Here is a 140939-nt window from a genome sequence, read left to right as displayed (position 1 = left end):
AAAGGGGACTGGGTTTTTGACGAATTTAAACTAAAAACAAGCAAATTCAGAAACTAAGTAAAAGGGATACGAATTTGGGTGAATTGATGGGTGATAAGTTAGCTAGAGGGTCCTTCTCCACACATGACACACTTGCATACAAATTGATTTCCAGTTGCTTTTCCAATAAACCATGAACCTCAACACCCTAGATTAACCGTGACATCACTAATTAACCCTCAGATTTTCTTCAAGTCATTGAATTGGATGGACAACGCATCAGCAACCAAATTATTCTTCCTAAGTTCCCTATATGAACTGCATAATAGAGACACAAGTAAAGATCATTAAGCTTCGTGAAAATCATAAGCATTGACAAGGCATTCGTAACTATGACATCATGATACTTATGCCATGAATGTACTTAACGCGATCATTTATAAGCGACCTCCACTACTTATGAATATAAGTTCATAACGATTATGTGAAACTCCCTTATATTCTAGCATCAAATTCATGCATAAAAACTAAGTATACATCCTTAATCAACACACAAGAATAAGTTCTTAATCAAACAGTTGAGTAAATTGCATTCACGATTTATGAAATCACAACTGAAAGTAATCAATTCATATTGCAAATATAATCATGGTTTCAAAGTCTCCTCTAGCTAAAACAAGTTTAGCTCCTCATGTTTACAGCAAAACAAAGAGAATATAAATTAAACATTAAAAACTAAGATAGATTACACCTAGAAACGCTCCAACAATCCAAGCTTGAATGGCCAAAACGTCCAAGGCTTCTCCTCTCTTCTTTCTCCTTCTTTGCTGCAGCACAAGGGTGTTTGGGTATGAATTATGGTGATGGATGGATAGGTTGGATGGTGGTAGGGGCGGATGATAGCTAAATGAATATAGAGAACTTTTTGTGCGGCAAATTGTGTATATATAAAGGGAGAAAGGTTAAGGCATTAATTAATTAATCTAGGAAGGTTTTAAGACTCCAAATCCTCCAAGAAAAGGGTAACAAATCAGAATCCCAAGAGGAAAAAGGAAAGAACCCTGCGGCAAGGACATAAAATAGGAAATATGAAATGGAAAGATGTTGCCTTGCAGGACAAGGAAGGGAAAAAGGAAAGGGAAGTGCATCACCCTTCTTTGGCTGGGATTAATGCTTCTAAAAATTATGTTTAAGTGTCCTAAATTGATTAGAACCCCTCCTTGCAGCTGGGAAATAAGTAGGAAAAAATTAGGATTGACTAAGTCAAAATAAGGAAGTTTGACTCATGTTTCCTTCTTTGTAGTTGATTCCTTTTCTTCCAAGTCTTGAATTAATTTCTTCCATCTCCTTGGCAGATTCCTAGCCTCCTTTAGTCTTCAATTTCATCCATCCACATTGCTCCAAGCATGTGCAATCCATTTAACGCCCAAAACTGCTCCAAAATACACCAAAATGCACTTTCTTGCCACTTTAACCATGTGGACCTACAAACACACGAAAATAGCTTAAAATACTAAAATAACTAAGAACTAACAACATAAATGTAAGAAAACAAGCTAACTAAGTCGCCTAAATATGTTCTTATCAACTATTAATACATTTTAAGTTTTGAAATTTAAGTTTAGAAGATTGTGTGACATTCATTGTTCACATAAATACTTGAAATTTTGAGATGTAATTGAGTTATGAAAAGAAATTTAAGTGAAAATTAACACATATAGAACAAATTCAAACACACACACACACACACACACGTATATATAGTACAAATGGACGAAAATAACCTTAAAATTGACAAAACTAAATGGCAGAAAAACATTAGCAAGAACTAGAAGGCTTATAATTCAAGGAAATTGCTAAATTACATTTGTGTTGCTTTCAAGTTCACCAATACTTTTTATGCCATCAACCACTTTGATCGAGGCAGGCTTAGCTGAAATTTCTTCCCATCATGCCTTCACGTGAGGACGATCGTTGACCAACGAAGACCAAGGGTCAGTGGCGGATTCAAGAAAAAATATTTGGAGGGTCACATGTAAAAATTCATAAATATTTCTGAGGCATGTCACCTTAAAAATTAAATATGTTTCCACCATTCGTAATTTATACAACAAATAACAATACAAGTTACAATTATCCTTCATTATCAATGGAAGAAAAAGCATTGCTCTCGATATAAGCCACTATGTTATCACTCAACGACTGATCTTCCATTTGATATCACAATGGACTTTTCAAAGTATTCATAGTGAAAAATGCATTCTTCATTGAAGGCTGAAGCAATAACAACAAGTATAACCAAAGCCAATGTAATTAGCAAATACACATGATTATAAACTCATACAAACCAACTCCTCACACAAAACTCAACTCATTCAATAATCTAGATAAAAACTTTCATCAATTTATCAACACAAATTGAAATGGAGCTACAAAATATGAAGTCAAGCAACTAAAAAAACATAGTGTATATTATTTGTTGAAATATTATTACAAAAAGGATGAATATTATTATTCATTCTACATAAAAAAGAAAGTAATTGCACTCATTGTGCTAATAGGATCCTAGACTCAACAGATTATGCTACATATCAAAATAATACAAGACGACGTCGTTCACAAAATAGAAAAATAGGGTTTCAGGTTGTCCTCTTCAAATCGCACAAGGCCTCATACTCTGCAAGACTGCAACCCAATAACTGACGTGATCTCAGCGAAATACAAGGGAAATCTTTTTTCGATTTTCAGACTTTGGATTCTGTTTTGACCGATAAATTGCTGATTTTGTCGAATGTGTGAAGGACAATTCCAATCTTCAAAAGGGCAACACCCAAGTTATCTATTGAGATTCACAAGAGTTCAGAGGGTCAGCTGACCCTCATGAATGCTTTCCAATGATATTGCATTCATCTCATTCAAAGGTATATATACAATCATATACAATCCTATCATAATACAGGAAATAATAATTACATCCTAAACTAGGAAACCAAATATGGCAGGAATCCCACAATTTTAGGAATCCTAATACAAGTCAACACTCCTCCTCAAGTTGGTGCATAGATGTTACACATGCCCAACTTGTCTAGAAACCTCGAGAACTTGTCACTAGAAACCGCCTTAGTGAGAATATCTGCTACTTGGTCTTTAGTTCCTATTAAAGGAACCTCAATTACTTTGCTTTCTAGCTTCTCTTTAATAAAGAACTTGTCAACCTCTACATGCTTGGTCCTATCATGTTGCACTGGATTATGAGCAATATCACGAGCAAATTTATTGTCACAAAATAACTTAATCAGCTGACCATGTTTGACCCCCAAGTCTTGTAATAGAAACTTAAGCCATAAGATTTCACAAATACCAAGTGCCATACCTCTAAATTCGGCTTCTGCGCTTGACCTTGCTATGACATTCTGCTTCTTGCTTCTCCACATTACTAGATTTCCCCCAACAAAGGTGAAATGCCCGGATGTCGAATGTCTATCATCCGTCGATCCTGCCTAGTCAGCATCTGTATAGCACTCAATTCTGAAATGTCCATTTTTTCGAAACAAAATTCCTTTACCAGGGCTTCCTTTCAAGTAACTCAATATTCTCATAACAGCACTCATGTGTTGTTCTCCGGGATTATGCATATATTGACTAACTACACTTAATGCATGAGCAAGATCCGGCCTAGTATGGGCCAAGTACATTAATCTTCCTACTAACCTTTGGTACCTCTCTTTTTCAACCGGTACTTGGTTCTGATCGATACCCAACTTCATTCCTTCGGCCAACGGAGTAGCTCTCGGTTTACACGCCGACATGCCGGTTTCTTCTAAAAAGGTTAAGAACATACTTCCTTAGCGATAGAAATATTCCGGACTTGCATCTCGACACTTCAATCCCAATGAAATATTTTAAAGAACCCAGATCTTTCATTTCAAATTCTGAAGACAAATACTTTTTCAAGGCTGCTTGCTCTACTGGGTCGTTACCAGTAACCACCATGTCATCCACATATACAATGAGAGTTGTAACTTTTCCGTTCTGGCATTTTAGGAATAACGTGCGATCCCAATTACTTTGCCTATAACCGAATGTTCTCATGGACTTGGTAAATCTACCAAACCAGGCTCTTGGAGATTGCTTCAACCCATACAATGATTTCCTGAGCTTACATACCTTTTGTTTCCGTATATCCGGATCATTACACCCTGGTGGAAGGTCCATGTAAAACTCATCGGTTAGATCTCCATGGAGGAATGCATTTTTTACGTCGAACTGTTGCAAAGGCCAATCTAGGTTTGCTGCTATGGATAGTGGAACACAGACTGTATTGATCTTCGACACTAATGCAAACGTATCAGTATAGTCAATGCTATATTTCTGTGTATATCCCTTTGCCACCAATCTTGCTTTAAAGCGATCCACCGTTCCATCTGCTTTGTAGTTTACTGTATAGACCCATTTGCATCCCACAGATTTCTTTCCAGTTGGTAAGTCAGTTATTTCCCAGGTAGCATTCTTCTTCAACGATCTCAATTCCTCGTTCATTGCATCTTTCCAACGGGAATCTGCTAAGGTCTTCTGCACACTGTTAGGAATAGATAAGTAGATAATTGATATACAAATGACTTATTTGATTGTGACAGGTGATAGGTAGACACATAATTGTTTAATGGATATCTCACTCTTGAATCCGAATTTGGTTCACTCACGGAATACTTGTGTTTACACTTAGGATTTGCCTCATAAGTGGGTTTGGGAATACCTCAGTTAATACGCTCTGGAAGGCGACGAAGTGGAGGTGCATTTGGTGTAGAAGACGATTGGTTATGAGAATTAATAGAAGACGAGTTTATGTTTTGACCTGATATAACATCTAGAGAAGGATCCTGTGAAAATTGCTGCTCGGTTCCATTGAAAACAGTGGACTGTTGTTGCTCTGTTCCATTTAAAATTAGGGGTGGGCACGGTTTGGTTCGGTGCGGTTTTGAGTGAAACCAAAACCGAAATCGAAATTTTTTGCGGTTCCGTTCGGTGCGGTTTTGAAGCCAAAACCGAAATGAAACCAAACCTTTTGGTTCGGTTCGGTGCAGTTTCAAATGGTTTCGGTTTGGTTTTTAAGGAAAAATGTACAATTTGCAATTTAACATATTAATAAGCATTTCCTAGTAACAATAGGAAAAAAACATTTGTTATGTAAACAATTAGCATGTTGCATGCAGTTGTGATGTTAAAACATGTTTCCCGTACAAGGTATAACATAAAACAAGTTGAATAACTTTGAATTCATTAAAGGTGAGCGAAACTTTCATACTAGAATATATGATATCATGCTTCAAATGAGTGGACTTCACTAGATCATTGTTCGACTCTTGATAACAAGATTAGTCCACCCTTGTACATATATGTGTGTATGTGGTGTGATGGCATAAAATAACAAAGGTCCTTCAAGTAAACGAACGAAAGAAAGTGATGAATGATGATATTCTAGTGTGATTGAATCCATACTAAGTGTATGGATTCTAACAAACAACCAATTAAAACATAAAATATGATATGGACATTTAATTAAATGTTTATTAATATTTGCGGTGCGGTTCAGTTTCGGTGTGGTTTTCAAAAGCCAAAACTTAAACTAAACCGTTTTCTATGTTGTGGTTCGATTTCAAAATCGAAACCGTTTCAAAACTGTAAAACCAAACCGTTCGATTCGGTTCGATTTAGTTCGTGTTTCGGTTTCGGTTTTCGATTTTAAATGCCCACCCCGATTAAAAATAATAGGCTGCAGTTCACTTTCAAGCCCAAAACCCGTGAGACCCGTGGCTGATGCTCCTCCTGAATTGTTGGCTGCGGTTTAGTGGGCCTGGGCCATTGTCTGTTGGCCTGCTGATCACCAAACGTGCGCTGCTGCTATATGGACTGCAAAGGTTACTCCGTGGACTCCAACCGTGAAGACTGCAAAGGCTGCTCTTTGTGCAGCTCATTTCTAGCCATAGAAAAGTAATCAAAGGTCAGAACGTCATTATCTCAGGTCGGAACTTCACCATCTCTGTACTCCCCCTGAAGTGAGGACGCGGAGGATCCAAAAAACATGTCATGTTCATGGAAAATTACATCCTGAGTGATAAACATTTTCTTACTCGGAGGATGATAACAACGATATCCTTTTTGGGTAGTAGCATAACCCAAAAACACACAACGGAGGGCTCAAGGCTCAAGTTTATTACCCCGTTGAGGAAGATGAAGGTGAACAAAAACGACACACTAGAAGATATGCGTGAGAAGATTTGGAGTCGGTGGATAGCTTGTCTGAGACATGAGAGCCTGAAATGGCGTATGGAAGTTGATGGAACAAGAAGGAAGACAATTAATAAGATAGGCCACAGACCGTAAATGCTTCACCCCAATAATGTAGAGGCAGATGTGCTTCAATGAGCGAAGCACAAACCATCTCTAACAAGTGTCTATTTTCGTGTTTGGCAACCCCATTCTGTTGAGGAGTATACGGGCACATGGTCTGATGAACGATACGCCCTTGATTCTGGTGTTACAAATGAAAGCCAATTAAAATATATAAGTATTGTCAAATTAGTGAATATCCAATGCAGGATTTGAGAAGCTTACCCAAAAGTGTGATGTCACCATCTTCAAACGCTGGAATCTGGCCAAGGGGCAACATGTGATGGGGAGAGAAATATCCTAAAAAAAATGCTACAACCAAAGCAATTAGCTTATACATACAAAATTAAAGATTCACACTATGTTTGGATGAAGAAATTTAGGATTACTAAAAAATTTTAAAATAACGGAAATTGAAATAACGGGATTTTATTTTCTAGAATTTATGAATTTTCTTGTTTGGTTAACTTAAGCGAACAATGAAAATGAATACGGACTTTGTTGTTTTTAAACTCTTAATCATAAAAATTGAGAAATAACACCTATTTACATGGAATTTAAACTTGATAATTAAAGGTCCCAGATTCTAAGTTTTTTTTCCATCCAGAAATTCAATATCTATATTTATGAATTCAAATAAGGGAGTTAGTGCATGTCAATTTACAAATTCTGACTTCTATCCAATTTTCAAGTTTATTTCATTCATCCAAATATAATGTCATACTTTTGGTAACTTATGGGCGATGAAATTTACATTCTTGGCAAGAAAGAAGGCTGCTTGTTTTCGAGGCCCAAAATGTCGATGGAGACAAACTCGAAATCAACATGTTTTTCGTGAAGACAGACTGTGCAGGGCGACACAGGAAATCCATGCAGCTTCAGCACCATTTCTAGGCCAGTAGAGAGCTACGTGGGGATGATCTATAATGTTTTGAGTCTAGCTGAATAGCTTTCATTGATTTCTTTACAAGGAATAATACAAGATTACATACTAGTCTAGAAGTGATTTTACACGAAAAGTAATAAATGAAAACATGTAATTAGCAGCAGCTATATATACAAATGAACAATTCGAGATTATGTAAAAGTCAATGGTTGATTTGCTTAGCTGGGATGCTTGATATCTGGAGGAGATGGTGTCGTCATGGCTAGCGTGGGAGTGATAGATGGAGAGGATGAGGCTTCCCTTTTTATGAACAAGCTCTATAGTCTATGCTATGGATGTTGAAGATGCTTTTTGTCTTTAAGGCAATAGGACTATCACTAGTTGGTACCTTTCCGGTTCTGGGTGACTTGAAGGCTCTTCTTGTTACAGTTAGGTTAGTCTTGTCCGACTTCCATGGTTGCCATGTGAATCAAGTTAGCCTACTCCTTCGTTTGTGTTTTAATTATATTACCATATATTTCTAACACAAATTACTGGTTTGGTGGATCACAAACTTCAAACACCAAAGGGCATCAATCTTCGTAATGAAAATGGAAGAATAATCTCAAAGGCATATGTAGGATTTATCTTATGGGATAAATAAATATCAAAAGATATTCAACCCACATGAGGATATTAACCTCCTAATTATCTATGTGATAATTAGATGAAAATCAAGAGATATTCATATTAGAATATACTTGGGATTTTCATAGGTTTTTAAGTCTTTGTACACTCTTCCCAACCACTATATAAGGAGGCTTTGGGGAAGAAAGAAAACACAAAAAACACAAGTTTTTCCATAGATCAAATATTTTAGTTAGGTCTTTAGAGCTATCACTTTCGGCTCTAGGTCTTGGGAGGCGAAAACCAAGGGGCAACTCGACATACCGTAGCCAACCAGACGACCTGCGAGGTTCTAGACGTGCACCGAGAGTCAGAGCAATTGTTCGCGTTGAAGAGCAAGTTAATGTTGTAAAAGAATCTAGTAAAAGTAAAAGTTAGCTTTAGTAAAAGTTGGTTAGTTGTTAGAATAGTTACCATTGTAACTATTTTCTTTATCTGTGTAAGTCTAGTTTATATAAATACCCTAGTGTAACTAATTATAATTCAATGAATGAAATGAAATCATTTCTCAATATGGTATCTCTCGCCTAAGTCCACCGACTTCGATCCTCTTTAGCTATTTTCTTGCTTATTTTCCTACCTACCAAACACCATAGCTTCCGTCTACAAACCTTCAATCTTGTTCATCAATGGCAGCAAATTCTTCTAATTCTTCATCTCCAGTGGCCGCACATGCTGCTTCTTCTCCGGTGATCGCAAATCCTTCTTCTTCGTTGCCTCCCAATCTCAATTCTTCTCTGATGAACACAAACCCTAACTCTTATTTTCAAGCTTCAATCAACTCCACGAGGGTCCAAAACATTTTGAGCATGATTCAAACAAAACTTAAGCGTCATAATTACCTTGTTTGGCGTTCTCTGTTTGAGCCGATCTTCTGCTACTACAAGCTCACTGGCATTGTTGATGGATCTGAACCGCCACCGCCTCAATTTCTTGTTGATATTTCTAGAAATTTGTCCTCAATTCCAAATCCAGCCTTTGAGATTTGGTATGAAAATGATCAAAACATCATCATTTGGATCAATTCCACTCTCTCTGAGGATTTGATTCCCTTTACTGTTGGTGTTCAATCAGCGCATGAACTTTGGCAAAATCTTGAGAAGCGATTTGGTGGAGTCTCTCATTCTCACATTCAACAGTTGAGATCGAATTTGCAATTGATGTCGAAAGGAACTTTCGTAATCTCTAAATATTTGTAACGCATCAAAGAAATTTCTGATGCTCTCGCTGTTGCCGGTGCACCAGTTGATGATTCAGATCTCCTTCACCTCATTCTTAATGGCTTGCCTGATGAATATGATTCCTTCGTGGATTCAATTCAATTTCATCTTACTGATACTACTATTGATGATCTACATGGATTTCTTCTCAGCAAAGAAATGGCTCTTGCTCGCCAAAAGCAAATTTAAGGTTCCTTTAAACCATATCAGGCATTTACCTTTATTCCAGCAGCTTTAAATGCTCCTCTTTTGCTTTCTACACCTCAACAGCCTTAAGCGTACAATGCTCAGTCTAATGCTTCTTAGAATTCTTACAATAGCAATAATCGAGGTAATTTTCAGATGAACAACTCTCAGAGAAGCTACAACAATCGTAATTGTTACAATCGGTTTAATAATACCTCAACCAATCGAGGTGGAAATTGTGGCTTCAGATCTTTCAACTCTACAGTCTCTTCATGTCAAATTTGTGAGGACATTGGACATCTTGCTATCGATTGTTCCAACCGTATGAATCCAAATTTTCAAGGACGTGTTCCGCCAGCTAAACTTGCAATATATGCATCTTCTACCACTTCTTCTCCTCCACCATGGCTACTTGATTCCGGAGCAAGCTCTCAAATGACCAACAATATTCAAAATCTTTAGAATCCGTAGCCCTATATTGGTCCAAATAAAGTCTATATTGGATATGGCCAAGGTTTGCCAATTCTCCATACTGGTTCTACTTTACTTAAAACACGTTCTGCAAATTTTCAATTAAAGAATGTGTTACATGTTCCACAATTGAAGCATGATCTTCTTTCTGCCAATATGTTTTTGCGTGACAATTGGTGTTCATTAACACTCAATCCCTTTGACTTCAATGTCAAGGATCTTACTACGGGGATGATGTTTTTTAGAGCTTCTGTCAGCTGTGGTCTCTATCCATTTTATGCTTCTTCTTCTACTGCAACGAAGATCCATGCTCATTCTGCAATAAGGACATCCTCTCATGTTTGGCATCAACGTTTGGGTCATCCAACATTCAAGACTTTTCGATCACTACTATCAAAGTGTACACTGCCTATTTCTAATACTGTTCACCAATTTTTCTGCTCAAATTGTGTTTTAGGCAAATGTGCTAAGTTACCATTTCAAGAATCTCTCTGTACTACTTCTCGGTCTCTAGAATTAGTTCGTGCGGATGTTTGGGGGCCGGCTCTAGTATGCTCTGTTAGTGGCTATCGATTTTATGTCATATTTGTAGATGATTTTACCAAATATACTTGGTTGTATCATCTCAAACATAAATCAGAAGTATTTCACATTTTTGTGCAATTCCAAGCTCTTGTTAAGAATCTTTCTGGACATAAAATTGGCACTTTAAGATCAGACTCAGGGGGTGTGTTTATCAGTTCTCAATTCAAGCATGATCTGTCTTTACATGGCATTCAGCAGTAATTAAGTTGTCCTTACACTTCTCAACAAAACGGTTGTGCTGAAAGAAAGCACAAACTATTGTTGAGACTGCTCGAACTCTTCTCATTGCATCACAGGTTCCTCATAAATTCTGGGTTGAAGCTTTTCTTACTACAGTGTATCTTATCAATCACCTACCTCCAGTCAACAAGTCTTCTCCTTGGGAACAATTTTTTTCAGAAAAGTTCCAAATCACAATTCCCTTCGGGTCTTTGGATGTCAATGTTTTCCCTGGCTGAAACCATACACCAACTTCAAATTAGAACCTAAGAGCAAGATGTGTGTTTTCATTGGCTACAGTTTAGCTCACAAGGGTTATAGATGTCTATATCCCTTCACTAATCGGGTTTATCTATCTAGACATGTCCATTTTGATGAACAAACTTTTCCCTTTCATGATCCACATCTTCTTAAATCCTCCATTCTAAATACCACAGAAATTTACTCACCTTTTTACCTTACATTCCCCAATCTTTATTCTCCAAATCTTACCAATCCCCTTGTTCCAACACCCATACCTTCCTCACCTACTCAACTTGAACCAGTTTCTTCTTCTGCATCTTGTACTGCACCTACTCAACCTTCCTCACCTCACTCTTCTCATATACAAGTCCTTCATTCTCTAAACCCTAAACCACATCATGTACCTCCTGTTTCATCTGTTCACTCGATGCAAACACGCTCCAAGTCAGGGATATACAAACCTAAGGCATTTACTGCCACAAAACATCATGTGCCATCTCATTTAGACATTGAGTTTATTCCTACTACATATCTTCAAACTTCAAAACATCCTCAGTGGAGGGCTACAATGTAGGATATATTTAATGCTTTACAAAATATAGGCACTTGGCAGCTTGTTCCCTCTACCTCCACTCATAATTTGGTTGGATGTAAATGGATTTTCCGGATTAAGAGGAAACCAGATGGCTCTGTGGATCGATACAAGGCTCAGCTAGTTGCTAAAGGTTACAATCAACAAGAGGGCATTGATTATAGTAATACTTTTAGCCCGGTTGCTAAACATGTGACTATAAGAATAATTATCACTCTTGCAGTACAATCAAACTGGTTTCTACACCAGTTGGATGTAAGTAATGCATTTCTACATGGTTATTTGAAAGAGAATGTATATATGGCTTAGCCACCCGGGTTCATTGATCAAGATAATCCCACTCATGTCTGTCACTTGAAGAAATCCTTATATGGCTTAAAGCAAGCACCTTGTGCTTGGTATGAAAAACTTCAATCTGCACTTTTCTCCATGGGATCATACTCTGATCATAGTCTTTTTGTACTTTGGTTTTGGTTCTTGTTTATGTGGATGATATCATAGTGACATGACTTTCTTCTAGTGTTTGCAACAACATCATTTCTCAGTTGAGCTTTCAATTTCCAGTCAAGGATCTTGGAGATCTTCATTACTTTCTTGGTCTGGAAATTCAGATATCAACCTCAAAAGCTTTCATTCATCAATCCAAATACATACTAGACCTTCTCAAGCGAACCAAAATGGATGGGGCAAAGCCATGTGCAACTCCACTTAGTTCAGCCAAGCTTGATCACACAGGTTCTTTGTTATCAAATCCAGAGGACTATCGATCCATTGTTGGAGCCCTCCAATACCTTACATGGACCCAGCCTGATTTGTCTTTTGCTGTTAACTTGGTGTGCCAATTCATGCACTCTCCCAGAGAACCTCATCTTCAAGCAATGAAACGCATACTCAGGTATCTAAAAGGGACACTTGGTTATGGATTATGGTTTCCCAAAACTACATCACCCCTACTTCTCAAAGCCTTTTCAGATGCTGACTAGGCAGGCTGTTCTTGGGATAGACGATCCACGGGTGGTTTTTGCATCTTTCTTGGTCCTTACATTGTTAGTTGGAGTGCAAAGAAACAACACACAGTTGCAAGATCTTCTACTAAAGCTGAGTACCAATCACTTGCACATACCACTGCTGAAATTACTTGGATATGTCAACTCTTTACTGATATTGGATTCAAATTGTCCTCCTTGCCACAAATTTGGTGTGACAATGTTTCTGTTATTGCCTTAACTTCAAATCCGGTTTTTCACGCTCGAACAAAGCATGTTGAAATCGATTATCATTACATCCGAGAGCTTGTTTTGGCTAAGCTTCTTACTGTTCAATTTGTATGTAGTGTGGATCAACTAGTGGACATTCACACTAAATCTCTGTAAGACCAAGATTTCTCCAACTTAGATCCAAGCTTTCACTTCAACCTTTTTCGTTCAGCTTGAGGGGGTGTGAAGAGCAAGTTACTGTTGTAAAAGAATCTAGTAAAAGTAAAAGTTAGTTTTAGTAAAAGTTGGTTAGTTGTTAGAATAGTTACCATTGTAACTATTTTCTTTACCTGTGTAAATCTAGTTTATATAAATGCACGTGTAACTAATTATAATTCAATGAATGAAATGAAATCATTTCTCGATGCGTGTTTGTAGAAGCATGTTGAGATTCAAGCTTCGCATAAAAGGTACACACCTCGTTTCAAATTTATTTATAGTCTTCCAACATCATACAACAGCAGCAGTAGCAGAGTCTCGTCCTCCAACTACTTCGGGGAAACAGAAAATCAAACGAACGTTTGAAAACTAACACACATGTTATTATTGTAGATATATGACTCTGTGTAAGCAGCAGCAACAGAAATCTTTAGTACTTGTTTCACTTTTGCAGGGCAATGACTTTTTTCCAAGCTGGCCTTGCTGTGATATCCGCTACCCATGCTTTAACATGGGGGCGGGACTCGAACAGCTTCTTCGATCGTGTTCCCATCAAGTAATGTATGGTGGGAAGGTGGTGAAGATCAGCCAAAGTGAAGCTTTCGCCTGCCAAGTATTTCGACTGAGACAGACGAATCTCATATACATCCAGAACCACAGCCAACTTGGCTTCATATTCCTCCACAACCGCCGCATCTGTGGTCATTTTAAGCATAGGCTTTATAACTAGCTCAAAGGTCAGTTTTGAGGCCGCCGGGTCGAACTTTTGGCCCTCCACCTCACACCCCAATGCTATAATTGCCATCTTCTTGTCTCGGGTCACCAGCGGGGTTCCCTTGTCAGCATACTCGTGGGCAATGTATTGTGTAATTGCCCTTGATTCTGCACATCAGAAGGTGCACAGCTTAACTTATATGCACAAATTCATATTCATGTACGTTGTGTGTGAATTTGATGTCACGACTACAACTGCGATGCCAAATTCCAAGCCAATCAAGAACGGACAACGTATTTTCACTTTTTTTCAAATGAATGTCCTCTACGGTTTTGTGATACCCCGCATTTCGGTTATAGGTAAATTTTTCTCAATGTGAATGAACTAAATACAATTTTATCTTAAATAAACAAATTCAAATATGCTTCGAGTGTGACAGTGATTGATTGATTTGGATACCGTCACAATAGCATCCGATTTACAGATAAGTTTATCACGAGTGAGAGAGCTAAACACAACTTACCAAAGAGCTTAATATCTCCGTGTTCGAAAGCTGGAACTTCACCAAATGGCTGCATCAAATGAAGAAAAGAAATGTGAGATTTAGTTTTGTTCTTCATGTTCTCATAGTAATCATATACTTACATTGAGGGAAATGAAGGGCTCCTTTTTGTGTTCACCAGCTCCCAAGTCGATTGGAACAAGCTCGAATTTGACGTCTTTCTCGTAGACAGCAGCTAAAACTCGCATTGTACAGGCCGAGAAAACGTTTCCGTGGACCTTGATGGCAGCCATGACTCTGGAGGAAGTGAAAAGTAAGTTTGAGCAACTGAGGAACAGATGTGTTGTGATTTGGATCCGGATATGGCCTAGTATTTATAAGCCAATGACCATCGAGGTGACCAACTGCTTCCGAAAAAAGTGGCTGTTGGCGTAAGCTTTTGGTTGGCTCTTCAAGAATAATATTTTTTGAAAAGTGTTATTGGCACTTCAAAAATCTCATTCTACTTTTTTAATATAGAAAGTTTGGAGTATAGAATGAGATTTTTGAAATCCTAATAACAATTCTCTATTTTTTATTCATTATTTATGTTTAATTTGTTCAATTCGATGAAGCATGAAATTTAGAACGCTATTGGTTATATTTTTCATTAAACATAGGGTAAAAGCTCATACGTAATTTGGGTTGGCTCTTTTGAAAAAAGTGGCTTTTGACATAAGGTCATACGCAATTTGGGCTGGCTCTTCCAGAACAATATTTTTTATTGTTATTTGTATAATTTATTCAATTCGATGAAGTATAAAATTTAGGATGGTCATATTTTTCACTAAATATAGGGTAAAAGCTCATATGTAATTTGGATGGGCTTTTCTGAAAAAAAAGGCTTTTGACGTAAGCTCATATGTCATTTGGGTTGGTTCTTCAAGAGTAATATATTTTTTATTCGTTATTTGCGTTTAGTTTATTCAATTCGATAAAATGTAAAATTTAACATGGTTATATTTTGGGATGTGCTATTCACACATTTTTTTTTTATTTTTCGTATATTTCTTGTTAATTTATGTTCATTAATCTTCTTCAATTCATTTAATTCGACGATCGAAAACCAAATAAATATAGAAAAAATAAAAAAAAAAATATGTGAATTTCACATCCCTATATTTTTCATTCAATATTGGGCAAAAGTTCCAAGGGGCTTTCATATGCACCCATGTCACTAACAACGGTCCAGTTATCTTAATTTAGAAAAGGATGTAACAATACGACTTTCAGAACAAGCAAATGCCAGTCAAAATACGGCTTTCTGAAAAAGCAGGTTTGTAGCAGTGCTTCCAAGAACTTGATATCTGGATTCAGATAATATAATTTATTTTACGATAAGGGTGGACAGTGGAGCTGGTCATGGAAAGATTATTTAGAATAAAGTACAAAAAAACTACATCAATTATTGGAATCATGACAGTTTCATACCTCATTTTTTAAAATTAACAATGTCATACCGCATCTTACGAATTTGTAACAATGTCATACCTCCGTCAATTTTTCTGTTAGTTTTTCTGTTAAATGCTGACGTGGCAAGAGATGGGAACCACTTTCTATTAAAAAATTATTAAAATATTATTAAAAACTAAAAAAATATTTAATATTTTTTTAAATATTAAAATAATAATAAAAAGTAAAATTAAAAAAAAAGGGTAAAGTACAAAAAACTACCTCAACTATTGGGGTCACGACATTTTCATACCTCATCTTTTAAAATTGACAATGTCATACCGCATCTTACGAATTTGTGACAATGTCATACCTCCATCAATTTTTCTGTTAGTTTTTCTATTAAGTGCTGACGTGGCTTGATTCGGGACCTACTTTCGATTAAAAAATTATTAAAAACTAAAAAACAATTATTTAATATTTTTTAAATATTAAAATAATAATAAAAAGCAGGAAAAAAACCCCCTCATTTCGTCCCTCCCCTCCCCCTCCTCCCTCCTCCCTCCTCTCTCCTCTCCCCATCTTCATCTTCATCTTCTTCCCCCACCTGCAAATCCCATAAAAAAAAAAAAAAAAAAAAAATCCAATTTGTCTTCCCCCCACACCCACACCCACTCTTCTCCCTCCTGCAACCTAGAAAAGAAAAACCCCCATATCCCGTCGGCGGGAAGATGGGTAAGCAGAGAAGGTGGATGATGGGTGCGGAAGAGGATGTGGAGAATGGATGAAAGTGGTGGATTTGGGGTTTGATGGGTTTTCAAATTTTTTTTTTTTTTTTTCCTTCTTTTCTTCTTCCGCAGGGGAGTTGATGGTTTAAAAAAAAAAAAAAAAAAAAAAAAAAAAAGCTTCATACCTCCTTTTTTTCCTCTTCTTCTTCTTCTTCTTCTTCTTCCTCCTTCTCCTTCTCCCGCAGGGGGGTGTTGATGGGTTTTCAAATTTTTTATTTTTATTTTTTCTTCCTCTCCTCCTTTTCTTCCTCTTCTTCGTCTTCCTCTTCCTCTTTCTCCCTCCTTCTTCTTCCGCGCCGACAGGGGGAATTTATTTTTTTATTTTTTTTTTTTTCCTTCCTCCTTTTTTACCTATTCTTCTTCCTCCTCCTCCTCCTCCTCCTCCTCCTTCTCCTTCTTGTTCTTCCGCAGGGGGTTGTTGGGTTTTCAATTTTTTTTTTATTTTTTTGGGTTTGCAGGTGGGGGGAAGAAAATGAAGATGGGGAGAAGAGAGAGGAGGGGGAGGGGGAGGGAAGGGACGAACTTGTCACATCCCAGCCCGGGCGGGACCACTTCCAGGGCCCGCTCCACCACCGTAGCACGATATTTTCCGCTTTGGGCTTACTATTCCCTCACGGTTTTGTTTTTGGGAACTCACGAGCAACTTCCCAGTGAGTCACCCATCATGGAATTGTTCTAGCCCCCTTCTGGCTTAACTTCGGAGTTCCTACAGAACCCGAAGCCAGTGAGCTCCCAAAAGGCCTCGTGCTAGGTAGGGATATGAATATACATTTAAGGATCACACCCCTGGGTGATGTGGGATGTCACAATTCACCCCCCCTTAGGGGCCTGACGTCTTCGTCGGCACACCACGACCAGGGTTAGGCTCTGATACCAAATTGTCACATCCCGACTCAGGCGGATCACTTCTCGGGCCCGCTCCACCACCGTAGCACGATATTGTCCGCTTTGGGCTTACCATTCCTTCACGGTTTTGTTTTTGGGAACTCACGAGCAACTTCCCGGTGGGTCACCCATCATGGGATTGCTCTAGCCCCCTTCTCGCTTAACTTCGGAGTTCCTACGGAACCCGAAGCCAGTGAGCTCCCAAAAAGCCTCGTGCTAGGTAGGGATGGGAATAAACATATAAAGATCACTCCCCTGGGCAATGTGGGATGTCACAGTCCACCCCCCTTAGGGGCCCGACGTCCTCGTTGGCACACCATGACCAGGGTTAGGCTCTGATACCAAATGTCACATCCCGGCCTGGGCGGGACCACTTCCTAGGCCCGCTCCACCACCGTAGCACGATATTGTCTGCTTTGGGCTTACCATTCCCTCACGGTTTTGTTTTTGGGAACTCACGAGCAACTTCCCAGTGGGTCACCCATCATGGGATTGCTCTAGCCCCCTTCTCGCTTAACTTCGGAGTTCCTACGGAACCCGAAGCCAGTGAGCTCTCGTGCTAGGTAGGGATGGGAATAAACATATAAAGATCACTCCCCTGGGCAATGTGGGATGTCACATAACTGATTTTTTTTTTTTTTTTTTTCTTTTCTCTACTTTTTATTATTATTTTAATATTTAAAAAATATTAAATAATTGTTTTTTAGTTTTTAATAATTTTTTAATAGAAAGTATGTCTTGAATCAAGCTACGTCAGTAATTAACAAAAGAACTAACAGAAAAATTGACGGAGGTATGACATTGTCACAAATTCGTAAGATGCGGTATGACATTGTCCATTTCAAAATATGAGGTATGAAACTGTCATGAACCCAATAGTTGAGGTAGTTTTTGGTACTTTACCCTTTTTTTTTTTTAATTTTACTTTTATTTATTATTTTAATATTTAAAAAAATATTAAATATTTTTTTTAGTTTTTAATAATATTTTATTAATTTTTTAATAGAAAGTGGTCCCCGTCTCTTGCCACGTCAGCATTTAACAGAAAAATTAACGGAGGTATGGCATTGTCACAAATTCGTAAGATGCAGTATGACATTGTCAATTTTAAAAGATGAGGTATGAAACTGTCGTCACCCCAATAGTTGAGGTAGTTTTTTGTACTTTACCCGATTATTATTGGATCTTCTATGTGAGAATCCTAAAATCCTTTAATTACATCTGTTTATCGTAAATCGTGCAGTCAGTTTTCATCAGATACTGTTTATATTCAATCTTAAATAAAAAAATTATAATTATTTCTGACTGCATGATATCTACAAAGAGGATCCTCTCTCATGTAATTGTTTAGGATATGGCGAAATTTTATACTGAATAAATTACGAGATAAAATTTTTGTGAATGTTATTTATTTATGTTTTTGGGGTTTTTTAACTTTAATCATTCAAGAAGATTGAAATTTAAAATAAATTTGGTATTAAATTACATATTGATTATAATCCCTTGATGTGTCCTTAATTCAAAATACTTAATGTGCATTTTATTAATGTCTCCCATTAAATATTTAAATTTATTAACATACAAATTTTAATTTTTTTTTTACCAAAAAAGAGTTTTTTAATTTATTAATTTTATGGGAATTATTATTAGCACTTCAAAATTCTCATTCTACACTCCAATCTTTCTATATTTAGAAAGAAAAATACACTTGTGATAAGTGTAGAATGAGATTTTTGAAGTGCTAATAACACTTCCCAATTTTATTTAACATTCTTCAAACTTGAAAGATTCAATTAATGTACCTAAATGTGTGTACCGAAATGTATTATATTGAACTAATGTATTTAATGTACCTAAATATGTGTACCGAAATCTACGCACTGAAATGTTAGTACCGAAATGTATTATATTGAATTAATGTAATTAAATGTTTGTATCAAAATGTGTGTACCTAAATGTATTATAATGAATTTAATGTTCCTAAATAAAAAGATAAAGTACATCGAAATATATTGTATAACAAAAAATTAGTTTATCTAAATGTTTACAACAAAATATATTACGATAAATGAAATGAAAATGAAAAGTATAATGAAATAAAATTAATATATTAAAAATTGGGAAGAAAAAGATAAATAATTAAAAAATCAATATATAATTAATAAATGAGGTTATTAATGTATCAAGTGACTAAAATTAGATTTTGATCTTAATCATGATTTTAATCTAAAAGTCATTTTTACCAAACATTAAAATGAAGTTTTTTATATGTTTTTTTTATCGAACAAAAATTGTGTGAAACTTTCTTAAACCATGAGCGTATTTGAATGCAATTGGGCTTGGTGGCCTTTTTAGGCAAGTGGAAAGAGTAGATTCCCTTTTGTGACCAAGTGCCCATCCTTGATCCAAGCCAAGTTTTGCGTTCTTTAAGTATGAATATGTTAAAGACCTGTAACTCGATTGTTAAATAGTATTTTTTTTTCCCAAAAAAAGACTTTTTTTTTCTTTTTACCGTTGCACGAAGAAATATTTTTGGTCTGAATGAACAAGATATTACTTTCGCAGGAGCATAATCTATTTGCTGGTTAAATACATTACAAGATGTTTTTCCATACTTTCCGTATTCAGATCCGCTAGTCCGAATCAATAGAATTAGGAGTTGTTCAAATGATTGCCCCTGCTGGGAATCAATTCGGAAATCAATAGGAATTCTCCCTTCTAATAAATGTTCTATCTTTCATTAGCTATCCACGAAAGTCTCAATCTTTCCTCTTCTTCTACTTGTGGCTACTTCTAGCATTTATCTGTACGTTGGTATAAGACACGAATCCATCGTCTTTCTATATGCAAATTCAGTACTTCATAATTTCCTATTTCGTTTAGCCAATAGTTTGTCATTGTTGTGAAGGTTCTTCCTATCAAGTAACGGTTGTCTTCCAACAAGCTCTTACCTTTCATCGGGAGTGAGAGAGGAATTGAGGCTGCATCTGCTGTGAGGAGATCATTGTGCCAATGATGTAGCTAACTAAATCTGTATGCTAAGCCAAAAGCGGAGGATGTAATATATCTTTCTTTCCTTTAGTACTGCCCTTTAACTTCCTTAAGGTTGAGAAAGTTGCACAAGGCTACAATCAAGAGATAGGTCCGGACTATGAGGAGACCAATTGTTAGGCACACAACTGAAGTCAAAATACGATTTTTGTAAAAAGCAAGCATAAGTAGTAGGAGAGATTTTTCAATATGTCAAGAACATGGCGTGGTACTACATATGTAATCATATAAGGGGAGAGAATTTTAATTTTTCAAGTCTCCCTCCACTTGTATAATGATATGTGCTCCTGTTCCGCACATTGAAAAATTTCTCTTGAAGCAGGTGGACAATGGAGCTGGTCACGCTCCTCCATACACAAAAAATTATTGTTTAGGACAGGCCTAATTTCTAAACGGAAAAAACTATGAGATATGGTTTCCACGCATATTGTTTATTTATGTGTTTTCATCAAAGAAAAATAATGTGTGAGAATCACTTTCTTAGACTAAGAGCACATTTAAACGCATTTGGGCTTGGTGGCCTCCCTTAATGTCATTAGCTTTTCTTTATTTGAAAGAAAGAAAAAAAAGTTAACTTTTATATTACCTCGTTGGAAACTTACGTTGATTGCTGCTTGATTGAAGAAAAATGATTTCGAGGTAATGTGTGAGAAATCCGCCCTTAAGTGTAAATTTGTTACTTGGAGATAATTAACGTAACATGTTATGGCGGATTACGCTACACTTGTAATAATTCTCTTGATGAACAACTTTGTTATTCTTTTGGATAAAAATCTTAGAGAATTTGATGATCCTCGAATGATAGTTGAGGAGGTTGGGAAACACTCGTAGAGAGTTTGGAAGAGAAAAGAATAGCTGAATGAGAATATTTTTCCCCCAAAGAATAATAGCTAGGTTTATATAGAAAAATTAATTTTGATGCAACCACCTAAATTATCATTGCACTTGATTTTGTGCCAAAACTTTCGTGAGCTATAAACACATATCAAATGCCAAGTCTTCGGTTTTGTTGTAAGAAGAATAATTTTGACGTTAAGAAAAATAAAATATTAAACACAAAGTGTCATGACTTAATTTATACAGGAAATAAATTGACAATTGAAATCATAACGAATGTTTTCAACAAAGATAACATCAAAAGATCAAGGTAATTTAAGAAAACAGCTTCACTAATGGTAATAGCCATACTTAATGAAATGAAGAGAAAAGCAGTTACCCACAATTATAGGAGAGACGTTTTAGCGTACCCGTAACACGGGGTGCTACGTCAGATGAAAATCAAGCATTTGATTTGGTCGTGTGAGTGAATCCATGATTAACAATGTTGAGCACTTGAGCTTGCTCTGTTGCCTCTGGTTGAGTAAATCCCAAGTTACTATCCCCCGTTCTTTCTATTTACCCTTGATTCGTCTTGCGTCACTCTATTAGAGTAGAGCGAACTAGTCTTAAAATAATGTCTTCCATGTATAATTAATTTAGGCCAAAAGTGGGTTATTAGAATTGTCTCGTTTTTGTCATAGGTTGAGTCAAAGCTTCAATCTTTGTCGATTTGTATAGCTTGCTTTTTACCCATCCAATATTCTCACTTAACAAGTCGGAAGAATGCAAGCTTAAACCTTAGTAGTACACCGAAGATATGAACCAAAACATTCGTCTCAAATAACACATAGCAGAACCAGTCAAACTTCACCAAAATTCATACCCTCAGCCACTTTCTTGGAGGCAGGCCTAGCTGAAATCTCCTCCCACCACGCCTTGACGTGAGGACGATCGTTGACCAACGAAGACCAAGGCGTCTTCATGAAATAAAAAGTGCCCGGAAAGTGGTGAAGGTCAGCTAGGCTGTAGAAATCACCAGCAAGGAACTTCTTGTTGCTCAGCCTGGCTTCGTACACGTCAAGCACCTTCTTCAGCTTCTCCAAACTTGCATCGATCACTGTTTGATCTGGTTCCATTCCTACAACAGGCTTTGCGAAAAACTCGAAAATAATTGGATCAATTGCAGGGTTGTATTGTTGGGATTCCACTTCTGTCCATACCTTCACCAACGCAGCTTCGTTCAAGTTTTCATGACGAATGAGATCATGTCCCGTTTCCTTGAATTTCTCAGCTACATATGCTGTGATTGCCCTAGATTCTGGTGTAACAAATGGTAATTAAGAAGGTTAAGCTAGAAACTGTCATAAATTTCGTTACCCATCTTTTAGCCATCTGCACTTCACCCTACATATTTTACATCAGTATTTTTTACGGTCTGAAGAAATGCAGGAGGCTAAAGAACGAGTGTGAAAATCGCTAGCCAAGATAAAGCACTTACCGAAAAGTGTGATGTCATCGTCTTCTAGTACTGGAACTTTGCCAAAGGGCTGCACGAACATGATGGAGAAAATACAATGAGCTTCTATATATACAGCTACAAAAATCATGGAGATTTGTAAAATGTTTGGAAATGAATGAAAACTGTACATTCTTGGCTAGAAATTCAGGCTGCTTGTTTTCGCAGGCGAAGAGATCAACGGGGACAAGCTTGAAATCAACGCTTTTTTCATGGAGACAAGCGACAACGCGAGCTGTGGAAATCGACACAGAAAGTCCATGCAGCTTGAGCACCATTGTTGGAGTAGAAGGGAGCTTAGTACGTGCTAGTGCCTAGAGATGTTGGGGAAGATATGTATGCATTGGAGACCAAGGTCCTTATTAAATATAACTTAAGGCTCTGGGATTCATCTTGTTTGAGATACTCTTTGTCGGTTTTTTACATTTAAACTTGTATTGTTACTGCAAATAAACAATTTACAGTTTGATGTCAGAAAAATAAGAACAGTAGCACAGTATTGCTGATCAAACTTCAGTATCTTTCACATGGTTGAATGAAAGCCCCGATGCAATGACGACAGACGAATTGTCTCACAGCGCGACGTATGAATCGAGTGTTTGCGATACGAACAAATTGGTGCAACTGGTTAGCTTGCAGAATGACTATTTTAGAGTGTCGATAACTGTTATCCAACTAGACGGACTCAAAGTGAAATGTTGGGCATAATCTTCTTTGTATGAATAGACTATAGATATGTACTATTATGTTATGTTGGTGATAAAACATCGGGTGACGTTGTCCACACAAGGGTATTCTTTGTTAATTTTTATTCTTTAATTTTCTTTAATTTCTTCGATTTAAAGGTCGAAAATTAAGAATTATATATAAAAGGTAAAAAAAATGTGTGTAAATAGCATCAATTGTCTCGTCAAACAAAGATTTCAGTGCACTGATTTTAAAATGATTGGCAGCATCTTGAGATATATGCTCTCTTTTTTTAAACACTGCACAAAGATCAAGTAAAAAGATTAGCGATTAATAATGGAGGGATGGTAAGGAGATTTTCAAAAAACTTTTTATAGACTATGTTACCTCATATTTTAGACATAATGTTTTATAATGTTGACACGAAAATTAACGTTACAAGTGAGATGATAAAGAGTTCATAGAGAATCTCATTTTAAAGAGAGATTTTTCAGTGTAACCGAAATACAAAGTGATACACCATGTGTTATTTTGCAAATGATGGGATGTGTGTAAAAAATTTAATAACTTAAAAAGTAAAATTTCACACCACTTAAATAAAAACACATAGTGTACCATCCGTGTTCCCGTTACAATAAAAAATTTCTCAATTTTAAGGGTCTCCTTAGCACTTCTCTTAACAGTGAGTACAACATTTTTAACAAGGGTCACTTTAGCATGTTTACTGAACAAAAATAGGAGGATCAAAGAATCAGAGAGCTTAAAAATATAAAAAGTAATAAATTGATCTGATTTCTAATTGTTAAGTATTTGATTACGTTTTGTTCAAAAGTATTTGATTACGCATTTCAATGAAAAATCACAATTTTACGATTTTTCATGTTTTAACAAAAAATGTTAAGAACTAAAATGATTTTCGTATCCATATTTTACCAGACACATAAAACCCAACAATCAAGTCTTAAGAACTAGAACAATTAAGAAAACAAAGCATTGAAAGGGAGCATAAAACATAGGATCCTAGTTGATTCTGTGACCATCAACGGTCAAGTTGCAATTTCCCACACCAATGGCCAAGAGGTGGAACCTCAGAACTAATTTAGATTTTTAATCTGCAACTTAGGAAGCCACAACACTAGAATTAACAATAACACAAGAAGCTCAGAGTTTTGAGGACTTTATAAGCTCTTCCAAACGTGATGTCGACAGTATCTGTATCACAGACCAATCAAACACTATCATGTGAGTAAGTTAAAATGCATAACGGTACATGATTGACTTGTGATGCCACCACTGAAGCATCCGCTGGTGTAGCTTAATCAATTTGGGAACACAAATCAACACCATGAAATAACTTAAGTTAGATTTTATTTTTTTCATTTTCTAATTTCGTTACTGGTACAGCACTCAGAAATTTACAAATTTACAATGCTCATGTATTTACAGCATGCTTTACCCAAACCCTAAAACTACGGAGAAAACATAGCAGCAGACCAAATAGTCCAGACTCCAGAGGACATTATATGTAAGAAAGGATGAATGGTACAATACTTCACTTCAAAAGGCTTCTTCTGGCTTTAGAAAGTTGTGATATTCCAGCTGGGTCATCTCTCCTCCGTTCACTGGGTCGAACTCGCATCGATAGAAGCTGCATCGACATGCAAATTGCATAACAGTGTTTAAACTCCAAACATTTATTACCATTGTATCATATGCACGAGTGATGATTCATTAATATGGTTCCGTCATGACTAAAGTGCCAAAGCATCGAAAACTAATTTGTTTTCCTACCTCCCATCCATGCCAAGAATGACCACAGTATTCTTTTGGTGACCAAACGCAACAATGTACTGAGAACCCTCAAGCAAGCGAAACTGAGCAACCGACCACTCTGAGCTAAAATACTTGGGCAGCACACCTGCAATGCAAACCTCACTCAGATCCATTGGTCTAAGAATGATAAGCATAATATGTCATTTGCTGGTTTACAAGAGTACACATGGTATCACAAATTAAGGAGAGGAGAGACACAAACTTCATCACACGCATATGCGGAATTGCGGATTGCACCATGTTTTTAACAACTGTTTCACACGGCACACAAATTCCTTCTGTGTATCATTGGATAATTCAAAGTTCACTAGTTTTCAGCATATGGTATTGAACACAGGGAAAAAGAAAAATTTATTCCCATCATTCAAGTGCCACTGGCATATACAAATGTAGTTCTTAAATCATATCTGTAACTTCAAATTCTTCCCCTTGAAGCATATATCCCCGAACAAACCATTTGTCAATAGTAAATCTAGAATGTTTAGAGCAGCAAACAAACCAGAACAATTTAATCATTTGTTGATGATGAAACAGCAAGACTAAGGAGAGACAGAGTTTACCTCTGATGAAAGAAAGAGAAGAGTTTGATGATGAAACCGCAAGATTAGGATCAGATGCAGTTCGGGGATTCTCATTTCCAGAGGATCCAGAATTAACCTTGAGGTTAAAAACATGGACCGTTCCCTTGTCACTTGAGACCGCTAACCACTGGGCAGTTGAAGAGAATGCCAAACTATAGATTTCTGCTCTGTCTGCACCCCTTCTTACCTGCAATGTATGCAAAGCATCCATAATTCTACCAACCAGTAATCATACGTCCACACCACTTAAGACCTTCCAATGAAGGAGGAGGGATGCATCCTCCTCAAAGTTCAGATAAAATGAATAGAACTGAAGAAAACAGTCTTTCCAAAGTTCACTAAGCAAAGCATACAGAGAACAAACACGTAAACACAACATGACTTCGTAATGAACATTGAACAGTAGCTGATTTAAATCCCAACCAACTACAAAACTGAAAGTCCATATAGAATGTACCCTAAATACTCAATCATTACGAGTGAACATTTGCACATCCCCGTTAACGGTTGAACAAACTTCCTCAAACTTAAGAATGTTCGAATCCAGTCCAAACTGAAATATAAGTCACCATGCCCTGCAACTTACAGCTGCTTTCAAATTAAGCAAAGACCCTAAATTCATATCCGAAAGTTGATCTAAGCAACCCCAATTTTCTCTAATCATAAGAAGCCAAGAACTTCAAGATCAATTATATAACACATTTGCATTGGAATTTGATTAATACTGCTACAAGGCTTTCAAATTAACCAAAGCTCCTAAATTCATATCTGAAATTCGATACCAAGCAATCCCAATTCTCTTGAATCATATGAAACCAACTTCAAGCTAAAATATATAACATATTGCATTGAATTATGACAAAGTTCAGAGCTTTTCAAGCAAAATAAAATTATACCTCTTGCAGCAAAGTTCCGTCGAGAGTATTGAAAATCCGAACGAGAGTCCCTTTGTTGCTCGAAGTGGCGAGCAGCTGGCCGTCCGGCGTGAGTGCAAAGCAGGCAAGTCTGGAATCGTGAGCCATAATGAACTTGGTCCGCTTCGACACGTAATGCTCCACCCTAACCTGCCCCTTCTGCAGCCCAGGGCAAACCAGCACCAGCGACCCCGCTACCTGCGACACTGCGCACAGCCCCTTAGGGTTCGCGATCGTCTCAATCTGGTGCAGCAGCTTCAGGTCGGCGAAATTGTACACAAATATCTTCTGCTCCAAAACGACAACGATACGGTCCCTCCGGAGCCGCACGGACCGGACGACGGAGCGGAACGACAGCTCACCGATGCACCGGCCCTGGTGGTCGTCCCAGATCATGACTTTATTGGTCGGGTACTGAGGGTCGGGCCCACCGCCGACTATGGCCAAGATGTTGCACCGGAATAGCATCTCAACGACGCCGATTCCGCCGCCATTGTCGAAGTCGCGGCGGAAGAGCTCGCGGAACGGGTCGCAGTTGTAGATCCGGAACCCGTGGTCTGTCCCCACGGCGAAGCAAGCGTGGTCTTGGTTGAAGCAGACGTGGAAAAGAGACGGAGGCGAGCGCGGCGCCGGCGGGGAAGACTCCGGGGGCGAGGAGGAGAAGGGGTTGTTATTGTGGAGGTTGTGGTTAGGGTTTGGGGGCGATTGGGGGTCGTGGTGGTCGTCGCTGGAGTCAACGACAGAAGTGGGGTTGTCGTCGGTGGGATCGGTGGGATCGGTGAGGAAGGCGGCGGCGGAGTTGGGGTCGGGCCAGGAGGGAGGCGAGAAGGCGGAGAGGGTGGCCATCGGAGGAGGAGGATTTGGGTGGTGGGATTTTTGAGGATTCTGAGGGGTACGTTTAGATGATCGGGAACTCCAAACTAGAAGAGGATAGAGTCCGTTCAAATTACTGATTCAGCCTTTTCGGGGATTGGGCAGAAGGTAGGTTTTGGAGGCAAATATAGGGAGAAGAGAGGGTCAATATTGTCATTGTAAAAATGCAGGCCATTTTGTTCGTTGATTGGAGTGCACGAAAAAGCGGAGATGTGTTTCGCGTCGAAACCACGGCTGATAGGAATTGAATTGCTAGGTATTCATCTCACATATAAAATTTTAAATTTGATTTTAGTTAAAAGTAAATTTGAATTACATTATTATCAATCTATTATGAGGTTAAGTGTACCATTTTTTTTAGTATAGATAATATCGTTTGTAAAAAAATTAAAAATAAAAATAAAAAAACCTTACAATTTGGGATAAATTTGTAATTTCAGGATAAAAAAAATAGGTTTAAAGTATAGATAATATCGTTTGTTAAAAAAAAAAAAAAAAACCTTATGATTTGGGATAAATTTGTAATTTCAGGATAGAAAAAATAGGTTCAAAGTATAGATAATATTGCTTGTTAAAAAAAAAATAATAATAATAAAAACCTTATGATTTGGGATAAATTTGTAATTTCAGGATAGAAAAAATAAATTTAAAGTATAGATAATACAGTTTATTAAAATAAAATAAAATAAATAATAAAAAAAAAACCTTATGATTTGGGATAAATTTGTAATGTCGGGATAGAAAATATGGGTTTAAAAAGATGGCGCGCCGTTGCCGGGGATCGAACCCGGGTCACCCGCGTGACAGGCGGGAATACTTACCACTATACTACAACGACCTCCTTGGTAAATGAGCAAAATTATTCATATTTACTGTTCAAGACGACTTCTTAACTTTCCAATTTCACACTACTCGCAATAACATCCATCAAACTCTCAAGAACATGTATGTGATTTACATCTAACAGCGTATTCATAGAAAGAATCTTTTAATTAAGCTTACGTTTTTGTTTTCTTGATTATCATATTTGAATTACCGATCAACCTCTCTGACTTTTGCCATCTTAGGCGCTACTTATGCATGATCGTATGATGCTTCTTCCGTTTTGAATAAAACACCTTCTCCATAAGTTAGCAAAGGGAAAAGAAAAGAGAAAGAAAAACCAAAATTTAAAACCCGCCAAATCAGCGAATCCGAAATTTACTAATAGTGGTTTACAAATTCATCTGTTAATTAGCAGACAATTAATTCGTGTATACTTTAATGGATCGGGATCAGCTCCCATCAGAATTACAGGACCACTAGAACTATTGACGATCAAGCGATCACTACCAACTACAACCAGAAATCTCACCAACCAACCACTCCTCCCACAAATACAGCATTCATTTCAAAGCCAAAATACTTCTTCACTGGCTGCACCACTTGAATCGCCATAACGATGTTCAAGCAGACGATATCCCTCCGACACTGGCAGCATATAGTTCCCTCCGTCATGAATACAAAATCCGAATGGAGGTTGTGGATAACCACCTTCAATTGATACTCAACCCGCTTACCATGTAAAGCTTGATGATTGTTGAGCATCGAGCGAGGTGGACTTTGAAGTTAGGCTGGAACATATCGTACCAATCCTGGTCGTGGAGAAACCGTATCTTGTCAAATTGAAATCTCAGAGAAATACACGGATAAGATAATGCTTTTGTCATTCCCCACATGAATCTCCTTCCTGCCCAAATTATCCATCGTGCCTTACATTAATCCGTACACTTGTTATACAATGGTACTGCAGAATAGGCAAAGTCTAACAAAGATTCAAATTTCGTAATCATACCATGGGGGGTGAATACGAATGCATTTGCCAACTTCAAGGTCAACATCATCACAAACTCTTGGATTGAAGATAACCGTCCATGTTGTTTCTTCGTTCACCGTATTCTTGGGGCTCTCTGGCCATGGGAGGCGCTGCACAAAGAAACACAGATCTTCAGTCATCCTTTCTAACAAAGCTGTGAGAAAAATTGCATTTGCATTCACACAATAACATGTCGCCAGAAGAACGTCTGAGAAATGATTATTAAAGCGACCTTTACATTGTTTCCAAACGAGCAGTGGCAAACTGTCAACTTCGCATCCAAATATCTTGAAAGAATTTTCACATCAATGCAGCTTGGTTCATCTGAGGAAGTGTAGAAACGAGGAATAAAGTCAAGGCATATATTTTGCAGAAATTTTTTTTAGAAGAACTAACACTATATTTTGCAGAATTCCCATACAATTAGTCTATGCATGCAGAAATTAACTTAAAAAGAAAATAATTGCAAGGCCTTGTTACTTTGGTTAGCTCCATTCTCGATATTCTTCAAGAATTCCATATCACTTTCTTTCTCACTCTGCACGACCTGCTGCAGTTGCCCAAATAATCCAATTCTACAAAATTGCCGGTAGATATGCACATTTAGCAACCAGTAAAGAATTCACTTGTACTAACATCGACTACACTTATAACAGGATCACACGATTTACCTTAATGGTTTAGGCACTGCAACAAGGGCTCTGTCACTCAAAGCTTCTTGAAAGCGATCTACCAGTGTTTGCCTCTTTACCTCCGGTTTATCAAGCTTCAGAATTTGATCATCGGCCTGCTAAACACTATATGTTTGATAAAGTACTAATTTGAGCAGGAATGAACATATAAGGAAATCAGTACAGAGAGATACCTCACTATTACTTGGTGATCCCAGGCCTAAGTGCTCAGGGGAGCTTTCACTGTCAATAACTCTATCTCCAAGTGAAGATACAATCTTCATAACAGGCTGCGCCTTTTTACGCCTTTTTCTACGATACTGAAACAAAAGCTAGATGAAACAGGGAACAGAAAAATGTAAATGGGAAAAGGAAGAGAAAAACATGTTTGAAGAGAAGAAGACAGAGAACCATTTTAGATCTTCCTCTCAGCATAGTTGTCGTATCTTGAAGGCCATCTAAAAGCTCCACCATTGACTGCTCAATAGATCCATGCCCAAGTTCATTAACGTCAACAGGAACAATCTCCAATTGATTTTCCTCTTCTCCTTGAATATCCTCAATAAGCTCAGAATCCAAATATTCTTTGGTCCTGGGCTCAATTGCCTTCAACATTTCAGGCACTTGTTGAACCTTGAATGACATATCACTTTTGTTTTTAGATACAGAAAAGCAAGAGGGTCCTTCCTTTTGAGTCTTGAAATGGAAGGAAAATTTTGGCTTGCCTTTGTCTTTCACTCCTACAACAGTAGATTATCAAGTTTAACAGAACACACTACAGACTGACGATTTACAAAAGTTTAAGGGTCGCCTTTCAAACAGGACAGATTACCTTTGAACGATTTATTCACTTTCGAATCATCAGATTTTGGTGATGAACATGAAGTTTTTTCATTCAATCGCATGAGTGCCTCAGCTTCTTTACTTACTTCAGACCATATGTATGATTCATCTTCTTTATCACTTCTTCCAATGCAATGAACATAATCCTTTTGCAATTTTTTAGCACCAAGAGTAACCGAAACTTTTGCACGCATGTTGTTCCCCTTTTCCAGAAACAGTTCACAAGCACATTAATCCTTCGTTAAAACACAATACAGAAAAAGATATATCTATATCTGAATGCATACTACCTCTTCATCGGAGCTCAATTCATCCTCCAAGTTGCAGGCATACACACTTGCACCTACATCTGAAACAATTGAACAATACTGCTGCTCAAAAGAGCGTATGCCAGTACAACCCCAGTAGCCATTTTCGAAAAACCACAATACCTTTGAGCATTTCCAGCCGTGATGAAAGTGGTAACTCCTCCTGTTATGGAATAGAATATTTGTTAATAAACCATCTTTTTCCTGCAACACAAGTTTCTAATTTCTACTAATGTAGACAATCAAGTGAAAACATCTGCATAGGCTCATCAAAATTACTCTGACCTCAAGCCACAGGAAATCTTTCTCTGATCAAGACTGTGACACATGTCATGATGACAGCGGTTCGGTTATTCAGCCTAATTATCGATTTGTTTTCAGTTAATGAAGATATTATTAATTGTAGTCTAAAAGCAAAACATTGTAATTATAATCACTTTTTTTACAAGACGATATTCTATTCTAAACTACGAAAGGGAGATTCAAATTCGGTGCAAAAGGGTCGGCAGGGCACACTGCATTGGCCAACTAGTCTAATTGTCAATACAACCAGAAAAGTAGTTATCATAATTTTCTCTACTTTCTCATATTTTCCTGATATCCAAACACACTGCATCAACCCTTGATCAATTAAAATTACATAAACAATGCACACAAATACAAATTAAATCAACAACATTGAAGTTTAAAGCAAAATAAGAGGTAATTGGAGAAATTGTCATTGAACTTTGGCTCAACTAGAGCTTTGGTTGCTACTAAAAATCCGAACTTTAGTTCAGGAACCAATACTCATGGATTTTTAGATCACTCCAATTAGGCCAAAGTTCGGGATTATTGCTCCAATTTTTCTCGCAAAATAAATATAAAAATAAGGAGAGAGGATCCTTGCTGGATCCTCTTTGTGAGGAACTCAGAGATCCTCTAATCACATCCGTTCATCGTACATTATTATTAACTATTGTTTATATTCAATTTTACATAAAAAAATTTACAATTATTTTTAACGTACGATGTACATAAACAGATGTGATTGGAGGATCAGATCCTCAAAGAGAATAGGATCCTCCTGGAAAAATAAGAACCTTTTTCTTGGCGGAACCACCAATCGCAGCGCAATTGTTGGGAAATTCTCGGTCAGATTCTTCCTCATCTGCCAGATGAACAACCAAAAACACCTAAGCCAAAAATCCCAAATAAATAAAATTTTACACAATCAAAACGAGAGAGTTTACCGGAAATGCTCTGATCAGAATCTGGACTCGTCTGAAAACGACGCGTAAGCATGGCGACGGAGCTTAGAAATCTTCAGCGACGGAGGAAATTATGGGTTTAAGGAAAGGGGCTTGCAGGCGGAGGGTTTTGCCGCCAATTTCCTCCTCCCGGGAACTTCAGTATTATCCACCGCCGTTTCAGTTGGGAGAAATTGATTTATGATATTGTACGTTGGGTTGGAATTGCCAGGAATTTTTCCAGTTTATCGAACTGTACGATGGGCTCGGAGTCTCGAGACAGGCCCAAAGAGAAAACTAGAGCCTAGCCCATCCTGCACACTGGGCCAAACCAAAAATTGGATATCGCATTTATCATAATTTTCTCTTTTATGTTTAGGATGTGCGTCAATAACATTTTATTACAGTGATGAAAAATATATAAAATTTGGTAAAAGTTCGATCTTTATTGATTTTTCTTTTCTTAAAAAAATTAACTATTTAACCCACTAATTTTATTACTTCACAACAATAAATATTTAGGAGTCTTTTTTAGGATTCCTTTGATTTAGACTCATCCAATGTCCAATATTTTAAAGAACTATTTTTTTTTTTTTTGTCATTTAATGTCTACTTCAAAATTTATTAATTTAAGGTGAATTTTTGTTAGTGACGGATTTACCTTTTTAGATAAATTAGCAAAATAATTTTAAAAATATCGATTAAATGCAATATTTGATTATACATTTTGAATTTAAAGGCTTGCATATACCACCATAAAAACCTGAATCCATAAACAATTTGTCAGTCACAAAATCTATTGTTGAGGTAGAATAAAATGTCTCATATAGTCATATTTGTAGTGTTAAATGGCTCGTTTGGATATACTTTGAAAACGACTGAAAGCGTTTTTAAATAAAATATTTTTTGGTTCCAAAAGCACTTAAAGTGCTTTCTGCAAGAAGTACGAGTTATGTGCTTCTTCCAAAAAGCACTTTAAGCGTTTTTCTAGAATTTATTTGCATTTTTACTAAGGATTGGTTCCAAAAACATTTTTACCAAAAACACTTTTAGTCATTTTAAAAGCAGATCCAAACAAGCTCAAAATGTCATGGTATCAATATTCATCATTCATCTTTATGAGAATTATTTTTCTATACAAAACTTAATTAATAGTAGTTATAATGATGTAAAATATAAATATATAATTATATAACATTGGTTTGATATGGTATAGTTCGGTAGAGGTTTTAGATACCATTACCGTATAAAAATATACGGTTCGATTGTACAATTGTTAATTGGTACAAAATTCAATACAAATTTTAGTATAATATAATTGGTGTTTCAGTTGATACGGTAATCCGGTAGAAAATTCCATCCCAACCACGAATTTGAACCCTTGCTGGATTCTCTTTGTGCGGATCCCGAGATTCGTGAATTGCATCCGTTTATCGTATATCGTATGGTTAGAAATTATTTTAAATATTTTTATTTAAAATTAAACATAAATAGTACCTAACAAAAATTGACCATACGATATATAATAAATGAACACGATTTACGAATTATAAGGATCCTCACCAAAAGGATCAGGAGAGGATCCTATTAGCCCCAACCACATCATCTAGCGAAACCAGAATCATCAACTCATCCCCTGATATGCCAATCCTACGGTCTAAATCAAATATCACGGTAGCGCACAGTAGATCCATTTCAGCCAATCATTTTGTCGCGCGCGATTTGAAATCCCAAAAGTTTAAATTTTTTAATACGTCAGCAAGAAGAACACTGAACGAGACGGTCGATTCGAGCAAAACCCTAGAAACGCGGAAGAAGAAGAAGAAGCGGAAGAATCGGAGGGAGATGAAGGGAGCGCTAGCAAGGCTTCAGCTAGGGGAAACCCTGAACCAATCGTCGTTTTCCACGTCATCATCTAACCCCTCTCGCTTCCAGAACCTTGTAGAAGCCCGAGCCGCCGACGGCAGCCTTGCCTCCTCCGCTCCCCTCGGGACCGACGTGGACACCGATGTCGACGACAGGGATTTCATTCTCAGCCAAGATTTCTTCTGGTATGATCCTCCGCGTTATTACTTTTGTAAATTTTCAAGCTTTTTGGTATTTGAATTCGAAAATTTGATGAAAACTCGGATTTTTTTGGTTTGTTTTGGGTTTGATTGATGCAGCACTCCTGATTATATAACACCGGATAATCAGCATATGATGAACGGCTGGGATTGCACCAAGGTACAATGGGTTGGATTGGGTTTCACAATTTCTGTAAAATTGACTTGGGATTAAAGACTCTTGCTTTAATATGTTTGTTTCTATTTTTAGCTGGAAAACATCCCTTGCCCCAAATCACCCGAGAAATCGAATACCCTTAAATCGAAGAGGCGAAGACAGTGTCAGAGTAAGGCTAAAAGTTTGTTTTTACTTTTTTACTATGAAGTAAATTTTGATGAAAAGCTACTTGGGTAATTGGTCTTGCAAGTAAAAGTTCATACTCTCTGCAGATGATATCTCGTTGAATCCTCTCAGCCCTACATTGTCTGGAAATCAGCCGATAGTTGAGCTTGAAGCAGATGTTTTTGGCATGGATGAGGTTATGATAGAGAAACCAACAGCAACAGAACCGCGGAAGGTGCAAAATTATGTATCTCAATCTGCTGTGGCTTTACGCTGTCGTGTCATGCCTCCTCCTTGCTTTAAGAATCCGTATATTAAGGATGCTTCAGAAATGGGCATTGATCCTCTTGGAAACCAAAGATCGAAATGTGCAGGTATGCTTCTGTTAGTTGCGAATGAGAAACTACTTCAATATTAAGACATTGGTCGAAACCCCATACTTCATTTAGGAGATAGTTGCCCATCATTCGGCTCACCAACTTCACTTGCCTCTATGGGAGGCTCACTCCGGGCTGGCCTCCCCCCCCCAGCCGCTGGTATTTTGCCTGTATGGTGTTTACCGATTCTTCAAGTTCTAATTATTAATGCTGCAATCTCCAGCTTTCTTCCCTGATTTTATGGGCGGAAATGGCCTTTCACGTTACTGTGCTGATTTTCACGAGATTGAGGTATTTACCAAATCCCAAAATTTTTATGGATTTAAGCATATGCTATCTAGTTATAAATTTTAATATTGTGCACTTGGCTAATTTGTTTGTAATTTGCCTTCTCCTTCTAGCAAATCGGCAGTGGGTACTTCAGTCACGTATTCAAAGTCTTGAACAGAATTGATGGTTGTTTGTATGCCGTGAAACGTAGCATGAAGCAGTTGTATCTGGACACAGAAAGGTTGCTTACTCATGCTTTAGATATATCTGTCATTTGTTGAAGCCATTTGCTTATGCATTATTACTTTTTGTATCCTTTGCAGGAGAAAGGCTATGATGGAAGTTCAATCTCTGGCGGCTTTAGGTAGGTTTCCATTATTTTTAGTCTTTTAATTTTTGTGTTTGTGCTTCATCAATTTTTTTTTCTTTAAAAGGGACCGGCTGGTGGCGAGCCACGGCAGTCCACCCTTCCAGGGCCCGGGGTTTAACTGTTTTGCTTTCTGTAGGGTCCCATGAAAACATTGTTGGATACCGCTCGTCTTGGTTTGAAAATGAGCAGCTCCACATTCAGATGGAATTATGTGATCACAGCTTATCCATCAACAAGTTGTCCCAACCATTCAAAGAGGGGGAGATTTTAGAAGCCTTGTATCAGGTTTGTGTGGATGAGTTTTAACAAGCTTCTCACTTGAAACTGAATAGTAAGTTAGTAACCCATGTAAACACGTACTAGCACCAAAACTTTTAATAGATTGCGTACATAGCAGAGATCCATTTTTACTACATTTGAGAAGCCAATGAAGTCTTCACTCATGAAACAACACTCATGAAACAAGAAACAGGGTTGCTAGGTCCTTAATCAACTGTTTACCCCTTTCATTACAAACGCCTATATTGAATCCTAATATTCAATTCATATACTGTCCTCTACATTATAGAGTGCATTCAATCATGAATTCTTGATTTTCGAAAACCATGATATATTCAAATGTGTGTGCATGTGTGTGTTTTTGTGTTCTGTATTCCTCGTATTTTGAGAGATATACCCTTTCCTTGACATCCGTATGAATGTTTTAGAAGTTCTAATTTTGGTGTTGAGCTCAGTCCTTTGCTTACTTGATTCTACAGAAAATACTATCATGAAGGGGGATCACGGGTGTACTGTAAACTAGACAGAATTGGTTTAATATAATGTATGTCCATATTCATATCACAGACACTTTGGCATGCATGCATACTCACTGGCATTGACACATATCTGAGATCCTATCTTGGTTTCTCCCAGGCTGTAGTCTTAGATTAATTCAAACACTTTAACTTGACAAGGTTTCCACTTCTGTTGGCATATGCTAATTTCTTGTATAAAAATATGTACAGATTGCAAAAGCGTTGCTGTTTATACATGGGAGAGGAATAGTTCACTTAGATGTAAAACCTGATAATATATATGTGAAGAATGGTGTTTATAAGCTTGGTGACTTTGGATGTGCAACTCTACTTGATAAGAGCCTACCAATTGAAGAGGGTGATGCTCGATATATGCCTCAGGAAATCCTGAATGAGAAATATGATGATCTTGACAAGGCCGATATCTTCTCATTGGGAGTTGCTATTTATGAGCTGATTAGAGGTTCGCCTTTACCAGAATCAGGGCCTCAAATTTTACATCTTAGGGAGGGAAAGCTGCCACTCCTTCCTGGTCATTCATTGCAATTTCAGAACTTACTTAAGGTAACATAGCTGTGAACTTGTGACTGTTTCACTTTTGTTATTTGTACTTGTTGCAATTAATTTGCATGCGAAAATGATGTTTCTCATGCTGGATTACTTAATGCCAAACTTTGCTAAAGGAAATGGTATTTATTAATCTTTGCTAAAGGAAATGGTGTTTGTTTTCTGTTTACGTATTTCTGAGTTATGAACTTATCCTGCGGTATGAGCGCGTATTAAGAAGAAAGAATGAATTAAATGGTTTATCTCCTCCTTTTCTTTCCTTGAAAATCTTGATAATTACAAGTAAGAATAGAATGGAAAGATAATGATCACCGGAATTTCTGCCTTCTTATATTAGTAAGAGGCTCTTGAGATGAAACACCCGTGACACTTTCATTCAAAAGCATATTAACAATACCATTGTCTGTGATTCTGCATATCCATTGTTTCAGTTGACATGAATGCTATTACTGGATATAGTCAAGTTGTTCTGTCACTATCGTTAATTTCCTAAGAAATCGGTTGCAATCTACATGTGCATCGTACGATTCTTGGTTGGTTTGTGCTACTAAATGAACCCTATGATAGCGTTGGTGATTGCATTACATTTTAATAAATCTCTCAGGTCATGTTGGATCCAAATCCAGTCTGGAGGCTGTCAGCGAAAGATTTGGTCGAGAATCCAATTTTTGACAAGGTGCGGCGAAATGGACGAGCCTAGGGCAACAACGATCGCCTTTGGAAGAGAATGGCCTGTTGCATTCGCCATCCGTATGCGGCATCAGCAGGCCCTGCAAGACAGGCAAAGTAAAGTTTGTGAAGAATGACCAATTTTGTAATCTACAAGTTATTCCTCTAATGTATGCACTTTCCCATTTGTGCGTTGCATGTATTTTGTGGCTCGAGGAATTCTTGGTCATGTACTCCTGGTTATGTGCTGCTAATGAAAAAGGTCTAATTCACTCGGAATACACTTGAAATGGATTTTCTATTTCTCTTATTATTCATTCTAAATGCTCATTTGGAAAGTAATTCTGAGACGAGTGTAATCACTTATGAGGAGAACGAGATGTGCTTCTCCATAAATCACTTTCGTTGTTTTTTCATAAAATATCATTATGGCTAGTGATTTTAAGGAGAAGCATCTCTCATGAGCTGCTTCTTTGAGTCACTTACGACCGGGTCCATTGTAGCTGAATCATAAGGGGTATAAATTGTAACTACAACCTACACATATAAGATAGCACCAAACTAGGAGAAAAACTTCAGTATAGGTTTTTGGACCACATTATGCTTCTGATTGCACATGCAGACACCTCTTCCCTAGGCGAATTTACATTCATTGGCATTCTAGACTAATAATACAACGCAAATTGTTTTAAATTTATCACATGCGTTGTTTGATTGGTTTAATATACCATTATCTTAGTGATCTTGTTTCATGTAAATCTTATATTTTGTTTCATGGGTAATGCTAGGAAGATTAAATGTGCAGACTAAATTTTGTAAACTAGATGACATAGAAGTTGATAATTAAATTATTACTTAAGTGTTGATAAACTTGCTTATTTCTTATTGGTGACACATCATTTAGTTTACAAATTTAGTTTCCCTAACATTACTCTTGTTTCATAATTCCATCAACTGATTCGTGGTACCTACAATTTATATACGTTGTCGTAGTGTAGTAGCCCTTAGGGTTGGCCTGAGCCCAGTGCAGGTTGGACCACCATCCGAAACCCAAAAAAAATTGGGGGCATCAAAATTATTAAGGGGGTATATCCATATATGTTTTCATAAGTGTATAAACTTATAAAATTTGGTCAAATAATCAAGAAGTTTAATCAAAAGCAATGGTTTCTGTTGTATAAAATTAACGAAATTTTGAGCTCAAAATGCTATGTGCTTTTTTAATTCTTTCCAATTTTTACGAATTTCTGTTTGGTTATTAATTTCTTTTTAATTACTAGTTAGTAGTTATGTGGGTTCCAGTTTTTAGACATTTATTCCACTTCAAATCTAACCTTCAACAAAGAATAATACGTAGACCAAATTTGTAAACCATATTTGCAAGAACAAAAGTAAAGTGAAGTGCTGGGAGAATCCAGGAAAGCACCATTGAAGCAAACTAGTCACACGCTCGCTCACTTATATCAACACAGGCAAGCTGAATTAATTTGAAGAAAAGATAAGTGTATAGAAGCTTATAAATAGATGTGGAGGGGCCATATTAAATAAATGGAATTGGATCCTCTCCGAGGCAAATTCTTGGGATTTTTCTGACCCAATAATATGGACCGTTGGATTTTGATCCAACGACTACAAACAAATGATCTCTTTAAAAATTATAATAATTGTAGTAGTTAGATCAAAATTTAACGATCCGTATTAATGGATCAGAAGGATCATGAGGCTTTGCCTAGGAGAGGATCCAATTCCTAAATAAATGGCCCCCAATGAGTGAGTTTAGTAGTTGATTATGTCATGAAGGGCTTTTAATTTTACTTGTCCAAAATTTATTGGCATGTGAATTTCTTTTGCATCAGAGTCTTCTGATAAACGGGTGTATTGATTATGACGGTAGAGGCTAGCACTGAAATTTTGGAAGGTTAAGTAATGTTGGTATTCAATCCTGACAGAAAATTTGGTGGAGGATGTTGAATATCCCGCTTCGTTTGCCAGAAATTTACATCTTATAGTTACACGGTTTCATTCCTAATCACACTGAATTTTCAGTGGAAAAAAATTCTCACTTTTGTTGAATGAGTGGGTGATTAAATTGAAGACAATATTAATATTGAATCATTGGTCCGTCCTTATAACTTTAACACGGACATCATGGTACATGTACACATTATTTAATATATATATATATATATATATATATATGTATATATTTATTACAAACAATATTTACTATTCTAAGTTAAGAGGAACGGGATGACGTGCCATCCATAGAAAATAGATATGTTAATCAACATACAAATAATAATTCAATTATCAATAATCACATCACACCCTTTTCAAAATTTGGTATCCCTAGCATTAGCCTTCAAGAAATATGTATGAATGTCTTTACCAATACTAGGTTTAATTTAGTACTCATTCATTGTTTATACATACCAATTAAAGACCCGAAAATATGATTATTTGTTTAGTCTCATATTGACAAGATTAGTAAATAAGAAAAAACACTCATGAGTAATTTAAAAATACTTTAAAAGTTTAGATTGAAGGGAAACAAATTCATCATCTATCTACTTGTAAGCCCGGAGTTTTTTTATTCCCCTTCTCTCAATACAAAATAAATTAATTTTTCATATTTCTAGATTATTGAGTTTGAAATGTTTTTCTAAGTATATTTTTATCGAAGTCTTATACGTGAAACAAATAATTTTTCTCATATGAAGATAGAATACATTCTTTTGGGTCATCCGGGTTTCAAAAATCCCAGAACCGACCTTGGTAGCCCTACCGGATACTCCTACCTAAACTAAATAACTCTTGTTCTCTATCAGCACCATGTTTACAAAATATTTCAGCCCTTTAGATGAGGATGCTCCGATCGCATAATCCAAAATCTTAATGTCCTCCCACATCATGCATATACCTAATCTAACCTAACTCATACGGTGGCAAGATTATCGATCCACACAACATTTTTGTAGTATTTGGTGACTAGTTTTCGATGGCAAACAGAAAACACGTACAAAGTTTGTCTTGGAGTTGGAATATTCTAAATTGAGCCCTTAGTTATTTTCAACCTAATCGAATTTTCTAATATCCAATAATAGCATGCAGTGTTATCCTTTAGTGTTACAGTCTAATTGTATTTCTTTTCACTTGTAAGTGAGATGTCTTAAATTCGATTCTCGTCAAAGGTAATTTGAATCACATTATTGTTAGCCCATTGTGAGGCTTAATCCACTCCTGACCCCTTTTGTGTAGAGCATGGGATGTTTTTGAGGATCAAATGCGTATTATCCACAAGATTATAATATCTTTCATCCAAAGGCCTAAAATGTTTACAAACACTAATATGCATTTGGTCTGCACATGTCTTCTAAATGAGAACCTTAGGAGAGTAGGATTGTACACACATATACATACGTATGTATGTATGGGGCTATATATATGACGACATATCCGTGTTGCTACTTTTTTTAATACAATTGTTGACACAAATTTTATGGGGCCCACTTTGTAATATATTTTAACGATCCGAACCGTTTATCTTTTATATCTTCCCTCAAAGATCATGTTTACCTAAAATCACCCAAATTTGAAACAATTGACCGTTCAATTAAGGGTTTGAGATTTCTTTGTAGAATCGTAATCGTTCATTTTTTTTCATTACAAATGAATGTTTTAATAATTTTGGGTTTGTTTAAATTTTTTTGTAAGGATGATGTATGAATAATATTCTAAAAGATAGATGGAGATAAAAAATTGTGTAAAAAAGAGTGTCAAAGATCCTCTCCTATGGCTATGTATATTAATATATAAACATAAATCTGACGGAAAATTCTAACTACTGATATCCAATAAGAGCAGGCGGTGTTAGAATACTATCAATTATTGTTACCAAACCTGGAAAGTTGACTGCATAATTGTTCTCATGACATCGTCAATTCCGGCTACATTTTGGAATATCCAGTGATCTTCTTCTCTCAAGTTATTGGTGAACATTGTAAGACAATGAACATGGATCTAATTAGTTGGAAGTTGGCATAAAAGCCATAAGGGTTGTTAGCAGTAGCAGTTGCCACAATTTTCTTTTATTACCAAAGTTGTAAGTAGCGCCTGCTGATTGGCCCTCAGCAGCTAACAGCACGCAATGGAATTTTGACAATGCCAACGGCTAACCATCTCCAGAGACCCAATATAAAGTCCGCATCACCCTTTTACGACTGTATGCACATAAATTTAGAGATTTTGTTACTTATAAGGGGCTGAAACTCCAGTCCCCATAGTAAAAGGACTGGCCGGAGACCCTATATATTTCCTCAAAATTGAGGACAGCAGGACTCACAAATGGGGTGGTTCCATGACTATTTTGAGTTGGGTGAAGTCCCAAGCACTTGAATGGGGACTCAGAATGTTGTGCAGCTTTCGACGGGATGGGTCTCGCTATTTTTTTTTTTTTTTTTTTTTTTTTGTGTTTAATGGAAGATCAGCGGTTATGATAGTTTTTTGAATTTATTTTGTCTTTTCTATTTAGATCGACGACTATAAAATGAAAGAAAAATTAATGAAAATGATTTGAAAACTTTGAGTTTTAACGATAAGGACAAAATAAAGGGTAAAGTGAATAGTATCAGAATTGACTTTTTAGTATAAAAATGTGATTTTTCGTTAAAGTGAACAGTACTGCGGGTTTTTCGTTAAAATTCCCTAAAATGAATAATAATCTTTTCATTTTTTTGGTCTCTAAATTGAAGGATTTATATTATAAGCCTTCCTCTGATACTTCCAAAAGCTTAAAGCCTAAATCCTACTCATGTCACACGTGACGACGATCACATGGACATTTCCACTAGAAAACTCTCTTGACTTTTGCTCTAAACTAGCCAGCTATCCGATTATAACTAAGCACAGCAACAAATTAACTGTGATCAGTATTAATACAGTTCTTACTAGCTGAAAATTAAGCTTAATTAGATATACAATCCACCAATTCTGGTTTTCATGCTTATTATTCTATAGTTTTTCCTTAATCATATTTGTGCAATCATGGGTAGACTGTTTGGCTTCTTTACATATAAAGAGTTAATTTTCTTTACCTGGCATCATTGAACCATACAATATTATAATTTGAACCGTTCATTAATGCTTAGCTTCGAAAATTAGAAGTTGTGATTCGTGAATAATATAGAAAAAGGCCAAGGTAATTTTTTATACCGACTCCCATCTACATCTTCAATCTCATATGTCCTAGTCGAGAAATATGTGTATTTTGGATACTTGCAACGTTTATGTTTCATATGTCTTGTATTTTGGATACTTGCAATGTTTATGTTTCATATGTCTTACTTTTAAGGTATTTAATAAAAATTAAATACACGTATTATAATTTAAATAAAATTATAACACTGCATAATAGTGTGTATTGGTACAACGAAAAACCTCCTGTCCTAACTAGCTATTGTTCTGTTATAGTGCATGGGATAAAGAATGGCATAACATTTGGTTAGAGACAGATTCTATGCATGTCATTAGCCTACTATCAACTCACTCCATGGATATTCCATGGTTTCTTAAAGTTTCTTGGGCAAATTGTTTATGACATATTGCTCGCTTGCACTTGCATTTTTTCGCATATTTTCAGGGAAGGGAATTGTTTGGCAGATGCTTTTGATAATTTTGGTGCAATGAATAGAAGTTTTACGTGGTGGGACTTGGTACCCGATTTTGTTGATTAGTCTTATAGAAGAGACTGTGTCGAACTTCCATTCTTCCGTTCGAAGTCACGAGGAGCAAATTGTTGCTGTGGAAATGGATTTTGGCAATGAAATATGAGCAACGGAATTATGGAAAATCAATTTCAGGTGGCTGAAGTTGAAGAAGTCGTAAACTAGACCATATCATTTTCGTTAATTGTTTTTAGCGTGTATTGGCTTAGTCTCCCCACTTGTTTTACTTTTTTTTTTTTTTTACTTCATATTATTAATAAAATCCAGTAGAGGGGGGGGACAGGTGGGGGGGTTTATGGGTGCAATGGTCCTTTCTCCTTTGGGAGAGGGTTGGTGTTTTGCACACGACTGTTGATGAAAAGCTAATCTCGCATAATTTGTCTCTACAAAAAATTTATTCAAAGAAAAAAAAATTATGCATATATCTATACGATCAATCAGTCAATGTATATGAGTATTATTTGAGTATATGGGAGTACGTACTCCGTATGAGTTGTGGCCTCTTCCTTAATTTGCCTTTAAATATCACCTTCTATCCTCACATCCAGGAGAACACACCCTCATACTTGCTTTAAGAGGAAACCTACCTACAGCTCTCTTTCTCTCTAGAAATTAATTTGAGTGGCTATCGATCGAGGTCTTATACAAATGCCTGATATAGTGGAAAACTCCACAGATCCAGTAAGCCAAGATCATCAGGAAGTTTCTGATCATCCTGATCGTGATGAGGATCAACTCGAAGGGAAGAAACTTTCATGGGAAAGGTTGCCAAGAGACGACTCCTTGGACCTTGAGTCACGCAGCTTAACAGTTCCCCATGGCCATGCGTCCAAGGTCTCCATTTTATCATATGTTATTTAATAGTACTATATATTACAAGAGATTAATTTTACTGATATTTTTGTGTATTAAATATTACTTTTCAAAGTCATTTGGTTCAGTGGTACCAATTTCCATATTATTTCAAAAGGTTTCGACTGCAATTCTCATCGACGATAGGTTGTTTTCAACCAAAAAAATTGACGAACAGTTGTTGAACAGAAAAGAAAGAAAACAAAATAGTTTTTTTATTTTTATTTTTAAAGCAAAAGAAAATGTGTTTGTTTTTATTGCTTAGTCGATACAAAAAGGAAAAGAATGATATTATTTTACAATTAGTCCTTGCTTTTAACGCTTTTTTATATATTTTAAATACATAGATACTAGTTACAACGTTCTAGTTGTATTATTCTTCATTTTAAGTGAGAGGTCTTTTTCGAAGAAAAAAAAATGTGAGAGGTTGGCTAAACACACAATGAGTTTGTCATAATAACTTGGTATCAAATTCGTCATCTACAAAGTTAAACCTCATATATACCATTTACAAATAAGGAGAAATACAATCAAATTGTAATACTAAATGACAATAATTCCATGTAATTAATATGATAAAATTGGCAAATTTATTTCAAGGGATAAACATGGAAAGCTAGTCTAAAATATTTATATTTTTTAAAATTAAAAGGTGTGGTGAATTTTGATTGAAAAGATGACGTGTCGGATACTAACTAATAATTTCTTAACTAATAAACATTGAAGTTGTTTACTAATACTACAATTTAGTGATATTTCTTTTCACTTTATATGAGACAGAGCAATTGAAGACGTAGATTGTCATCTGATCCCATGTCCCTGTTTGGTCTCCTATTAGGATCTCACATAGGGCTCATGCTAATTAGGAATATCTAATTTATATATAAAATGTCTTCGAAAGTGTTCATTCTCTGTTGTGAACATTGATTTCAAACTTTTTCCTTTTATGTTTACAGTTATGTCTACACATTATTTGGCTATATCACTTTTAAGTGGTAGGTTTTAAGTTCAATTCTTGTAAAAAGGAATTCAACACTAAAATATTACAATTGATCTATTGTGTGATTTAACTCAAATTTCTCAGCTCTTAATATAAATAGATGATCGTATTAAAAAAAAACAAATTGTGACGTGGAATTGAGGCTAACTTTTAAAATAAAAACCTAATTGAGCATAAATCATATACTGATGACTATTGGACCTTTTGTAGGATGAGGACTGGCTGGTGACAATGCACCTGGCATTTCAGAGCATTGGGATAGTTTTTGGGGACCTCGGTACATCACCTCTCTATATGTATGCGAGCATCTTCAACAAAGGCATCAACCATGACGATGACATTTTGGGTGTTCTTTCCTTGCTCTTTTACATTCTCACCTTAATCCCTCTGATTAAGTACACTTTTATCGTCTTACGGGCCACCGATAATGGCGAAGGTAAGATTCCATACCTTCTCCTAGATCTGTATAATTACAAACAAAACAATATCACTCACTCAATCCTTCGTATTTAACTATATGTTCTTGCACTTGATGTTCCCAACTTGTCATAGGAAACAAATAAATATAAAAAGGGGACATTAAACTATGAAAAAGAAAGAAAAAATCCCTTAAAAATTCTTCCACTTTAAAATCCCTAATTTTGTCTTTTTAATGATGACGTGAGTTCAAACCTCGTCAGTGACTTATCTAATATATAATTTAACAAAAAAAACTTTAGATAAAAAAAATTGATCACTACAGCAAATATAACGCTTGACATACATAATTTTAATTTTTGCAGGAGGGACGTTCGCACTATACTCTTTGCTGTGTCGATACGCCAAGATTGGTCTGACTCCGAGTCAACAACCAGAGGATCGTGATGTTTCAAATTTTGAGCTCGAGTTCCCTACCAAAAGTGTAAAGAGGGCATCAAGGCTTAAATCTTTATTAGAGAACAGCCCAGTCGCTAAAGTCTTTCTATTATTCGCCACCATGCTTGGTACTTCCATGGTCATTGGCGATGGTATCCTCACTCCTTCCCTCTCAGGTTTGTCAGATCTTTAAATACAAAGAAGAAAAGATGTATATATCTATATTTTTCGTCATTTGACATGGTTGCGTGATGATTTATATAAAGAGATGCAAATATTTATGATTATAAGCTTGAATTCTTGAAGCGTATCTTAGTTAAATTATTTTTATATTCAAAAGTTTCACTACTAGTTTTATGTATTTTTGTATAAAATCTCTTTGAATAGATGATCAAGTCATAAATAGTATCGATGTTGAGACCATTTTGTAGTTTTGTCAAAAATGTCTTTACTTGCATGCTCATTAGTGTCACTGACTAACTGTCAATCTCGCATGATCATTATGTGCTTAATGTCTTTTGACTTGAACATATAACAATTGTTTTGTTCCACTTTGGTGGCAGTTCTGTCGGCTGTGGTAGGAATCAAACAAGCTACATCTGCCATGACGGATGGTAGTGATAATTTGATGCACATATTATTTGTGGTGGTACATAAAATGGATAGTGAAAAGATAATTTGATTAATTTGAATTTATATTGTGTGTACAGACCGGATTGTTTGGATATCAGTAGCCATCTTGATTGGCCTATTCATGGTTCAAAGATTTGGAACTGATAAAATAGGCTACAGTTTTGCACCAATTATTTGCATTTGGTTTATCATGGTTGCTGGAATTGGCGTCTACAACTTCATCAAGTTTGATCCGACGGTGGTCAAGGCTCTAAACCCAAAATACATAGTAGATTACTTCAGAAGGAACAAACATGATGCTTGGATTTCTATTGGTGGCATTGTCTTAGCCATAACAGGTTTCCAATTTACTTCATTAAAAATTTTGGTGGTGTTTTTTCGTATTTTAAATGAATTTATTGTAGAATTCAATCAATATTTTTAAAGAGTTTACACAAATTCATAAAAATGCGAGTGTACTCAAGCAAGATTTTAAAGAAATTATAGGTCAAAATATATACAGTCCTATGATTTCATTTAAAAAAAATGCTAAGGAGACTTTTTCAAAGTCGGACTCTCTATGGACTCTCCCTTACATCATGTTTTTTGGCATAATATTTTATAATGTTGGTACAAGAGTTAAACCAAAAATAGGAGGTGGTGGAGAGTTCATGGAGAGTCCCAGCACTTTTGACAGAGTTTTCTTAGCATTTCTCTAAACAAAAAAAATTAAAAATGTTTTCATAAATTGAGAGAAATTTCATAGTGTATCACTGTACGTTAGGTTTTAAAAAACCAAGGCTCTCTCCCCTCAGATTTTGAGAGAATCCACACAAATTTCACATAAAAACTCTGGAAAGTCAATTAAAACTCCATGAGTTTGTAACTCATTCAAATTCTTCAAAATCACTATTTACACACTGAAATATTTCTCAATGAAGTGTTAATGACTTTCACAAATTGCAGGAACTGAAGCTTTATTTGCTGACGTGGGACACTTCACAGTACGGTCCATTCAACTAAGTATGTGCGCAATTACTTATCCAGCTCTCGTATTGACATACGCTGGACAAGCTTCTTTTCTTCGCAAGAACCATCTTCTTGTTGCAGATACCTTCTTCAAGTCGCTACCAAGTAAGTATATAATATTATAATAATCTTTTACAAGCTAAATATCAAATCTGCAGAATATCCTAGTGGATATGATGTTAATTTTCTACTCATGCGTATCGGTTTTTTACTAATTCTGCTGATCATGCATGCAGAACCTTTGTATTGGCCTATGTTTGTAGTGAGTGTACTGTCATCGATCATATCTAGTCAAGCTATGATTTCAGGGACTTTCTCTATAATCCAACAATCACTATCATTAGGGTGTTTCCCTCGTGTGAAAATCGTGCACACATCGACCAAGTATGCCGGACAAGTTTACATTCCGGAAGTGAACTACCTTCTCATGTTGGCTTGTGTTGGAGTCACCTTAGGGTTTCGAACCCTTGAAAGGATCGGCAATGCATATGGTAATGTTCTCTCAACAAATTTATATCTTCAAACAAATGCTTAGGTCCATAATCGATCTGAACCTAAGTCATCGTCTCACATTTATGAAAGAGTGTCAAATTAATTATATGGTCCATATTTACAGTCTGACAGGAAAATTTTTCTGTGTCCATGAAACTAATGAATGACTTTATCTAATTACCTTAAGGATATATATGCAGGTATAGCAGTGGTGTTTGTAATGACGCTTACATCATCCTTCCTAGTGCTAATCATGATCATGATATGGAAGACCAACATATTCCTCATCATCTCATATGTTCTTGTCATTGGAAGTGTAGAGTTTCTGTGTCTAAGTTCAATGCTGTACAAATTTGACCAGGGCGGATATCTTCCCCTCGCGTTTGCCGCAGTGTTGATGTTTGTAATGTTTGTGTGGAATGATGTGCATCGAAGAAAGTACTATTACGAGCTTGATCACAAAATTTCTCCCGAACAGCTCAAGAAAACCGCCATTGACGGAAATTTTTGCCGCATGCCTGGCCTTGCCATCTTCTATTCCGAACTCGTTCAAGGCATCCCGCCGATCTTCAATCATTACGCTGCGAATGTTCCTGCATTGCACTCCGTCCTTGTTTTTGTCTCGATCAAATCATTGCCTATAAGCAAGGTTCCGCTAGAAGAGCGCTTTCTTTTTCGGAGAGTGGAGCCTAAGGATCTGAATGTGTTCCGATGTGTTGCAAGGTACGGGTACACGGATGTTCGCAATGAGAATGAACCCTTCGAAGGATTGTTGGTGGAAAAGATGAAAGAGTTCATAAAGGACAGTTTTTGGATATCTCATAGAAATAATATGCACAGTACTGATGGGGAGATCAAGTTTGGGATCAAGGAAGAAGTCCAAGACTGGACTTTGGTGAACAGTGGAGAGAATGGAAAGGAGGATTCAAAGCGGCAAGTTGATGATCAAGATAAGCAACAAGATTTGTTGGACAGAGAGATTGAGGCAATAGACAAAGCATGGAGGCAGGGAGTTGTTCATTTGATTGGGGAAAATGAAGTGACCGCTGCCGAAGGAGCTGGTATAGTGAGCAGACTTTTGATTGATTATGCTTACAATTTCTTGAAGAGAAATTTGAGGCAGACTGATCAAGTGTTTAATATTCCTCACAAGCGCATGTTGAAAGTGGGCATGACTTATGAAATTTAGGGAAAAAAAAAAAGTGGATACGAAGATTGATTACAGTACATCCTTGAAAAAGCTTAGTAAGGTGATTAATTACTAGCTACATCAAATAGATAAATAAAGCTAGTAATTATACTAGAAAACTATCATGTCGTATAGAGTTAATTACAATTACGAACTCCTTCACAAGATAGAGTGCAACTGTAATATAGAGATATATATATATATATATATATATATGTATGTATATATATTTATATTTATATGCAATCCTGCATTACTAATGCATTCCTTCACATTTGTCTGGTAAAGTAGCATTTGGTCGTTCATGCTGTATATTTTGTCTACAAGTCTTTCTTCCTTCTTTTCATGGTCTACTCTTATTTATATCTTCTTTGGAAAAGTTTATTTGACTCTATATAAATTCTCTTTACACTCAACTCAAACTTAAGGTGTGAATTGTTATTTTATCCTATTGATTAACAATAAAACTAAAATTTATCAATAAACTCTGTAGACATCGAAATTTCGGTGAAATGAATGTTGACCAATAATTAAAATTTCAACGCTCACGTGTCACATAAATTTTACATGTAGCGTGTGACTCAACGAAAAATCGAAATAAATTGGAAAAGTCATCAAATAGGACACGTGTCAATACCTGGCAGAAATGATTTATTTCATCTGATTATTTAAATCCAAAAATCAAGTTTTGGAATTCTATAAATAGGAGGCCAAGGCATTCATTTTGGGGGAGGAAGAAGGGAAAAAAGGGGAGAAAGAAAGAAGAGAAATTTACATTACACCAAAACCTTGAAGCCTTGAAACTCTAAAGCTCTCAAGCAAATCCCGAAGGATCAAGAAAGCACTCTTCGTTCTTCGTCAAATCCTCCTTCAAGATCAAGCCCCAACGGCCCTTGAAGAACTTCCACCAACTCAAGATCAAGCCCCGACGGCCCTTGAAGAAAGTGTTCATCGTTCATCATCCGTTCATCCTAAGATCAAGCCCCAACGGCCATTTGGATCAACAACCTCAACAAATCCACGCATCCAATCGTTTCTTCAAGATCAAGCCCAAAAGCCCTTGAAGATCCGCTCATCCATCAACCTTCAAGATCAAGCCCAAAAGCCCTTGAAGATCCGCTCATCCATCAACCTTCAAGATCAAGCCCAAAAGCCCTTGAAGAAATCCATACACCCAATCTTCAAGATCAAGCCCAAAAGCCCTCGAAGATCCGTTCATCAACTGTTCATCCCTAAATCAAGCCCCGACGGCCCTTTGGATCAACAGCTCATCCACAAACCTACACCCTACGAAGATAGAATCAGAGGATCAAATTACAAAGAGATTGTAACCCCAAAATCATTAACACAAAATATATTTTGTACACGTATTCTTGTCTCTTGTTTCAGGAATTTTTCGTGTTTACAAATTTGGCACGCCCAGTGGGACCATCTCTACCTCTCATCTCTGTCTTCGTTCAAGATATTCAAGCACAGTCCATGGCTTCAAACAAAGAACAAGTCATGACTATCGGCACTACCTCCATTGAAAAACAGCTGGTTCAGATGAAGGAAACAATTGCAAGGCTGATAAAGACTGCAGAGGAGAAAAACTTGCAAACCGCCGGACTCATCAACCGTCTGGAGACGCAACATGGTGTCATAGTGAAACCAAGCTTTCTTCCAACTAAGAGGACCGAAGAAGGCTTCAACCCAAATGCCTACGAACTCATGTCAAAGGCTGGGCATGACTTTGCTTCCTCTTCAAATCTTGGAAAGAAGGTTTCAAACACCGTCAACGACAAAGATCGCGACCTCACCGAGACTCAAAAGAAGTTGAAGGAGCATGATTATGGAGTTGACAACAACAAGGCTGGACTTGGCTTCACACCAAATGCACCCGTGAAGATTTCAAGCAAAGTGAAGAAAGCTAGCGCTCAACACATCAGCGTGAGCATTGAACAAGACCAAGAAGAGCCTAAACCCTCCCCTCGGATGTCGGTCTTCGATAGGATGAGCCATTCAAGCTCCAGAACTTCAGTGCTTAATCGCATTGGTGGTCAAGACCGAACCTCTGTCTTCAAGAGGCTTAACGCGCCGACATCCCAAAGCTCTGTTTTTGAAAGGTTGTTAAAGCCTAAGAAACAAAGCAACACAGCTATCTCTCCTCTGCGACGATCAGCTTCAGAAAGATTTGAAGATGATGGTAAGCCTTTTGGAAAGAGGAAGATAACACCAAAGGAAGAAAAACTCGATGGGTTAGGAGAAAAAGACGACGCTCGAAGCTTGATTCCTTCAAGGATGAAGCGCCAAGCAATCCTAGAGGTCGACACAAAAGGACCACTGAAGGTAAGGAGGCGCATCATCGTCCACACTGGCAAATCTTCATGCCAACAAACCCAAGAGAACGGCACTGAAGATGAAATCCCTAAGAAAGATGTCACTTCTGGCTCTTTCAACTCAAAGTCTTCACCTCGACTGTTGGGGGCATGCTCCAAGTCAGGAGAAATTGAAGGATGGACTCAGGTCACTCCGAAGAAACTGCACGAGAAACATATGTCTTCTCCACAAGTGCACCAATCAGAAAGGAGGGAAAACAGCTTTCGCCAACCTCCAGAACATTGTGAAAGTGTTGGAGATAATGAAATTTCGACACAAAGATCATCCATCCCCATCACAATGTGTGATCTCTTCCCAGAAGACTTCTTCAATTAATCGGTCAAGGCTCCTTCCTATGAAGATTGCGAGGAACGCCTATCCCAGAACACCAGACAATCCTTATGCCGACAAGCTCGAGAAGACAGCACTGAAGAGGAGATCCAAGATGTTTTCTACATCACGGTTCAAGAAGGTAAAGAAGACGAAAGCCCGAGGAAATACTCAGAGTCCCTACTCTCCGACGCTGATTCGAGCGGCAGTACAACCATGCAAGTCATGACCACTGGAGCAACTTCAATCGAGGAGCAGCTAGCTCGGATGAATGAAGCAATCGCAAAGCTCACACGAACTGTGGAAGAGAAGGACTTGCAGATTGCCGTACTTGTCAACCAACTAGATGCGTTGCCCGACGTGAAAGTCGACCCAAATATTGGCCTATTAAAGAAAGAAGGCGATGAAGAAGAGGAGCCACCAGCGGAGAAAGTTGAAGAGAAGCCGAAGCTAGACCAAGCAACGACATTCATGAGATCTCTCTCTATCCAGCAGATACAAGAGATGATCGCAAGCACTATCAAGACACAGTACGAAGGAAGCTCGCATGACTCCGTACTGTACTCAAAGCCTTACTCCAAGAAGATTGATGCTTTGAAGATGCCAAGGGGTTATCAGCCCCCAAAATTCATGCAGTTCGATGGAAAAGGCAACCCGAAGCAACATGTCGCCCATTTCGTTGAAACTTGCAACAATGCTGGGACAGAGGGAGACTACCTCGTCAAACAGTTCGTGCGTTCACTGAAAAGCAACGCTTTTGACTGGTACACTGACCTCGAACCTGAGTCTATCAACAGTTGGGACCAGCTAGAAAGGGAATTCCTCAACCGTTTCTACAGCACTCGTCGTACTGTAAGCATGCTAGAGCTGACCAGTACAAAACAGTGGAGAGATGAACCTGTCGTCGACTACATAAATAGATGGCGTTCATTAAGCCTGGATTGCAAAGATCGACTTTCTGAAACCTCCGCCATTGAGATGTGCGTTCAAGGGATGCAGTGGGGACTACACTACATCCTTCAAGGCATCAAACCACGAACATTTGAGGAGTTAGCCACCCGCGCCCATGATATGGAGTTAAGCATCACCCGTCATGGGAAGAAAGAACAAATCGCCGACTACAAGAATGACAAAGTTTTGGGGCCAAAGGTGGATAAGGTTGCGTGGAAACCCACCAAGGAAGCAATGACGGTCAACACAACTCCAGTCAAAATCCATACACGAGGCAAGGCGATTCAAACCGAAGCTTTTCGTGATCAAGAGATACGTAGACGCACTTTGAAGGAGCTTGAGGAGAAGACTTATCCATTCCCCGACTCTGACGTGGTTGCCATGTTGAAAGACTTGCTTGACAAAAAGGTGATCGACCTACCTGAGTGCAAACGGCCAGAAGATATGAACCATACTGACAATCCAAGGTACTGTAAATTCCATCGCTTCATTAGTCATCCGACGAAAAAGTGCTTTGTGCTAAAAGATCTCATCATGAAGTTGGCTCAGAAGGGGATCATCGAGCTAGATCTTAATGATATGGTGAAGTCAAACTATATCACCGCCACTTCTGGCTCTTTGAACTCAAAATCTTCACCTCAACCGCTGGGGGCATGCTCCAAAACCATGCCAGTCAAGTCAAGTGAAGTTGAAGGATGGACTTATGTCACTCCAAAGAAAATGCACAAGAAACATAGGTCTCCTCCACAAGTTCACCAATCGGAAAGGGGGCAAAGCAGCTACCGTCAACCTTCAAAGCTACATGAAAATGTTGAGGATGATGAAATTATGACACAAAGATCGCCCGTTGCCATCACGATGCGCGATTTCTTCCCCAAAGACTTCTTCAATCACTCAGTCAAGACTCCTTGCTATGAAGATTGCAAGGAATGCCTCTCTAGGATCGTTTGACAAATTCAAACGCTCCTCGTTCGCACGAGCCTAAAAGGTGACAACCAAACGCTCCTTGCCTGCACGAGCTGAAACTGTAAACGGCACCAAAAGCTCCTCGTTCGCATGAGCCTAAAAGGTGACACCAAAAGCTCCTTGTCTGCACGAGCTGAAACTGCAAACGGCACCAAAAGCTCCTTGTCTGCACGAGTTAAAACTGCAAACGACACCAAAAGCTCCTCGTCCGCACGAGCCTAAAAGGCGATAACCAAACGCTCCTGGCCCGCAAGAGCATAAACTGTGTACGGCAAAATCATCATCAAAACCATCACTCATTTGAACTACGTTATAACTTGATCTCTTCTTTGGAAGAGTACGTAGGCAATTTGAAACTTCAAAGCTTCAAGTACAGTCACATCAAAATAAATAAATAAATGTTTCATTAAAGAAAGTCAATTTTATTACAAAAGAAAATAAAAAAATACATATGTTACTATGTATTAGAAAGAAAAAAAAATATATTCTCTACTCAAAAAAAAAAAAAAAAAAAAAAAAAAAAAAGCAAAATGTCGACAAACCCAAAATGGTGGGCTGGATTGTTGTGTTGAGTACGAAGGCCCATATACCCAAAAGAACCGGGCCCTACTCACTCTCAAAGCCGCATGCGATTCCCTCAATGGGCCTTGGGAACTTACTTTCACGTGACTCTGGCTTTGCAGTCCGACATCTGCTCCTTGCATGCTTTTGTCACCTAATCCTTTCCCCCGACTGCAGTGTACCGCTCTCTCTCTCTCTCTCTCCCGGATTATTCACCCAGACCCACAAAGAATGCTTGGGAAATCTCCCTCTTCCCTGCTCAGCCGATGGCAGCAGTGTTGGTGCAGCACCAACCAATTCACACCAACTCCCAAATCCCAGAAAACCCAGAATCCAAATCGCAGGAGGAACAAAACCCATTTGCCATTGTGCCTTCCGCCGCCGCAATCCGTCCAGACTTCCATCATAGGAGTTGATATCGCTACCTACCTGGTCATCGTCATCGGACATGGTAGCACCCGTTCCTTCACCCGTGGATACACCTGTTAAGCTTTACAGAGACTGATCAAGCTCCCAAAACGCCATCACTGCTTCCATGGCGTGAACTCGAACATGCTGCTGCAGTTGTCCTTTGAAGGAACAAAGCAAAATGAACAGGATGGTGATTCTACAAAAAGTGAATGTATTTCAGCTCCTGAAGGTGGAGACCCGCCAGGTAGCCAATGCGTGGAAAGTGGGCTGATAGAACATGAAAGGAAAAAGGCCCGTCTTGGCCTTTGCAAATCAAAGAATAAGATAGAGCTTATCTTGCCTCGCCGTGCTTTAAAGCAACTAGCTGGAGTTGAAGTAGGTCCAGTCCCAGAATCTGGACTAAAAAAAAAACAGAAAAAAAAAATGAGTTTTTGTTTTTGGGGTTTTTAGCATTGAGCTCTCTGGGGTTGTAAATTTGAGTTCAACCTATCTGTAATTTGTGCTTTTGGGGTTGTGGGTTTTTGTTGGTTTCGAAGAAAAAAACTGGAGATTTTTTGTGTTTTTCTGGTTTGAGGAAATTTGTAGGAGTGTTGATTTTGTTAGATGAAGTCCATGCCCCTACCCTTTGAGGAGTTTCAAGGGAAGGGGGTGCTAGATTTCTCTTTTGTTTCTTCTTCTGCTGCTGCTGCTGCTTCAGATTCATTTCTTTCATCGCCGCCGCAAAAGTGGATTCACCGGCACCACAGCTCAAGGCCTCAAGAATTCAGAAAGAGAGCTTATTCTCACCCTCATTGAGAAGCATAGCATAGATTTCAGCGCCTCTCTCTCTCTCTAACGAGCAAAGCTGATAAGAACAAATCTTTCCAAATTCCAATTCCCCCTTCTCTTTCCCAATTAAAAAATACACAGCTTTTGCTGTTTGCGCTCTCCACATTGGCGCTCCCAATTGCACAAAGATCTTTGTTCTCCTTCGTGAGATTGCATTTATCGGAGATGGCAACAACTGCTGCTTCCAGCCTGCAAATGGCAACTGCCAGACCCTGCATAGAGCTTTCGGGTTGAGCACTGCAATGCTTAATGGCAATTTTAAGGTGGCTTCATGGACTAAACTCTCGAGTGCATGCCACATATCATCTATACAATCTTTCCAGAGGTGCTTTACTTCATCATCTATGAAATTGGATAAGTTTGTTACAAAGGCAATGGCTGGGGTTAGTGACAACAAACCTGTCTCGGGGTTGCCAATCAATTTGAAAGGAAAGAGGGCATTTATTGCTGGTGTAGCTGATGATAATGAGTATGGGTAGGCAATCGCAAAATCTCTAGCTGCTGCAGGTGCTGAAATTCTTAGGGGAACATGGGTGCCTGCTTTGAACATTTTTGAGTCCAGCCTGCGACGTGGAAAGTTTGATGAATCACGCGTATTACCAGATGGTTCTTTGATGGAGATTACCAAAGTATATCCCCTAGATGTTGTGTTTGACAACCCTGAGGATGTCCCCGAGGAGATCAAAACAAATAAGCGCTACGCAGGATCCAGTAATTGGACTGTCCAGGAAGCTGCTGAATGTGTGAAAAATGATTTTGGCAGCATTGACGTTCTTGTGCACTCGCTTGCAAACGGACCAGAGGCGGCCTCTTCACTTCTCTGTCAAAATCTTCGATCATCGACCTCCTCACGGCTGTGCTCCATCTTCAAACTCTCCAAACTCCATAGCCGCTGCAACAGCATCCACTAACTACCTCAAGCTCCTCATTCTGGCCACCATGGTCAAAATCGGCGAAGAACTTCAGTAACCGCTGTCAAACGACTAGCCGATCGTGAAGCTCGACGCTTTGCACTACTTCAAGCTCTGGCTGCTTCTGCACTTCCGCCATGGTCGCTACCTGTGAATGTGATTAACAAAAACAAAGTTTGTCAACTCACACCCAAAGATCTCATCCGTCTGCTTGCCTCTGCTGCTGCCTTTGAATGTGATTGACAAAAACAAAGTTTGTCAACTCACACCTAAAGACTTTCTCCGTCTCTTACCTCCTACTACTCCAAGCTCGACTCCAGCTCTCTGTCCGTCTTCGTCCTCCTCTGCGAGCCCTCTCCTTCTACCGATCAGCTTCAGCAGCACGAACACCCTTTCCTCCTCCGTCTTCTCTCGAACTCGGCCTGGGTTTTCACCCACAAACCTAGCCTTGCAGAGCACCATATATATAAATAAAAAAAATAATAATAAAAAAAAAAATAATAATAATAATAATAAAAAAGATGATGCATGTTACTATTAGCAAGTCAAAACAAAAAGGAAAAGTGGTAGGAATGATGATGTCGTGGGGAAAGCAAATGTCCAATATATATATATATATATATATATATATATATATATAAGCTTCAGCACCACCGAAAGTAAAGAAAAGAAAATAAAAAAAATAAAAAAAAAATAAAAAAAATAAAAAAGGCAGTAATGATGATGTTGGGAAGTAATGATGATGTTGGGAAATAATGATGATGTTGGGAAGCACTGTAAAATGCCAACTGTTTAAAATAGCAGATTGGAGGGCATGCCAACTATTTAAATTAGTAGATTGGAGGGCATTCGGCTCTCACAATGCCAAAAGCTGAAACCACTCACAATGGCAAGCTACTGTTAGCAAGTCAAGAAGAAAATAAGGAGAAGGTGGTGCATGGCAACACTTGCAAAAGTGTGTTAAAAAAAAAAAAAAATAACTCATCTTGGTGATATATATGTTTTATTTGTATTTAGCACAATACACTGAATAAAATAAAGCATGTCCATTAATCTCCAAGAAATTACAAATGTGTACCAAAAAAAAAAAAAAAAAAAAAAAAAAAAAAAAAAGATGGAGCTTTCACAAAGGATGTTCACGTGAAGCCCCATTACTTGGCAAAACTCTAGAAGCGGAAGGCATCGGAGCGGGAGGCATTGAAGCTAGAGCATTCCAGGCCTCAATACTGGGTGGAACGCTAGATGACCCAGGAAAAAGGTGCCTCTGGAAGAAAGTCGCAAGCCTGTGACGGTCACTTTGCATTCGACCATTGGATTCTTGCAGCTCATCAAGCTTCCTCTTTATACCCGACGAATAGTTATTTGCAAACACATGCAAACTTCTATTCTCGTACTTAAGCAGTTTGATCTCTTCCTTAAGACTTTCCACCTCCGCCATCAAGGATTCAACTTGGCGGGAGCGAGCAAGTAGGCGTTGGCCCATGTTGGACACAGAGCCTGCACACTGAACACTGAGAGCGAGGGACTCTTGAACGGCCAACTCGTCGGACCGTCCTGAAAGCAGCCGACTATCTTCAGGAGTGAGGAGGTTCCTAGCTACTATCGTAGCTGTTGTTGCGTCCTTCATCACAGAGTCTTCACCTGTAAGAGAACCGTTAGAAGATAAAAAAGAAGGGCGCCATACATTACCTTGACGGGGCACAACCGGATCGCTGCTGAGACTCAAATCTAAGCAAAGGTTCGATGAGTTAGTCATTTTTCAAAGGTGTTCAAAGAGAAGGGATAAAAAAATTTCAAAGGGTCGGAGACAATTTTTCAAGAATGGGCAATCTTCAGAGTGTGAATGTTGGGGTGATCAATACCGCTATAAAAAGCCAAGGCGACACGACCACCGATTCAAAAATCCAGATTTTCCTGCGTGAAGTTCGGCGACGCGTTCGCAGCTTTTCAGAAAACGCGTTCAACTTTGTCAAAAGATATCTGACAAAGTCGAAAACACGTGGAGGCCATCATCGCGACTACACGTCTTTAGCCGACAAGCGCAAAGTTCGGCAACGCTTTCTCTGCTTTTCAGAAAACCGGTGCAACTTTGTCAAAAGTGGCGCTCGTTCAGAAATCGAAGAGGCGTCGCTCAGAAATCAAAGAGGCGTCGTTCAGATATCGAAGAGACGTTTATCGACAAGGGTAAAAGAACAAGACCAACACTTGCTATTAAGAAATCCCTATATACGTCGACCTTCATCTTTTATGGCAAGGCAGACCTGAAGAAAATGCCCAACTCTTCCTCACCTCTGAGGGCGCACTCCCAGCAAAGCCTTTCGAAATACACAACTCTTCTTATTCCTTTGAGAAAACCTATTCAACCTTTGAAGATACCAGATGCCTGGAGTACAGATGACCCAGGAGGAAACGATAGATTGAAGCATGTGCTGATTCATTCACCGCTTCTTCAAAAGCAAAGGTATCTCATATCATCAAGGGCGAAAGCATAGGTATCTCATATCATGCTTTTTCCCTATCTTTTCCTTTGCCCTTGTTCTCACCTGCCAAGACAAAGACAGAGGAAGCAATATGTCGGAACCTCCACTCAAACCAGTTGCCACCAAGAAGTGAAGCACCATTTAAATGCAAAGGTTGCATTCAACTCCTGCATCAGAGGACAAATACTACAAGAGAATATGCTAAACCTGCATAAGGAAATACCACTTCTGCAAATGGAGCAAGTAAGGCAAGTGAAAATGATACATCGAAGCATGTGGAGACAAACACAACAAATATATGTGCTGATTCATTCGCTGCTTCTTCGAAAGCAAAGGTATCTCATATCAAGCTTTTTCCCTGTCTTTTCCTTTGTCTTTGTTATTACTCGCATGGCAAAGTGAAAGAGAGCAGTCAGCGGCACTTGGAGTCAGTCTTCCGATCTGGAACCGACTACCTGGAATCTATTCCTGATTGCTTACCTAGTATTGCTCTCGAGTAGTCATCTTCAACGGTTGATACACTGCCAGAGAAGGGACAAGGAAACTTCAATCTTTCCAACCCTCTTCAATACGAATTGGAAAGATTGAACAAAGAAACAGGTCAGCACCTCCACCTCGTACTTGCCTGCCATATCCTGAAACCGCTCGTAGACCTTCGGGGGGAAACCAAAAGAATCCTGCTGCCCAGTTCAAGAGTAGCACAAAGGAAAATCAACGAGCAGAGGTGGCCAGAAGAATCCTCCAGCCCAGTTCAAGATCAAGCCTCAATGGCCCTTGAAGAAATCACAAGTCCGATTCAAAATCAAGTGTTCACCACCCTTGAATCAAATTCAACTCCAGATAAAAGGAGTAAGTTCAAACCTTCGGGGGAGACTAAAAGAATCCTGCTGCCCAGTTCAAGAGTAGCACAAAGGAAAATCAACGATTGGAGGAAACCAGAAAATCTTCCAGTCGAACTCAAGATCAAGCCTCGATGGCCCTTGAAGAAATCTCCAGCCCAGTTCAAGGTTAAGCCTGTGGAAAATCAACGATTGGAGGAAACCAGAAAATCTTCCAGTCGAACTCAAGATCATGCCTCGATGGCCCTTGAAGAAATTTCCAGCCCAATTCAAGATCAAGCCCCGACGGCCCTTGGATCGACATCTACATTAAGGAACTTCAAAACGCATCTCATACACGTGACAAGCACGTGTACGCGACACGCCTTGAAGTGGGGGCATTTGTAGACATCGAAATTTCGGTGAAATGAATGTTGACGAATAATTAAACTTTCAACGCTCACGTGTCACATAAATTTTACATGTAGCGTGTGACTCAACGAAAAATCGAAATAAATTAGAAAAGTCATCAAATAGGACACGTGTCAATACCTGGCAGAAATGATTTATTTCATCTGATTATTTAAATCCAAAAATCAAGTTTTGGAATTCTATAAATAGGAGGCCAAGGCATTCATTTTGGGGGAGGAAGAAGGGAAAAAAGGGGAGAAAGAAAGAAGAGAAATTTACATTACACCAAAACCTTGAAGCCTTGAAACTCTAAAGCTCTCAAGCAAATCCCGAAGGATCAAGAAAGCACTCTTCGTTCTTCGTCAAATCCTCCTTCAAGATCAAGCCCCAACGGCCCTTGAAGAACTTCCACCAACTCAAGATCAAGCCCCGACGGCCCTTGAAGAAAGTGTTCATCGTTCATCATCCGTTCATCCTAAGATCAAGCCCCAACGGCCCTTTGGATCAACAACCTCAACAAATCCACACATCCAATCGTTTCTTCAAGATCAAGCCCAAAAGCCCTTGAAGATCCGCTCATCCATCAACCTTCAAGATCAAGCCCAAAAGCCCTTGAAAAAATCCATACACCCAATCTTCAAGATCAAGCCCAAAAGCCCTCGAAGATCCGTTCATCAACTGTTCATCCCTAGATCAAGCCCCGACGGCCCTTTGGATCAACAGCTCATCCACAAACCTACACCCTACGAAGATAGAGTCAGAGGATCAAATTACAAAGAGATTGTAACCCCAAAATCATTAACACAAAATATATTTTGTACACGTATTCTTGTCTCTTGTTTCAGGAATTTTTCGTGTTTACAAACTCACACTCAATAATCAAACGCTACAATCATGCAATGTTTATCCTACGATAATCTAGCTAAAATCCTAAGATGCTTTCATAGGAAAAAAAAAAAAAAAAAAAAAAAAAAAACCAAGCTCTTTTTGACCGATGGATGATGATTTTGAAATTTTGAATCCTTCAACTAAACTATGAATCGATTGATGCAAGTTTCTTTCGTTTGATTTAAATTTTGTTTAAGGTTTCGGATCAAAATCAGTGTCTTTTCCAAAGCATAATAACTAGCCGGAACATAGATGGGATTTAATTTTTTTAATTTTTTTAATCATCTATATGTGGTTAAGCAAACTCAGCAGATGAAGTATTAATTAAAGCATATATGGGATTAAGCAAAATCAGCAAAAGAATGCTTAAGCACGAGACAAATATGTGAGAGGAACTGCTCTCTTTATGCCTTGAATGAGTTGCCGAACACTAATCTTGGGTTTTTATTTTCTAAATGGCTGTAAAGATAAATTTATATATTGAATTGAGTTTATGAGGGTAGTTTAGGTAGTAAATTTAGTTTTAAAGAGGTATTGATAACTTAATTAAAAGTAATATGAATATAATGAGTAAGCTGGGTGTAAAAAAAAGTTATATGAGTTCAAATAAAATTTCTCATGTTCTTTTTCTAGGACAATATATTGCTAATTATACTAGAATTCTGGTGACTGCTTAAACAATATTATTAATTCATGTACTATATTATTAATAAGGATAAGAAAGTGAAAATTACCCTATTACTAAATAACATATATGTTATATTTTAAATTTATAATCATATAAATATATAAAAGTTAATGTTGGTTTGGCCACAAGATTCCATAGTTAAGGATTGTAGCATTACAGTACAACAAGTGCACAATTTCTGATTATAATATATAAACAGTGGTTATGGTAGTAAAGTAGAAATTACTCGTCCTTAAACCACTATCGTATTGAACAGAACTAAAGTTCACTGGGACTCTGCTAGGTGTCAACTGGAGACATGAACCACATGCCCCTCCTCTCTGTTAGATTTATGGGTTTGGGAGGAGATTCCATGAAGTAAGAGTTTTCTTTTCTTTCTATAATCTAAATTAGTTATTTTAAGGAAATTTCCCTTCTTGGGTTTCTTTTAAGCTAGCGAACGAGGTTGTCCACTGTGGAGACATACACACCCACCGTCTCGCTCGTTTTGCCATTCATTCTGAAATTGATTGTACTTGGTTTGAGCAAACCCAAAATGTTATTTATAATTTGCTTGTGTGCTGATTAGCCTTTTTGACTTCATCAATGAAATACCACGCCACTTCTTCTTTAAAATAAAAAAAATTAAAAAAAAGTATCGACTCACTTGTCATACAATAAGAATGTATCCAATAATTTATTATTTTTAGGCTTTTTTTTTTTTTTTTTTAATTATCTGAAGGCTCTTTTCAAAAAAGTGTTATTTTATTTGAAGCCCATTTGAAGAACCAATATTTGTAATGGCCAAACCTACACCACTAGCAATGGTTATGGTGTCTGCGCCTTGATACTGAGTAGGTAACTCAAGATTGGTAAGCTCAGATGTCATGTGAGAGGTTGCTCTAGTATTAGCAATCCAAAATTGATCTGGTGGAGCTGAATGGTGATGATTAATATGCATTGCACTGAGTGAAGGTGCATAAGGCCTTCCTTGATATGCAAAATTTCCTCTGTGATAGCATTGAATAGATGTATGCCCAAATTTCTAGCAAATTTGGCATTGAACAGGTGATGATGAGCTGCTTGAAGAATCTGTATGCCTTCGAAAACAGTCAGCTGCAATATGACCTTTTTTTACTACAAATATGACATGTTGGGATTTCTGAAGGATGAGCAAGACAGGTAGATTGATATGGTTTTGGAGCCCCAAGAATTCCAGGGTTATTGTTTGGTGTATGAAACCTTGACCCAGAATTGTAATTGAATTTGCTTTTGCCTTTGCCCCTATAGTTATTGCCTCTGTATCCTCCATTGTAACCACCATTGTAATTCCCATTGTTATAGCTATGTTGATTCCTAGAAGAGTAGCTTTGATTGTTTGAGTTGTTGTGTTGATTTGATTTACTCCCAGAAGATGAACTATAGTTACTTGAATCTATAGAGTTAGAATAAAAAACCAAGGCTTTTCTTTTTGAAGTCTGATTGGCTGCCATCATTACTGTTCCAAAAGACAAATTTAACTCCAAAGATTGGTTGATAGTTGCTTCTTCAGCAAGCAACTGAGATCGAAAATCTTTGATAGAGATACCATTTTTCATTCCTTTGATAACACATCGAAAAGTGTTGTATTCTGCAATGAATTCCTTGAGAGCAATAATGATGATATCATCATCTTCAAAGACAACCTCAGCTAGTACAAGATGATATCTTGCATCTTTAATCTTTTGCAAGTACTCAGAAACAAAATTAGAACTTTTCTTGATGTTTTGAATTGGAAGATACTGGCTTTTGTAACAGGAGAGAATATTTCCTTAAGATTCATCCACATTTCATTAGAACTAGTGTTGCCAATGATGCAAGACACTGCTGTGGATGACAGAGTTGCAGTAATGAGTTGCATGATTGCACGATCGTGCATTTTCCAAACTTGGTAGGCATCTTTTTCAACCTCTTCAATAGTTGAATCTTTGACAAATCTTGTTGGACATTTCTTAGTGCCATCCATGAAATCCAGAATGCCATGTCTTTCAAGAAGCAATGTGATTTGAAAGCTCCTTATGAGGTAGCTGGTGTCATCCATTTTCACTGTAACGGATGTTGATACTGTTGGAATGAGGTTAGTGATTGGCAATTGAACAATCTATAGTTGTGTTATTGTTGTTAGGAGTATTATATGAATGGATAAGATGTTGCCAAATGTCAAGAGATTAGTCTTGCAGTTATAAGATTGTTAGAAGATAGCTTAGTTAGGAAGCTATCTTAGATAGTATAAATATCATTTGTAATGAAACAGTTGAGGTAAATGTGAAATAGAAAATACAATTCAGAAATATATCTTGCTCTCCAAGTATTCTTTCTCTCTCGTTTCTCTCTCTCTCTATCAATCTTCTTCTTCTCTGATATATGTCTAGATTGGTTTACATGGTATCATCGCCAGAAAAAGCATAAAGTTTTGCGGTGTATCGATCTGGGGTTTCTGTATATGCTTTCGCTTCTGATCGCACATATATGTGCTTCTCTCTTCTATTTCTTTCTTCTTGATTTGGGCCTTTTCTGCTCGAATTAGGGTTCATCCATTTGTGTTTGGTTTTCTGCACACCAAGTGTTCGACGTTTGTTCTCTGTCCATTTCGGTGAAGCAATTCTATCAAAATGGTGACCGTCTCTCAGTTGCAAATTTTGCAATCGCCTATTACATCTCTTATCTCCTCTGTTTCTACGTCCGTAACCATGAAGCTAGAGGATACCAATTACTTGACTTGGCATTTTCAGATGCAGCTTTTGTTGGAAGGCTATGGCATTATGGGGTTTGTTGATGGGTCTACTCCTTGCCCTCCTCGATTTTCTGATGTGATTTCTGGGGAATCTGAAGTTGTTTCGGGTAGTACTACTGCACAAGTTGAATTCGATGCATACAGGATTTGGAAAATGCATGACAAAGTGTTGATGCAGCTCATTTCTGCAACTCTTTCGCCTCCTGCAATTTCTTGTGCAATTGGGAGTATCAGTTCTCTGGATTTGTGGACTCGTCTGAAAGAACAATTTTCTACCGTTACTCGATCCAGTATTTTCCAGATGAAATCTGAGTTACAAACTATCAAGAAAGGTAATGATTCCATCACTCTATATCTGCAACGGATCAAGGAAGCTCGCGATTATTTGTCTGATGCTGGTATTTATTTTGAAGATGATGATATTGTAATTCTTACATTGACTGGCTTACCTTCTGAGTTCAATACCATTCAGTCAGTCATTAGGGGTCGTGATACAGTTATTTCGTTGAAAGATCTTCGTTCTCAACTCCTTGATGAAGAAGCAATGCTTGAAACTATGCATGTTACCCCTATGCTTACTGCTTTGGTTTCTCAACAGTTGAGTTTTCCTTCTAAGAATTCTGGTGGTTTTTCGTCTCAGCATCCTAACTCCAATTATCAGTATAATGGTTCTCGAGGTTTCAATAACAAGAATAAAGGCAGAGATCGGTTTAATTATAATAACAGGTTTGGCACTAACAAGTCATTCTTTTCTAATTCTGGCCCTGGAATTTTGGGAAATTCTCCACAACAGTTTGGTTCTTCTCCATTGATGACATGCCAAATCTGTGGCAAGCATAATCATCTTGCCAACATTTGTCGTTTTAGAAATGCTTCTGTTTCTCAAGGCTGCCAAATCTGTGGGAAAACTAATCATTTTGCTGATACTTGTCGGTTTCGAAATACTGGGGTTAATTCAGGATGTCAAATCTGTGGGAACTCTAACCATAGTGCTGAGTTTTGTTTCTAGAATAGTTCTAATGATCCAATGACTGCCATGTATGCTCACACCAACTCTGGACCTCAGCCTCTTTCTTCTCAGTCATCTGCTCCATCTCAGTAAGTTTGGCTCACTAACTCGGGAGCAACAAATCACATGACCACTGAGTTGCAGAATCTGTCTCTTGCAACTCCTTATCCATCCAATGAGACTATCCAAGCTGCCAATGGTGAAGGTTTAGCCATATCTCATATTGGCTCCACCACTCTTCAAACTTCATTACACTCTCTGAAATTAAATTTTGTTTTATATGTTTCGAAATTAACACAGAATCTGTTGTCAGTTCATAGAATCTGCTTGGACAATAATTGTTGGTTAATCTTTGATGCATTTTGTTTCTGGATTCAGGACAAAACCACATGGAGGATACTCTACAAAGGACTGTGCAGTAATGGGGTGTATCCGATTCTCTCTTCAACATCCGGTGCTTCTTTAAAACGTGCCTATGCTGCTGCTTATCTTGGACAACAAGTAAATTCACGATTATGGCATAACAGACTAGGTCATCCTTCTAATCTTATAGTATCTCAGATTTTAAGAAAGTCCAGATTGTCTTGTAGTCCTGATTCATTGCCTCTGTTGTGTTCTACCTGTTTGGAAAGAAAGTTTACAAAATTTCATTTTCCTGTGTCTCAGTTTAAGTCTGTAAAACCTTTTGAGATAGTTCATAGTGATGTTTGGGGTCCAGCTCCTTGTTTGTCCATTGAAGGGTTCAAGTATTATGTAACCTTCATTGATGAGTGTACTCGTTATACTTGGATTTTTCCAATAAGTAATAAAAGTGATGTTTACCCTACTTTTGTATCTTTCTATCAATACATTACAAATCAATTTGATGCCTTTGTGAAAACATTACAAACAGATGGGGGAAGGGAGTATATAGGGAAATCTTTTCAAGCTTTTCTTTTGAATAAAGAGATTCTTCATCATATGTCATGTCCTTATACCCCTGAGCAAAACGGCATAGCCGAGCAAAAACATAGACATATAATTGAGACTTCCATCACATTGTTACAAACAGCTTCATTACCACCTCTTTTTTGGTCCTATGCAGTTCAAACTTCTGTCTATCTTATTAATAGGATGCCATCTTCTACATTGGATAACAAATCCCCATTTGAGCTATTTTTTCATGCCATTCCAGAAATTCAACATCTTCGAGTTTTTGGTTGCTCTTGTTTCCCACTATTGAGACCTTATAATAGTACTAAACTCCAACCTAGAACTACAAAGTGTGTCTTCTTGGGGTATGCTTCTAAGTTTAAAGGGTACATATGTTTTGAGGTGGCTAAGAAACGGTTTTATATATCAAGACATGTCATTTTTGATGAATTTGAATTTCCTTATTCCACCCTAGTGTCTTCTGTTAAACCGGTTAATTCTCCTGTCCTTACCTCCTATGTTTCTAATTCTGGTTTGGTACCAAACAATGATAATGTGATGGTTGTGCCTTCTGTTTCTTCTTCTAGTTTGATGCAGTCTAGTTCCTCACAGTCTGCTCCAAATAGTTCCTTAGACATTAGGAGTCACACTATCACTACAACTAGTGTGTCAAATAGATCTAGTCTATCTGTGCCCTCTGCAATATCAGGTAGCTATACTCTCCCTGGTGATCTTCCTGAGGCTGCACCCATTACTAGCACTGCAGATCATTCTGTATCCTCTTTTGTTCCTGTGGTACCTGAATTCCAGCCTGACCACCTCCAAGTAGTTCTCTCTGTTCCATCATTTAATTTGCATTCAATGCAAACTAGATCGAAGAGTGGTATTTCTAAGAAAATTGCATTCCTGTCTGTGGTCCATGAACATGGAAAGGCTGATCTCACTAAAGTGGAACCTGCTACCTATAAATCTGCTTTGACATCTCGTGTGTGGTGTGAAGCCATGAAAGAAGAACTCTCAGCTCTACATCATCAAGGTACTTGGTCTTTGGTTCCTCTTCCTCCTCACAAAAATTTAGTGGGCTGTAAATGGGTGTTCAAAATAAAGAAGAATGTTGATGGTTCTATAGAGAGATATAAGGCCCGATTAGTTGCAAAGGGGTTTAATCAAGAAGAAGGTATCGATTATGGGGAAACTTTCAGTCCTGTGGTAAAACCAACCACAGTGAGACTTGTTATTACTTTGGCTGCACATTATGGCTGGTGTTTAAGGCAGTTAGATGTGAAAAATGCTTTTTTACATGGAATTCTTCAAGAAGAGGTCTATATGTCTCAACCTCCTGGATTTCATGATTCTAAACATGAGGATTATGTTTGCAAGGTCCATAAGTCCTTGTATGGTTTGAAACAAGCCCTTAGGGCATGGAATGACAAATTTACCGAGTTTCTACCTTCTTTGGGATTTCAGTCCACTTATTCTGATTCTTCACTCTTTGTCAAGCATGCTGGTGATTCTATTGTGATTCTTTTATTGTATGTTGATGATATAATCCTCACAGGTAGTGCAAGTCACTGTGTTACTGATGTTATTCATGCCTTTGCAAATGAGTTTGATATTAAGGACTTGGGACCATTGCATTACTTTCTAGGCATCCAGATTGTGCAGCACCCAAATGGGATTTTTTTGTCTTAAGATAAGTATCTCGCTGATCTTCTCACCAAGTCAGAAATGCTGTCATCCAAGCCTTGTGCCACTCCCTGTTTACCTTATAATCGTTTATTGAAAGATGATGGGAAATCGTATAACAATCCAGCACTGTATCGAAGTCTCGTGGGTGCTCTTCAGTATCTAACTTTCACAAGACCTGATATTGCTTTTGCAGTTCATCAAGTGAGTCAATTTATGCAGGCCCCAATGGAATCTCATTTTCTGGCAGTCTAGAGGGTTCTTAGATACCTTCGGGCTACACAAGGATGTGGTATTCGATATGTTAAGGGGGATTTGGATCTTACAGCTTTTAGTGATGCAGATTGGGCAGGGGATCCTAATGATAGGCGATCCACCACTGGTTTGGTTGTTTTCCTAGGCTCGAATCCGATCTCATGGTCCTCCAAGAAACAACAAACTGTATCTCGGTCATCCACAGAGGCCGAGTATCGGGCTTTGTCTTCTACAGTAGCTGAGATTGATTGGATTAAACAGTTGTTGGCATTTCTGCAGGTTTCTGTATCTGATACACCAACTCTGTATTGTGATAATCTTTCTGCTATAGCCTTAACCTTGAATCCTATTCAGCATCAACGAACAAAACATATAGAGGTTGATATACATTTTGTGCGAGAACGGGTTGCTAACCAACTTCTGCAAGTGCATTTTGTATCTTCTGGTGAGCAGTTTGCCGATATTTTCACAAAGGGGTTGTCCGCACCTTTGTTTCAGCACCATTGCAACAATCTCCGGCTCAGTTTCTCTGCCCCTGAGCTTGAGGGGGGGATGTTAGGAGTATTATATGAATGGATAAGATGTTGCCAAATGTCAAGAGATTAGTCTTGCAGTTATAAGATTGTTAGAAGATAGCTTAGTTAGGAAGCTATCTTAGATAGTATAAATATCTTTTGTAATGAAACAGTTGAGGTAAATGTGAAATAGAAAATACAATTCAGAAATATATCTTGCTCTCCAAGTATTCTTTCTCTCTCGTTTCTCTCTCTCTATATCAATCTTCTTCTTCTCTGATATATGTCTAGATTGGTTTACAATTGTAACCATTGTTACAGAGAACAAGAAATTTCTTCACTGATGCTTGTAATCGAATAGTTGATCTGCGTGATCGGGAACCCCAATTTTCTTGTGTATTGGATGATGGGATTTGCCCAATTGTATCTCAGAAGTTGTACAAACTAGAGGATTGAGAAGAGAGAAAAATTCAAGAGGAATGTGAAAGCGCCAGATCGTATCTTGGCTTTGATACCATGTAAGAAATGCAGAAGAAGATTTTAAAGAGAGAGAGAGAGAGAGCTTGATAGCTTTGTGAATTGATCTTTCTTGATTACCAAGTAACAATTAAAAAGTGTCTTATATACTACCTTATTACAAAGCTTACTTGTTAAGATAATACAATGTGCAACCTCCTTATTTCAGCAAACCATACTTCAAACAACCTATAATTCCAACAACCTTTATTAACAACCCTCTCTATCCATTGACATGTGACATGATCTTAACCATTGTTTCCTCGTCACTTGAATCACTAGCCTTGATATTCTTACAATGTAGTCGATTGAACATCGGTGATATGTCAGCAGCATGTCCGATTAGTATTATCCTATAAATAGCCGTTTATATGCGCAAGTCTAGTCACTTAGTCCAAACTATACATTATTTAATTTGCTCTAATCAAGCATAAACTTGAGTTAATAATTAAGGTACGAAGAAAATAGGCGTGGGTGTCACAATAATTGGAGCGTACCTTGACTAAATTAATTAGCATGACAATCGGATCTAGGTCATATACACGTGTAAATATTTGTCTTTGAGACTTTGAGTTGGATTAAGGATCTTCTTTCAAAGATCATATTTATTAAAAATTACTTAAATTTGTTGTTGGATTAAGAGTTTAGGATTTCATTGTAAAATTGTATTAATTCATTTTCTTCACTACAAATGAGTGTTTTAGTGGTTTTGGATTTGTATTATTTTTAGCAATGATCGTCTATAAATGATGTTGTAAAAGATAAATAGTTTAGATTGTTAAAATACATTTCGGAATGGACCTTACAAAAAACATATGGAAAAAGTTGTGTAAAAAAAGTGGTACTATGGAACCACCTCATATAACTATAGGAACTAACAAGTTTGTAACTTAATACGGCGCAAATCATTTACTTGGACCCGCTCGACAAAATAATCCCACAGTCCAAATTGTTCACTTTTTAAGTTATCATTCTTGGACCATTGTAAGAATTCAATCAAATCGAAAATTATTTAGTCATTTAATTATTATTTTAAACATTTTATTGTTTATCGACAAATGTTTGTTCATCTATTTATTAGATCACACTCATATAATTAAACAACTTCCAATTCTTGTATAGTTGATCTTCCAATGATAACATAAAAATTATCAGTTTAGATTTATGAAAAGTTAATATTGTAGAGTCTAGATGAGTGGTTAGTTTTATCGTAAGCTATTAATTGATTAGCATTTCGGGACTCCTCCATATATATAAATTTGGTGTATGTGAAACGGCAAACAAACCGAATTCGGCTAAAAGGTTTCTGAGAAAATTCAAAAATTCGAAAGAGCCTTGTAAAAACTAGAAAGTAATACATAATATAATTCAATAGGACAGATGCAAACTGAAATAATTAATTAGCATAATCAATCGGAGGTTTTATGAGAAAGTCCAAACTCAAAAGAGCCATGTAGAAACTAGAAAGTAACATATAACATAAATTAATTAATGAGACAAATAAACAATAAAGTAAGGTATAGTAGAATCAAAAGATCCTTTCGGATCTTGAAGTCCGGAGTTAATGGTAGAGGATTCAGTCCGGATATTTTTCATCAAAGGTTCATGATCAAGTGATTCGGGTCGTTGAATTTTGATCTAACGGCTACAATTATTATAACTTTTAGAGAGACCCCTTGTTTATAGCCGTTGAATCAAATTTCAACGGTCCGGATCCCTTGATCCTGGACCTTTGACGGGAGAGATCCAGATTGAAAGAGAGACTAGGACCCTTAATTTGTGTAAGGTTGTTCAGTTGTTGAAAATAAATCTCACATTGATGGGCGCAAAGACCTTGCATGAGTTTATAAGTTAGTTGGGTTACTCCCCATATTACCAATTGTTTTTATGGTGAAACATCAACTTTCTTCATGGTATTAGAGCCAGGTTGTCCCATGTGTGTACCCAAACGGCCACACACGCTCCACGTCACTCCCGTTATGTTGTCTACGTGTTAAGCTTAAAAATTCGCCACACATGAAGGAAGTGTGTTAAGAATAAATCTCACATTAATGGAATGAGGGACCTTGCATGGGCTTATTATAAGTAAGTTAATTTTATGGTGGAATCTCAACTTTCTTCATCAGTAACATAGACTAATGTGGCCGTAGAATTTAAAATGAGCGGTCCAAATCTCAATTCAAAATTAGTTGAATCAATTGGACAGAGTGATCAAACGGGAGCACGGTTTACTGTAGTTTTTTGTTTGCTTCTTGTTAATTCTGCGTTATTTCAATAATAACTACATAATTACTTCTTCTTCTTTTCTTTTTTTTTTTTTTCAAGAAAAAGTGACATTTCATTTCATTCCAAAATCAGACAAGCTACATAGTACAAGGAAAGGAAAGATCCTCCACAAGGAAATCACAAATGATAATAGGATGATCATCAAACCAAGTACAATCACCCTCCGAGCCGCGAATGGAGAGCAAATCTAGCATAATTGCTTCTAATTGCCATGACAAAGGAGACAATCATCAAACCGAGTACAATCATCCCCGGGCCACGAATGGAGAGCAAATCTAGCATAATTACTTCTAATTGCAATGACGAAGGAGACAACAAGCGCATGGCGTCTGGGATTCTGCAACTTAAACATTTTCTTAAGCAAACAGTATTATTAGGTTAATCCTAGATTCTGATTATATATACAACGTTGTTCTTAGCCCAAGACTATGAGATTCATATATATTGATTTCCACTGCGAGAAAATATAATATGTTCAATGACAGACACCAAGTCTATGGTTAATTAAATTATCTAATCAACTCTTAGGGCTCGTTTACTAATCCGTAATCAAAATAGATGGAATTGGATTGATGGGGAATTGAATTGAGGAGAAGTGAAATCCAGATTTTCATTAAAGCTATTTACTACAGTTTTTTGGAATCGGAGTATAAATGATCATGTTTGAATATAAATTGTTTACTAATTCACTTGAATCGGAATGAAAATTTGTATGATTACTAGAATGGCCTTTATTATAAATAAATATTTTATAAGAACTTATAGGAAATCAAGTCAATTGATATAAAATTAAAAATTAAAAACTAACCAACCAAACCCCAACCCAACCGTTCTCTCTATCTCTGCCTCAATCATCTTTCAACAATTTGAAATTCACGGTGGGTTTGAGGCCTATGGGAAGTGCTGGTTGTGGTGATGTAATTTCTTTGAAGTTTAGTTTACGGGGTATTTCGTGTTGATTTGAATGTGACGAGTTTGGTTTTTAACATTGTGTTAAAAATAAAATAACTAAAAATAGGTTCTTCTTTAGCTTTCGCTTGATCTTGTTTTCTGGTTGTCGTTGTTGTTGAGGAAGATGATGGTGGGTATGTGGCCTTGGGAAGACATGAAGGGGGCAGTAGTGAGGGAGAAGGAGACAGACTAGCCCTGGGCACGGGTGTTGGTTTTATCATTGGAATTTCAGCAATTATGTGAGGGCATTATGGGTATGAAAAATGGATTCCCCATTCCCTCATTCTTCCGGAACTCAAATACCACTTACTATCAAGGGATCCAATTCCTCCAAAGTGAGGAATTGAATTGTGTGGGTCCCACCATATTTTTTATTCCTTAAAATTTAGTAAGCAAATGAGTGGTTTGTAATTGGAATACAATTCCATGTTTTGATTCCCATTACGTGTACGCGCTCTTAATGTAATGATATATTTCTCTTTTTAGTATTGAAAGATATCTCAATTTAAATTCCTGGCCACTCACGTGTCAATAAAATATAATTGACTAAACGCCAGCACAACGGTTAAATTGAAAAATTAACTGCATAATTGCTCTCATGACACTGTTAATTCCAGCTATACTTTGGAAGATCCGATGAACTTTTTTCTCTCAAATTCTTGGTGAAATATTGTAATACAATCAACATCGATCTAATTAGTTGGAAGTTGGCATAAAAGCCATAAGGCTTGTTAGCAGTAGCAATTGCCACACAAGAAAAATTACCAAATTTGGCACTTAACGCCTGCTGATTGGCCCTACCGCAGCTAAACAGCATGTAGTAGAATTTTGACAATGCCAAGGAAGAGCTTTGGTTGTGCCATACCATGCATGCCCTGAGTCAAACATTTGTTGCTTTTCTCTGATACTTCCAAAAGCTTAAAGCCTGAATCCTTCTCATGTCACACGTGACGACGATTACGTACACATCTTCCACTAGAAAACTGTCTGTGACTTTTGCTTTAAGCTAGCTAGCTATCCGATTATTACTATGCAAAGCAACAAATTAACCGTGATCAGTGTTAATACAGTTTCTTATTAGCTGAAAATTTAGCTTAATTAGCTATACATTCCACCTATTTCACGTACTTAATTATTTCATTTCACCACCAGTTCTGATTTTCATGGTTATTATCCTATACTTTTTTCCTCAGTCATATTTGTGCAGTTGTGGGTAGACTGTTTGGCTTCTTCACATGATATCATTTCACCGTATAATATTATAATCTGAATCATTCATTTTCTTATCATTATCTACAAATCATCTCAAAAAAAAATTTTGTACGTCTCCGAATGACATGTATAATTTGAAAAAGTGAAAAAGTTCACAGGCAAATGTAAGTGCAAATGTTGCTAGCATTTTTTGGTAAAATATGGTGGAGGCACAATTGGAATATAAAATAAAATTTACTTATCAAGAACTTGAATTATTGGCCATTTAACTACTTATCCAAAAACAGAAATATCTAATTGGGCAACGTGCATTACAATTCCTATGCCAAAAGAAAAAAGAGGCCAAATTTAATAGTATTTTAATATTTTTTTTTTTTCAAACAAACTTTATACAATATTGATTATGGATGATCGAGACGGAAACATGGAAAATTCAGAAGTGTGAAAAGGGTAGCTTAACTTCTGTTTTATATGTCGTATTAATAAAAATTAAATACGCGTGTTGTAATTTGTGTAAAATAATACTGCATAATAATATTTTTTAATACAACAAAAAAATCTCTCGTCCCACCTAGCTATTGTTCTGCTAGTACCATGAGATTTGTTTCTATATTTTTTATTCAAACATTATATGTACATATGCCAACCATGCGTAAAAATATAGGTCAATGTATATGAGTATAAAAGTAAATGAGTATATGGGAGTACGCGTATGAGTTGTGGCCTCTTCCTTAATTTCCCTTTAAATATCACCTTCTATCCTTACATCCAGGAGAACACCTCCACATACTTGCGCACCCCCAGATTTCAACTCTCTCTCAAACACCTAGCTTGCTTTTGCTCTCAAAGAGGAAACTACCTACAGTTCTCTCTCTCTCTCTCTCTCTCTCTCTCTCTAGAAATTAATTTGAGTGTGTGTGAGAAGTGGCTACCTAGGTGTTATAGAAATGCCTGATGAAGAGGTAGTAGTGGAACACCCTACAGATCAAGGAAGCCAAGATCTTCAGGAAGTTTCTGATCATCATGATCATGGTAAGGATCAACTCAAGGGGAAGAAACTTTCATGGCAAAAGTTGCGAAGATACGACTCCTTGGACCTCGAGTCACGCAGTTTCACAGCTCCCCATGGCCATGCCTCCAAGGTCCGTCTCCATTTTCTTATGTTATTTAATAAAAATAGTACTATTACAAGTTGTTTTCAACAAAAAAAATATGACGAGGGTTGGAATTCAATTCTCATTTAACATAAGTTGTTTTCAACCAAAAAAATATGACAAATTCGTTATTTATTGGAATTAAACTTGAGATTATCATTTATAAGTACGGAGACATACATCCAAAATTAAGTACTAAATGACAATGATTTCATGTGATTTATTTTCTTTTGGACTTTTTTTAGGGCGCGGGCTGGGCAGTGATAATGCAACTGGCATTTCAGAGCATCGGAATAGTTTACGGGGACATTGGTACATCACCTCTGTATGTGTATGCGAGCACCTTCAGCAAAGGCATCAACCATGACGATGACATTTTGGGTGTTCTTTCTTTGATCCTTTACACTCTCACCGTAATCCCTCTCATTAAGTACGTTTTTATCGTCTTACGGGCCAACGATAATGGCGATGGTAAGACTCCATACATCTTCTACATCTGTATAATTACAAACAAAACAACATCGATCACTTATTAAATCCTTCCTACTTAACTATATATTCTTGTTTCCGTGGGGGGCAGCGCCAGTTGTTGTTTTCAAATGCCCCGTAGGCCCGTATCCTTATCTTTTTTTAGGTTGGCATAACAAAGAAAGAGAGTGCCAAGAAACAGCACATTCAAAACAGCAGCCATTAATAGCAAACAGAAACCTCACTGAAGCTCAAAGACACCACCGCCCTAATCCAAATACTAGTCAACCAAATTCATATATCTATATAGATATAATTAAAGAGTCTATTTTCGATTAAATTACTCGATTTTATTTAAAATTAAATATTTAAATATATATATACACACACACACACACACACGCATTCCCCTCTCTTCCTGGCCTCATCCCACACCAAAAAAAAAAAAAAAAAAAAAAAAAAAAAAAAAGAACACATAACCCAGACCTGACCTGTAGGTCCGCTAACGTAAATATAATTAAACTATTCTCAACTTTTTCATAGGAATTAAATAAATATAAAAAGGAAATTTAACTTCCGGTGCCTCATCAGATATGGTTAGACTCAAACCTTCTTAGTTTGCATATTTTGGTTGCTGAGGTTAATTTGTCAAACTTCTTATAATTAAACTATAAAAAAGAATGAGGAATTCCAGAATGAAGAATTCCCTTATAAATTCTTCCACTTCAAATCCCTAATTTTGTCTTTTTAATCCGACAAAAGCCCCAACCTAACCCGTGTGATTTTCTGGCCACGTATAAGATCAAATACACAGATGTAGGTTTTTTGGGTAATTTTTAATGAAATCAATAATATGTTATCTAGCAGCAAGTAATCCCCTGCCACAGTGATGGTGAAGAGTGTTGCCCTTGCACCATGGCAAAGAGTGTTACCCTTGCACCATGACATGGATTTAGATTTCGTCGGTTCTCTATTCTAATATCTAATTTAACAAATCTATCGTTTAACCAAAAAAAAAAAAACAAATATATATATATATATATATATATATATTATCTGATATAGCCTAATACCCAGTTATGATAGTTTTTTCTAAATTGCCAATTCAATCATAGTCTTTTCTATTTTTCAAAAAAAAAAAAAAAATCAGTCTTTTTTAATAACTGATATCAAAAAGATCTTTATAGGGGATCGAAAATTAGTAAGCAAATACAAGTTCAGTCAATTGCTTTCGAAAAAGCGTTTTATCTTTTGTGTTTCCTGCCACTTAATATTATGGTCTAGTAATATTTATTTTTATTTGTAAGTAAGAGGTTAGATTTGATTCTGGTCAAATGTGTATTTGAATCATATTATTGTTAGTTTTTGTGAGGCTAAACCGACATCCTCTCCTTAACGTAGCTAATATCGTTTGTTAAAAAAAATATTTGAATTCTCCCTTACTCATGAAAACACAATTTGATTTTTTAACCATATTTCATTTGATTCTAACCCATAATTATATTATACTAACAATACGCTTCATTTGAGGAAATGTACTCATGTTTGTCAATGGAGTAAATATGCCCATATTGGCCATGTTGCTAGGAGTTTAAGTGTCTTAATTTCTTAGTTGTGCGACATTAACTTCAAATAAAAAAAAATAAAAAATAAAAAAACTAATAAAAAGGACTTCAAAACTTTATGTTTTAATAAAAAAAAATCATCCTATAACTTTATTTAATTATAAGGACAAGAGAAAGAAAACAAAAACAAAAACAAAACAAAAACCTAACTAAAGGCGCATGCAAAGAGCACCCAACCAATCCTTCAGTTGCATAACCCTTAGACATAATCCAAGCATATTTTATTCCTCTAAAATTAAAATTTCAAATTGAAGGGGGTTCCGATTCAAAACCACATCTGGGGCAGTATGATTGGGAGGGAGTCAATCAAGTGTGGGTTGGGATGGTTGGGGGTAGGGGTGGGGCAACATCATTGACAACTTCGTTGGACTCATCACCCATTTTTCTAGTAATGGTATTGAGCTATTAGCCATGAATGACTTTAACGGAGTGGACGTTGATCCCTATCATGTTTTTTTATTTATTTTTATTTTTATATATATATATATATATATATTTTTTTTTTTTAATCTTTTTATTGCATTTTAGTGAAAGAACTTGAAAATATGGAACGAGCATCTACCGTTAAGTTTCATAAACAGTGTAGTATCATTATGTTTCATAAACAGTGTCATACCGTTAAGTTTCATAAATAGTATAGTGTCGCTAAGTTTCATAAACAGTGTAGTATCATTATGTTTCATAAATAGTGTCATACCGTTAAGTTTCATAAATAGTATAGTACCGTTAAGTTTCATAAATAGTGTAGTAAGTTTCATAAACAGTTTATGTGAGAGGTGCGCGGGTCCGCACGTCAGTTTTTTTAAATATTAAAATTATGTCTTTTTCATTAAAATTTAAGTAATTTTCATTAAATAAAGTTATAGCATCACTTTTTTTTATTAAAATAAACTTAGTCCAAATCCTTTTCATGAAAGTCTCCAAAATAAATTGGTCACTAGAGCAAATATAACGCTTCAACTCCCAAAACCCAATTTTGTTTTGATTCAAAACTTCTTCGGATATTCAATCAAATTACTCACATTCGACCTTCAACTCCATAGCCACCTCCCTCCGCCAAGATTTCCATTGCCTTGAAGACTGGTATTTTTGGAGGGGAGATGGAGATTGAAAAGGCAATCAGAGAGTGTGATGATCGAAGGCTTAAGACCAAGTACAACAACGCTATCTATGTTCCTCAGAAAGCTCTTGCGCTCTACTCTATTGAAGAGGTTGCATTCAGCTCTAATGGGGGAAACTGTTTTGTTGCACCTACTCAGGGCTGGCTACTTTTTGCATAAAGGGGAGCAAAGCTGTTCTAACGGGGGTGTAAAACATTTTCCAATGCGAACGATATATTTCGAGTGCCCATCTGCTTTCCCTGAAATCAACTCGTTTACTTATGATACAGCCACTACCTATGGTTTGCAACTGGATATCATTCGCTCTGATACCATATTCACTACATTGCAAAAGATGAAGAATTGGTACAGAGGAAGAGAAAGAATTGGTAGAGAGAAACAAGAGAGATTGTATTGATTGATTAGAGAAAATGTATGCAACTGAACTTAAGAAAATGATAGCTATACAATCCCTTATATAGTCATATAACCCAATTACAATAATACCCTTCTAACTATATTTTTGTTATATCAGTTATTAATTTTTATATTTTTGCAGGAGGGACGTTCGCACTATACTCTTTGCTGTGTCGATATGCCAAGGTTTGTTTGACTCCAAGTCAACAAGTGGAGGATCGCGATGTTTCAAATTTTCAGGTTGAGTTGCCTACCAAAAGAGTAAAGAGGGCATCAAGGCTTAAATCTTCATTAGAGAACAGCCCATTCGCCAAAGTCTTTCTATTATTCGCCACCATGCTTGGTACCTCCATGGTCATTGGTGATGGTGTCCTCACTCCTTGCATCTCAGGTTTGTCAAATCTTTAATTAAAAAGAAAAAAAAGAACGTATATATCTATATCTCGCGTCATTTGACATGGTTGCTTGATAATGTATATAAAAAAAAAAAATATATATATATATATATATATTATATGCTAGAATTCTTGAAGCATATCCTTGTTCGAAAATTCTTTTTATATTGGATAGTATCACTACGAGTTCTATCTAGATTTTTTTTTTTTGGGTATAAAATCTTATTGAACAAATGATCAAGTCAAAAACAATATCAATGTTGAGACCATCTTTGTAGTTTTGACAAAAATCTCTCTACTTCCATGCTCATTGGTGTCACTCGAGTCATGACCCTCCAAACTCCAGAGCTTCATAGAATGCCTCAAAGAGGAGTTGCCATTTTTATTAATAAAATATTACCTAGCCAATTACATGTGTATAATCATGTGTATTTGCTAACTACATTGGCTATGGGTCTACTGGTTGTTGCTACTTCAGTAGAGAAAGCTTTTTCGCTATGAATATTGTGAAAAATCCATTGCGTAACCAAATGGAGATCAATGGTTGAGTGATAGTATGATGGTTTATACTGAGAGCAATGCTTTTTTTGTTCCAATTTGATGGCAGTTCTTGCGGCCGTTGGAGGAATCAAACGAGCCACATCTGCAATGACAGAAGGTATTGATAATTTGATACACATATTGTTAATTTGTGTGTGGTATATAAAATGGATAGTGAAAAATAATGTAATTAATTCTAATTTAATATGTGTGTACAGATCGGGTTGTTTTGATATCAGTAGCCATCTTGCTTGGTCTATTCATGGTTCAAAGATTTGGAACTGATAAAGTAGGCTACAGTTTTGCACCAATTATTTGCATTTGGTTTATCATGATTGCTGGAATTGGTGTCTACAACTTCATCAAGTTTGATCCGACGGTGGTCAAGGCTCTAAACCCACAATACATAGTAGATTACTTCAGGAGGAACAAAAAAGACGCTTGGATTTCTCTTGGTGGCATTGCCTTAGCAATAACAGGTTTCCAATTTACTTCATTCAAAAATTTAGTAGTGTTTATTTTGATTTTAAATGAATTTATAAAAGTCCAAAGGTATTTAATCAACATTTTTAAAGAGTTTATACAAGTTCATAAAAATGCAGGTGTACTCAATCAAAGATTTTGAAGTAATTAACTTATAAGTCCATGTGGATTCAATCATGATTTTGATTTAAAAAATTAAGAATTTTGATGAATTTTGAGGAATTCCATATATAGTGTATCACTGTATTTTAGATTTTAGCGAATCTAGTCTTTCTCCCATCATATTTTGAGAGAATTCACTCAAAATTCACATAAAATCTATGAAAACTCAATTAAAATTCCATGAGTTTATAACTCTTTTAAATTCTTCAAAATCACTAATTACACACCAAAATATTTATTAATGAAAGCGTCAATTACATTCACAAATTGCAGGAACTGAAGCTTTATTTGCTGACGTGGGACACTTCACAGTGCGATCCATTCAAATAAGTATGTGCGCAGTTACTTATCCAGCTCTTGTATTGGCATACACTGGACAAGCCTCTTTTCTTCGCAAGCACCATCTTCTTGTTGAAGATACCTTCTTCGAATCGATACCAAGTAAGAATATAATATTATAATAACCTTTTACGAGCTAAGTATCAAATCACCATAATATCTTAATGGGTACGATGTTAAGTTTTTATCCATACGTCTCGGATTCTGTACTAATTGTGCTGAATGCATGCAGAACCTTTGTATTGGCCTATGTTTGGAGTGGCAGTAATGGCATCAATCATAGCTAGTCAAGCTATGATTTCAGGGACTTTCTCAATAATCCAACAATCACTATCATTAGGGTGTTTCCCTCGTGTGAAAGTCGTGCACACATCGACCACGTATGCCGGACAAGTTTACATTCCGGAAGTGAACTACCTTCTCATGTTAGCTTGTGTTGGAGTCACTTTAGGGTTTCGAAGCACTGAAGAGATCGGCAATGCATACGGTAATGTTCTCTTGACAAACTTATATCATCAAACAAATGCTTTTTTTCCTTTTTTTGGATAAATTCAAACAAATGCTTATGTTGCCATATCGATCTAACCCTGAGCCACGGTCTCACATTCAAGAAAGAGAGTCAAATTAATACATGGTCCACATTCAAAGTCTGACAGGAAAATTTTTCTGTGTCCGTACGGATATATATACAGGTATAGCAGTGGTGTTTGTAATGACGCTTACATCATCCTTCCTAGTGCTAATCATGATCATGATATGGAAGACCAACATATTCCTCGTCATCTCATATGTTCTTGTCATTGGAAGTGTAGAGTTTCTGTATCTAAGTTCAGTGCTCTACAAATTTAACCAGGGCGGATATCTTCCCCTTGCGTTTGCCACAGTGTTGATGTTTGTAATGTTTGTGTGGAATGATGTGCATCAAAGGAAGTACTATTACGAGCTTGATCACAAAATTTCTCCCGAACAACTCAAAGAAATCTCCATTGATGCAAACTTTTCTCGTTTGCCTGGCCTCGCCGTGTTCTATTCGGAACTTGTTCAAGGCATCCCGCCGATCTTCAATCATTATGCTGCGAATGTTCCTGCATTGCACTCCGTCCTTGTTTTTGTCTCAATCAAATCGTTGCCTATAAGCAAGGTTCCGTTGGGAGAGCGCTTTCTTTTTCGGAGAGTGGAGCCTAAGGATCTGAATGTGTTCCGATGTGTTGCAAGATACGGGTACACGGATGTTCGCAATGAGAACGAACCCTTCGAAGTATTGTTGGTGGAAAAGTTGAAAGAGTTCATAAAGAATAGTTTTTGGATATCTCAGAGAAATAATATGCATAGTACTAATGGGGAGATCAAGTTTGAGATTAAGGAAGAATTCAAAGACGGGACTTTGGCGAACGGTGGAGAGAATTGGAAGGAGGATTTGAAGAAGCAAGTTGATGATCAAGATGAGCAACAAGATTTGTTGGACAGAGAGATTGAGGCAATAGACAAAGCATGGAGGTGGGGAGTTGTTCATTTGATTGGGGAAAATGAAGTGACGGCTGCCAAAGGAGCTGGTCTAGCGAAAAGAATTTTGATTGATTATGCTTACAATATCTTGAAGAGAAATTTGAGGCAGAGTGATAAAGTATTTGATATTCCTCACAAGCGCATGTTGAAAGTGGGCATGACTTATGAAATTTAGGGCAAAAGAAAGTGGATACAAAGATTGGGTACATCCTTGGAGAAAAAGTTACTTGGAACACAGCCTTGTACACCAAGTGTTACAATAAATTTACTGAATTTTATTTTAAAATTAATCGTCATAATAAAATTTACTGAATTTTATTTTAGATGTATGCAACCAATTGTTTTGTAACACTTAGTGTACCGAACCATATTCTCGGTATACTAAAAATCTCTCTGCATCCTTGAGATAAACTTATTAAGGTGATTAATTACTAGCTACATCAAATAGAGAAATAAATCTAGTAATTGTTTAGAACACTATTCATGTCGTATAGAGTAAATTACAATTCCGGGCTCCTCCACGAGAAAGAGTGCAATTGTAATACGTACATACACACACACACACACACACATATTTAAATGCAATCCTCCATTGCTAATGCATTTCTTTACATTTGTCTAGTAAAGCAGCAATTGGTCATTCATGCTATGTATTTTGTCTACAAGTCTTTCTTCCTTCTTTTCATGGTCTACCCTTATTTATATGTTCTTTCTCTAGGGCAATATATTACTGATTGTGCTATAATTTTATTAATTCATGTATCATATTATTAATAGACAACATGTATTGGGGAAATTTAGAAATATAGCAAATGAGAATCACCTAATGAAATATAGCTTATCTTTTCCAATTGTTATTAAATTAATCAAAATTAAAGTGAAAACAACTTAACTGCCCTTAAGTTAAAACTCTCTTCTCCTCCTATCTTTGGTGTTCGTCTCCTATGCTCAAATTAAGAGTAAATTGTAGCAATAGTTCCTCAACTTTAATTAAATTGTAGCAATAATCCCTCAACTAAAAATTCATTACCATTGATCCATCAACTCATCAAAATGTGGTTATGATCATTTTCGTCAACTTCGTTAGAATTTTGTCAAAATAAGTTATGTTAGAATGACCATTGCTACAATTGGTGTCCCTCCAATCATAAAAAACGTGTAGCTATGATTATTTTCGTCAAGTTTATTAGAATTTTGTCAAAATGAGTTATGTTAGAAGGATCATTGCTACAATTGGGGGATCATTGCTCCAATTATGTTAAAATTGAAGAATCATTTCTCTAGTTGGATTAAAGTTGAGGGACCAATGGTAATGGATTTTTAGTTAAAAAATCATTGCTCCAAATGAGTTAGAGTTAAGGGATCATTGCTACAATTTACTCCCGAATTAATTCTTGGCACACTTCCCAATCCCATCTTCCCAAATCGATTCACCAGAAACAAACAACTGAAAAACAAATCGAACCAAACATAAATTATGTTACTCATCTCTAAAACCCCCGAGTATACCCAAATTCAATGTCATTTTCCGTCCTTTTTGTCCCATCATTTCTCATACAAATTCGAATTCCGATGGCCGGAACCCTATTCTCGAAGCTCTCCGACGACGTCATTCTAAATATCCTTTTCAAGCTCGAGGGGGACACGTGAAACTGGGCTCGGCTCGCCTGCTCATTCACCAAGTTCTCCTCCATGATTGGAAGACCAAGTGCTACAAGGTCATCCCTTCTGTCGTCTCCGATCTCCTTGGCAACTCCTCAAAGCCTCCTGGCAACTAGGCCGCCCTTCACAAGCTCGCTGTCTGCTGCCCCGACCTCCTCAACTCCGGCGTTCTCTTCGAGAACTCCGGTATTGGGATCGAGCGCGTGCTCGGTCCCGACGAGAATTAGTGGAGATAGGCACATCCACAAAAACGGCACCTTTACGACGCCGTATGTGCTACAATTCTACCCAATAAAAAAACCCCTAGGTAGATGGAGAAGGGAGAGTTTTAACTTAAGGGTAATTAAGTCTTTTTCACTTCAACTTGGTTAATTTTATAACAACTCAAAAAGATAGGCTTTTTTTTGTTTTTTTTTTTTTTTTTTTTTTTTGAACAAACGATATTATCTACATTAAGAAGGAGGTGGTGAACTTAGCCTCACAATGTGCTAGCAATAATATGGTTCAAACTCGAATTTAGTGAGAATCGAACCTAAGACCTCTTATTTACAAGTGAAAAAAATAATTCTCAACGTGGCTATATTTCCCAGTATATTATGCTTTATATTATTTCTAATAATAAAAATATATACACCTAAAAGTTAATGTTGGTACCACAAGATTCCATAGTTAAGGATTGTAGCATTACCTTACAACAAAATGCACAATTTCTTGATTATAATATGTATACAGTGATTACGGTAGTAAAATATCTTAAACCACTATCGTTTTGAACAGAACTAAAGTTAAGTGGGATTTTTATTCAACATTTGATGAGTACTTATTTTAATAGTCACTGATAATTAAACTACGATTTACTATCTAATAGATGATTAAAAAGTAAATATAAAAGTTGCAAAAATGCCAATTTTAATACGTACATCGTGGTGGCCGGCAAAAGTTGAGACCCTTCGTAAAGAAAAAGCACAATGTGCCATCTCTTTAGCACGTGTTGAGTTGGGGACTCAGCTAGGTGTCACATGGAGAACTCATGAACCACATGCCTCTATCAGATTTAGGGTTTGGGAGGAGATTCCATGAAGTACGAGTTTTCTTTTATTTCCAAAATCTCAATTAGATATTTCAAGAAAATTTTTCCAAAGTCAAGAGAGTCGGGGGGCGGGGGGGGGAATACATTTTATATTATCAAAACTAAAGGGTGAGTAAGTAGGTTAAATTTTACAATGGACTAATTATAAAAATTTGATTTGAATTTATCTTTGATGAGATTGAAACTAAACTTTCACTTATAAGTGAAAAGAAATATCATTAAATCATAGTACTAAGTGGTAATTTAAAAAAAAAAAAAAAATCAAAGTATCAAAAGCTCACGAAAGCACTAAAGCAATTTCCACGAGTGAGAAGTGTGTGTGTGTGTGTGTATGTATATATATTTGTTATATTTAAAGGTTTTTGTTTTTTAATAGCGTAGCATACTTCACTCTACTGACTCTCATCACTAAACTAACTCTAGTTGCTTATGAAGTCAACGCATTTGCCTCAAATGGCATTTTCGTAATTTTATATTTTAAATTTATAAACATCGTAATATTTAAGGACGGGTCGTTACACTAATTTTCCGCAGAAAGTCCATTACTTTCCCAACAAAAATCATTCTTTTTGCTAATCAAAGAATTGGAATGCAAGGATTGTCTTTGTAAGTACAACATTTCTCCATAATTTATTGTGTCTCTGGCTTTTTCTCTCATTTTCTCTCGTAATTTAGCTTAGAATAGTAATATCGCTCATAGCTGCTTGCTCCTTCCCATAACACAACCCTAAATCTACAATTTTCATACTTGTTAACCCCTTCACTCTAGCTTGGGATTGGTGGTAGCCCCTTTTTCCCTCCCCTCCTCCTAGCCTCTTCTTCTTTTCTCTTTTCAGTGATCCTTACTCCCTATCACCTAATGTACCTACCTTCTCCTCACCGTCAATGTCCGTCTTTTAATTTTAGGGTTATTGGATTTGCTTAACACGTATGAATTTTCGTCCCTCTATTACTATACTGCCTTTAAATTTTTATTTATTATTAATTTTTATTTAATTTTACTATGTTGCCCGTGAATTTGTATTTTCTATTAAACTTGTGGAGATGTTATTTGCATCCATACTAATTGTGAAACTCTTTTTTATGAGAGAGTCTCCTTAGCATTTTTCTTTTTTGGGTAAATCTAAGTTTACTACCCTTAAATTTCGTAGTTTTCAACATTTGGTACATGAAGTTTTTTTGTCCCAGAAACCTAAAGTGTTAATTTTGGGACAGTCTCATACATCCGTTAGTTTGGTTGTTAAGTCTTTCGTTAACTGCTAACGTGACGCCCATATGGACAATGACTAGGTGCCAAATGTCATTAAGTCTCCCGTCTTCTACCTCCCTTCTATCCTCTGCAACCCGTACCCTCCAATTCTCTCCTCTGCAACCTGTACCTTCCTTTCTCTCATCTGCAACCCTCACCCTCCATTCTCTCATCTGCAACCCCCATTCATCATCCCTCTATTCTCTCTTCTGTAACCCACACCACCCTCCATCGTCTCCTCTGCAACCTACACCACCCTCTATCGTCTCCTCTGCAACCCACACACACATTTCCTACCTTACCTCATCCCCGCTCACTCCCTTCTTTCCTCTGCGCCCCCCCCTCAAAACACTCTATACCCAACCCACCTTCACCCTTTTCACCTCCCTTCCTTTTTCTCTCCTCCATCCTCTTCATCTCCACCCTTTGCAAAAACCCTAATCCCCAAAATCTGAGGAACACAAACATCCAGGTCACCATACGTTCTACTTCTGTATTTCCCATCGTTTTTCGGTCCTTCAACACCAACACCCAAGTCACCAGCTACGATCTGGATGAAAGTTCAATCCCCGTCCGTTGCGACAACGCCGACAGGTCTCCTTCCTGCTGCCGTGACCCCGGTTCCCCCTTTTTCTCAGGTAGTTGCTATCTGGTTCTCTTTTCTTTCCCCAATTATAGAAGTGGTTCTATTTGTTCCTGATCAAATATTTGAAATTCTTAACTGGGTTTGGTTTTCGATGTCCTATCTCAGTAAGGTTTTCGTTTTGGTCACATTTCTAATTTGGGTTTTGTTTGTTTTGTGAGGTGCACTCAGATTTCTCCAATTAAGGTTATTCTTTTTCTGCTCAATGTTTGAAATTCTCGACTGGGTTTGGTTTCAGGTTAAATTTCCCAAGGGTGAGGTGAAGAGGATGGAGGAGAGAATGGAGGGTGGTGCAGGTTGTAGAAAAGAGCAGGGAGAGAAGGGGTACAAGTTGCAAAAGAAAGAAGGGAGGGAGAGGGTGCCGGAGGGAGGGGGTGAAGAAGGTGGAGGTGGGTCGGGTATAGAGTGTTGGGTGGAAGCAGAGGAAAGAATGGAGGGAGTGAGGGTGAGGTGAGGTAGGAGAGGTGGGTGTGGGTTGCAAAGGAAATGAAGAAGGGTGGTGCAGGTTGCAAAGGAGAGAAGGGGGTATGGGTTACAGATGAAAGAAGGGAAGAAGGAGGTTAGGGGGAAGTAGAAGACGGGTAGGTTTTTTTTTTTTTTTTTTGAATTTTTAATTTCCATGTGGACTCCTTAATGACACGTGGTGCCCAGTCATTGTCCACATGGGTGCCAAATCATCAGTTAACGGGAGACTTAACAGCCAGACTAACGAATGTATGAGACTATCCCAAAATTAACACTTTAGGTATGACTCTGGAACGAAAAAAAATTCATGTACCAAATGTTGAAAACCACAAAACTTGAGGGTAGTAAACTGAGATTTACCCAAATTTTAATTTGGTACTACTATCAGTCTCGATCCTTCATCCGTTAATAACAGTAAAATTGATAGTATTTGATTAAGTAAGTAAATTAGAAATTCGTTAATAAAAATTTATTACAAAGAAGCCCAAAGCCCAAGTAGAACGGAAAAGGATCATCTCCGGATCTTTTCTTCCTAATCCACCAAATCAGGGGATCCGGGCCATTGAAATTTGATCCAACGACTATAAATAGGGGCCCACTTTAAAAGTTTTAAAAACTTTAACCATTGGATCAAATTTCAATGGTCTGGATCTCTTAATTTGGTGGATTAGGAGGAAGGGATCCGAAAAGGATCCCTTTCCAAGTAGAACTTCTAAACAAAGAAATAAATCAGCTTAAAGGCTTACACAAAAAAGTCGAGACCTAGCAACCCCAAAAATATCACTAAGAATAAACCAACAATTGAAGGAAGAAGGTCATCCAATATAATACAGCCCAAGTCTAAAGACAAATTCAGTTTTTCCAAACCATCAGCCAACATGTTCCTTTCCCTATAAATATGGCTTAAATGACATTAATCAAATTGAGAAATCAAGTGATGACATATGTTGGAGAATAGGATCTATCATCGGTCATCTAACAAATTATATACATTTAATATATAGAATTATCCAGTGTTAATATCAGCGAGGAATTTTGTGATAAAATCCAACACCTTACAATATGTGGTTAAGTTGGGAAATAACTAACTACTAAATAACTAAGCCTTCAAAAAATGGTGCATTGTCTCAAGTGATGACCTACTGAATACCGATCAGACTCTCGAAAAGTCATGTGTTAGCTCTAATATAATGACTTGACCAATTCCTAATGTGGGAATTGGTTTTCTTTGTGACCCCCTATGGAGCCACTCATGAGGAAGCGTGTTGGTGTATAAAATCTTACATCGGTCGGTCATATGACAAATATATACAATTAATATATGAGAGCTTTCACTCCTAATTTCACAGAGACCTTTCATGATAAAACCCAACAAGGAGTTTTCAGTCTTAATATCACCGAGACCTTTTGTGATAAAACTCTACACCTAACCATAAGTGATTAAGTTGGAATAACATCAATGATGTTGGTATTGAACCATACTGAGCCTTAAAATTTATCATCATCCATATAAAAAATCCATAGATGCAAATCATGCAACAACACATTTAAAGAGTGACAAAATTAATTAAGTAGGTGCATCATTGGACAAACAACTCTGTCTCATGCCTCATGGCATCTTAAATTTCCATCCATTGTCTCGCCTGTCTGCCTGTCTCAGATCTTGTATCATATCGATCGATCCTCTTTTCTTTTGGAGTTATCAAGGAACAAGAGGAGATGGTTTCTTTCAGATCGCAAATCTAATTAATATAAATTAGTACTTGACACTAGAGAACCCTAGAAACCCTAATACTTTATTCAGTCTCACTTCTCCCTTAGTTTGTCTCCAATTGCCAAGAAATCCTCACAAGATACTGCCATACAACTTCACATATTGGAGCTCAGTCATCCTCACGTGTGGGAAAATGATCCAAGCTCATTTGAATATATGTTAAAACCTTCGGCATGATGCAGACTTAATGGGGATGCTTAACGACAAATTAACCATGGAAGGATGAGCCGTGGCTGCTAAATTTGCTGTGGTCCCCGGTGAAAAAGTGTGCCCTCGGTTGTCAAAGAAAACCCTAGCTACCCATTGACTAACATAATTAGCCTCATGATGTACATGAGTGATGGCTAATGTGGGTTTTTTAAAGTAATTAAGAAAATAAGTAGCTAGAGTATGCATATGTATCCATGGTTAGTTAGATGACAAGCAGACAAACAGAGAGAGAGAGAGAGAGAGAGAGAGATTTACAGTAAGAGTACAAGATGTCCAATGCTCAACCAAACTGCATCATAAGTGCTAAAGAGTTGCATAAATAGGGTTTGATATCCAAGTCCAATATAATTAGTACTAATTACTTTGGTTCCAGGATTGATAATAAAACTTGAAAACATGGTTCTCAAAACCTTAATTATGCATTCAATTTCTCATGTAGATTTTAGTCACATCAGTAATATGTAATCAAAACATGGCTTAACTAACAATTGATGTCTTGAAAGAAAATTTCATTTTTATAAGGAAAAACCCTACATGGCATATATGTACACTAACAAATAAAATTTTAACTCAGAGAGTTTTTTTTTTTTTTTTTGGGCATCAAATATTGATGAAATGAGATTACAACCAAAGGTAAAACTATGGTGGTTGAAGCTATGGGAGATTAAGTAAGCTGGGTTACACATCAGGACACGTTCTCAGTCTGAATTTGCATCACTGCTCGGAGTAAAATTAACAACAAAGCATCAAAGTTTGTTTTGATAAATTCCAAAATTTGACAGGACAAAGCACCTTCGGATAGACTCTTAAAATTATTCTTTTCATATTCAAAGGAAGGCGAACGGGAAGGAGATAGATTTGAAAATAGTTTTAATCTAAACAACCAGATCGTATTCAAATGCAAACCAGTTCTCAAGAGAAAATGCATAGATATGATCTTCAAGTCTTTTTATTATATATTATCAGTAAGAAACCAAACCTAAAATCGAATTGAAACAATTGTTTTCCCCAAAGTAAAGATGGATCCATGTATAAAGCCCTAAGCATATCCAATTTCTTCCGTAATCGATCATAGCAGATCTAACTCGATCACACCAGAAAGATTGTGATCGGAACATGACTTAATTATCATCAAAATTGAGACGAGATTATGCACATTTGATTTTTGAGTAGATTTCATAATTAAGGGGCAAAAAAACTTAATGGCAGCTTGCACTAAAATCTGATGCTTAACTAATCAGATGCATATATGGTTGGTGATTCCAGTTTTTGTTGTTAGGGTTTCCATCGCCCTATATATGACATAAATTAGGGGGAAAAGAATATCCAGATCCCATTCACTAACCCTAAGCTTGAATTTAGGTTGCGGACAAAATTGAGAAGGAAAGATTAGCAAGATAATCTATGTTCAAGATTTCACAAGTTATTTACTTCTTGATCACGACTTAGAAAATTAACAAGTAGGAATACAGCTCAAAATGTATATCTCATACAATCACCTGCAATAAACTTCATATTTGAATTCGCTATAAAAACCTTCATATATATATATATATATTTGAATTAAAAGACAAATAAGTCAGTGGATTAACTCCAATTTCTCATAATTCTTGACCTAATTACAGTCAACCGAAGAAGGAACCCAAGACTTTATGAGCACGCCTGATAACAAAAACCAAAAGCCTAAAATTAAACCTCCCCACTTAATTTTATATAGTCAGTACCTTCAACACATGAAATTTAATTAAGATCTAGTAGTACTAATTACTATATTAATTACCTCGCTTAATTCATATGATCAGTACTCAAAATCGCCGGGAGAGCGAGCTATTTCCCCTTTCCATATATGGAGGATTAGACATATCAGCTGCCGCTGTAGGAAATCTTATCCTTGGTGGTGAAACTTCAGCTTTTTCCTCATTACTGTTAGCCTTACCTTGGTGAGCAGCCTTCTCGCCTTCCAATTCTCTGTACCTATGCAAGTACCTCTTCAGCGGTTCTGCGTAATCATCGAATCCAAGAGTTGCCAGAGCCCAGCAAATGTCATCCCCATTCACTGTCTTGCGCTTCTCTTTGTGGCACTTGTCAGATGCTTCTCCAGTCACAAAACTTATGAACTCAGAAACACATTCTTGCATGGTTTCTTTGGCTTCTTTCGAGATTTTTGCATTTGGGGGCAAAATCTGCTTCATGATCCGCCCAACATTAGCAATTGGAAGCAACCGATCTTGTTCCTTGATGACCCCCTCTTGATTATGAAGATGGTGGTGATAATCACTAGAGACATTACCACTACCACCTGTGAAATTGTACTTAAACCCTTCTCTATCAGCTGATGAATTATTGTTTCCTATATTATCAACCATCTCTATATTATGAAATTTTGATCCTCTCGAACACAGACACGTCGCTACCTAGCTCCTCTTTCACTTGCTAATTACTTGAGCTGCTTTATATAGAACCTTAGATGTCCATACAGGCATACTTATGTACATATGCACCATATCGTATCATATGATGACATGGCATGCCTCGACAAATACCTGGTCAGCACAACAGGCAATTCTCTATGTTTGTATAATTGGCTTCTCATTTGTTTATTCCCTAATCTCACTCTCTCCCTCTCAAGTGAGGAATTTTTATCTGTACTATGAACATTTGTTATGTGATGTATTATTTCACGTGTTATAATATGAGTGAGCGATAAAGTCGATATTTCCCATTTTTAGAGTATATTAATAATAAAAACATATACATCTGTCATAATTTGACTGAAATAATAATACCAAGTGTGTTAGAATACATCGAAAAATCTCTCCTTAGATCACTCTATGTTTAGAGTTTTTTTTTTGTGGATCACGAAGCACTACTCCTAAGTAAAAGCGTTGGAGAATAGTGAAAGACTCAAACATATCAATTATGGAGAAAATGGTCCCCCCTTGGTCTTTCGTCGATCTGTTTTGATTAAAGCTCAATAAGATTAACAACTAATAATTAGTCTTTAAATAATGAACTGAAATCGAATTTGTGAACAAAAGTCATGCACGTGTAGTTGTTGCACTACAGATACAAACGAATTAAAACCTAAAAAGAATGGACTAATTGTAAATTATAAACCCCAGTGTTTGATTACCTACTGCTAGCTCTCTAATTAAGGTTTTTACATGAGATTAGGTCACTCTAACAACAGCAAAACATAGTTCTAATCAACTTTTTACGGTGACAGCCACGTCCAGGAATTCTGGATTGATTTACAACATGCATCGATAATTCGTTTGCCTAATAAGAGAACTATTATTGTTAGGTTTTGTAAGGGTTGGCATGTGGCAGTTCGCGGTAGTTGATCTAGCTAGGGTTTGGGGTTTTATATAACCATGGATACAATTTACTTGGTGCAAATCAATTCACATGTCCTAATCTTGATTATTATGCTTAATGGAGAAACCTCCCCGCACCCACCCTTGTGAAAATGACTTAGTTATATATAATTTATTTGGGCTAGTCACTTTGCAAAGGTTCAATTATCTAATTATATTTTCATTTTATAATTACTAAGTTTCTTTTTAAGTATGCAACTTAGTGATAAGTATGGATGCTTAATTATAAATCTCAAAAATCAAAGAATCATCTGGAAAAGAAACAGGAAAGGAGGCAAAAGAGGGTCATGAAATTATTCGACGCTAAAGTCTTTTGCAATGAAATCTGATTCGTTTCGTTAAATTATGATAGACGTTAAACAGAATATTGAGCAAATTGTCTGTAACCATACATTTAATTTCTTTTTAAAATATGTATTAGTGTTTTCAAATTGTCCTCGACAAATCATGAGAAAGAAACATGTATGACACTATTACTCATATGCATATGTTGAAGAACATCAAGTCATAATACTCAATTAATTAAATCTAAGTAGCCTATGAATGGAAAAACATGTGCAGTCAACGACAACACAAACCCGTTGATCCATGCAGGAAAACATTATGTGTTGCGGTTGTTCTAATAAAAAGTCATAGACACTTATCTTAACTTATGCAGTCACATTTCTCCATATAATCTTGATCGTGAGACGACCTAGCTGCCTTAAAGGGGATAACACTAATTTATAGATGAGCTGAGGTCTGCCTGAAGATGAAAAGGACAATAAACTTGCCAAATTGGGCATTTTATATATAAATTAGAGCCAGACATAGAGAAGGTTCAGACAGAAAAAACTAAGAAATTACACTTATTTATGACGTCCTTTGAAAATTAATTTGTAGGGTAAATTGGAAGCTAAGACTTACACAATATATCCCTTTCAGTTCCTGTCTGAATGATGTAATTTAGCTAGTTAATGAAGAAAATTCAAAACATTATGTAGTTCAGTATTTTTTTTTTTCTTTTTTCTTTTTTTTTTTTTTTGAAAAACCTCAACAGTACGAGGAAAATTTATTGATATGAAAAAAAGAAGTTACACCTAATCAATGAATACACCTCACCCGTCATAAAGTAAGAAAAATAAAATACAAGAAAAATGGGACATAAACTTTACCTCACTTGAAAAAGAAAATACAAGAAAAAGAGGGAGTGGACATAGGACCAAACCCCTTTAAAATAAAATTTAAAAGGTAAGAACCTGCAAGACAAGTTGCAAAAAAAAAAAAGGGAAAATCTAAAAAGATTAGGTAAAAAAGAAAATCACACATCAAGAAGGGAAGTCCAAAATGAAGTTGTATGCAATGTTTTAAATACATGAAAACGCGTTGAGTTAATTTGTTGTATGAAAAACATTATGAATTAGTATATAAGCGTTTTTTTTACTACATTCTCAAACCTTGTAATTTGTGACTTTGTTGTTTGAGAATGCCCTCATCTATGCAGATCTCTAGCTTTGTCGTTGGCGACCAAGGAGGAGAAAAAGAACCAGAAACAAAACAAGATATCACTCTAAAAGAGTCACTTTCAAGCTATAAATTGTGCCAATCTGCAGGAGCCAACTCCACAACAAGGATGACAACATGAAGCTTGTCTCTGATATGTGGGAAGCAGCCCAACTCCTTATAAATGTTTTAAAAACTTTTGATAACAAACGTTTCTTCACATCCTCACTGTCATTGCATGTACTGCTTCTTTAATTTTACAACTTACATTACTTCTTTGAGGATAGAACATATTGGATGGTGATAACAAAAGCTAAAGCTTAATAAGGCTGCAACTTTTTACATGCATCAAAAGAATATATCCCAGGCAATAATATATACCACCACATCTTTGAAAATATATATATATATATATATATATATATGTTCGTCCCATAGTTACTGCTAGTGGCAAAAAGGTACTGCTTTTGGAGTTCAAGCTTAAACCAATGTTTCTGCTTCTTCCCGTACGATTTCTCAGCGTGAAACCACTGTTTAGAGAACATGAATATTTGTGGTTGTTCAATGAAAATATATACCTACTCTCAAATCTGGTCGATCAGCAGGCAGATCGTGCGAAAAAGTACAAGGATAAGGACACACACACTCATGGCTCTCATATCTTCCAAGTATGCTATTAGCTAGTCATTTTGGTTTTTATTAACTATCACGAAAACTAATTAGGCTTGAGAACCCTAATTCCAATATTTCTTACTTTTCCAGCACAATCATCATCGTTGCGTGATTATTTTGGGAACTCGGTGGGGTAGAACATACATTTCTCTCAATCAACTAATGATGTGAGATTAAGACAGTTCTAAGTTTTTAGAGGCTTAGTCTGAGGACAAAAATTAAGTGGACCTCAGAAAAATGCGCATCGTATTGTCATATACAGTTTGGGGCCACACCTTCCTACTTTCGTTGGATTCTCCAATTTACTTGCTCTAGTGGGCATCTTTGTTGCTCCGATTAATTTTTAAAAAAAAATTAGGGTTTTGGTACGTAAAGTACTGCCATTATATTTCCTGTTTCACAATTTTATGTATACTTTCTTTAGGTACCTTAACCAAAGCATGACTAATCACAAGAATTTAGGAAAATCAATATGAAGAAACAAACGAAATCGCACTCAACTTTTGTGATGGTAATTTTGACATTTCTCTTTTAATTATTCTCTTCAAAGCGTATATAAGTGACAAAAAAAAATCACATAATTAACCAATATAATACACTCTTGAACCATTTTGACGAACATAATGGCCTAGTGTGTGTGTGTGGCACCACTTTTTTTTACACATGTTTTTGTGGAGTTGACTTTGTAATGTATTTTAACATCTGAAATGTCTTTCTTTTAGGTATTCCCTAGCTAAAAAATCATGTCTACCAAAAATCATCTCAATCTGAAACTATATGACTGTTGGATTAGGAGTTTAGAGTTTCTTTGTGGAACTGCATTCATCCATTTTATTAACTACAAATAAATGTCTTAACGGCAAGGTTCTAAAAATCGCTAGGCGTTAGTTGGGCGGCGGACAGGGGCCTAACGCCTAGGCGGCCCAGGCGGATTTATGTAAATTTATTATATATCTTGTAAAGAAGTACCTATTTACACCTAAAAAAACTATACTTGTATGGATAATAAAAGAATGGACTAAATTCTTCTTGTTCATGATCCTAGCGTTGGATTGGACATAAACTAAATTATTTAACCTTGTTGTATCTAGTTTATTTCTTTTCTTTGTATGTATCCCCTCAAAAGTGCTCCAATTCGTTTCACTATTGGATGAACTTGTAGTAAATCCATCATTTGCAAATTTGGCGGCGGACAGGTTGGCGTCGCGCAGCAAGACAAAGATGTGCAATGTCATATGGGTCAATAGACCTCCATCGTCATTGCTTTTTGTTTTAAATAATGATGGATTACCTTGTCCTCCTTGGACTTTTATAGTAGTGGAGGGGGCGATGCTTGAATTCGGTTCTAGCATCTTCACTCCTTAACCCCTTCGCTGCTTGGTTTTTTGTTGGTTAGTTGTTGCTAGCCTCGGTGTAGGCTTCTTGTAATGTTGTGGTTTCTTTGCCTTGGTAATATTATTCCCAGTTTCCAAAAATAAATAAATAAATTTGAGGGATTGTGAAAATAAATGGTCAGACGTGGCATTTAGGTACTGCAGAGTCCTTCTGTTTCGACGTCATGGTGAAAAAGTTAGAATGAACAATGTTGCAAATCCAACATTGTTTGTACAATAAATTATTATCTGATATTGGAACATAGGTACATGAATTTCGTATACCAAATCAAGAGAAGTATCTAATCGTCTCTTTTTTATAGTAATGTTTTTAAAACCTAATCTCGCTTTTTTTTTCCTTTTTTTTTTTTTTTGGTAAACACCTAATCTCGCTTTATGGCAAGTAAAATGGTCATGTTATAGCTTCGAGAGATGGAGTCAATGTTGTTATATACTTCTGATGGACGAAATCCTGTGGTGGGGTTGATGAGTTTTTCTTTTTTTTGTCCTAAGTTCTTTAAGGTTTTCTCAAGATTTCTCAATTTTAAGGGCGGAGCTAGGAATATTATTAAGGATGGGCTATGTTTTCCTTTTTGTTCAAGATAGGTTAATTTTGCTAGAAAGAAGTTTGTGCTAGTATTGAAATTAAAAGAAAACTAATGAAAAAAGGTTGAAAACTTTGAGTTTTAACAATAAGGACAAAATAAAAGGTAAAATGAATAGTATCAGAATTGACTTTTTAGTGTAAAAATGTGGTTTTCGTTAAAATGAACAGTATCGGGAACTTTTCGTTAAAGTTCCCTTGAATTAAACTACTTTTTTCATGCAATTTTTCAGAAATCCAAAATTAGCCCTCGGCCGCAGCTTACTCGAGCTAGCTATACCTTGATCTTGTGCTCTTTGAATTGCAATTTCTCCTTTACTATTTGATAACGGATGGGAGTATTATGACTTTTCTCGAGTGCCAAATAACAACCCCAAAATAAAATTGAGTTTGTTAAAAAAAAAAAAAAAAAAAAAAAAAAAAAAAAAAACTACTATTATTACCCATTCATAGACAAAGAAACAAAATTAAAAAAACTTGACCAAGGGTGTTTTGGTAATTCAGTCAGTATAAATAGAAGCTTCGCCTTTATTTCTTTCTATTTGCTCTTTATTTCTTCTCGTTTTTTCTGTGCCTCTTCCTTTGCAAGTCCTCGAGATTTCAACTTCCTCTCTACATCCATGAAAGCTCAACTCTCTCGCCTCGTGTAAAAAGGTAAAATCTTTCTCTCTCTAAAATGCTTCTGTCATTCTTTAACATCTCTCTCTCTCTCCCCCCATTTTCTTTAATTAATATATATATTCTGTATTTCTTTTCTTTCTTTGATATTCTTGTTTTCTTTGAAAAAATAGTTGACAATCGAGGTTAATGCAACAGGAGCATTTACCCAGGTTCATTTTTCTCAAGTGGGTTTAAACGTGATCAACTTCTTCCATGGCCATGGAGGTTTTAGATAGTTTATGAGCAAATATTCTCTCTCTTTCAATCATTCTTTAGGAAAATTAATAAAAATAGCTTGAAAATTTTGAGTTTTAACAATCATTGCAAAATAAAGAATAAAGTGAATAGTATTGAATATCTTGACTTTATAGCATAAAAATGTGATTTTTAGTTAAAATGAAAATTACTGGAAGTTTTACGTTAAAACTCCCTCGTTCTTTTGCATGCTTTGCTCTCGAGCCTCGTTCTGTTCTTATTTTGACAGTTTGTTTTACTGTTTAATATGTATAACTTAATCTTGATGTTCTTATTTATATTTCTTTTAATTATTACTTCAAAATGAGTACTCGATAGCTATTTAGTTGATTTATTTTACTTGGGTTTCTTTAATTTTGCTCATTTTTCTTTAATGCCTGATACTAAAAGTATGATTCATTTTGCTGCATAAAGTTGTTTGCTGATCTGCATTTGCATAATTGGAAATTTTCTTATGGAAGCATGCTTGTTTTTCGGGATAGTGTTCTTTTCGTATTAGTTGTGGCTTGATTACCTAACTTCTGATTTAATCTGTGATGAACAATGCATATAATTATTAGATTCAGAGAGCTTATTGGCACCAAAATTGACAATGTTCTGGCTTTTTCGGGTTACCGCTCTTTTCGTATTTGGTTGTTGGTTGATTAGTCCATTTGTGATGAACAATGCATTTAAATTATTGAGTTCAGAGAGCTTAGTGGCACCGAAATTGAAAATTTTCTGATCCTGTTTCAGTAGATTTTGTAATAAAGGTACAAGCTTTTGATGTTTTTTTTAAATTGGGATGTTGCAATTAATACTTTGATGTAACAGACAGTATGTAATTTCAAGTTTTTCTGTTTTGGCACATAGGTTTTAAGCATTTGGATGACTGCATGGAGAATGTCACAGATAAATCTGCTGTACATCCACAGGTGGTTCCTCGAATCGGAAATGAGTATCAGGCAGATATTCCACCGTTGATTGCTAAATTCGAGCGGTTGGAGATTACAAACAAGCATGCTGAATCAGAAGTCCTTGATCTGTCATTTTCACTGGGATTACCTATCCCATGGAAAAATTGTGAAGCTGGAAGGTTCAAGGGAAATGTAGAGTCTGTTGGAAGCAGTAAAGAAAATGAAATTTCAGAACTTGAAGTTAAACGTCAAAATGCTGTGTTGGGAGATGCAAAGGATGTCGAAGACTCTCAGATCAAACCTTCGAGCAAAATTGAGGAAGATAGTTTTCTCCTCAGTCTGTATATATTTGGGAAGAATCTTACACTTGTGAAGCGATTTATTGGAAGTATGGATATGGGGGATGTACTGTATTTTTACTATGGAAAGTTCTATAGTTCTGATGGATATCGCAGATGGTCAAAGTGTCGGAAGTTAAAAGGTAACCCCTGTATACAAGGGGAAAAAGTGTTTACGGGGTGGAGGCAGAAGGAACTGTTATCAAGATTGTTTTCTCGTGTGTCCAAGGACTGCGAAGATATGCTGATGGAGGTAGTTATTTCAATGTTATTTTGCACTAGTTGTGTCCTTATCTGCTTGCAATGAGTGGGAAGATGAATCATCGTATAAGAATGCATGATTAGGTATCAGTGCAACTTTCATGTTTAGAATGCATTGTTCGTATAATTTTTCTTTGCTGACGTGCATACTTCTGGTGGCTTCTTGAATGTCATGTTCTTGTGTTAACTTCATGATATTGTTTCTGTTGTGATTTGCACTTGCAGCTAGATGCATGAGTATGGTAAGGAAAACGTATGATCTGTTCCGAAAACCTAACAAGTTTCTATCTTTTGTGCAGAGTTCGAGATGTTTTGCAGGGGGAAAGATTTTATTTGAAGAATATATATTCAAGTTAAAGGACATTGTTGGCGTTTGTATGCTTATAGAAGCAGTAGGTATTGGAAAAGGGAAGCAAGACCTTACTGGCACTACTTTGAAGCCAACAAAGAACAGTCTTGCCATCTCTTTTCGTCCAGAAGTACCAATTGGAAAAGCCTGTTCCTCCCTTACAACGCCAGAGATCATCAAGTATCTAAAAGGATATTTTAAGTTGAGTAAAAAGCGGTCGAATGATCTTTTCTGGGAAGCTGTTTGGCCCCGTCTTTTAGCACGAGGATGGCATTCCGAGCAGCGTAATCTGTCTTTGGTGTTTCTTGTACCTGGTATAGAGAAGTTTTCAAGGCGCCTTGTGAGAGGTAATCAGTACTTTGATTCTGTCCATGAGGTCTTGAAGAATGTGGCGTCTAACCCCGATGTTCTTGAGCTTGATAATGAAGCAGCTAAAGGCAGAGAAGAGGAATCAGCTAAATTCAATGAAGTTGATATGTTAAATAAGCAACACCGTCATTACCTCCTTCCACACAGGAGCACAAATGGGGATATAGATCTAATGAAGTTTACAATTGTGGATACAAGTATGCTTCATGTAGCAGAAGCAGAACAATCGAAGGTACGAAAACTGAGGAGTTTACCTGTTCAAACTGAAAGTATAAGTACTCCCTCCAATCCTTTTACTGAAACCGAACAAGATATATATGAAGAGTCAAAAGATGATGCAGAAGAAAAAACTACCTCAAACCCCGCTGAGGATATAATTGACAGGACAACATTTCTCGACTCCTCAGATTGCGTTACTAGTATCCATGAATCTCAATGTTTAAATCTTCTCAATGACAAGTCTCCAAGCAAGGCAACGTATTATAACTGCATCCCCACGATGAAGTCAGACGATTTGAGATATTTGGCCCCTGAAACAAAACAGAAGGATTTGACTGATTGTAATGATGGAGACTCAAGCTCCAGTGATGAAAATGTGTCTGTGGATAAGAAGCTAACTCCAGATGAGGCCCTTGTCGAATCAAACTTACATAGTTCGCGTGTAGGCCTGCACAGAGAAGCAGCTTCCGAAAAATCGCAATCTTGGATATGCATTGACTTGAACCTTCCTTATGTTCCAACAGATGCGGACATTGATAAACCCTTGATCAAGGACACAATGCAAAATAATGACAACGCAAGTGCGAACGGGTCAGCATTTGATTCATTTCTATCCAAAACAAGCGAGCAGCCTGAGCCACTGAAGCTTCCTGTACTGTTGACCAAGGACATGATGCAACATAATGACAACTCAGGTGCAAACAAGTCATCATTTGATTCATTTCTATCTGAGACAAGCCAGCTTGAGATACCGAAGCTTCCTGAACCGGTGATCAAGGACGTGGCACAAAGTAATGACGACTCAAGTGTGAAGAAGACAAGTAGTCTATCAGAAACAAGGAAGCAGCCTTTCATTAAGAGCCAGAGGCAGAGTACAAGGAACCAGCCATTGACCACGAAAGTGCAGGAAGCTCTTGAGCATGATCTCTTTAGGACAAGGAGGAAGAGAAAGGGTGAGACATTACAAAATAAGTCAACAACACCAAGGTCTCAAAGAGCTCGGGGAAGCTCTATCGTTGGTGCAGCTTTTGATGATAGTGTTGTTGCTAATGCTGCAGACGCAAGGATAGAAGATGAACATTCGGATAGAGGTTTGTAACATTGTATGTACAGCGAAAATTGCCAACCTGGTTAGAGCATTCGAATATTGCACAAGGAGGTCCCTTGAGGCAAATTCACTATTTGTTCAATGAGGTAGAGCAGATTGTTTGAGGTTGTGCTGAATGGGGTTGATCGGAAAAGGCGTTTCACACCCGCATATGATCTCCCGGAATTCAAGATGTGAGTATAGAGTTGTCCGGTTTGACTCAATTTTCTGAAGCTGCAAAATTTTCTGAAGCTTTTGCAGCTTCATCATGTAAATTGTACAAGTGAAATCATGAAGGTGTTTTTTTTTGTACCTAACTACTTGCTGCACAGAATATACAGAGACTTCCCCAAAAAGAAAAGGAGTGCTGCAACTTCGTGGGCTGGGCCGAAATCTGATGAGCCTACCAATTTTTACTTGGGCCTAATACATCAATAGATTAAGCTGGGCTGGGTGGATATCAATTTTATAGTCTAATCAGGATGGAATTGGCAACTTGGCCGAGTTCTTAAGAAAATCTATCATGTAGCTCGGGCTATCATCATATTGTGAATACAACACTTGTATAATGCGAGTCGCATTTTTAAACCTCATGATTCAAGAAAATTGTGGCGACTCACTTTTTGATTTAATCCGAAGGTAGGTGGTTGTTTAATTTTTGTTGTTGTGCTCTTTTTCATTATTTGGTTAAGATCGAACAGTGGGTGACCGCAGTTTCTTTGGACCTGAGGATTTCGGAGAATGGGACTCTGTATAATGCAGTGTGCTCCTCCATGCTCCCTCATTTTCACCAAAATTCAAATATTCCTCCCCATTATTAAACCTATTTTCTAGTCATTGTCCCACTCATTGTAAACTTGGTTTTTTTTTTTTTTTTTTTTTTTTTTTTTTTTTTGAATGCATTAATATTTTTACACTAGGGGAGGGAGAGTTCGGCTAGGCTACATAATAAGCAATCTAATTTGGTATCGAATTCGTCATCCACGAGATTCGAACCTAAGACTTTTCACTTCCAAGTGAAGATGAATACTACTAGATCGTAGTATGAGTGACCATTGTAAACTTGTTAGAATCTACAATATTCAATAAATAAAGAGACTGATTCCAAAATTACATTTTACTTGCTCCTTAAAAAAACTGAGCCTTTTTTAAAACTCATTGATTTTGTGGATTTCTACAAAAATCGTCATAAAACCTATTCCGTGGTGCCGAACCATAAACTTCTTAAAATTCATGTGAGATTTTTTAACTCCTGAAAATCACTTAGCTAATATATAATATTAATCTCTATTTTCAGCTTACAAATCCATCAAATATACTTTTGGACTCAACAAATGGTAAGAGCGTTTCGAAGGGGCTTATAAAAAATTTCTTCATGCCCCCACATATCTTATGAAACTTAATAGTTGCATTATTCACCAAACACATCATAAAAATTATTTTCGTGTTATCCTATACCCATCATAAAATTTTGCAAGTGTCTACAAAACACATCATAAAATTTATATTTATTTTTGTGTTATCCTAAACCCATCATAAAATTTTGCAAATCTCTACAAAACACATCATAAAATTTATTTTCGTGTTATCCTAAACCCTAAACCCTAAACTCTAAATCCTAAACCCCAACCTAAGCTTCTTAACATTCATGTAGAACAACTTAAAGATTTTCGATCCAAGAAATCACTAGCCCCGCGTTTGTAGGGCAGATCATCTCTACAAAAGTAACATTACAAGTTCTTGCTTGAGTTGTTAAGGAACCCCGCAAATTTGTAACCAAAAAAAGGAAATTAGTAACGCAAACTTAACAAAGTTGCTCGATAATTACGCAAATGTGGAATATACTTGATATCGGTGCCTGCTTAAACCTAAAACCGGACAAACCCTGAAATGGAAATCCAATTGACGAAGTTGAAGCTTGATGGTTGACTACAAATCTAAAATATCCTTCCCATCTCCTTAAAATTCTTTCCATTTTGTTTAAATTTTTCGATGTCCATATCAAAACCCTAATAAGATAAACCCTAATTTGCTTTTGTTTATGCAAACATCGTTTTCAAACTTTTCATTACACAATATAATACATATATTATGCCTTGTCCGTCTTTTGTGTTGGTTTTATCCATGGGGCTCCTTTGCTCGTGTCAATTAGCAATTCATGAGTCACTAGTCTTATTATGTTATGAAATTTAATTAGCATCCTAATGCTGCTTCGGTCCGTAAATTCGGTTTTAATCATAAGATAATCAAGGAAAACATGGAGGAATGCGTGGTGATGTTTGGATCCCGTTGTTTTTACATTGTTGTGTTGATGTTAGCTTCCTCAATTGCATCGACCTTCCTCGATGATTACTAAGCAATCTCTTTGTTACCATTTGGAATGATTAGAGATTTGTGATCAAGAAATGGAATCTGGACTCTTAAAGTTTTGAAATTATTGACCAAGTATTTATAATTTGAACCATGTTTGATATTCTAGCTTCTGTGTCCTTGTTGTTTTCCATTTTATAGGCTACCTACTTGTTTTTTCCCATTAAGCTTCTGAAAAGCTCAAGGATAAACTGCATGCCCACATTTCTTTAATTTATGTGCGCACACATATATATATATATATATATATATATATATATATATATATATATATATATATATTCCTTTATTTTAATTTATTCCTTTTAATTAAAACAGACAAATTATATGTAGTGAAGATACAGATTAGTATTGGTTCTCCCTTAAGTTATGGGTAATGGGGATATTTACATGAACTGAGCTATGGTAAAAGCGATTACGCACACGCATATAATTGTTTAGAATTACTGACTTGATGTGGTAACGAGTAGACAACTAACATTAGAAGTTCTCTACCATGCACTATCAAATTTTCATATGATATTATTTGCTACCTAACGATATTCATCACATCAAAATTGCTGAGATTAATTAATAATTTATAGGTAGGAAATTAAATATATGTTAGAGGAATTGTAGCAATGGTCTTTTAATTTTTACTTAATTGGAGTAATGATCCATCAACTAAAAATCCGTGATCTTGGTCCCTTAACTCATCAAAACATGCATCTATGATCATTTTCGTCAACTCCGTTAGAATTTATGTCAATATGAGTCATGTACCATATACGGGAGGCTAAATCAAGGGAAAAATATGGAAAACTAAATGAGAAAATCGTAGCAAAGGTCCCTCAACTTTAATCCAATTGGAGAAATGGTTCCTCAACTTTAACCTGATTGAAGCAATGATCTCTCAACTTTAACCAAATTATAGGAATAGTTTTTCCAACATAACTCATTTTTACAGAAGTTCTGATAGAATTGATGAAAATGATCATAGATGTACGTTTTGATGAATTAAAAGACCAATGGTCACCTCTATGTACATGTAGGTCACATAATAGAATGTAATGAATATAATTTGTGCTTAGTGTTCTTCTTCAAGATTAATAATTATCTTAAGCTCTTAGCTAATGTCGTTACAGTCACATCCCGGTCCGGGATGGATCACTTCCCGGGCCCGCTCCACCACCGTAACACGATATTGTCCGCTTTGGGCTTACCATTCCCTCACGGTTTTGTTTTTGGGAACTCACAAGTAACTTCCCAGTGGGTCACCCATTATGGGATTGCTCTAGCCCCCTTTTCGCTTAACTTCGGAGTTCCTACGGAACCCGAAGCCAGTGAGCTCCCAAAAGGTCTCGTGCTAGGTAGGGATGGGAATATACATTTAAGGATCACTCTCCTGGGCAATGTGGGATGTCACAGTTACTCTCATTCACATTGAACTTGACCTAGAAAACAAAGCAGCAGCATCTATTATATGTCATTAATTAAATTGTCAATAAATCTTTTAAATAAAACAAATATGGACTTTGTTTGGTTCATCTTCGATCGTTTGGAAGTAATAAGACAAATAGGGTTCGGCAACTCTCAACTAATTAATGTGATTAAGCTTAAATTAGTTGTGCAATTTTTGTTTAAAATACCTTAGGGTTCATAATTACTGACGTAGGTTTGAATTAAACTGATTGATCTCAATAGGTAGGGATGCATGGTAAAATACAAGGGGATCTAGTCAGGAAGGTTTGTTATGAAAGAACGATAGATAGTGCAATAAAAGTTGAATTATATAGCTTGGAAAAGCATGCAGATGCATGCTCATTCTTAAAATGCAGTTTTACTTTGAACTTAAGAAATTACTCCATTCTTTCAATAGCTATATTTCTTCCTATCTAAACTATACTATATATATGTAGAACCTAAAGGCTAAAGCTACGGGGAAGATAAGTTTGATTAATTAGGACATTGTCTAGACTTTAGTGAATGTCTTTGGAGAGAATTTTTTTACCCAAAACACAGGCACGTGATATTATTGATGTGAGTGAAACATCACCTTGTCACGCATGCATAACATAACACACATAATGGTAGACCCCACGCGGTGAGTGTTCGTGGTACATGCAAAATTTATCCACCCTTTTATGTGCTAAGTTTTACCAAAAGCCAGATATTATTTCTTTTTAATCATCACTTTTTTTTTTTGTTTAAATTGAGGTCCCATGTTGTTGTTTTTTTTTTTCTTTTTTCTGTTGACTTTAATCTTCTTAGAGCAAGTTCACCAAGGACATTTAGGCTGAAACCCAGCAGCCAAAACAGCCCGGCAACTAGCCAATCTCCTCCAGCCTAGACCCGTAGGCCGGTTGATAGCCTAAGCCGTCCCATAGGCCGACCCAAAATGTGCTGAGTCAAGGCCTGGCCTATGTGACGTCATGCTAACGCCAACTTGACGTCATATGCCCTTTTAAATTTTTTTTTGTGCTAGGCCAGTGGGCGCACGTCCCTAACAAGAAAATACGGGCAGGGCCTGCATGCGCAGGTGCACCAACAGCTCTTACGGGGAGGCCAAGTGGCTCGTTTTAGGCCGTTGGATTTCCAACGGCTAGTTTTTTAGACCGTTGGATTTCCAATGGTAAAAAAATTTTGAATTTGAAATCCAATGGCTAGTGATGTGGCGATATCTAGACCGTCCGATCCAACAATCAACGATCCACGTTTTTCAGCCTGATTTTTTTTTTTTTTTTTAAGTTACAACGGTCAGAATTATGATTGTTGGCCACATGTCAACATATAGGCTGTTGGATTTGAATCTTTTTCAAATCCAACAATCCAGATTAATTAACTAAATTAAAATTTGTTAAAAAATACAGAAGAAATTAAACAAAATTATTATTATTTTTCTATAAATACCTAACCCTCATATTCCACCTTACACCACATTTCAATATTTTCAACACTTTCTACCAAAACTTTCTTATACTTTTTGTGTGAAAAAAATGGCTACGTGGAAGCTCATCGAAGATGTTACGTTGTGTGAATGCTGGGTTCAAGTCACTCATGACCTGATTACGGGTAATGAGATGGAGTTGTGAGAAATGTGGAGTAGAATTACGGAAGCGTTTTGCGCTATACATGGAAAAGACTCCACATGCAAGCATCCGCAAGGCAACAATAATTTTTTGCTCAGGAAGAAGACCTTGAATATGAAAAGCATCTTTTTTTTACACAAAGTATGGATAATGGTTGCAAATAGCACTCATGATTTTGTCGAACAAACTTCGTTGCATTCTAAAATGACGTCTAACAACATGATTAGGGAATACACAATTGAGGATAAAATAATATTCCAAGAAACCTTTACCTCGTTTTTCCCTCTTTCTATCCAAGTTTGCAGCACGTCTAGGTTTGGATATTTGACACACAGCTTCCATGACACGGTGGGAATGTGAAGCTCTCTGCCTTCTATGTTCATCATCATCATCCTCCTCCATTGCGAAAGCCTTATCTCCACCTTCCTCGAGATTGAACAATTCTTCCTATTGTGCTAACAATCTTTTATGTTGCTCCTCAAACTATTTGGACAATCTCCTTGAAGAAGACATTGTAAGAACTCAAGATTTAAAAACGATGAAGAAGAATTATGAGCTAAAAAGAAGGATTGAGTTTGGTGTGTGAATGATGATGGATGTAGGGATGTAGGGTTTATATGGACAAAACAAGAAAGGATGATGTTCTGGACACTGTCACGTGACACTACGTGATTGGTCATGTGTGTCTACAGACATAAATATATATATAGTTAAGGAAAGGTAAAGGTTTTTTTTTTCTATTTTTTACAGGCGATATTTTATATTAACTCATTTGAATTATAAAAAGGGAAAATTGGGCGTAAATGTGGGAACACACTACTCCCAGCTTAGTTAAGTCGAGTTATAATTTTTTTTTTTTTTTGGTCAATAGTTAAATGGGGTCTTGAGGGGGCAAAGGGGTGGGGGAGTCTTGAATCTGGGTAAGGAGAGCCACAAGGGTGCTTAATTCTACTACGACGCTACCCTTCTCAACTCGATCGAGTACTAAAATTAATTAGGGGTTTTTTTTTTTTTTTTTTTTTTTTTCATTGAATTAGAGGGGATAAAAGAAACAGATTAATTTACAATAATAAATGAAGGATGTAATTCATTGGTTACATGTGAACACAAAAAGAAAACCAAAAGGAATACAAGGTAGCTAGCAAGGTTAGGGTTGTACTTACCCAACAAGTCAAGGGTAATTGGTAATTAAATTAAGTATTTCAATAATGTGTCTTGTGAGCACTATATATAATTATGTAAGGCCAAAGAAGACCAGGTTCCAAGATTAAGTCTAAATATTGCACAAAAGTTGCTTCTCCTCCTCTCACCAGTATCACCAGAAATGAAGAAGCTGAATTCCCTGCTTTTGTCTTCCTCTACCAAAAGCAACTCCTGAATTTTTGTTCGCCAAAAACAAGTCTCTAGTCCTCTAGTCCTTCTACCAACATAGAAAATTTGAGCCAACTTTTAGAAAGGACAAGCCAAGTAATTTTAATTGTATAATCATCTCTCAACCCTTTTTGTCTGTCAAAAATGTCAAATATTACAGGTGATGTTGAAGAAGGAAGCTTCTCCTCAGGGAATAATACTGGAGAATTAGAAGTTCATCAAGACCAGCAACAAAACCACTTGCACGGTTCCAACTCTGGCGGTGCTTCCGGTGCGCAAAGCAACAGTAATGGCTCTGTCACTCATCAGCAGCCGCAGCAGCCGCCTCTTAAGAAGAAAAGAAATCTTCCAGGAACTCCAGGCAAATAGTTTTGAATTAATTTCTTCACTACTAATGTCGAGTAGTTTCCTCGATTCGATTGCCATGTTTCACCATATGTATGACATACAACTCAAGGCGCACGGATTTGATTTATTTTAGAAGAACAAAAAAAGGGTTTCTTTCCGAATCATGTCAGCTTTTATGTTGAGACTCATCACTGGACGTTGAGAGTGATCACTGGAGAATATTTACCTATATATTGGCGCCATGCTTGAGTCTTGTAATCTTTTCATTTCAGCAATATATATTCTTCTTCTTAAAAATGGGAGTTTCTAGATTGAGTTATCTTGTGAAAGAATCAAAACATTTTGAAGAATTGTTGCCAATAAAGTAGAACTGTTTGCTTGATTTCACTTTTTTGTTGGTCACAAGTATATATGCTGTGTAGCATAACACAACTAGTATTGCTAATTATACTTATAGTTGTGCAAGTTAATTAATTATGTTCTAACAAATTTGTATTAATTTGTGATCAGATCCTAGTGCGGAAGTTATTGCACTATCACCAACAACCCTAATGGCAACGAACCGATTTGTGTGTGAAATCTGTAACAAAGGGTTTCAAAGGGATCAAAACCTTCAGCTGCACCGGCGAGGCCATAACCTTCCATGGAAGCTCCGTCAGAGAACCACAACTGAGGTTAGGAAAAGGGTCTACATATGTCCCGAGCCGACGTGTGTCCACCACAACCCAGCTCGAGCGCTAGGAGACCTCACCGGCATTAAGAAGCACTTCAGCCGGAAACATGGGGAGAAAAAATGGAAATGTGACAAGTGCTCCAAGAAATATGCAGTGCAGTCGGACTGGAAGGCGCATCAGAAGACCTGCGGCACTAGGGAGTACAAGTGTGACTGTGGGACCATCTTTTCCAGGTTCCTTAAGTAACTCATACTCATGGATAGTTTAATTTTGTTAATTAAATATTGCATGTGCATGAACATATAATCAAGATTGGATCACAAAAAAGTACTACATGTATATATGGTTGCTTAATTTGTCGAGAATTAGCTCCCATATATATGTTTATGTTTATATAATGTATGTATGTGTGTGTGTGTGTGTGTGTGTATTATTTTGTTTTTATACTGAGTGATAATTTTACTAAATTAGTCTATATACTATATTACAAAGAGTAAAATTAGAACTTGTTATGAATCACTTTACTTTAACCAACTTGACTACGTTATTATTATTCTATGAGCTAGATATAATTTCTGCAGCATTTTTCTTACAAACTGTCACAAATGTATTTGTAAAATGACTTTTAGTGTAGTGGAGCATTGTTGGATTGAGCCCTCCAAACGCGAAAATATACATTTAGGAAAGAAATGGGCAATAATTGAAATAAAGCTACATTCATCGATCTCTTTTTGAAACCTTTCAATTTTATGTCACAACTTTTCCTTTTAACTACCGTTTAGACACACAATATTAACACATTGTATTGACAGTTTTTAATATACATGGAGTTCACATAATGATAGGGTCCATTTATATTAGTTTTATGTCTATTTTGTATGTCCAAATAATTTTATTATTTTTGGAATTAAGATAACTATACATTCTTCTTTCAATTTTTTATGTAATCAAACAATATCAAGTACAAATTATGTATTTTTGCATGAGTTTGTGCAGGAGGGATAGCTTTATCACCCACAGAGCCTTTTGTGACGCATTGGCAGAAGAAAACAACAAAGTAAACCAAATGCCTATGCCACATGATCAGCTCATATCATCAATGGCCATGAACACCAACACCTCCCCCATGGGAGGAAGAGTCTCCGAATTCCTCAGTTACGATATTAACACTAACAAAAACAAGCTTCCTGAAGATCTTGTCCCAATGCCATTCAAGTCCATGAACATGAACATCCCAGGTGGTGGCGGCGGTGGTGGAGGACCAGGCATGTTCTCTAACACCACCGGTTCGCTCTTTGGTGGGCCAAGAAGCGTGTCTTCCACCTCGGCCTCCAGCCTTCAGCTGAGTTCCAACAACAACAACAGCTCATCAGGGTTCAATTACCTTCACCACCAAGAAACCAAAAACGGAGGCAGCAGCCTAAGTAGTATTACCGGTGTAGCTCAAATGTCAGCCACCGCCTTGCTTCAAAAAGCCGCCAAAATGGGAGCCACTGCAAGCAACTCCACGATCAACTCGCCGATGATGCAGAAGAGCTTTGTTAGCAGTATGGCAGGCCCTGATCATGGCCACCTCTCTAGCCCTAATTCCATTCTAAACAATAATATTCGACCCCCACCGTCGTATGATCATCAGCCTCACCACTTCCAACAGCAACCTCAGCCGTCTGATCCTCAGTCACATAATTCACACAACATGATCGGAGGGTTCACTGACCAGCTCATTCAAAAGGGCCCACAAGAAATGTCACAGCCTTTTGATCATCACTCCAACAACCCAACCGCCAGCTCGGCAATGAATGACATGGGACTCTTCAGTCAAGTCTTCATGGGGATCGGCGGCGCGGGTCCCCACCAGAACTATCAGAACCACCAGGCAATGTTGAAGAATTTCGAACAAGATCATCATGGTCATCAGGACATTAATAGCCCTAACAACAATTCTAGTAATACTAATTCGACTCATCGAATGAACAGCGCGCTGGGGCCTTGCACAACGCTCGATCTGCTGGGCATCGGAGGGTCAAGGCCGCCAAGCTTGCATGCGCAGCTCCACCACCACCAGCAAAGGTTGGACTTGGAGGCAATGAGTCAGCACAGATTGCCGGCAATGATGAACCCTTTTCAGCAGCAGCAACAACAACGCTCGCAAGGAGATTCGGCTATGGAAAAGCAGATTTGGGATGTTTGAGTAAACCTTAATGTTCCTTATAATATCTACATTTACGAATTATCCATTACTTACAGAAGAAGGAGAAGAAGAAGAAGAAGGGAAGAAGCAGACCAGGGTTTGTTTTTCTTCGGTGACACGTTTGAGATTTGGGCTATTTTAGGCCCGGATTAATGTTTACATTCGTTCGGTATAGTCAAATTTGTGCCCTTTTTTATCAACCCAAGTTGCATTTTATGTACTAAGTATGACCCAATGAGATGATAGAAGCTCTTGGTACATTTGCTTAATTCAGAAAATCCCATTTGTGTTTTTCTTTTCATATCAATAAATTACTTGAATGGGACTTTGCCTTCCCTTTGGAATGAATATTAAACGTTTACATCAATGCCTTGAACCAAGCAAGGAGGAATACCACAAGATTATAAAAACACTAAAAAGCTGTCATGTAGTATATCAGTGTTATAATATAAATGGATAACAAGTTTATATATTAGAGTATAGTATGAATAGATTTATTTAGTTTATTTTCTAACAAAACGATATTTTATTTTAAACTAATATGTTTTACAACAGAAGGGGATTCAAATATGATTCAAGAGTACAAGCACAATGCATTGGCCAACTAAAATATGGGTGAATTGGTTTATCAAGCATTAATGTGTAGACCTCTGAGGTTTTCTTTAGTGCACATATAAGTTACACATCTGAATAAAAAACGGTTAGATTCTTTTAAGTTAAATGATCTAATAGTTGTTATCAAATGTGTAACTTATATGTGCACTTCTAACGTATATTAGAGAAACTCCAACAGGGCTCTTACCTACCATTGGATTTGGAAATGAATAATAAGCCCATTGTCACTTCCAGCTTGGCAATATCCATTGCTCAATGGGCTCTATTGGGCTGCAGAAAATTGCCCTCCCATAAGACGGCAAGACCCTTCAGCCCTAATTCGAATCGCTCTTCTATAAATATTCAGAGCTCAACCCTCTTCTGTCACAGCAATCCCCCTCTCCGTCTCTCTCTCTCTCTGGGATTAGGGTTTCTGTAAATTAGGGTTTTTGTAATTTGATTATATATGGTGGGAAGAAGGGGGTTTGAGTTTGAGGCAGTGATGCTGAAAAACTACCTATTTTCTGAGGGATTAAATTCCCTACTGTGATTACAAAATTACCAATGGATCCTTCTGAGCCTCAACCCCTTTATTTATTTATTATATTTTCCTTTATTTATTTATTTAATTTTATTGGGTTTTAATTTTCTCTGTTTAATCAAGAACCATTGACGTGATGATATGTTTATCGGACTTTCCATCGTGTCGACTAAAATTACAGACTACAATTATCTGATCAATGGTTCTCTTTTTGTTTTTTTTTTTTTTTTTAATTTGGTTTCTCATTCTTTTACCGTATTATTTTCAATTTTATAACCCAAAAAAAAAAGTTCAAAAAACCCGGATTTCTTTGGCCTAATTGTTTTGTTTTAATTGTCTTGAATTTATCATCTAAATCAAAATCCAAGACATTTTATTTTATTAATTTTAAGGTGCCTAAATGTAAGTCGTGGACATATTCAAGACCATAAAGCCAATTAATCCTAATGACAATTAATTATTTTACATACTAAAACTATTATTCTACTTAAAAAACATTAACCCTAATAACAAATATTAATGGAGCATCAAAATAACTGAAATTTTGGATGGTCAAAAAGTAAAAAATAAGTGCAACAAAGATAAAAATTAATTGGACACACGAGAAATGATAAAATTAAGAACAATGATATCCAAGGTAAAGTAAGAAAGATCACAATTGAAAATAAAATGAGCAAAAGTCAATTAAGGTGGTTTAGACACATAAACTGATGATTTGGACACGTGAACCTAAAATGAGCAAAAATCAGTTAAGGTGGTTTAGACACATGAACTAGTAGTTTGGACACGTGAATTGAAAACAGACAAACAAAAGATTAGGACCAAAAAGGTTGAGAAAAACTCGGAAACGCTTTTAAAAAAAATATATATAAAATACTTGGAGCTCACAAAAAACTTTGACTTTAAATCGAGCCGAGTTGCGTTTTATGATGCATAAAGATAACCCCACTTAGTAGAATAAAACTTAATTATTAATTAAAATAATTGGAATTTTAAATATCCCGCTGTATAGGGATAACGGTTGTATGTGTTGTAGAAAAAATTTCAAAGTAAACATTCAACAAATTGAGAAATTTGTAACAATACATTTATGAGAGACAGATTTTAAGAATTAATATATTATTTTGGTACATGAAACGTAACCAATCAAAGGTTAATTAATTATTCTGACATATCATATATGCAAATAATCTAAACCTAAAAGAATAAATTTTTATTGTGGAATTGGAAAACCATGTAGTCTAACACTTGCTTGCCTTCTTTCTGGCTTCTTAGTCACCGTTGAACTGTGGAATTGGATTCCTCAGACGCAGCTGAATGCCGACGTGAATGAGATTCGTCGCCGCCGTCAAAATGTCTTGCTCGGCTTCTTTTGCCACCTCCATTGCATCTCTGGAATCAGAAACATTTCTTTAAAACCGTTACGGAATGGAACTGTAGACGGGACTGAAATCGTCAAGTTGGTAAAAGAATACAGGGTTTTACCGAATTAAGATGTCCGGGGGCATGGAAACCTCAATTTGGAGATACATCTTGCCTTTTAACAAGTGATGCGTTATGCGTTCGACAACCATTTTCTGAAACACACGCAGAAATAAGAACATTGGGTGTCTTGTTTCAAATCCAATCTTCTAATAAGATCGATATTTGAAATCTACTCATAAGATCCACATTTGAATGAGGAAGTGAACGCATATATTGTTGAACTCTAATTTTTTTAATCAAAAGCATCATGAGCTAACTGCCAGTGAAGAAATAACATCCACATTTGGAGTAACATCATGCAAAAGATCAAAGTCAAGCTGAGCTTGAATTTCCAACTTGATAAAGAGAGGAGAAATACCTCTGCATACTTCGATGAGATGATGGTAGAAACGGCTGCCTCAATGTCTTTTTCTGCAGGAGAAACATTCGGGCATGCAGTTTCTTTGAGAATTTCTGGCTGATCTTCACTGGGGTAAATTTGTGAAATTGAAGGATCTACAAAGAAGTAAGAGCAAGTTATGAGAATTTAAAAGATATAATGAGAAACCCGAATCATCTTGTCCAATATAAGTGAATTGAACCGTGGATGAAAATTCTGAATGTATAAACACGAAAAATTAGGATAAAAGTCATTCCTAGTTTGTCTAAAACTGAGCGTTCATAGTTTGTCTAGCTCAATATCGAAAACTCGCAATCCAAAAATGTGTAGCATACCTATGTGTATGAAAACCTCAGAGACTTCAGGATGGGATTTGTGAATCTGACGACGAACATTTTCTCCAATGTCATGTGCAGCGCTAACACTACAAAAAGGATCAACCTGCCAGGCAAAAGAAACAAATGAGATACATTACAGGAGATGGATACATTATTTGACAATGCCACAAAGTTTCAGAGAGAACCTCAATATGTACATCAAGGTATAGAGATGAACCTGCCCTCCTTCCCCTCAACCGATGACAACCCTGTACACAGCCTGAAAGGTCATTTCAAACAGGAAAACGAAAATGCTAAGATCCTAGCTAATACCATTAAGCTTAACAGAATACAGCCTTTCTTTGACTAAGGGAGTTCAAAGACCAGATTATACATGGAGAAATAATTTCGTAAATGCATTATAAGAATTAATAACCGGATACCTTCACACCCTCAACTTGTACAATTGTTTGTTTCATAGGATCCAAAAGTTCTGCTGGGATTGCAGCATCCACCAGTTCCAAGACACTAAAATGGGTACACCGCCAAAAGAAAGAAAGAAAGAAAGTGCACACATATATCAAATAGGGTCTTGAGAAGTTAACAGAGACTCATACGCATGCACAACAAGAGATGCATCAAGCTTGCATTGTTTTCTTTTTTGGTGACAAGCTTGCATTATTTGATTAAAATTAAAGCCCAACGTTAGACATCTAGAGGTGCCATATATCTTTGCAACTATATTCATGATTGTAGGAACCAGCACGTGTAACAGCTTAAACAGTCACATGTACTCCTTTGAAAATCTAAGAAGTGTGATATAATGGTGCATATAATAGAGAACAAAAATCAGACCTCTGATGCCCGGTTTCAATTCCCGCCTTCAGGATCATGCCTGCGACAAGAAGACCAGCTAGGGGATCCAGAAACTTTACTCCAAGGATTGAACCTCCTAAAATCACAATGATTTAACCATGCTCAGTGTAGGATCACGGGTTGTAATTAGTTAATTCAAGAATATGAAATATAAGTTGATAAAGTGATCTTTAGGAAAAACCAAAGTGTCTTACCAACTCCAATGAGAGCAACTACTGACGAAATAGCATCTGCACGATGATGCCATGCATTTGCTTTCATCAATCCACTACCTTGTCTTTCCCCAGCCCGTAATGTAATCCAGTAAAGTCTTAAAAGCAAAAGAGAAAGGCAAATAGTGAGTGGGAGAGAAAGAGAAGGGAAACGGAGGAGAAGAGCACGCATAAGGAGAGAAATGAACATAGAAGTTGAGATGGATAAATAAGTTTTTATAAACTTTGGTACCCTTCTTTAACAGATATTGAAAAAACAGTCATGCTCAATGCTAGAACAGGATGCTCCATGTCAACTCCATGATGATGATTATGCCCATGCTCATGTGTCAATGACTGACTAACTATAGCAGGATCTGCTGAAAACAATCCCTGAACATGGAAGATCAACGAAGAATTGGATTCACTATCAAGAGAAACTGATCATGATTTTTTTAACTGTCAATAGTCTATCGATCTGAAACCATTTGGAAACAGAAAAATAACTACATATGAGTAGTCGACTTGACACTTACCATCAAAAGATCCAAAGCATGCCATGCAATGCCACCAGCCGTGGCCAACAGCATACAAGAGATTCCAAGTGCTCCAAGAGTCTCAAATTTACCGTGTCCTGGAAAAACAAGAAAACAATTGTATAATGTCCCAAGTTTCCAACAAACACAAGGATACGAAATACACAAGTAGGGTGTATATGGATAATGCGAGATCAATGGAGTAACGTGTAGGTACAAATCAAGAGTGACCATATGGGTGTTCTTTGTCTTTCGGAGCCTTTGCAGCTTTAAATGACCATAAAGCAACGCTGCTAAGAACCTGAAAATATAAGCAGAAAATGAAAAAAAAAAAAAAAAAAAAAAAAAAAAAAAAAGCGTGCATTATACATCTTAAAACAGAGTAACAGATATGGGCAACCCCAAAATTCTAAAGAGTAACAGATATTCAAGCAGACAATATGCAACATGGGCAAGCAAGTTCAGTGAAAATTCAGCTCCTAAACATACAAGTTCAGCTTATAAATACAAAATTCAGCTCCTAAACAAGAACATCTAATTCTCGCAAAAACCAACATGGGGAAGCAAGAAAATCATAAATTCAGCTCCTAATTACAAAATTCAGCTTCTAATTACAAATTTCTGCTCCTAAATGTCCTGACTCCCAATTACAAAATTCAGTTTCTAAATACATAATTTCTGCTCCTTAACATCCAATTCTCCAAAAAGCAAAAAACCAACATGGGGTAAGCAAGAACAAAAACACAAGAATGTTACCACGTCGGAGACCGAATGGGCGGCATCAGCAATGATCGCCGTGCTTCCGGACAAGTAACCCGTCAAAGCTTTCCCGGCAGCCAGTCCAACATCAGCTGCTAATCCCATCCGGAAAATCTTCTCCCCCTCTTCACCGGAGAGGCGATGTTGATCATCGTTTTGGTGGTGGGAGTGGCCCAAATGCCACCGTCTGGCGATCGAGTAAATAGGGTTTTGCGGATGGGAATCGACGATTTGGGATATTGTGGGATTGGGAAGAGGAGGACGATGATTGTGCTTGTGAACGTGGAAAGCGAGCCTTTTGCGTACAGAATTGAGATTGTGGAATCTGAATCCCATTGCTGGAGCTCGAAAGAAACGTCTTCAGAAACTGGGTTTTCAGTGGTGGAATTTGAACTCGATCAGAGATTGAGAAAGAAGGATGGAGCTTGAAGGTGAAGGTGAAGCCATTAGGCTTTAAGCTATCAAGTATCAACTGTTCTTTCTGTCAACGTAACTTTTGTGTTTGGAATTTGCAAATTTTTATGCTATATGCTTTTGGGCTTGATGGGTTTAGGATGAAAAATAAGGCTCTTTGGAAGTGCTTATTTAGAAAGCACTTTTGCGGATAAGCAAATTTATTATATGCGAGTCCAAATATTTGTATAGATAAAAAAAAGCTTTTAACTACCAAACGTCATTAGAAATGCTTAAAACATCTCCAAATGAGATGTTAAAATGTTCACATAAGCTGTAACAGTAAAAAAAGATCACACTAATATTCTCCAACCGAAATGTCAATTCATATATGGCGATGATATGGATTGGCAACAAGAAGGTTGTTGTCAAACTTGACAGCAACTTCAAAATTAATTATTAAATTAATGGTTTTTATTAAGGAAGTTTTAACGAAAAGCCCACGGTACTATTCACTTTAACGAAAAATCACATTTTTACACTAAAAAGTTAAATATGGTACTATTCACTTTACCCTTTATTTTGTCCTTATCGTTAAAACTAAAAGTTTTCAAGCCATTTTCATTAGTTTTCCCTTCTATTAATTTTTTTATTGATTGAATCATTATATTATAAGGAATGCTGGTGTTGACATTCATGTCTCTTTGGTGCATTTGATGAACGGTCCTGATTTAATAAGTATTAAATGTCTTTAATTAAATTTTTATTGGTTTAATCATTTATTTTGTAATATAATAAAATAATAATTTAATTTGACATATTGGGTGGAGAGTACAACTTTAAAAAATGTGAAAACGCCACATAGGCTATCAAATTTAAATTTTATCTTCAAAATTTGACACCTCATTTGGAAGATGCTTTTAGTTAACTGAAAATGTAACATCCCATATCGCCCAGGGATGTGGATCCTCTAAACCTTATATGTATATTCTCATCTCTACCTAGCACGAGACCTCTTGAGAGCTCACTGGCTTTGGGTTCCATGAGAACTCCGAAGTTAAGCGAGTAGCGCGCGAGAACACTCCTATGATGGGTGACCCACTGGGAAGTTCTCGTGTGAGTTCTCAGAAACAAAACCGTGAGGGCGTGGTCAGGGCCCAAAGTGGACAATATTGTGCTACGGTGGTGGAGCGGGCCCGAGATGTGGTGGACCCTGGGCCAGGATGTGACAATTTGGTATCAAAGCCTAACCCTGACCGTGGTGTGCCGACGAGGACGTTGGGCCCGTAAAGGGGGTGGATTGCAACATCCCACATCGCCCAGGGGTGTGGATCCTCTAAGCCTTATATGTATATTCTTATCTCTACTAGCATGAGGCATTTTGGGAGCTTACTAGCTTCGGGTTCCATGGGAACTTCGAAGTTAAGCGAGTAGTGCGCGAGAGTACTCCTATGATGGGTGACCCACTGGGAAGTTCTCGTGTGAGTTCCCATAAACAAAACCGTGAGGGAGTGGTTGGGGTCCAAAGTAGACAATATCGTGCTACAATGATGGAGCGGACCGGAGATGTGGTGGACCCCAGATGGGGATGTGACAGAAAACACTTGTAACTATTTTCAAACACATCTGTAAACTCACAAGGATTTTATTATATTAGTTCTTAAGGTTAAGGCAAGACAAACTTATTTATCAAATTTACAAATCTTTAAATATTATTTATTTTTTGGCCGTTTACTTTTGGATCAGTATGTAATATGTAATTAGTTAAAACTTTTTTATATAAATCCTAAGGCTATAAATAGGCATTGTAACGAGAAAGAAATAATTCTTTGATTTCTTCTCCAATCTCTCTTGTTCTTCGTATCTCCTATATATTACTTGTAACATTTCCAACTTTGGAATAAATGTATTTCCAACTTTTTAAAAACATTTATTCCAAAGTCGGAAAATGACTTAGATACACCTCCGACACTACAACATCTTAAATTAATATCACAATGTCATGTGGGTAATTATCATGGATTTGGGTACAATACAAACACACACACACACACACACACACACACACACACACACATATATATATATATATATATATATATATATATATAATACAATCACTATTTTGACGATTAGAATATAAGCGATTTGAATACTATAAACTACGCTAAAAGAAGACATAAGAGTAAGAAGAAGACCCTACGACCATCTCTAACCGAAAGGGCTTTATATAGCCAAGTCTAGAATTAAAGCCCTACAAAAAATTGTTTTTAAATGAAAAGTGTTAGACCATACTCATAAACCATCTCCAACCAAAGGGGCTAAACATAACCCTTTCAATAATAATTGGTTAATTTAGTTAAATTATTGTTAAATGTTTTCAAATCTAGTATTCGAATTTGAATCAATTATTACAACTAAGGGGCTGACTCCAAAAAAGGGCTACGAGAGGGCTTCATTTGGCTAACCTGATGCCCCTTTGGCCAAATAATTGTCTGGTGTGCATACAATTATAGCACAGTCATGGGTTACAAAATAATTTTTAATTAAATCAAATCATTTTTTTTGCATTTAACCTTTAGCCCAACTCTATTGGAGAACCAGAACAATCTTATATAAAAGTCAACATTTACGGTTTCTCTTTCTCTGGGCCAGAATGCCAAAGCCCTTGGCCCAAAACAATAATTCAATTCCGATAGTCAACAAATCCAATCCTTAAATTAAAGTATTAGGCCCAAGAATTTTTATATTTGTTTTTAGTACCGAGACAAAGGCTGCTCAAATATTTTTTTCACCCTATTAAAATTAAAACTAATGATCAGTAGAGAGTCCTTTATGAGCATCCCAGATCAACAGTCACGATGGCTTTTACAAGCTCTCACTCGTTTCAATAATCCAGTCATCCCAAAACTGTGAGGCGCTCGAGTAAGGGTTTCTCATCCGTTCGAGTTGAGATTTCCGTGCCACGTCACCTGTCCGCCCCAAAACTTGATCCAATCAAAGGGAGAGAGACAGAACTAATGCGTTCTTAACACATCCACTCTGGATTATAGGACCTCAGCGTCCGCCGCGATTAGGCCATCTGTTTCCCTGCTGCCTATTATGGTCCCGGTATCCGGCAGGATTCCTTCCCCTCGACCTGTAATCCTGTCCCGGGTTTGTTCTGGGTTCTCTTCCGTACATATACCCGGGATTTCTACTCGGACTATTATCCGGACTCCACGATTGGAAATCTTGTTCGCCACCAACATGTTCATTTCCTTCCCAAGACGGACCTGGCAACAGGTGTGCCTGCAAATGCCCCCCATACGAAGCATTATACTGATTTGGGTTCTCTATGTAATGGTAATTTGAAGGCAAATCCTGCCTGGCTCTCCACGAATCGGATGGAGGGCCGGGTTTGCCCATCGGCTGTTTAGGCGTGTACATAGGAATGTGAGGTTCAGAAAAAGGGGATTGTTGTACTGGCTGCGGCTGTCTTTGTTGCCTTGCCGGAGTGGAAAACAAGGGCTGCTGCCGTTCTGCTACATTATAAGAGTTAGATAGGGGAGCTCGTTCGACATTGATCGTGCCTTCACCCCAAACCGGAGGCATGGCCGTGTTTGATACGTTGTGGAAGTGCGTGTTCTTCATGGTTAAAGCCATCTCAGAGGCTGGTGATTGCATACGATGATAATCTGGTGAGTATGAAGGTACTGCCGGTTGGGAAGTTGATAGCCGTTGCGGCGGAATAATGTGATGAGCAGATGAAACCTGCGGCATCTGTTGGGGAAATGCATTCCTTCCAGCATCTCCCTTCCATCCACTCTGCGAAAAGCACAGAAAACCAAGCAGTTTAAACAGTGTATACAATGGAGGTTTAACTTTTACCAAAAATCTCATGGGAACGAAGTGCACAGTAAATTTTTATATTACTAGTAAAAAACTGCAACAGTGTATACATTGTCTGGCAAAACTTGCAAAATGAGCCAGAGTAACGCACCGTTCCAGGGTTGCTTGAAGGCGTCGGGGATGGAAGAGAAACTTCGACCCTCTCCGTTTTTCTACCTAAACCATTTACATTACCAGCAACACCAGCCCCACTAGACTTTATCATATCCAGCAATTTTACTGTGTCCTCGCTCGACAAGTTAGCAGCATCGCCAGAAGTCAAAGCAAACACCAGTTCTGGATTTTTTAGCAGTACGGCAAGCAGTTCTAGATCCGGTTCGGCTGCGCTAGCGTTATTAATTTGAGATAAGACCGGAGGAAAGGAAGCGACATTGTTTGCTCCTTGTGAAGGAACCATTGTTTCTGCATTATATACTTCTCTGTTATGGGAAGCCTGTGTTTCAGTGGTATCAGCAACATCTGGCGGCTGTTCGATTGGTATTTCTGGTGTTAATGAATCATCATAATCCATTTCAATGTCCCATGGTTCCTTCGGGTTAGACGGTATCTCCTCAACTGTCCGGTAGATGGTTTCCTTCTCACGGCGGTTTCTGTTTCTCTGGACTTCAATTTCTTTGCAACATTCACCACCACCAACGCTCCACGAAGGATCGAGTTTTATTTCTGCAGAACGGAAAGACAACACATGAAAAAGGTTGATATCTGCAGAAAATGTTACCTTTAGCACTTACAGAAGCCATCAAGCAACCAAAAAACTATATTAAATAATAATGGACGAATTTAACATTGTCCGGAATTTCTGTTTTTGCTTCCTCTAAACAATGAACGTCCATTTATCTGTCAATGCCTTCAGAGCCAAGTCCATTAGGTATCATGGGATAAAACACGTCTTGTGCCCATCTCACTGCACGTGATAGGTAGAAGACGGGTATACCCCCGTCACAGGTAAGTCCCCCTCGTCCTTCTCAACATACATTCTTAGTGAATCATGTTACCAGAGTTTCAGTGCGAACTCACAGAACTGTCAATTACCGGGCGCTGGCCGTATGGATTTGGACGGTAATCAGTCATTCATTTTTATCTTTTTCATGCTAATGAATTCAAAATTGATGATATTTCCATTCACTCAGCCTGCTTGGTAGAATTTCCCACTTAAACTACAGAAAACATGTCGAGTGGACCTCATTCACATAGGAACCAATAAAATAATCATGACAAAGCTAAACTTTATTTAAATTTCTTACAAGATAAAATGTAATAAAACTAATCTCGTATCACATTACTTCGGTAACGTGTGTGGCAAAATGGCCCCCAGAAATATCAAAATCCATAACGGTGATTGAATAGAGGAGAAAGCATGGAAAGGAAAACGAGGTACAATTCATTTCTGTCAACAAAACAAACAATGACATTAATATGCTTAGAAAATTAGAAACCTAAACTAAGCGAGCCATTTTTATCCGGCAAGGAAACACCCACTCAGGCACCAGTACACCCAGCTATTGTCACATATAAGAAGTTACATCCTCCAATCGTTTTCTCTATGCAGCACATTTAATCTACCGGACAATATTGATGCCTGGACTGTAACATTCCCTACCAAGACCAGGCGTCTAAGGAAAGAGCAACGCTCAACTGCTATAAGATTGAGCTAGAGCACCTGTTTAGTAAGCGAGAGGTCTTGAGTTCAACTCTTATGAGTGAACAAAAAAGACGAAAAATAGTTGGGCAAGGAAATTATTGATCAATGAGAAGCTATTAACTCTCCCACTATGATATATGTTGGAAATACTGAAGGCAAACTCCCAACAAACTGTATACAACTTGGGAGGATATCTTCTTTTTTTTCCTTTTCCCTTTTCCCTTTTCCATTAAGCCTACTGATTTCACATTTAAAATTACGAACAAAGAGTCAAAGGAACCAGAAAAGAGCCACTAAAAGCATAGGTACCTGGAGGCATCTTCCATGGGATCTGGATTCTTGGGCACTTCTCTAATATGGGCTCCTTCAAATCCAGACTCCGCTTTGGGGCAAGAGAAGTTTCGGGCTTATTAGGAATTTCCCTCTCTTTCAAAGGATTTGTCGCGGGTTTCTTGGGTTCCTCAATATTAGACCGAATTGGAACTTTGGGTACCACGGGCAAAATGCTTGCCTGAGAGATTGTAAGTTTGTCCACACCTTCAGTCTTCAATTCTTTATTTTCATGGGATGAACGAGATTTCCCATACTTGCTCTGCATAAATTGTGCTCGCATTTTTGCTTTTTGGATATCATCAGCAGACATTGGACGAGCCTGACTCACAGTTGTTGTTCTTGTGGCCGGTACACTTCTCCCAGCTGATTGGCCGGGCTGTTCCACCAACTGAACTTTTCTGCGCTCACGAAATTCTGCCACTAGCTAAGGAAATAGGCTTCTTCACTCTCATATGTTAAATCAACTTATACACAAAATATTCGTATAACCTTTTATAGGCCATCCACATAGAAACATAACAACACAGAAATAGAACTTATTACTGACAAAGGCAACTTTTCTTAACTAGTGATATAATTTTTTTTTTCAAACCAGTAGATGTTACTCAGGAATTCTAATATACCACTTGGGAGAAAATTGTAAAAACCTATATTAAGGATACGAGATGAAGATACACCCAAGATGTTCTTCTTATTTGACTCATCTGGTGATGCTGTCAATAACTTCAAGGGTTCTGAGGCCTCTAATTTCCTGAAAAAATACATACAAGATTAACACCACAAACACTATCTTACGAAAATGTACGTCAGAAGAAGGAAACATTCTTACCTGTTTTCTGCACCTTCAAAAGGTGTTCCAAGGATGTCTTCCTGTACAACATGAAAGAACAATATGTAAAACTTATGCAACTTGAATCAATTTGAATGAATTTTTTATTAAATCACAATGCACTTACAGAAATATCCATATTTGACTTCCACGATTCTGAATCGCCCATAACTTCATCGATACTGCAAGAAAATCATAGATTATTAAAAACTGTTTACACAATTTTTCAGTGCATTGGCAATGAGAAATGTACTTGCCTCTGCTTCAGAATTACTAACTCTTCCGAATCACTAGACGTTTTAATGCCATTTGGTTTCTTCATAGCTTGGCTTCTCGCTAATAGCTTGCTCCACCTTGATAGCAAAACTCTTGCCCTGTTCGATATGTCTGATCTTCAAATCAGATAAAATCAAGAGGTGAGGCAGAAGAAAGAGGAGGGATTGGTGTTTAAAATCGATTTTGAAAAGGCTTATGATCATGTAGAGTGGAGATTTTTAGACGAAGTTTTACAAAGAAAAGGCTTTGGCATTAGATGGAGAAAATGGGTGCAGGGATGTCTAAATTCTGCAAATTTCTCCGTTTTGATAAATGGGAGGCCTAGGGGAAAATTTCATGCTTCAAGAGGTTTGAGACAAGGCGACCCACTGTCACCTTTTCTTTTTACCTTAGTAGTGGATGTCTTGAGTAGATTAATGGAGAAGGCTCAAGAGAATCAGCTGATCAAAGGTTTAGGCATTGGGCAAGAAAGGGTGGAGATCTCTCATCTTCAATTTGCTGATGATACTATTTTCTTCTTGGTGGACGATGAGGAAGTTTGGAACAGCTTATTAGAGGTGCTCAATTTATTTTGTACTGTTTCAGGGTTGAAAATCAACAAAGAAAAGTGTTCTTTGGCTGGAATAAACTCAGATTGTGAGAAATTAAAAAGGTTGGCAGATTCTTGGGGTTGTGAGGTGGGTAGTTGGCCAATAAAGTATTTGGGTCTCCCTCTTGGGGGCAGGCCAAGAGCACTTACGTTTTGGGATCCAGTGGTAGAAAAAATGGAAAAAAGACTTCAAAATTGGAAGAAGGCCTTCTTATCCAGAGGAGGCAGATTAACTTTGATACAATCTGTTTTGGGAAGCTTGCCAATCTACTACATGTCCTTGTTCAAAATTCCTTGCGGGGTGATTGGACGCCTAGAAAAACTAATGAAAGGATTTCTTTGGGAGGGGGTGGAGGAAGGAAAGAAAAACCACCTGGTGAAATGGGAGATAGTTATTAAAAGTAAGGAGGAAGGGGGTTTAGGAGTAGGGAATTTGAGGAATCAGAATGAAGCGTTATTGGCTAAGTGGTTGTGGAGATTCCCAAAGGAACCAAATTCTCTCTGGCACAAGGTGATAAGAAGCAAGTATGGGCTGCAGGATAATGGGTGGAATGCAAATCCTCCAGTGCGGGGATCAAGTCGAAGCCCCTGGAAAGATATTTCGTCTGGTCTCCAATCATTTCTACAATGTTGCAAGTTTAAGGTGGGCAATGGGGAGAGGGTGAGGTGTTGGGAGGATGGTTGGATGGAAGGGGGATCATTGAAAGAACAATTTCCAAGATTATTCTTGCTATCGAGAAGGCACAACCAGAACATCGCAAGTTTTGTGGATCTTTCTATCAATTCTTTGAGCTGGAATTTTGATTTCAGGAGAAATTTGAACGAGGTGGAGATAGAAGAGGCGGCTAGATTATTACAGAAAGTGGAAAATGTTCGCTTGTCTCAATCAAGAGCGGATGATAGAAGGTGGAAACTGGATTTATCAGGATTGTTCACCTGCAAATCCTATCGCTCTTTCTTGTGCAACAATGGGATTGTGCAACATTTTCCACCCTCTTCACAGATTTGGAAATCAAAAGTTCCTCCGAAGGTCAAAGTTCTTGTGTGGCTAGTGGCTAATGGGAGGCTCAATACTTGTGATCAAATTCAAAGGAGAAGTCCTTTTATTTGCATCTCTCCCCATTGGTGCAGTTTGTGTAAAGCAAAGGAGGAAAGTGTTAACCACATTTTTCTTCATTGTTCTTACACGATTCAATTGTGGTGGAAATTGTTTCAGGAGGTTAGAGTAAGTTGGGTCATCCCAAAGGGTTGTTTCGAGCTTCTAAGCACTAATTTTGAGGCTCTAGGAATTGGGAGGAAAGCTAAAGCTTTGTGGGGTTGTCTGGTGTCGGCAGTTTTTTGGAACATTTGGTTGGAGCGTAACAAAAGAATTTTTGACGATTATACTGGCGTGGGGGTAGCAGATCTGTGGGGAAGAGTAAGATATTGGGCAGCCTTATGGGCTTCAGTTTCAAATGAATTTAAGAATTACTCTCTTTCTCACATACTGTGGGATATGTTAGCAGTCGTAAAATGATTTTGGTTGAGGTTGTCCTACTTGTAATCTGATCCTCTGGAGAGTTTTCTTGTTCTGTTTTTGGTGGATTTCTTATCCATTTCTGTGTATTACACTTTTTCTTTTTTAATAAACTGTTATAGTTTCTTCTCAAAAAAAATCAGATAAAATCAGATTCAAAAATTTCATGGTTTATAAAGGAAATGACAGATAAAGCACATATAAAAATTCTTATTATACAAAAGAATCTTGCCACGGACATAAAACTAAGATGAATGAGAAGAAAAATGTCATGGTGTATAATAAAATACAGCCGAAGCACCTATAGAATTGCTACTTCTACTAAACAAAGTTTAAATACATCAAAGAAATAGAATTATCAACACATATGGAGAACCTTGATTTATTGAGCAAAAACAAGTTTAACCACACAGAGATGACACGAAAGAAGAACTTGAGAAAGACAAGGGAAGATAGAGAGAGGTGACAAAGAAAGCCCCAAAGAACTATCTGTAACAAATACACACCTGGTGTCCTGTAAAACCGCAGTCGATTAACACTTTGCAGTACGGCTGACATATGCAAAGGAAGAGCTTTATGAAGAGGCAAATGACAAAGAACCTGTGCAGCCAGTAATTATTCAAATTTTAAGCAACAATCATTAACTGTGGAAGATAGATAATTGACAATATGATTCCATATTCGACAATATGGATTCCAGTCCAATAAATACCTTTAAGATAACAATTAGAACACTTGTTTGTTCTTCGACAGCAGCTTGACTCAACCATGTTACTAAAATCATTACACCACCATTAGTTAAAAACCTGCACGTATACAAGTGGAAGTTTGGAACATGAAAAGAGACAAACTTATTTGTACTATGAAACCTATAAAGTGATTTGTAAGTACCAACATAATACTGAAGAATTTTCTATCCGCATAATCCACTCCATCAGTTTCACTTGCCCAGAAAATGTTTCTTCTTTCCGCATCAAATTGAAAATATCTTCTACGAAACGTTTATCTAAGTCGTCTAATCCAGAAAGAGCATTATCTTGCGTTGAGCATGATGGTGCGTCGTCAACATTGGAGGGACCAACAGAGTTCAAGGGAACTGGATCACTTGGTATCAAAGAATCAGGGCTTGTTGAGACCCCATCGCGCAAATCTTCATGTTCACCGGATTTCAAGGCCTTTTCCCTTGACAACTGGACTAGTTTTCTGACTCTCGACCGTTGACTGTTAAAGAAATCACGAACCTGTCAATCAATGGAACTCATGTAAGAAGCAATTAAACTAATCACCACCAAAGAGCAACACTGAGAAGAAAATGTCATGTTGGGTATATATAATCAACCCTAAAATAGCCAGTAGTAAAGTGTAAGGGCCATATATCATTATCAGTTTGAACAACATTGGCGCTCGTGGGAAGGGTCATATGATGGCTTAAACTAAATGCATTACGAAAACATCTAAAGGAACAAGTAATTTGAGAAGGAAAGCTGAATGAAAGAAAGAACCTGTGTGACTGTAACGCCGAATACAGCACTGAGCTCCCGAGATTCCTTCTTACTAATCGTATCTTTAATCGAAAAAATAGATTGCATATACTTTATAGCCTTTGGATTTAACAAATCTCTAGGTCTTTTTCCTGCAATTGGACCATCTAGTTATTAGATAACAGATGATGGCCACATGAAACAAACACGAAAAAAGTATAAAAATTTGTCAATAGAAAACTATAGCATCCAGATGGGTATATAGCATCTCACATAATCAAACCAAATAAGCAAATTAAACAAGATTAAACATCAAATTAGCCATAATTAACAATAATAATCCAACTTCCAAGACTTACCAATCTTAATTGAAAGAGCACCAGCTGCCTGCGTATCACAAAACGAAAGCACAAACATTAGAATTAGGGATTGCAATTTTCTTTCAAATTTTCCTCCAATTTCTCGGAAACCAAACACGCAGAACGCAAATTCAAATTCAAATTCGAAGACAACGCACCATTTCTTGGGAGAGAGGATTGACGCCGGTGAGTTTGCACTGGGTGCCGACGATTCTCTGGAGCTGATCGATCTGGCTGTGGAAAAGCTCCCTCTGCGAGTCCAAGAACTTCCCCAAGGACTCCGCAGATGTCCCAATCTCCATCTCCACCGAGGGATTCTCCATTGCCAACCTCCAAGCTCGAACTTCTGAAGCTAAATGCAGCACATGAAGAATTCGAATACAGCTATTAATCGCTGGGAGTGTGGGATAGAGTTAGGGTTAAGGCTTCGATAAGAGGGGAGAGAGAGGGAGGGTGGGAGAGAGAGAGGGACAGGGTAGAAGCGGAGTAGGAACGTAAAACCCAAAACGTCCACGTCGCACGAGCGCTTGTTGGTTGTCACAATTGGCGCTTGTATTTTTCGGGCCCAGTTCGTGGGTTCTGGGCTTAATTACTCTCAGGATTCGGTTAGTAAATGAATCGTGTTCAAGTTTGTCATCACAACTGCAAGTCAGACGAGAATGGTGTTTTTAGTGGCGGTCGGGTGAGTAACGATTAAGAATTTGTCTTTGAGGGGGGAACAACAGCTGAAAACAGCTGCTAATACTTCGTAGGTTGAGGAGCAAAAGGAGGAATCTACCTGAGGAGAGGCTCGGATCTTATTAGTTAGTTGGTGTGAACTCGAACCGTCGACATCCATCATGTACTAAATTATCGCGTTTTCAGGCCTTGACTAATTTACCACTGAGGTCAACGATAGACAATGACTCCCCTTATCCTCTCCTCACCTCCCCCCCCCCCCCCAAAAAAAAAAACAGCTTACAATTTATTGTATTGTGCTCTTATATGTGCGTTCGTAGACTTGAAATCAACACGTTTAGGTAATTATAATAGTATCTCTTCCTATGAATTTGATTTCTCATGTGATGGTCAATTAGTCAGCTCGAAGTGAGTGAGTAACCTTACCAACTAACAAGAACCAGGACGATTCACGTTACTAATATGTGTAAAGCTTGAAAAGATCACGTATAAGGGAATGTTTAGTTGTAAGGAATGAATTTGTAATGAGTGAGTGTCATTCTCATTGTTGTTATAGCCTTAATTTACTAAAACTAAGGTAACAAGGGAATGAATAAAAAAGTGGATCATACGTGGATTTTGGTTTGAAGTACTTGAAAATTTAAGGTATCTCGTTAACATAGAAAGAGGTATTTACTCCATACTTAAATCTTTATAATCTCTAATTCTTCTTATTCTCATTTATTATCGTACACATACCAGAGTTGTAAGTTGGACTGAAAATTCCAAATCAAACCGAAAATTTTCGTTTCGAATCCGAACATTTCCTATTCTGAAAAATTTCAAAAGATTTAGATGACAATTGAAATATACATAAAGCCATAAGCCTTAGCACATAAAGCCTATAAAATGTTCGGGTTTTATGTTCCAAAACTTGCTCTACTATTCTACCCCATTCTGGCTGAGGAAGAATTACGAGCCATAAAACAAAAAAATATGCTTGATTCTTTTTATCTAAATATATTCAATAGAATTTTAATAAAATTTATGATATTTTGAAAAAAAATTGAGAGATTTTGTAGTTTTTTTTAAAGCAGTGTTGAATTTCACTTTTCTTCTGAAAATTTGACAAATGCACAAATGAGGTGTCTTCAATTGAAATTTTAAAGAATTTTAATAAGTTTATAACTTTATAGATTTTAATGGTCTTTAAGCAAAGATTTATAAATACATGAAAATCCTTCAAAATACAACTGTACACCCTTATTTCTTTGGAAAAGGATTCTTGTTGGATTGTTTTCCTAAAGAATCTATCGTGTAGTAATAAATAATTTTAAAATTTAAAATTAAATATGAATAATACTTAATAAAAATCGACAGAATGAACAGTAAGATGCGATGACGATAGGAAAAGGATCCTCTCTCGTCCTGCCACTATTTCCTCACAGCGATTTCCGGGGATTGCATCTGGGAATTTTCCTAGCTCTCTCGATTCTCCACCCGACGCCCTCTCTCTCCCCGATTAGGGGTTTCCAGGTTTGTTTTACTGGATTACAGTAACCCTTTGCGGTTCGAGGTCCGAGTCAGCCCAACCCATCCTTAATCTCATCGGGACCGAGCTAGTCGTTGATCAATGGCATCACAATCTGATCACAAGGCTGCGATAATCGATGGGAAAGCTATAGCTCAGACCATCCGAAATGAGATTGCGGAGGAAGTTCGTCATCTGTCCCAGAAATACGGCAAGGTTTGCTTTTGCTCTGGCTGGATTTTTGGCATTGTTTGGTGCATGAATCTTGACGATGCGATTGTGTGATTGTTTAGGTTCCGGGACTGGCAGTGGTGATAGTTGGGACCCGGAAGGACTCCCAAAGCTATGTGAGCATGAAGCGAAAGGCGTGCGCTGAAGTTGGGATCAAATCTGTGGACATTGACCTCCCGGAGAATGTGTCCCAAGATGACCTCATTGCCAAAGTTCACGAATTGAATGCTACTGCCGATGTACATGGTTAGTTGAATGAATGATAATTGCCCAGTTTTTAATTTTGACTTGACAAATTATTCTGATGGAAGACAAAACCGAGCGAAATGGCGTTGTAGGATTCATACATCCGACCCCACTTAGCGGGATAAGGTTTGGTTGTTGTTGTTGTTATAGTTGACAAATTATTTGGAAAATCTTTGATTTTGGTTAAATGGGTTTTGAAAGTAGGTTTGATTTTGTTGATAGGTATACTAGTTCAGCTCCCATTGCCAAACCATATTAATGAGGAGAAAGTGTTGAGTGAAATCAGCATCGAGAAGGATGTTGATGGCTTTCATCCTCTCAACATCGGCAAACTTGCAATGAAAGGCAGAGAACCTCTGTTCCTTCCTTGCACTCCCAAGGCAAGACTCGAGTTTGTATTCAAACACAGATAGATGCTGACGCACACACATATATGTTTGGTTTGTTCAAGTATTCTGTCAAACGAGGAACCTTTATTGTCCAAGCAATATTTACATAAAATCGTGAAAGCCATTCATGTACAGGTTGTAGTTTTGTTTTGTAATGGTTTTTTTTTTCTGCAGGGATGTCTTGAACTTCTGTCTCGAAGTGGGATAAGCATAAGGGGAAAGAAAGCAGTGGTTGTTGGCAGAAGTAACATTGTTGGATTACCAGTTTCATTGCTTCTTTTGAAAGCAGATGCTACTGTTACTGTAGTCCATTCCCGCACACCTGATCCAGAGAGTTTCATTCGTGAGGCGGACATTATTATTGCTGCAGCAGGACAGGCAATGATGGTAGGCAATTCATAGATTATAGTTCCTTGGTATGCCATAACATCGTCTTATGACATGCAGGTGTTATCTTATCTCATATTGCTTGGCTTTCCAGTAAAAAATCTAGTACTTAGCTTCGTTCTAGTTAGAAGAATAGGACTAGTTTTTTGGTTCCATTCATCCCAAGTGAAGGAAAAAGGACATTCCATCGTTCACTTTGGAGTTGGAAGACAATGCATTAGAAATTTATAAGCTTTCACTAGGCTCTATCGTTGCATAAATGGAATAACAGGACATCTGCTGGTGCAGCTAGCATTGTGTCGGTTCTGTGCTTTCCTTGTCTCCGTTAGCTCCCGTGGCGATTATTGTTTATGTTTTAACACGATGAAATCTATTTACTATCAATTTTGTTAATCTATTTCCTTACTGAATTTCAGATCAAGGGTAGTTGGATAAAACCAGGTGCTGCTGTCATTGATGTCGGCACAAATGCTATAGACGATCCGAGTAGAAAGTCGGGCTACAGATTAGTTGGAGATGTAGATTTCCAGGAAGCATGTAAGGTAGCCGGATGGGTAACTCCTGTTCCTGGCGGCGTCGGACCAATGACGGTGGCAATGTTGCTCAAGAACACTTTGGATGGTGCTAAGCATGCTATTGCTCAATAAAGCCGCGGCCCCCCCCCCCTCCCCCCTCCCCCCTCGCCCCTACCCCTCTCGTCCTTTGATCCCTTCATAATAAGCTGCTGCCTTTGTAATTTCGCTCCCAGTTTTAACTGATCTTGATCCGTTTCATGCTATGTTTGTATGAAGATTTAATGGCAGATATTATTCAGACGAGTAATACCAGGGAAATCAACTTTTTAAATGATATTTTGTAAACTATATGACGAGTTGATGATTCGATTATTATTTAAGTATTGATTAACATGCTTATATTTTATTGGTGATACTAAAATAATTTGCAAATGTGGGCTGTGGCCTAAAAAATCTTACCTAGCATTACTGATATTTTCTAATAGAGATGGCGCATACATACAATGGTAGGACCTACCTTCATTAGGGTGTGTTAATTTGTGTGTCCAAATAGTTTAATTGATAGGCTTGACGTTTATTTACTTGTTAGTTTTTTTTTTTTTTTTTTTAAACAAACAATATTATTTATATTAAGGGAAAGAGATACAACGATATTATCTACACTAAAGGAGAGATAATATGCTTAGCCTCACAATAGGCTAATAATAATATCGTTCAAATTCAATTTTGATGAGAATCGAACCTAAGACATCTCACTTACAAGTGAAGATGAATATCATTAGATCATAATACTAAGTGACGATAACTTGTTAGCTTTGTGTTACATTGAAAGTCCAAAACCCAACAAGGGTTGATGAATTGATAAGGATAGTTCTCTTTGCTAGACTAACAAAAGGGCTAAAAAATATCTAACAAATCTAATGAGATTATGTTAACTATTCTAAAAGCATTTACCCACCGACAGAAGAACCCTTTTGCTGTCGACGATCTTCAAAGAACCCTTTTGCTGCCTTTTGAACATATTAACCGACCGACAGAATAACCCGTTTAGCATCCGATTAGAAAGCTTTTCCTTAGTGTTATTCGTTTTCTTAATGAGATTATGTTATATTGATCAAGTTATTAATTACTTACCTGAAAAATCGTAGTTCAACCATTGAGATGGATGTGCGTCCAATCGGAGTTGTTTAACAACTCGTTGAACCTTGGAAGTCATCTTCTCATTTTGTGTTGTGTACTCATTTCTCTCTTATCACATGACTAGTATGACGAAGAGATAAAGAACGAGAGTATAAAATATGTGGTAGGTAAGCTAATTCAATGTCCCGCTCAGTGGCTCAATTGTAGTAAAATTGATTAGACGGTTTTGATATAATTTGTTTTCCCCTCAATTATTGGTTAATCGACTGGTTCATCCAACCAAATCAAACCCATCATCTATCGAAAATAGAAAGCTTCTCTAAAGCATTTAATAAAATCTATCATGCTCACCACCATTTAGTGTGGTGTGGAGCAGAGATGAGAGTCGATAGAGGGAAAAGGGGGAAAAAGGAAAAATTTCTAGGGTTAGGGTTCCACCCAATTTTTTCAATTAATGTTGCGTTTGGGTTCCATCTAACTGGAGCTAAGATAACTAATTCGCTAATTATGCGGTTGAAATTTCCTCTAAGTTACATGTGCAGTAAGAAATTAGGGAGTGAGGATGATTTGAGTGTTTGTTGTTTTGAGATTTCTGGATGTAGCAATCATGATCAGTTCGAAATAGGTGATCTCTATCGTGTGAAAAATGGAAGATGGGGATATGCAGAGGCTGAAGACATTCCCAAGAAATCAATCATGGTTGGTGACATCGGCTTTTGATGGCTGCTGCAAGGTGGGTGTTTCCCCAGGACGGGTGCGCAAGGTAAGTTCCCTATCTAATTGGACTTATTACAGCAATGTTAATTATGGTGCTAAAGGGTTGCTATTACTTGTTTGGGTTTTCAATTTCTAGATCAAATTATGATTTCGTAAAGGTAATTATGAGGATTTACGTGTGTAATTGGATTGCTTTTATGAGACTCGAGGCTAAGCATGCTTGTCATGTTGGTTGTATTGGCTCATTTAGTGTTCTGCTAATTATAATTTTTGAATCCTTTTTATCTCGATCATTTTGGTCATAGATGGTATGCCATGGAGTTCACTGATGAGGAGGAGTTGGAGTTTGCTTTGGATAATAGGCCTTGGTATGTTAGAGGGCAAAATTTTCATATGGAAAGGTGGAATATCCATTTTTGGGACATTGACTTTATCTCCAACCTAAGAGTTTGGTTAAGGATTCCAAGGGTGCCAGTTCAATATAGGGATGCTGAGATTTTGGAAGTCATTACTCAGCCTATGGGAAATTTTATTAGAGTGGATGAGACCATCCTATCTGGTCTGAATGGTTTGTTTGTGAGAGTTTTGCTTGAAGTGGATCTTAGGCTGCCACTTAAGAAGATTTTGGTGGTGAATGATGATGAGGAGTGTCATTTGCTGTTGAGCTATGAGAAATTCTTTGAAGTTTGTTTCTACTATGGAAGGAAGCGCTCTGAGAGGCACTCGTGCCCTGCGGATTATGATAATAATGGTTGTCTACTAGTTGATAGGATCTTTGAGGATGAGCCTTTGATTTGCCCAGCTGATTTTCCAGTTAGTGAGGAGACTAAGAATGAGTTACAGGAGGGGGTTATGCTGTTATTCCCTCAACCCACTCTTGTTGATGAGTTTAGCTCTGCGGAAGGGGATGTTCAAGCTCGTGGTGACAACACTCAGGAGCATCATGTGGAAGATGATGGGGGGACTGTGGTGCCTGTGAGGTGGGCTAGAAACAACAATAAGGGTAATAGAATTTGGGTTTCGAGGGCTGATTTGGTGTCTAAATGGTACCCGATGGCTGATGGGGGTTTGGGTATTGGGAAAAGTGAACATTTTAATAATGCTTGTTTAGCAAAACTTGGATGGAAAATCCTAACGGATAACCAAAATTGGTGGGTACAGAATGTGAAGAATAAATACTTAAAGAGAAAGGACTTCCTTAATACTAAAGTCAGGCAACACCACTCCTGTGCCTGGAAAGGTATCCTTAAGTCTAGAGATATTATTAAAATAAGGCATAGGTGGGTTGGGGGAAATGGAGAGAGCATCCTCTTCTGGACCCATAACTAGATTTTTCTTTTTCCTTTTTCCAACTTTATCTCACCTAGTCTTGTTAATGATATTGATCTAAACTTAAAGGTGAGTCATTTCATTAATAATGGACAATGGGATAGAGATCAGCTGAAATTGTTAGTTGATGAGGACATTGTGAATAAAATTTGCAGTATCTCACTCCCATTAACTCCCCAATGCGATATGTATTGCTAGGGACCTAATGCGAATGGTAAGTTTTCAGTCAGATCAGCGACTTGGATACAAAATAGTGATAATAATAATAATAATGTAAGTGAACTTCTCAAGAAAATGTGGAGCCTTAAACTCCCTCATAAAGTCAATTTTTAGTTGGCTGCTCATAATTAGAAGGCTTCATACAAGAGACAGATTATCCAGATTTGTCAATAACATCCTGTACACTTGTCCTATATGCAATTCAGAGGATGATAATAAATCTCACTTATTTTTGAGTTGTAATTTTACGAAGCCAGTTTGGAATTGTCAATCTATCTCTAATAACATAAGATTAAATCAATCTTTTCCTTTTAATGATTGGCTCAATGAACTGACTGTTAAGATTGATGCAGGTTTGTGTGATCTTAGTAAAGTGTTATTAGTCTGTTGGCAGATTTGGAATGAGAGGAATATGGTGGTTTTCCAAAATAAAATTTCGAACCCTACATGGATCGTTAAGTCTGCCCTCAATCTTGGGAAGGGTTCATTGATGCCGATGGTGTAATTCCTATGTTGTATAATGGTAGCGAGTTCCCCCAGCCTTATTCTTTCCGGTGGTCCCCTCTGACGCTGGGTTTTGATAAACTTAACTTCGATGGCTTTGTGGTGAATCAAGGTGTGGCTGCTAGGTTTGTGATTAGAAATGAAAAAAAAAAGAGCCTATTGTTGCCGGAATTAGATTTATTGGTCAAGATACTATTTTCGGTTGCAGAATGCGTGGCATTGCGGGATGGCCTATGGTTGGCTAAGGCCAAATGCTTGACTCGTATTGTGGTGGAGGGTGATTCAAAACTGGTGATTGAGTCTATCAGTGGAGCCTATAACCCCCTTTGGAGATTGAAGACCATCCTAGAGGATATTCGTTGGTTTGCGGGGTCATTTGAGGAGATTTGCTGGAAGCATGTCCTTAGGGAAGCAAATTTTCTAGCAGATGCTATAATTAGAGTGGGTTATTCGGTCTCTAATTTTCACGTTTGGGATAAAACTCTTCATTTGGAAGCCCATTAGGCTTTCCTCTTTGATTGTATCCAAATAGGTTGCCCTTGGGGCTTTTCTCTTTAATCCAGTCATTTTTCTATCCAAAAAAAAAAAAAAAAAAGAAAGCTTCTTTAAATTATGTCATACTCTAAAATGGTTTAGGTTTTGTGTGGAATGTGTTTTTAGAGACAATGTATTTGAGTTTCAAGGCACTTGAAGTGTTTTTTCATGATTCATTTGCATTTTTACTAAATATTGGTTCCAAAACATTCTTACCAAAAATGCTTTTAGTCATTTTAGAAACGCTTCCAAATGAGCCCTAGTTGCTTGAGAGTTATAACAATAGAGTTACAAATATACCGAATATGTAAAAGTTGTTTGGATCATAGTAGTTGAAATGTAAGTTATACAAACAATATTTTACACTACTCATCTATTGTGAGGTTAAGCTCACTTTATCCCCTTAGTGTAGATTATATCGTTTGTTAAAAAAAAAAAAAAAAAAAACAATATTTTACACTAAATTCATATAAAATATGGAGAGGAGAATTTGAATTTGAGTGAGGAAGGAGCAAAATGCTCTAGTTAACTTGATTAAGCCCAAGTCTACAACGAATAAAATCTTGTTTGGAAGTGCTTTTAAAATGACTGAAAGTACTTTTGGTGAAAATGTTTTTAGAACCAATCCTTAATACAAATGTTTTTAAAATCAATCCTTAATACAAATGCAAGCAATTGGTGCTCTTGCAGAAAACACTTCATGTGCTTTTGAAATCTAACAACATTTTCTCTAAATGTATTATTAATCATTTTAAAAGCAGTTCCACGTAAGCATTTCACTATAACCGGTTACTTGTATAAATTGAACACATCTTTTCCCAATTGGGGTGTTGCGTCCCAAGTATAAGATTTGATTTATTCTTACCCACAAATTCCAATTTTCTTCCCCATTAGATTTGTATTTTCTATATATACACAAGGATGGAAATGCTGGTAGTTCACAGTTCATATCATATGCATGAAAGCAATGCATATGGCGACTTCTTCAATATCTTATTTCACCACTGCCTTTGTTCTTCTTCTTGCACTGGAATATCTCGGCCTTGATCAGCTGGTCATCGGTAGTACTACTAGTTGTGCTCGGAATCGCTGCAGACCCGTTAGAGCCAACGACACTGACCTAATACAGTTTGCTCTCAACTTGGAATACTTGGAGACTGAGCTTTTTCTGAATGCTGTTCTAGGCAGAGGGCTCAATTATATCAACCCGAATTTAACGCTAGGCGGTCCGCCTCCTATCGGGGCTCAGAAGGCGAATCTCGATCCTCTTGTTCGTTCTATCATCGAAGAATTTGGTTACCAAGAAGTTGGTCATGTCAGGTATGCGCTCATCTTTATGTCAGGTAAATCAACAAAGTTCTCTGTGCAAGATAGTGAGTCTTTTGTTAAAGAACGTACGTACATGTTTTGAGAATTGTTCTTCATCATGCATCAAATATCATCTACAGATTTAATCTATAAACTCCTTTTGTATATTTCCATCGACTCCCTCGATTATTATTCTGGTCGAAGGTGGGTTACTTAAAAGACCCGTTTGATAATCATCTTAGTTCTCATCGTTTTCCAAAACTGAAAAATGAAAATAGTTCATTTTTCAAAGAGATAATTAGAGTAATAGTCCCGAAACTTTAGCTGAATTAAAGCTTTGGTCCTGAACTTTAGTTGAATTAGGGCTTTGGTTCCTAAACTTGTTATAATGTGGAGCAATGGTCTTTTTGATCCACATTATAACAAGTTTAGGGACCAATACTTATAAATTTTTAGTTCAGGGACCAAAGTCCAATTGGACCAAAGTTTAGAAACTATTGAATCTATTTTCTCTTTTTCAAAACCAAAATAAAGTCAAATTTTAAAACCCACATAAGTAAAGCTGAAACCGTTTACCAAATAAGTTTTTACTTTTCAGTTTTATAAAAAAAATCTAAAAAGTGAAAATGAAAATGTTATCAAATGACTCATAACCTACTTTGTTAACTAATGTGAATTTGCAGAGCAATAATTACCAGATTAGGAGGATTTCCAAGGCCTCAGTTGGACCTGAGCCGTGAGAATTTCGCCCGACTAATGGATGCAACGGTGGGTTACCCGTTGAAGGTTGAACCCTCCATTTAACATCTATGCAAGTTCAATCAATTTTCTCTTAGGATCTTATTGCATCCCTCATGTGGGACTAAATGGTTATGTTGGCACCATTCCAAACCTCACAAGGCCTGATAACCGCAGAGTAAGTATAATTAATTATTAATTAGCATATGGTCACACATAAAGTGTGTGGAAATTTTTATTTTTGTTTTTGAAGTAGAAGGAGAAGGGAAGAGAGTGAGAGAGAATGTGGAAGTGGGATAGAACTCTATTTTTGTATTTTTTTATTATAGTTTTTAATTGGAGATATGTTAGACTCACATGTAGGTGAGGTTTTGAAAAAAAAAACAAAATTTTGGTTGTGTAAAATTATATTTCTACCCATATTTCTTATTCATGTTCAGTTTTAATTAAAGAGTTAAACTTGCAGTTTCATAGGGTTTTGGTTGACAATGAATGTTTTATTAATATGTAGTTTAGATTACATTTATGCCCATATTTCTTATTCGTGTTCAGTTTTAATTAGAAGGTTAAACAGGTAGTTTCATAAGATTTTGGTTGACAATGAGTGTTTTATCAATATGTAGTTTAAATTAACAACCTTGACCTAGATTAATTAGTATTTTTTTTATACGAGACGTCCATCCTTTGTTTAAAAAAAAATTTCCATATTGTACTGATACCACCTCAATACATTTTGATATTGACACGTTAAATGTCAATATTATCGACATATATATTTATGGAAGAGGATCCTCTCCTGGGCTTAGCATGAGGATCCTCCTGACCATGAAATCCAGGCCGTTCAATTTTAATCCAACGGCTCTAAACAGGGGATCCCCTAAAAAGTTATAATAATTGCAACCGTTGGATTAAAATTGAACGGTTCGAATTTCGTGGTCAGGAGGATCCCCATCTTATGCTCAAGGAGAAGATCCTCTTCCTATATTTATTGACATTGTATAATAAAGAACGAAACCATGTCCGGAAAAGAATTCTCATTAATAATTAGTATAAACCAACTATATTTAAACATCTATTTGAGTAATTATTACTAACAATGATTCTTATATTCATATTATGATGTAGTTGGTTGCGTCACTTATGGGGGTTGAGGCTGGACAAGATGCAGTGATTCGGGCGTTACTGTATAAGTTCGCTTTTTTGAAGGTGTATCCGTACGAGCTCACGGTGGCTGATTTCACAAACCACATTTCCTGGCTGAGGAACGAGCTGGGGAGGTGTGGCAACAAAGATGAAGGAATCATAGTACCCGAGACGTTAGGGGCGGAGAACCGGACGTGGAGTAACGTCCTTTCGGCAGATTGGGAGTCACTGACGTATGCAAGGACGCAGCCGGAGATCTTGAGGATTGTGTATGCAACTGGTAATGAGTCCTGGCCCGGAGGATTTTTTCCCAGAGGTGCAAATGGCAACATTGCCATGCGTTTCCTTAAAAACAATATTATTGCAGATCAGAATAATTTACAAGAGGCAACTAAGCACTGATTGCCTTCTAGCTGCTTGCTAGCTTATAAGTTGATAACTAAGACTGACAAACACACACTTATTTACATATATATACTTGCATTCAAAATTCCAATAATGATGTATGACTTATTAGCTGGCTCTGAATATATCTTAATGATTATGATATTTGATTAATGATGTTCTCATCATTTTCTATTTTGACATATATATATAGTATCCAAAATTTAGTTGGCCTACGGGCATCTCTAGTCATTTCAATTTGCGGTTTTGGTATGATCGGGGGATACACATTTTTTATGGCTTACTTTGTAATGTCTTTGGACGATTCAACCGTCTATTTTATATGTCTTCCCTCATATAACATATCTACCAAAAATCATTCAAATTCTAAGTTATATGACCGTTGGATTAAATTCAGTATTTCTTTGTAGAACCGTATTCATCCATTTTTTTTTCACTACAAATGAATATCTTAATGTACTTGTCTAATTTTTTG

General features: G+C 37.1%; 14 protein-coding genes, 3 non-coding genes and 2 pseudogenes across 37 annotated transcripts; 11 read left to right on the top strand and 8 right to left on the bottom strand.

Annotated features, from left to right (window-relative positions):
• Positions 1-13091: 13091 nt before the first annotated feature.
• LOC137715876 (glutathione S-transferase) lies at positions 13092-14429 on the bottom strand. Its single transcript, XM_068455233.2, has 3 exons — positions 14213-14429; positions 14091-14139; positions 13092-13734 (listed from the first exon to the last, which is right to left on the bottom strand). The coding sequence occupies exons 1-3, from the start codon at positions 14360-14362 to the stop codon at positions 13295-13297; spliced, it is 639 nt and encodes a 212-aa protein (XP_068311334.2). The 5' UTR covers positions 14363-14429; the 3' UTR covers positions 13092-13294.
• Positions 14430-21715: 7286 nt separating this feature from the next.
• On the bottom strand, positions 21716-23002 carry LOC137714811 (glutathione S-transferase F13-like). Its single transcript, XM_068453944.2, has 3 exons — positions 22691-23002; positions 22542-22590; positions 21716-22361 (listed from the first exon to the last, which is right to left on the bottom strand). The coding sequence occupies exons 1-3, from the start codon at positions 22835-22837 to the stop codon at positions 21904-21906; spliced, it is 654 nt and encodes a 217-aa protein (XP_068310045.2). The 5' UTR covers positions 22838-23002; the 3' UTR covers positions 21716-21903.
• Positions 23003-24597: 1595 nt separating this feature from the next.
• On the bottom strand, positions 24598-27541 carry LOC137715406 (autophagy-related protein 18a). Of its 2 annotated transcripts, XM_068454731.2 has the most exons (4): positions 26557-27541; positions 25640-25847; positions 25038-25164; positions 24598-24894 (listed from the first exon to the last, which is right to left on the bottom strand). In XM_068454731.2, the coding sequence occupies exons 1-4, from the start codon at positions 27418-27420 to the stop codon at positions 24804-24806; spliced, it is 1290 nt and encodes a 429-aa protein (XP_068310832.2). In that variant the 5' UTR covers positions 27421-27541; the 3' UTR covers positions 24598-24803. The 2 variants fall into 2 exon arrangements, with proteins under 2 accessions (XP_068310832.2, XP_088546623.1); XM_088690497.1 differs by lacking the exons at positions 24598-24894; positions 25038-25164 and adding an exon at positions 25171-25330.
• A 672-nt stretch (positions 27542-28213) lies between these two features.
• TRNAD-GUC (transfer RNA aspartic acid (anticodon GUC)) lies at positions 28214-28285 on the bottom strand. The gene has a single exon. It is a non-coding gene; the product is annotated as a tRNA-Asp (tRNA).
• A 330-nt stretch (positions 28286-28615) lies between these two features.
• On the bottom strand, positions 28616-32640 carry LOC137715947 (uncharacterized). Of its 17 annotated transcripts, none has more exons than XM_088690490.1 (12): positions 32357-32640; positions 32207-32274; positions 31248-31287; positions 31107-31165; positions 30806-31019; positions 30385-30713; positions 30168-30293; positions 29974-30089; positions 29783-29877; positions 29541-29626; positions 29282-29412; positions 28616-29081 (listed from the first exon to the last, which is right to left on the bottom strand). In XM_088690490.1, the coding sequence occupies exons 1-12, from the start codon at positions 32406-32408 to the stop codon at positions 29003-29005; spliced, it is 1395 nt and encodes a 464-aa protein (XP_088546616.1). In that variant the 5' UTR covers positions 32409-32640; the 3' UTR covers positions 28616-29002. The 17 variants fall into 17 exon arrangements, with proteins under 17 accessions (XP_088546616.1, XP_088546615.1, XP_088546613.1 ...); XM_088690489.1 differs by having other exon boundaries at positions 28616-29176; positions 29535-29626; positions 29974-30092; positions 32357-32574; XM_088690487.1 differs by having other exon boundaries at positions 29535-29626; positions 29974-30092; positions 32357-32574.
• A 1471-nt stretch (positions 32641-34111) lies between these two features.
• Positions 34112-38070, top strand: LOC137714660 (wee1-like protein kinase). The gene is made up of 10 exons (XM_088690477.1): positions 34112-34404; positions 34519-34579; positions 34670-34745; positions 34849-35115; positions 35342-35409; positions 35520-35629; positions 35712-35752; positions 35895-36043; positions 36766-37119; positions 37727-38070. Exons 1-10 carry the CDS (start codon positions 34199-34201, stop codon positions 37820-37822), a joined length of 1428 nt encoding a protein of 475 aa, XP_088546603.1. The 5' UTR covers positions 34112-34198; the 3' UTR covers positions 37823-38070.
• A 5991-nt stretch (positions 38071-44061) lies between these two features.
• On the top strand, positions 44062-49815 carry LOC137714209 (potassium transporter 5-like). The gene is made up of 8 exons (XM_068453477.2): positions 44062-44348; positions 45577-45802; positions 46149-46397; positions 46785-46835; positions 46932-47192; positions 47800-47967; positions 48099-48353; positions 48555-49815. The coding sequence occupies exons 1-8, from the start codon at positions 44163-44165 to the stop codon at positions 49541-49543; spliced, it is 2385 nt and encodes a 794-aa protein (XP_068309578.2). The 5' UTR covers positions 44062-44162; the 3' UTR covers positions 49544-49815.
• A 6090-nt stretch (positions 49816-55905) lies between these two features.
• Positions 55906-56859, top strand: LOC148697709 (enoyl-[acyl-carrier-protein] reductase [NADH], chloroplastic pseudogene; annotated as a pseudogene).
• An 18326-nt stretch (positions 56860-75185) lies between these two features.
• Positions 75186-82602, top strand: LOC137716593 (potassium transporter 5-like). Its single transcript, XM_068456041.2, has 8 exons — positions 75186-75380; positions 75638-75863; positions 79145-79393; positions 80005-80055; positions 80156-80416; positions 80856-81023; positions 81154-81408; positions 81614-82602. The coding sequence occupies exons 1-8, from the start codon at positions 75186-75188 to the stop codon at positions 82600-82602; spliced, it is 2394 nt and encodes a 797-aa protein (XP_068312142.2).
• An 8469-nt stretch (positions 82603-91071) lies between these two features.
• On the bottom strand, positions 91072-91927 carry LOC137716611 (nuclear transcription factor Y subunit B-5). The gene has a single exon (XM_068456057.2). The coding sequence runs from the start codon at positions 91884-91886 to the stop codon at positions 91326-91328; it is 561 nt and encodes a 186-aa protein (XP_068312158.2). The 5' UTR covers positions 91887-91927; the 3' UTR covers positions 91072-91325.
• A 5641-nt stretch (positions 91928-97568) lies between these two features.
• LOC137714661 (uncharacterized) lies at positions 97569-101823 on the top strand. The gene is made up of 3 exons (XM_068453817.2): positions 97569-97682; positions 98796-99430; positions 99738-101823. Exons 2-3 carry the CDS (start codon positions 98819-98821, stop codon positions 101472-101474), a joined length of 2349 nt encoding a protein of 782 aa, XP_068309918.2. The 5' UTR covers positions 97569-97682; positions 98796-98818; the 3' UTR covers positions 101475-101823.
• A 6592-nt stretch (positions 101824-108415) lies between these two features.
• LOC137714662 (zinc finger protein GAI-ASSOCIATED FACTOR 1-like) lies at positions 108416-111493 on the top strand. Its single transcript, XM_088690212.1, has 4 exons — positions 108416-108632; positions 109130-109526; positions 110290-111140; positions 111195-111493. Exons 1-4 carry the CDS (start codon positions 108416-108418, stop codon positions 111482-111484), a joined length of 1755 nt encoding a protein of 584 aa, XP_088546338.1. The 3' UTR covers positions 111485-111493.
• Positions 111494-112568: 1075 nt separating this feature from the next.
• On the top strand, positions 112569-112663 carry LOC137716656 (small nucleolar RNA R41). Its single transcript, XR_011065721.1, has one exon. It is a non-coding gene; the product is annotated as a small nucleolar RNA R41 (small nucleolar RNA).
• An 82-nt stretch (positions 112664-112745) lies between these two features.
• LOC137716658 (small nucleolar RNA Z155) lies at positions 112746-112821 on the top strand. The gene has a single exon (XR_011065723.1). It is a non-coding gene; the product is annotated as a small nucleolar RNA Z155 (small nucleolar RNA).
• An 863-nt stretch (positions 112822-113684) lies between these two features.
• Positions 113685-117662, bottom strand: LOC137715933 (Cation efflux family protein). The gene is made up of 12 exons (XM_068455297.2): positions 117160-117662; positions 116635-116704; positions 116404-116501; positions 116121-116260; positions 115871-115986; positions 115656-115752; positions 115244-115328; positions 115007-115069; positions 114819-114924; positions 114463-114599; positions 114105-114196; positions 113685-114011 (listed from the first exon to the last, which is right to left on the bottom strand). The coding sequence occupies exons 1-12, from the start codon at positions 117496-117498 to the stop codon at positions 113891-113893; spliced, it is 1464 nt and encodes a 487-aa protein (XP_068311398.2). The 5' UTR covers positions 117499-117662; the 3' UTR covers positions 113685-113890.
• Positions 117663-120245: 2583 nt separating this feature from the next.
• On the bottom strand, positions 120246-129180 carry LOC137716212 (homeobox protein LUMINIDEPENDENS). Of its 3 annotated transcripts, none has more exons than XM_068455628.2 (13): positions 128630-129180; positions 128472-128499; positions 128134-128264; positions 127523-127872; positions 127344-127437; positions 127138-127231; positions 124508-124637; positions 124378-124432; positions 124251-124291; positions 124084-124172; positions 123398-123835; positions 121538-122109; positions 120246-121362 (listed from the first exon to the last, which is right to left on the bottom strand). In XM_068455628.2, exons 1-13 carry the CDS (start codon positions 128792-128794, stop codon positions 120613-120615), a joined length of 2937 nt encoding a protein of 978 aa, XP_068311729.2. In that variant the 5' UTR covers positions 128795-129180; the 3' UTR covers positions 120246-120612. The 3 variants fall into 3 exon arrangements, with proteins under 3 accessions (XP_068311729.2, XP_068311728.2, XP_088546602.1); XM_068455627.2 differs by having other exon boundaries at positions 128134-128279; positions 128630-128965; XM_088690476.1 differs by having other exon boundaries at positions 127344-127405; positions 127527-127872; positions 128134-128279; positions 128630-128934.
• A 1268-nt stretch (positions 129181-130448) lies between these two features.
• LOC137716042 (bifunctional protein FolD 2) lies at positions 130449-132810 on the top strand. Its single transcript, XM_068455436.2, has 5 exons — positions 130449-130875; positions 130953-131136; positions 131359-131516; positions 131700-131912; positions 132329-132810. The coding sequence occupies exons 1-5, from the start codon at positions 130762-130764 to the stop codon at positions 132557-132559; spliced, it is 900 nt and encodes a 299-aa protein (XP_068311537.2). The 5' UTR covers positions 130449-130761; the 3' UTR covers positions 132560-132810.
• Positions 132811-134165: 1355 nt separating this feature from the next.
• On the top strand, positions 134166-136074 carry LOC148697708 (uncharacterized). Its single transcript, XM_088690474.1, has 2 exons — positions 134166-134300; positions 134331-136074. Exon 2 carries the CDS (start codon positions 134600-134602, stop codon positions 135611-135613), a length of 1014 nt encoding a protein of 337 aa, XP_088546600.1. The 5' UTR covers positions 134166-134300; positions 134331-134599; the 3' UTR covers positions 135614-136074.
• LOC137714150 (ferritin-like catalase Nec2) lies at positions 134191-140650 on the top strand (annotated as a pseudogene). The gene is made up of 4 exons (XR_015960421.1): positions 134191-134330; positions 136186-138190; positions 138862-139094; positions 140042-140650. The product of XR_015960421.1 is annotated as a ferritin-like catalase Nec2 (transcript).
• The last annotated feature ends 289 nt before the right edge of the window (positions 140651-140939 follow it).

Source organism: Pyrus communis, chromosome 3 (genome assembly GCF_041283825.1).
Source record: "Pyrus communis isolate YQ-2024b chromosome 3, ASM4128382v1, whole genome shotgun sequence".
Lineage (NCBI taxonomy): Eukaryota > Viridiplantae > Streptophyta > Magnoliopsida > Rosales > Rosaceae > Pyrus > Pyrus communis.
Note: the sequence above shows the minus strand (reverse complement) of the source record. Positions and strands in the feature narration are given on the sequence as shown.

Excerpts from the sequence above, each read along its gene's own strand:
- LOC137715876 (XM_068455233.2), bottom strand. The coding sequence starts at position 14,362 with ATGGCTGCCATCAAGGTCCACGGAAACGTTTTCTCGGCCTGTACAATG. Across the intron at positions 14,140-14,212 it reads AGCCCTTCATTTCCCTCAAT|CCATTTGGTGAAGTTCCAGC; the intron begins GTAAGTATATGA and ends CATTTGATGCAG. Across the intron at positions 13,735-14,090 it reads CGGAGATATTAAGCTCTTTG|AATCAAGGGCAATTACACAA; the intron begins GTAAGTTGTGTT and ends TCTGATGTGCAG.
- LOC137714811 (XM_068453944.2), bottom strand. The coding sequence starts at position 22,837 with ATGGTGCTCAAGCTGCATGGACTTTCTGTGTCGATTTCCACAGCTCGC. Across the intron at positions 22,591-22,690 it reads CTGAATTTCTAGCCAAGAAT|CCCTTTGGCAAAGTTCCAGT; the intron begins GTACAGTTTTCA and ends ATGTTCGTGCAG. Across the intron at positions 22,362-22,541 it reads CGATGACATCACACTTTTCG|AATCTAGGGCAATCACAGCA; the intron begins GTAAGTGCTTTA and ends TTGTTACACCAG.
- LOC137715406 (XM_068454731.2), bottom strand. The coding sequence starts at position 27,420 with ATGGCCACCCTCTCCGCCTTCTCGCCTCCCTCCTGGCCCGACCCCAAC. Across the intron at positions 25,848-26,556 it reads ACGGAACTTTGCTGCAAGAG|GTAAGAAGGGGTGCAGACAG; the intron begins GTATAATTTTAT and ends CATACATTGCAG. Across the intron at positions 24,895-25,037 it reads ATTCTTGGCATGGATGGGAG|CTTCTATCGATGCGAGTTCG; the intron begins GTAGGAAAACAA and ends ATGTCGATGCAG.
- LOC137715947 (XM_088690478.1), bottom strand. The coding sequence starts at position 32,274 with ATGAGGAAGAATCTGACCGAGAATTTCCCAACAATTGCGCTGCGATTG. Across the intron at positions 29,627-29,782 it reads CGAGAATGGAGCTAACCAAA|ATGAACCAAGCTGCATTGAT; the intron begins GTAACAAGGCCT and ends ACACTTCCTCAG. Across the intron at positions 29,413-29,534 it reads CGTTTGGAAACAATGTAAAG|CGCCTCCCATGGCCAGAGAG; the intron begins GTCGCTTTAATA and ends TTCTTTGTGCAG.
- LOC137714660 (XM_088690477.1), top strand. The coding sequence starts at position 34,199 with ATGAAGGGAGCGCTAGCAAGGCTTCAGCTAGGGGAAACCCTGAACCAA. Across the intron at positions 34,405-34,518 it reads CTCAGCCAAGATTTCTTCTG|CACTCCTGATTATATAACAC; the intron begins GTATGATCCTCC and ends TGATTGATGCAG. Across the intron at positions 36,044-36,765 it reads TTTTAGAAGCCTTGTATCAG|ATTGCAAAAGCGTTGCTGTT; the intron begins GTTTGTGTGGAT and ends AAATATGTACAG.
- LOC137714209 (XM_068453477.2), top strand. The coding sequence starts at position 44,163 with ATGCCTGATATAGTGGAAAACTCCACAGATCCAGTAAGCCAAGATCAT. Across the intron at positions 47,193-47,799 it reads CATTGTCTTAGCCATAACAG|GAACTGAAGCTTTATTTGCT; the intron begins GTTTCCAATTTA and ends CACAAATTGCAG. Across the intron at positions 47,968-48,098 it reads CTTCTTCAAGTCGCTACCAA|AACCTTTGTATTGGCCTATG; the intron begins GTAAGTATATAA and ends TCATGCATGCAG.
- LOC137716593 (XM_068456041.2), top strand. The coding sequence starts at position 75,186 with ATGCCTGATGAAGAGGTAGTAGTGGAACACCCTACAGATCAAGGAAGC. Across the intron at positions 80,417-80,855 it reads CATTGCCTTAGCAATAACAG|GAACTGAAGCTTTATTTGCT; the intron begins GTTTCCAATTTA and ends CACAAATTGCAG. Across the intron at positions 81,409-81,613 it reads AGAGATCGGCAATGCATACG|GTATAGCAGTGGTGTTTGTA; the intron begins GTAATGTTCTCT and ends ATATATATACAG.
- LOC137716611 (XM_068456057.2), bottom strand. The coding sequence starts at position 91,886 with ATGGTTGATAATATAGGAAACAATAATTCATCAGCTGATAGAGAAGGG.
- LOC137714661 (XM_068453817.2), top strand. The coding sequence starts at position 98,819 with ATGGAGAATGTCACAGATAAATCTGCTGTACATCCACAGGTGGTTCCT. Across the intron at positions 99,431-99,737 it reads GCGAAGATATGCTGATGGAG|AGTTCGAGATGTTTTGCAGG; the intron begins GTAGTTATTTCA and ends TCTTTTGTGCAG.
- LOC137714662 (XM_088690212.1), top strand. The coding sequence starts at position 108,416 with ATGTCAAATATTACAGGTGATGTTGAAGAAGGAAGCTTCTCCTCAGGG. Across the intron at positions 108,633-109,129 it reads AAATCTTCCAGGAACTCCAG|ATCCTAGTGCGGAAGTTATT; the intron begins GCAAATAGTTTT and ends ATTTGTGATCAG. Across the intron at positions 111,141-111,194 it reads CATGGGGATCGGCGGCGCGG|ATCATCATGGTCATCAGGAC; the intron begins GTCCCCACCAGA and ends ATTTCGAACAAG.
- LOC137715933 (XM_068455297.2), bottom strand. The coding sequence starts at position 117,498 with ATGGGATTCAGATTCCACAATCTCAATTCTGTACGCAAAAGGCTCGCT. Across the intron at positions 114,925-115,006 it reads ACCTTGATGTACATATTGAG|GTTGATCCTTTTTGTAGTGT; the intron begins GTTCTCTCTGAA and ends TTTGCCTGGCAG. Across the intron at positions 114,197-114,462 it reads TCTCATCGAAGTATGCAGAG|AAAATGGTTGTCGAACGCAT; the intron begins GTATTTCTCCTC and ends CGTGTGTTTCAG.
- LOC137716212 (XM_068455627.2), bottom strand. The coding sequence starts at position 128,794 with ATGGAGAATCCCTCGGTGGAGATGGAGATTGGGACATCTGCGGAGTCC. Across the intron at positions 124,173-124,250 it reads TTTGAAGGTGCAGAAAACAG|GAAATTAGAGGCCTCAGAAC; the intron begins GTAAGAATGTTT and ends GTATTTTTTCAG. Across the intron at positions 123,836-124,083 it reads CTTGGGTGTATCTTCATCTC|AATTTCGTGAGCGCAGAAAA; the intron begins GTATCCTTAATA and ends AGCTAGTGGCAG.
- LOC137716042 (XM_068455436.2), top strand. The coding sequence starts at position 130,762 with ATGGCATCACAATCTGATCACAAGGCTGCGATAATCGATGGGAAAGCT. Across the intron at positions 130,876-130,952 it reads TGTCCCAGAAATACGGCAAG|GTTCCGGGACTGGCAGTGGT; the intron begins GTTTGCTTTTGC and ends GTGATTGTTTAG. Across the intron at positions 131,137-131,358 it reads TGCTACTGCCGATGTACATG|GTATACTAGTTCAGCTCCCA; the intron begins GTTAGTTGAATG and ends TTTTGTTGATAG.
- LOC148697708 (XM_088690474.1), top strand. The coding sequence starts at position 134,600 with ATGGAGTTCACTGATGAGGAGGAGTTGGAGTTTGCTTTGGATAATAGG.